Source organism: Mustela erminea, chromosome 10 (genome assembly GCF_009829155.1).
Source record: "Mustela erminea isolate mMusErm1 chromosome 10, mMusErm1.Pri, whole genome shotgun sequence".
Classification (NCBI taxonomy): Eukaryota; Metazoa; Chordata; class Mammalia; order Carnivora; family Mustelidae; genus Mustela; species Mustela erminea.
The window spans coordinates 88,740,299-88,884,477 of record NC_045623.1 but is presented as its reverse complement, the minus strand read 5'-3'; the positions used below and the strand labels follow the sequence as shown (position 1 = coordinate 88,884,477).

Sequence of the window (144,179 nt, the reverse complement as noted above, 5' to 3'; positions counted from 1 at the left end):
TTAAGTGTACAGTTCCGTAGTGTTAATTACATTCACATTGTTGTATAACTGATTTTTAGAACTTTTTCATCTTGCAGAACTGAAACTGTATACCCTTTGAACACTAATTGCTCCTTCTCCTCACCCCCCACCCAGCCCTTCAGCTCTTAGCAACCACCTTTCTATTTTGTTTCTGATTTTGACTACTTTATATATTTCATATGAGTGGACTCATGCAGTGTTTATCTTTTTATGACTGACTGGTTTTACTTAGCATAATGTCCTCAAGGTTCATCCCTACTGTAGCATGTGACTGGATCCCCCTTTTTAAAGCTGAATGACATTTCATTGTGTGGATATACTACGTTTTCTTTATTCATCTGTCATTTGGGTTGCTTTCACCTCTTGGTTATCATGAATATTGCTGCAGCAAACATGGGGGTGCAAATATCTCTTCAGGATTCTGCTTTGAGAGGTGCCTGGGTGGCTCGGTCCTTGAACATCTGCCTTCAGCTCAGGCTGTGATCTCAGGGTCCTGAAATCAAACCCCACATTGGGTTCCCTGCTCAGTTCTCTGCTTCTCTCTCTCCCTCTCCACCCCTCACTCATACTCTCTCTGTCTGTTTCTCAAGTAAAATCTTTAAAATAAAATTAAAAGAGTCTAAATTTAAAAAAAAAAAAAAAAAGGCAGGTAAAATAACTTGTCCAGATAGGAGAACTCAAGATCCAGAGAGAGTAGTGATTTTCAGGAGGTCAGATAATGTTTCGTGCAAGAGTTTAGACTTTCAGATCATCCATTTGGTAACTTAATATGAATAACATTAGGTTATTAATTTTCACTTCTTTTTTTTTTTTTTTTTTTTTTTAAAGATTTTATTTATTTATTTGACAGAGAGACATTACAAGTAGGCAGAGAGAGGGAGAGGAGGAAGCAGCCTCCCCGCTGAGCAGAGAGCCAGATGCGGGACTCGATCCCAGGACCCTGAGATCATGACCTGAGCCGAAGGCAGCAGCTTAACCCACTGAGCCACCCAGGTGCCCTATTAATTTTCACTTCTTAAGCTAACTCTTCAGTCTTTCCCAACCCAGTAAGTGCCACTGTCATTCACCAGTTGCATGAACCAAGCATTTAGGAGTCAATCTCTGCTTTTCACTTTATTCCCACATCTAGTCCATCTCTAAGTTGTCATATTCGTTTTACTTCCAACATACATATTTTTTTAAGATTTTATTTATTTATTTGACAGAGAGAGTGAGAAAGCACAGCAGGCAAAGCAGCAGAGGGAGAGAGAGGGGCAGACTCCCCACTGAGCAGGAAGCCTGATGCAGGGCTTGATCCCAGGACCCTGTGATCATGACCTGAGCCGAAGGCAGACGCTTAACTGACTGAGCACCCAGGTGCCCCTCAACATATATTTTAAATAAGTATTTTCTCCACCTGCAATGCCCTACACCTGTTTATCCTCCGGGACTTGAACTATTTTAGTAACCTTTTACTTATTACATTGTTTCTACTTCTATTTATCTCTGTCTCTTCCTACACCAACAGGTAGTCATCTTTTTATTTTTTATTTATTATTATTATTTTTTTAAAGTAAACTTTGTGCCCTCAACGTGGGGCTTGAACTCAAGATGCGCAGATCAAGAGTTGCATTCTAGGGGTGCCTCGGTGGTTCAGTTTGTTGAGTGTCTCACTGCTGATTTTGGCTCGGGTCCTGATCTCAGGGTCTTGGGATTGAGCCTCATGTCAGGCTCTGCGCTCAGTGGAGAGTCTGATTCTCTCCCTCTCCTTCTGCCCCTCTCCCATGTGTGCTCTCTCTCAAATAAATCTTTAAAAAAAAAAAAAATGTGGGGAGGAGTTACATGCTCCACCTACTGAGCCTGGTAACAATGTAACACTTCTCCAGGTGTTTCTTGTGCTTCACTTGACTGGAGACTCCTAAACCAGTTCTGTTGTCTTCAACTTAATCAGACAGCGTGGAGGCACCTCTGATCACCATGATGCCTGTCACTGGAGACATCATTAATATTTTGGAGTACCTGCTGTAGGGGACCTACCAGGCATCCCCGGTAGTCATCTTTTTAAATAATTGTTTTATTATTTAAAAATTCAAACTAATACAGTGAACAGTCCATTTCTATCCTCTAGGTTTCAGTTTGTATCATTTTGCCATATTTGCTTCATCTTTTTTCTTTCACTATTTTTTATGTTTTTTTTTTCTTTTAAGAGAGGGAGGGGCAGGAAGTTGGTGGAGGGAGAGGGAGAGAGAGAATCTTTTTTTTTTTTTTAAGATTTTATTTATTTATTTGACAGAGATCACATGTAGGCAGAGAGGCAGGCAGAGAGAGAGAGGAAGGGAAGCTGGCTCGCTGCTGAGCAGAGAGCCCGATGCGGGGCTCTATCCCAGAACCCTGGGATTATGACCTGAGCCTAAGGCAGAGGCTTAACCCAGAGCCACCCAGGTGTCCCGAGAGAGAGAATCTTAAGCAGGCTCCTCTCCCAGCACAGAGCCCGAAACAGGACTTGATCTCAGAACCCTGAGATCATAACTTGAGCCGAAATCAAGAATCAGACCCTTAACTGCCTGAGCCACTTAGGCACCCCTTAAGACTGTATGTTTTTTGTTTTTTGGGTTTTTTTTAAAGATTTTATTTATTCATTCATTTTTCAGTGAGAGAGTGAGTACACACAAACAGGCAGAGTGGCAGGCAGAGGCAACGAGAGAAGCAGGCTCCTGGCCAAGCAAGGAGCCTGATGCGGGACTCCATCCCAGGATCCTGGGATCATGACCTGGGCTGAAGGCAGTGGCTTAACCAATTGAGCCACCCAGGCGTCCCAAGACTGTATGTTTAAGTAATCTCTACATCCAGCCTTGGGCTCAGACTTACAAGTCTGATATCAAAGAGTCACATGCTCCACTGACTGAGCCAGCCATATTCCCCTCTTTTGCTGTTCTTAAAGAAAATTTCTGCGGGCACCTGGGTGGCTCAGTTGGTTGAGCGATTGCCTTCGGTTCGGGTCATGATTCTGGAGTTCCAGGATCAAACCCCACATTGGGCTCCCTGCTCAGTGGGGAGTCTTCTTCTCCCTCTGACCTCTCCCCTCTCATTCTCTCTCTCTCTCAAATAAATAAATAAAATCTTAAAAGAAAAGAAAATTTCTGACTTGTAACATTTTATTCCTAAACTCTTCAGTAAGCCAATCTAAAAAACAAGGATATTTTTCTTCATAACCTTAATACCATCATTATTATCTTAAGAAAATTAATAATATATTTTAATGTCACCTAACATCTAATCCATATTCAAAAGTTTGTCCCCAGCTGTGCCCAGAATGTATTTTTTAAACAGGATGCCATCAAGTACCATGCATTACATTTAATAATTGTGTCTCTTAAAGTCTCTCTTCATTTGGACCAGTCTCCCCTCAGCTACACTTTTTTGCCTCATGACTGTTTCTTGTTGAAGAGTCCATACCAGTGCTCCTGGAATGAGCCTCTGAAAATGTGAATGCAGTCATGTCTTTCCCTGTTTTGTTGACAATAAAGTGTGGAGCCCATAGTTGCCCAGTGACCTTTGGGTAGAGTACCACCTTCACCACGAACTGTATGTCAGGCCTGCACTGCTGTGGCCCAGGCAAATCCTCACTTGGTTCTACCTTCCTTCTCAGAGCACTTCAGGCACAAACACTGATACCTCTCCATTTTCTTTAATTGCCCAAGCCCTTTCCTGCCTCTGTGCCTTGGCCCTTGAAGATCCCCCTGGCCCAGTACTTTTCTCCAGCTCTTCACAGAACCATCTCATTTTCATTCTTCAGTTTTCAGCCCAGTTGCATCCCCTTAGGGAGACCTTCTTTGACTCCAGCCCCTCAGAAAGGTCTTCTCTTCTCCATCCCCACCAGTTGCTCTCTATCCCATCTTCCTTTTATTTCCTTGTATTACTGTTTGCTTACTTATTTATTTTTTATTTCCCCCACTAAATGGTAATCTCCCTTAGGGCATGGACCCCAGCTTCCTAGCATAGTGCCTAGAATAGCACTCAAAAAGTATAGGTTGAATGAACCAACACTGACAAATGTTTGAGGAATGGGGTCTTCTGGGTGGCTCAGTCCATTAAGCATCTGCCTTTGGCTCAGGTCATGATCCTGGGATCGCACTGAGTTTCCTGCTGACAAGGCAGCCTGCTTCTCCTCTCCCTCTGCCTGCCACTCCCTCTGGTTTTGCTCTCTCCCTCTCTCTGTCCAGTAAATAAATAAAATCTTTAAGAAAAGATGTTTGAGGAATGAACAAACACATCTCTGATACTGTCCTGAATGTAGGGTACAATGTATTGCATGTAGGACTTGTTCCCTGCTCCCATGATCTTCTGTCCTGTGATTACTGGGATCTGATCTGTTGCTTTTCCTACAACACTCCCCATTCTCAAAAATTCAGTCCTTTGAGTCTCACTATCAGTATTTACTTTAGTAACAATATATAGTCTTATTTACTTTAACAGATTTAGTCAATAAATATTTGAATATGTTCCTAGCATTGGTGTATCATCAGTGGAGGGAGAAAGATGAATAAAGTATCAGTATACAACTGATATACTGAAAGATGACTAAAGAATTGAGGTGATAATGCTAAAGAAAACTAAAGCAGGGAGGTAGAAAGAGATTGGAGAGACGTGTGTTATCTTGTTCAGGGTGATTTAAAAAGACCTCTCTGATAAAGTGACACTTGAGCAAAGACCTGAAGGAAGCCATGGGGCGAGGCATGCAGCTACTGGTGAGAAAAATTTTCTAAGTGTAGGGACTATGGGAAGAGACTCTGAAGAGAAATACTTTATGAAGTACTTGGCATTTTCAGGAAATAATAGGAAGATCACTGTAGCTAGAGAGAGTGATCTAGGGAAATAGTTGAAGGAAATGATGTTGGACTGGTAGCAAAGCAGAGTCCACAATGTATAGGACCTTGTAGATGATCGTAAAGACTTTAGGATTTATTCTGAATGACACGGGAAGCCATTGGAGGGTCCTAAGCAGAGGACTGTTCTTATCTGCCTTCTATTCAAAAAGACCTCTTGGCTGTTGTGTATAGAAGAGAAGAAGCAGGCGAGGGTAGAAGCGGGCTATTGCAAAAACCAGGTAAGAAATGAGGGAAACTTGGACTAGATGGAAATGAATGAGGAAGTGAAACATGGTTGTATTCTGCACATATTTTTTTAAAAATTACAGATAGGATGTGAGATGGGGGAAAGAAAGGAGTCAGGATGATTCTGTGGTTTGGAGCCTGGGCCACTGGAAGCACAGAGTTTGCATTTACCGTAATGGAGAAGACTGCAGGAGAAGTAATATTGTGGAGGAAAAGCCAGCAATTGGATATGAACACACGAAGATAAAGGAAACAGTTGGATATATGAGTCTATAGCTCATGAGATAAATACAGGTGTCCTCAGGGCATAAATGATATTTGAAGCCATAGCACCAAATTAGGTCACTTTGGAAGGAAGAGATTGTTGATAAAGAGGACCAGGATTGAGTCCTAGGATCCTCCAGTGTTTAGGGAAGATGAGAAAGACCCACCGAAGTAAACTTAAAAGGAATGGTCAATGAGTTAGGTGAAGAACTAAGGGAAGAGTTGTGTCCCAGAGGCCAAGGGAAGAGTAGATTTCAAGGTGGTATAATCTGACAACTATGTCAGATGCCGCTAGGAAGATGAACAAAATGAGAGCAAAGATCAGTGTATTTCTATGGAGCATTTCATTCCTTTGTATTTAAATATGTTACATAAAAAGGAAATGTTATAATATAGATAGAAAACTTGTGTTGCTAGAAATAGAAGATAACTTTTCAAGTAAATGACAGGAGTATTATTATTATTCTAGATAGATACTGTGGTTGTTCAGGCCTCTGAGCCCAAAGCCCACTGGCGATTAGTGTTTTAGGGAAGGCCTAAAGGCTTTCCTGTACCAACTAAGATAATGCAAAGAACTGAAAGAGGGTTAACTTTCTCATATGCTGCCATGACAGCATAACCTCTCTGAAATCTCATATATTGGACCTATGCTTTACAAACATTGCACTAAACCATTGAGGTTTTTCATTTAAGTTTTTTCAATCTTTTGCTAATCCTAGTACCCAAAATGAAAGATGGGACTCAACCATACTCTTTCCTTCTTCAGGAAGCGTTCTAGATCACAGTTTGGAAAGCCTTATCCACCGCCTTCGTGGTTTGTGTGATAACATGGAACCTGAGACTTTCCTTGACCATGAGATGGTATTCCTCCTTAAGGGCCAGCAGGCTAGTCCATTTGTTCTCAGGGCCCGGCGTTCTATGGACAGGGGAGGAGCACCCTGGCATCTGCGTTACCTGGGACAGCCAGAAATGGGAGACAAGAACCGCCATGCCCTGGTGCGCAATTGTGTAGACATTGCAACATCTGAGAACCTCACTGACTTCTTGATGGAAATGGGCTTCCGCATGGACCATGAGTTTGTCGCCAAGGGTCACTTGTTCCGTAAGGGTATCATGAAGATTATGGTGTACAAGATCTTCCGCATCCTGGTGCCAGGAAACACAGACAGCACCGAGGCCTTGTCACTTTCCTATCTTGTGGAACTAAGTGTTGTTGCCCCAGCTGGTCAGGACATGGTCTCTGATGACATGAGGAACTTTGCCGAGCAGCTGAAACCTCTGGTTCACCTAGAGAAAATAGACCCCAAGAGGCTCATGTGACTAAGACAGTCTCTCTGCCACCGGGGCCTGACCTCACCTCTTACAAAAAAGAAGATGTTATAAAGGCTCCATTTCACCACTACCAGCTGGGTGCCTCCCCCAGAAAAGAGAATGAGAACTTCGCTGGTTCTGTACAGTTTTCCTCATGTGGCAAGTTCACTTCTGTGACAGCCTTTCCAAATGAAAGACTTAGGATAACAAGACTCTATCCAGTCCTTCTGTATAAGGAAGGGAAACTGGAATAAATTAGCTTTTAGAAAGGAAAATCTTTTACTTGTTTTGCTATTTGTGTATAAGACTGCAAACTTGTACTGTGTGGTAATAAAAGCTATGAAGAGAAACATCTGTGATTCCAATTCTTTATCACCCTGCTAATTTGGGATGGATTCACTACCAGCTGGAACGAGCAAAAAAAAAAAGACAGTTTTTAGTTTTAATTCTGATAGAGGTGATAGTTTTTACCTTTAACCAAAGTATCACATTCATTGAAAAAAAAATTTTTTTTAAAGATTTTATTTATTTATTTGACAGAGACACAGCAAGAGAGGAAACACAGGCAGGGAGAGTGGGAGAGGGAGAAGCAGGCTCCCCGCCGAGCAAGGAGCCTGATATGGGATTCGATCCCAGGACGCTGAGATCATGACCTGAGCCAAAGGCAGACGCTTAATAGCTGAGCCACCCAGGTGCTCCAAAAAATTTTTAAATACAAAAATAAAACCTGTAATCCTATAATTCAAAAAGATATACTATCTTTATTCTGTTATATATACTTTTAATCTTTATTTTATAAATATATATGAGATTGATTGATTTTTTAAGATTTTATTTATTTGACAGAGACATATCGAGAGAGGGAACACAAGCAGGGGGAGTGGGAGAGGGAGAAAGCAGGCTTCCCGCCATGCAGGGAGCCTGATGCGGGGCTCAAACCCAGGACCCTGAGATCATGACCTGAGCTGAAAGCAGACACTTAACTACTGAGCCACCCAGGTGCCCAAGATATATTTTGTAAAATATTCTTTATATACTAGTTTATACCCTTCTTTTGTTATTGTTGTTGTTGTTTGTTTGTTTATATCACCTTTTCAGAACATTAGGCTATAGTGCTCTTCTGTAAAAACAAAAACCCCATTAAAATAGGGAATTGAGGGCTGCCTGGGTGGCTCAGTGGGTTAAGCCTCTGCCTTCAGCTCAAGTCATGATCTCAGGGTCCTGGGATCGAGTCCCGCATCGGGCTCTCTGCTAGGCAGGGAGCCTGCTCCTTCCTCTCTCTCTCTACTTGTGATCTCTCTCTGTCAAGTAAAATCTTTAAAAAAAAAAAAAAAAGAATTGAGGCAGAGATTAATTAGCTTTTTATGGGTGATACTAATTAGCAGAGATGGTATGTAAATATTGTATGTAAATATTGATAATTATAATTGCTATGTGTATCCTATCATGCGGATTTTTCATAACGTAATTGATTCCCCTACTTTGGAATTTTTAGTTTGTTCCTAATTTTTGGCTTTTTTTTTTTTTTTTAAGATTTTATTTATTTGACAGAGAGAGATCACAAGCAGGCAGAGAGACAGGTAGAGAGAGAGGAGGAAGCAGGCTCCCTGCTGAGCAGAGAGCCCGATGTGGGGCTCGATCCCAGGACCCTGGGATCATGACCTGAGCCGAAGGCAGAGGCTTTAACCCACTGAGCCACCCAGGCGCCCCTAGTTTTTGGCTTTTAAAAACATCCTCTAGGGGTGCCTGGGTGGCTCAGTGTATTGAGCATGTGACTCTCGGTTTCAGCTCAGGTGGTGATCTTGGGATTATGGGACTGAGCCCCGTTTGGCCTTCATGCTGGGGGCAGAATCTCTTTAAGAGTATCTCTCTCCCTCTGCCCCTCCCCCTGCCCCCACACTCACTCTCTTAAGATCAATGGATAAAAATCTTAAAAAAAAAAAAAGACGAAAATCGTGTAATGCTAGTGCTTTTAGTAAAATCATTGTTGCTATCTATGACTATTCTTTAGGATAAATTCTAGGGAACTGCTGAGTCAAACAGTAAGCGCTATTTTAAGACTTCTGCCATGCATTGCCAAATGCCTTCCAGAAATGTCCTAGTTTTCACTCCCACCAGCTGTAAATGAGGTTCCCAAAAATGTTGCCAAAACTGGGTATGACTATGAAAACTTGTTTTTCCCATTTGATGACAAATGGTAACTAGTTTGAATTTTCTTTTTGTTTCTTTTATTTTTTTATGTAAGCTCTATGCTTAATGTGGGGCTTGAACTCATGACCCCAAGAGCAAGAGCCGTACACTCTACCGACTGAGCCAGTTAGGTGCCCAAATTTTCTTTTTCTTTTTTTAAAGATTTTTTTTTTTTTTTTTTTTGAGAGAGTGCATGAGCTAGAGGGAGGGACAGAGGGAGAGGGAGAAGCAGACCCCCCACTGAGCAGGGAGCCTAATAAGGGGGCCTCAATCCCAGAGCCCCAAGATCAAGACCTGAACCAAAGTCAGAGACTTAACCAACAGAGCCACCCAGATGCCCCAATATTTTTTGTTTTTTTAAGTAACAGTTCTTCGTGGGATCGATTGTAGCTCATTTTAATACTTCTAGAGTTTTTAATACACTGGAGAGAGTTTGGTTTGCTAAAAAATTTTAGGTTATTCAGAATTTTCATTTTTTTCTGGGATATCCACTTACATCACACCCCTGTTGAGCTACATTGGACAAATCAGTTGTCTTTGGCATTACTTAAAAGATGATACAATATTCTGTTAGGATGCTTTGGGCTACAAGTAACAGAAAAGCCACCCCCCCCAAAAAATAAAGAAAAGCCATCCCAAGCTGCCTTAAACAGTAAGAATGGAATTATCTCACATGATGATAAATTCTAAGATGGGGTGGCTTCCAAGTTGGGGAGCTGGTTATTTCTCTGGCTCTGGGAACCTGTTCTTGGCTTTCCCCTGAATGTTTTCAAGATAGCTTCCCCCACCCCCTCAGTTGCGGATTGCATAAATGGGTAAATCCTGTTCCTTTCTTCACAGGCATATTAGCATAATGATTCAGGCAAGGCTCCTTCTTGTTTTGTACTCTTCCCCTTTATTCCTAAACTCTACTCTCACTCCCACTTTCCTCCCATTTTGATATGTTTAATGTATGTCTCTGTTGTCTGCCTGGTAATATGTGGAGTTATATGCACATATTTACTTCACACAAATGACACTGTGCTATACATGTTGCCTCTTTTTTTTTTTCACTTTTAAAAAATTAACATTGCTTTTGTGATATGCTCTTGTTGCCATATATAAACCTACCTCGGGGTGCCTGGGTGGCTCAGTCGTTAAGCGTGTGCCTTTGGCTCGGGTCAGGTCATGGTCTCAGGGTCCTGGGATCAAGCCCTGCATCAAGCCTTGCATGGAGCCCCGCATTGGGCTCCCTGCTTGGCAGGGAGCGTGTTTCTCCCTCTCCCACTCCCTCTTTTGTGTTCCCTCTCTCACTGTCTCTGTCAAGTTAATAAATAAAATCTTAAAAAAAAAAAAAACCCTACCTCATAACTTCTAACTTACATGTGCTTTCATACTAACAGGAATATTAATACTCGAGTAGTGCTTAACTCTGGCAGGTGCTTTAAATGTTTTAACTCACATACTTCTTCCAATAGCCCTGAGGTATTGGGCTCCCATTTTACTGATGAGAGGAAGACACAGAGAACTTGCTCGAATTTTCTATTTCTGTTGTTCAAAGTCAGAATTAGTAAATGGTGGAGCCTGAATTTCTTGCTCTGGAAGCCAGACACATCTCCACTTTGCCTCCATCCATGTTTTTTACCCATTCAGTCCCTTGAGGATGGAAACCTATATTGCCCTCAACTCTCTATTACCATAAAAAGTACTACAATAAGCGAATATACAGATTGAGGTGGAATATTCCTCTGAAACACCTACCTGTGGGCATGCTCGATCTGCCAAACATTGACAGGAATCTTTTCAGAAGGGCTGTGCTATTTCACATTCCTATTACCAGTGCATAAGAACTCATACCCACATCCTCCTTATAACCTGTACCAGTTTGGAGGATGTCAGGTGGCAGCTCTTGGCTGTTTTGATTTGCATTTCTCGGTTATTATCAAATTCGAGCCTTTTTAAATATGCCTTTTAGGCATGTGCACCTGAATGTTTATAGCAGCAATGTCCGCAATAGCCAAACTATGGAAAGAACCTACATGTCCATCAACAGATGAACGGATAAAGAAGATGTGGTACACACACACACAGTGGAATACTATGCAGCCATACAAAGAAATGAAATCTTACCATTTGCGGCAACATGGATGGAACTAGAGGGTATTATGCTGAGCGAAATAAGTCAGAGAAAGGCAATTATCATATGATCTCCCTGATATGAGGAAGTTAAGAGGCAACGTGGGGGATTTGGGGGTAGGAAAAGAATAAATGAAACAAGATGGGATCGAGAGGGAGACAAACCATAAGAAACTCTTAATCTCACAACAACAAACTGAAGGTTGCCGGAGGAGGGGGTTAAGGAGAGGGGGGTGGGGTTATGGACACTGGGGAAGGTGTGTGCTATGGTGAGTGCTGTGAAGTGTGTAAACCTGGCGATTCACAAATCTGTACCCCTGGGGCTAATAACACATTATATGTTAATAAAAAAATAAAAACTTTGGGGGCGCCTGGGTGGCTCAATGGGTTAAAGCCTCTGCCTTCGGCTCGGATCATGATCCCAGGGTCCTGCGATAGAGCCCTGTATCAGGCTCTCTGCTCCACAGAGAGCCTGCTTCCTCCTCTTTCTCTGCCTGCCTCTCTGCCTACTTGTGATCTCTAACTAAATAACTAAATAACTAAATAAACAAAATCTTTAAAATAATAAATAAATACTTTAAAAAAATTTTTTAAATAAATAAATATGCCTTTTATATATCACCTTGAATAGACTTCTTAGTCTATACAGTGTGAAACTTACTGTGAAACAAAGGTACCTATATCCTTTGCCTCTTTTTCTATTTGGTTTCCTCTCTTGTTGGTTGGTAGAAATTACATGTATATTCTAGACATTCCGTGTTTGTTTTAAACATCACAGTTCCTTCTCCCAGTCTGTCACCTTCCTGTTAACTTTGTCTGTGATGTGATATTGTTAGTTAAGCATATGCCCTAAATTTTGACCTTATGATTTGGAATCTCATTTAGGAAGTCTTTATCTACCCAGAGGTAACGGTTTTTCTTTGTTAGCTTTATAGTTTAAATTTCTGACACTCAAGTCTTTCATCGGAATCTACCTTTAACATAATTTCAAGTGAAAATCCAGATTTTTTTCCTTCATACAGTGAATTCGTTTTTCTATCACCATTGAAAAATAGAATCTACCTTTAACATAATTTCAAGTGAAAATCCAGATTTTTTTCCTCCATACAGTGAATTCGTTTTTCTATCACCATTGAAAAATAGTCTTTCTAATGTTTTGTGAGCCACCTTTTTCATATATTAAGTTCCCCTGTCTATACTTTCTTTCTAAACTCTCCATTCTATTCCATTGGTCTTTTTCTTCATTTCAGTGCCAGCAACACAATGTTTTTATTACTGAGGCTTTGTAGTAGGGCCAGTTCTACCAGTAGGACAGGTAGCCTGACTGTTATTTCCCTCTCAAAATAGACTTAGCTTTCGTAGACCTTTATTCTATCATATTCAGTTTATTTTTTTATTGTTATCATTTTTATTTTTATTTCTTCCATACTCATTTTAGAATAAGTTTCCGTTTCTCACCATTACTACTAGAATTTTTTATTGAAGTTTCATTGAATATATATAGATTAATTTAGGGGAGAACTGACATCTTTGCATGAAACCCTCCCCATAATTCACTGTGGCAGGTTTCCTTCACCTCTTTTAGGTCTCTGCTAAAATGTCAGAGAAGCCTGCCCTGACTATCCTAAGTAGCACAGTAGCTCACCCTCACTCTCTTATTTAATTTTTCCATAGCATTTATTACTATCCAACTTCAGATTATTTACTTACTGCTTCTCTTCTAGAATGTAAGATTCATGAGGAAAAGTGCTTTGTTTTGTTTTCTGCTGTGTCCCTAGCACTCAAAACAATGTCTGACCTTTGTTAGTCACTCTGAATATTTGTTAAACAAATGAATAAAATCTTTAGGCTGCTAAGGTTTTCCCAATTATGACATTTATTCAGGTTTTCATGTCTCTGAATAGAGTTGAAAAAAAAATTTTTTAAGATTTATTTCTTTGAGGGCGCCTGGGTGGCTCAGTGGGTTAAGCCGCTGCCTTCGGCTCAGGTCATGATCTCAGGGTCCTGGGATCGAGGCCCGCATCGGGCTCTCTGCTCAGCAGGGAGCCTGCTTCCCTCTCTCTCTCTCTGCCTGCCTCTCCATCTACTTGTGATTTCTCTCTGTCAAATAAATAAATAAAATCTTAAAAAAAAAAAAAGATTTATTTCTTTGAGAGAGAGAGAGCGGAGGGGAGAGGTGGGGGAGGGGAGGCAGAGGGAGCGAGAACCCCAGGCAGACTCCACACTGAACACAGAGCCCCACATGGGGCTCGATCCTATGCTCCCAAAACTCTGAGACCATAATCCAAGCCAAAACCAAAAGTCAGATGCCCAACCGACGGTGCCACCCAGGCACCCCTGAAGAAAATTTTTAGTAAACTTCTTGGGCATTGCTTTTAGGCCACTTTCTGTAGACCAGGAGTCAGCAAACTATACCTGTGCAGGTCAGCCTGCTGTCTGGTTTTGTAAATAAAGTTTTATTGGAATATCCACATTCATTTAAATGTTGTCTATGACTGCTTTTGTACTATATTGACAGAACTGAGTGGCCACCACAGAGATCACACGGCCCATAAAGCAGAAACTATTTGCTATCTGGCTCTTTACAAGAAAAAGTTTGCTGATCCTCTCCATAGACTAGCTTATTTGCTATTATAGATCATGTTATCTATTTATTACATTTTTAAGGCAAATACTCCTGGTATAAAAGATTTTTTAAAAATATCTTTCTTATTTATTTATTAGAGAGAGAGAGCATGAGAGGAGAGAGGTCAGCAAAAGAAGCAGACTCCATCCTGGGCAGGGAGCCTGATGTGGGATTTGATCCCAGGACTCCAGGATCATGACCCGAGCCGAAGGCAGTCGCCCAAGCAAGTGAGCCACCCAGGCACCCTGAGTTTTTTTAAGATAAGTCTTCTATAGTTTTGAGAGTTTGCTTGCTGATTATCTTGTGTTTTTCATACAGACTGTCGTATCATTGGCAAGAGTGGCAAGCAGAAAGAGTACATACCTCTTTCACTTTTTTCTTGTCTGAAAGAATTGGCCAGACTCTTCAGTACTCTAGCCAACACTCGTGGTCATAATGAGCAGCCACTACATCATCCTAATTTTATTATTTTTTTAAGATTTTATTTATTTATTTGAGAGAGAGACAGTGAGAAAGAGCATGAAAGGAGAGAAAGTCAGAGGGAGAAGCAGGCTCTCCGTGGAGCTGGGAGCCCCATGCACGACTCCATCCCGGGACTCCAGGATCATGACGTGAGCCAAAGGCAGTCACTCAACCAACTGAGCCACCCAGACGCCCCATTGTCCTGTTTTTAATGCTTTTGCACCAAATGTCTCTGTTAAGTATGATGAAAAATTACATGATTTTTACCCTTTGGTCTGTCCATGTGATGAATTATATTGACAGACTTTCTGCTATTGGGCCATCCTTGTATTCCTGGGATCACTCCAAAGCATCATGATATTATCTTTTAAATACCCTGTTGGATTTGAGTGCCTATTATTTTGTTTAGGATATTTGAATTGTGGACTACCTAATTGCCATGCAGAGATCTATGCAGTGACCACTCCCTGTTTTTCCAACCTCTCTGCTGGAACTACAAGCTAAGCGCTATGCTAGATGCTGCATTACAACAATGGCTATGATACAGTCCCTGTCTTTAATAGCTCCCATTTATAATGGCAGAAACAGACATTTATACAGTTTGTATAGTCATAAAAGTTAAATGAACAAAGATCTCCTTCCTCAGATGAATGACCAAGCAGGTCTGCTTCCTTTTCCTTGGATATACCTTAACACTCTTGCATATGTATTATCTTTCTTTCTTTCTTTTCCTTTTTTTAAATTTTATTCATTTATTAGACAGAGATCACAAGTAGGCAGAGAGGCAGGCAGGGGGGTGGGAAGCAGGCTCCCCACTGAGCAGAGAGCCCGATGCCGCTCTTGATCCCAGGACCCTGAGATCATGACCTGATCCAAAGGCAGAAGCTCAATCCACTGAGCCATCCAGGCACCCCTGTATTATCTTTCTTAATACCCTTTCCTCTTTGCCTTCCCCACTCTTCTCTGTCTATGTGCCTCCTGCACAATCAAGAAGCGGGATCAAAACAAACGAACAGGGGCACCTGGGTGGCTCAGTAGGTTAAAGCCTCTGCCTTTAGCTCAGGTCATGATCTCAGGGTCCTGGGATTGAGCCCCGCATCGGGCTCTCTGCTCCGCGGGGAGCCTGCTTCCTCTCTCTCTCTCTGCCTGCCTGTCTGCCTACTTGTGATCTCTGTCAAATAAATAAATAAAATCTTTAAACAAACAGGATCAAACAATGGAAAGCATGTAAAAGAGTGGTTAAGGGCTCAGGCTGGAGTGACAGCTAGTTTCCAGTTCTAGCCATGCCATACACTAGCTGTGTGACCTTGCACGTATTGCGCCACCCCGGAGATCTATTTCCTCATCTGTCAAACTGAGACTACCTTCATCACGTAGAAGATCCGGTGAACTAACCTGCGTAAAGGCTTTCGACACAGGGCCTGACGGCTGCCAGGATTTTCCCTTTCTGTCCTGGACCACAAGAAGGTCATAAAGTCTCTTTCCTCTGACTTCTGACGTTAGATGGCAAGTAAGTAGCATCATTTGTTTCACAATTCACGATGTTCTCCCTATAGTAATTCTTTTTTTCTTTTTTTTAAAGATTTTTATTTATTTATTTGACAGAGAGATCACAAATAGGCAGAGAGGTAGGCAGAGAGAGAGGAGGAATCAGGCTCCCTGCTGAGCAGAGAGCCTGATGTGGGGCTCGATCCCAGGACCCTGAGATCATGACCTGACCTGAAGGCAGAGGCTTAACCCACTGAGCCACCCAGGCACCCCTCCCTATAGTAATTCTTTATGTATCTTGGCTTCTGGCGCTACCATTTAGTAGTGTCTTGGCCAAGTTAGTTACACTCTCAGAATGTCTATTTTCTTATCTGTAAAACAGGATTCATAGACGGAAGGATTCCTCATAGAATTGTCATATGAATTACATGATCTTATGCATAAAGACGTAATGAAGGGCTTGGCACTTGAGTGCTTAATACTTGTTAACTGTTTTCTATTTCAGTATTATTAACACGACTGTATGCTTCTTACAGGGAAGAACTGGGTTTTATAGTTTAACATAACGGTTAAAACTCTAGAATCTTGAGTTCAAATGTGAATTTCCACATAAGTATGTTGCGCAAGCTGGGTAGACCTCTCTAGGCCTTAGTTTTCTTATCTGCAAAATGGGAATGATAAAAGAACCCAGTTCCTAGAGGTTGTTGTAGGGATTAAATGAAATAACCCACTCACTGAGAATTTAGCATGGTGCCTGGCATAAATACTGATTTCTTGATCATTTAACAAGTATCAAGTAATGTGCTAAGGATTCTATTTAGCAATGTTTTATTTTATTTCTGTGAACCCCATGACCCTTGCCTAGCTTAGTACTACTCATATAATGACCTTTCAAATATTTATTGAATAAATGAGTGAGTGAATTAGTGAATGCTGAGCTGTATGCCACAAGAATCTTGCCTCTGTAAGCTGGTTTGTCCCAGGTTAACACTCCTCATTCCTCTGAGATGACTTGGTGTGTAAGCCATAAGGTTTAACATCTGTAAAAAACAGGAGAAGATTATAGAAAGGGGGAGGTGTTAAACCCTGGCCTTTTTCACTCTAGAGAAATCACTCATATTTTAGTGCTTGAACTTATTTCTCAGAACTGGTAAAATGAATTTTAAAACCGCTACCACTTTTGAGGTAAAATTTACAACATTCAGTGTCACAGAGAACATCGAGAAAGGAGCACCTTTTGGGAGGAAATAAAAATTGATGCAACTGTTCCTGAGGGCATTTAGCCTAAGAAAATAACTAGGGATGTGCACAAAGATGTAGTTTAAAGCTGGTCATCTTAGGGGTACCTGGGTGGCTCAGTCATTAAGCATCTGCCTTCAGCTCAGGTCATGATCTCGGGGTCCTGGGATCAAGCCCCACATTAGGCCCCCCGCTCAGCAGGAGGACTTCTTCTCCCTCTCCCACTCCCTCTGCTTGTGTTCCCTATTTTTCTGTCTCTTGCTCTGTCAAATAAATAAATAATCTTTTTAAAAAATTATTAAATCTGGTCATCTTAGTGATGTGTATAGCCTAAAAAAAGGAAATACACTAGATGTCTCATAAAAGGAGGTGGGATAAATGATACTTTATTCACAAATGAGATATCTTGCAGTCATGCAAAAGAAATTGTAGTAATGAGTTTAATGACATGGGAAAATATTCCAGATACTTATTAACTTGTGACTTTAAGAAAATTACTTAATTTCTCTGCCTCAGTCTCCTTATCAGTAAATGGGAATATTAATATTGACTTCCTTATAGTTATCATGAGGATTAAATGAGTTATGCATAAGAATATTTGGAATATTTGGAATTGTACCTGTTCCATTTATAGATATAGATATATGTAATTATTATTATGTGAGAAAAAAGTTTAAAAACAATGTGTATGATATGCTATTACTTATAAAACATATATACATAGGGGAAAAGGTATGAAAGTACATACTTCAAAATGTTATGAGCTACTTCTTGGTGTTGGAAATAATGGTATATTTTATAGCTGGTTTTGCCTTTTTTTTTTTTTTACAATAAATATATATGGCTTGTGTAACTTAAAAACAATAATTAAAACCAAAACAAAACATAGGGTGCCTGGGTGGCTTAGTCGGTTGAGCCTCCGACTCTTGGTTTTAGTTCATGTCATGATCTCAGGGTTGTGAGATCAAGCCCCATAATAGGCTCTGAGCTCAGCAAGGAGTCTGCTTGTCCCTCTCTCTGTTCCTTCCCCTGCTCCCACTCTCTCTCTCTCTCAAATAAATAAATAAAATCTTAAAAAAAAAAAAGATCAATTTCTTCAGTAGGGGAGTCAGGGTGACGAGAATTTTCTACCCTGTCTGTGCCCTTCTTGTTAGCTGGTATGGCTGGTATAAAAGTATGAAAGGGGGTTAGTCTTCTTTCACTTTAAAAGATAATCTCCCCTTAGAGGAGAGATGGACCCAGCATCCAGAATGCCCTTAGGCAGTAGCAAGTCCTTAGCAAAGTGGGGCCTGGCAATATAGAACCAACACTGAACTCTAGAGGTGAACAGGATATGAGTCATCACACTGGCATTCTGTCAGGTTGACTAAAATCATGTCTATGTTTTCCTTGGAGGTGTGAATGTGAAGTGATGAGATTAATTTAAAAAAAACATACAAATATATCAAGATAAACATCTAAATAAATGGCTCCCTTCAAAGTACTTATTTTGAGAAATCACACACTAACAAATTTTTGCTATTCGTATAATTTTTTGGATTTTGGGGGGGGATGAGAGAAGTCAAACCAATTGACCTCAAAATTGTTTTGGATGGAATATTTTTCCTCCTCCTAATTTATTAAAATTGTGATACTAAGTGCTTTTCAGGTTTGTTTTTTTTTTTTAATTAAACTAAGTGCTTTTAAAGATGTAGTGAAACAGGTATTATTCAAGTGTTTCTAGTGGCATTATAAATTAGTAAAAACCTACTGGAAAGCAATTTGGAAGTAAATATTAAGAATCATCAAATCTTCTGGGGTACCTGGGTGGCTCAGTTGATTAAGCATCTGACTCTTGATTTCAGCTCAAGTTATGATCTCATGGGTGAGAGAAAATTAAGAAGGCTCCATGCTCAGCTTGGAGCCCCTTGCAGGGCTTGATCTCATGACTCTGAGATCATGAGTTGAGCTGAAATCAAGAGTTGGATACCTAACTGACTGAGGCACCCAGGCACCCCCTGCCTTTTTAAAAAAAATTTGTTTCAACAGTGCCACTTTTAAAAAACTTATTTATTTGACAGAAAGCAGGGGAAACAGCAGGTAGAGGGAGAAGCACAAGCTTCCCACTGAGCAAGGAGCCCAACTCGGGAGTCAGTCCCAGGACCCTGGGATCATGACTTGAGCTGACCGCAGATGCTTAACCAACTGAACCATCCAGGCACCCCACTTCTGATTACTTCAAAATTGGAATTTGTCTTTATGGAAGATGAAGATTTGCAGGGCACCTCGGTGGGGCAGTCAGTTAAGCTTCCAACTTTTGATTTCATCTCAGGTCATTATCATAGGATTGTGGGATCAAGCCCCACATTGGGCTCTGTGCTGGGCACTTGGGCACAGAGCCTGCTTAGGATTCTTTCTCTCCCTCTGTACGCACCCCCTCTCCCACCACTCACTCCCTCTCACTCAAAAAAAAAAAAAAAAAAAGATTTGCTGCCAGAGAGCCTGTGTCATAGGCCCTGAAGTTATTTCTGAATTGGGCGTCCCAGTAATGGTTTGGAGAGTGGAAACCTCCTGGGCATAAGCGTGCTGCCTCCAAGGTGATGACAACCTTGAAGTAAATAATATTCTTTTGTTGGTACCATGTGTGTCCTGTGTTTAAGGAATCACTCAAAATACTGTTGTGGGTCCCAGACCGACCAGAGATTGGGCCCACTTCTGAAAGTCAGTCTTTATTAGATGTACCTGAAAAGGTAGGTGGTCTAGAGGAAATAATCATCACTCCCATTTATGAAGCACTAACTATGTTGTAGGCACTGTGCTAAAAACAAAAACTATCATGTTTTAATCTCTAACAACAATATTTCAAGATAGATATTATTGTCTTCATTTTACTGGTGAGAAAAATGAGGCTCTCGGAGAAACATGGCCAAGGTCACAGCTGTGAGAGGTGGAACTGGATTTTAACCAAGCTTGCCTTCAAAAGTATCTTAAGACTCAACAGCTGCTCAGTAGAGCTCTGCCATTTGCGTGAGTTTATTTGGTGACCTAATACTTATGGGGAGGAACAGAAAAGCTTTCAGGGGGAAAACAGTCTAATGTCCCCCTACCTACCCTTGAGGACCTGCCTATGTCTGAGTCCTGTAGAATAAGGGACTGCAAATTAACTGTTTTCTGGGGCACCAGGGTGGCTCAGTAGGTTGAGCATCTGCCTTCGACTCAGGTCATGATCCCAGGGTCCTGAGATTGAGTCCTGGGACTGAGCCCCCGTGGGGCTCCCTGCTCAGCGGGGAGCCTGCTTCTCCCTCTGCCTACCCCTCCCCCTGCTTGTGCTCTCTCTCTCACTCTGTCAAATACATAAAATATTTTTAAAAAAATAAACCAAACTGTTTTCCTGTTTTATTCCAAGTCTCAAACAGAGCTGCTATGGGGCCCAGATGACAGAATGTGAAAAGGTGGAGGATTAGGGTCTCTAGCACCCTTTTTTGAAATATATTCCACTTTGTTACAGTGTGGATCTTGAAGAATTGCTCTGTTATTCTGAGGTGGACACAAACTGGCAAGGACATCAGAGTTGGTGAAATCCCAACCCAAGCCAAGAACCCAGAGAGCCTCCCTGGGCAGCGACATTGGTGGCCAAAGTAGGAACAGGTAAGTGTAATGGATACTCCTTGTCTGTGTCAAGATTCTTAGGAGATATCTACAAGGACAGGATCATTTAACCAGATAAGACCTGTCAGTTGGGAGCATGGGAGTGATTTATTCCTTGAGGCCCAAGGAGGCTCAGGTGATAAGAATTTAGAGCTCTACTCTGTACACAAAAAGAGTTCAGCGGCATTTGTAGACATCTTATGGACATGGTTCACCTGGGATGCAAATACTGAAGGAACTCAAATAAATGACACTTGAAGAAACAAGAAGATATAATGAATAATCCAATAAAGAGAATGTAGAAGCCATAGTAAGTAAATAAAGTGATTCAAAAATAGCATTGGCTACACCTGATGATCACCTGAATATCCCCCACCCACCCTATTAGAATCTTGGGGATGTGGACCCAGGAATCTCTATTTTTCCCTTATTAATCTCTCTAGGTGAATGTGAAGATCTGTGGTTTAGGAACCACTATTCCTGGCAACCCTATTCACTAAAACTGCAAATCATTTTCAGGCATTTGGAAATTAGCTCTTACAGATGGAAGCAAAATTGGACCCCTCTTTATTGCTTTCTAGGAACTGGCAATCTAATTAGAGAAGTGAGGACATATCTCATAAGATCTTCAGGGTTAGAAGTAGGTCTTGAAAGATGAGTACAATTTCAGGGGTGCCTGGGTGGCTCAGTGGGTTAACCTGCCTTCGGCTCAGGTCATGATCTCGGAGTCTGGGGATGGGGGCCTTGTCAGACTCAACACTCAACAGGGAGTCTGCTTCTCTCTTTGCCCCTCCCTTACCCCATCCCCCCATGCTCTCACTCTCTCTCCAATAAATAAATAAAATCTTAAAAAAATAAAGATGAGTACAATTTCAAAAATGAAGTAGTTGAAGAATAGGAATGAATGAAAGCAGGAGGTGGTTGAGAGGACAGTGAGTCCTCCACCTTTATTTTATTTTTTTTTAAAGATTTTATTTATTTGACAGAGAGAGATGACAAGCAGGCAGAGAGGCAGGCAGAGAGAGAGGAGGAAGCAGGCTCCCTGCTGAGCAGAGAGCCTGATGTGGGGCTCGATCCCAGGACCCTGGGATCATGACCTGAGCCGAAGACAGCAGCTTAACCCACTGAGCCACCCAGGCGTCCCAGTCCTCCATCTTTAATTTGTATAAGTAAACTAAGATCTGACCCAACCATTCCTCTTTTAGGATATTTTTCCAGGAAAACTATTAAGGCTGATACCCTTTGCTGTGTTATTCATAATTTCAAGGAACACCTCAAAAGAACTAATATATTGTACAGTAATAGTAGAAAACAATTACATCATAGAATACTATACAATTCTGTAGAATAAATCTGTGTACGTAGAATGCTGTTGTAGAAAATGTAATCCATGGGGAAACGCTCATGATACATAAAGTAGCAAACAAGAATATTAAATACATCAGGTATGATCCCAATTTTAAAATACATAGATATATGTGTGTGTATATACAGTGGAAAGAGCTACAAAATGTTATGGATTATGCATAATATTTTTTTCCGTTTTGCTTATCTGTATTCATGAATTTTCTGCACTGATTGTGTTCCCCTGTTTTTGAGCATTATATCATGGAAACTTACAAACATACCCCAAAAAAGAAAGAAGTGTATAGTAAACCCCCATTTACCAATCACCCAACTTCAGCAATTTTCAAAACTTCACCAATGTTATTTCATCTCTCTGTCCCCCCAACACTTTTTATTCTTGGGAGAGAGAGAGAGAGAGAGTGAGCACACGTGAGTGGCTGGGGAGGGGCAGAGGGAGAGGGAGACAGAGAATCTTAAGCAGGCTCCACGCCCAGTGCAGAACTAGATGCCAGGCTCCATCTCACCACCCTGAGATCATGATTTGAGCCCAATCCAAGATGCCGGTGCTTAACCAACTAAACCACCCAGGCACCCTCCTGGAGAATATTAAAACAAATCCCAAATAGCATGCCATTCTTTGCTTAAATATTTTTAGTATGTATCTCTAACTTAATATTTAAACAAGAGCATACCATTATTATATGTAACAAAATTAACACCAGTTAATATCACGTGATCCTCACTTATTATTCACATTTCCCTAATTGTCCTTTTATGATTGGTTCATTTGGGTCAAGATCCAAAAGAGGTCAACATGTTACATTCGGTTTTTATGTCTCTTAAGTTTCCTTTTCTTCTATAATGTTTCCTTCCTCCCCGCCTCCCTTTTCATGCCAGTGATATCAAGTAACAGAAGAAGCTAGATAATCTGGTTTACAATATACAGCTCAGTCATCTGCTGTTGGTGGTTCCTACAGGAAGGTCTCTTGCCCTCCTCTGATCATCCCTTCATGTGGCACAGGGGATATTTAATTCTATTTAATTGTTAATTCTTATTCCAGAGGACCTTTAAGGACCTTCAGATTCAACTGTGAAGAGTAACTCAAGAAAGGAAAGCCTAGAAAGGTGACTCCCTCCGTCTCTACAGTAACTTAAACCAGGCCCAGTTCCTTTGGACGCTGTTTCCTGTCTGGTACTCTGATAATCCATGTCAGGAAGCCCATCCCCTTTCAGAAACTGGCTCTTCAGGATGATTCTGGGGGCAGGAGGGCACTGGCGTGGCCAGAGGCTGGAAATAGCATCTTTAGCCCCAAAGCTATCCCTTTTTCACTTACATTATTACCCAGTTTGGGGAGCATTTGATCTTCATCACCAACTGCTCCAGACAAGCTGAATGAAGGTGAGAATCAGAGCCACGCTCACCTGGGCTCTACACTTTCAACTTTGAGAGTTCTTGAATGCAACTGTCTTCAGTATGTCTCTCTTGAGTTAGAGTGCTCCCATCTGGATAGGTAGCCCTCTACATCTGGAGCACAGTTGTCATCCTAGAATGTTCCTTCCTGCTTCTTGGAATTCCCTTTGCTTCTCCCCTGCATTGGCTCTCCTGTGTATTAAATCCCATAACTTTTATCTTTGTTGGACCTCTAGTTTTGGTGGACTGTATCTGCCAGTAGCTTCTCATGAAAGGATGCATTAGAGGTAAAAGTTTTAGGGATGCCTGGCTGACTATTGATGTTGGGGTTATGAGTTTGAGTCCATGTTGGGTGCAAAGATTACTAAAATAAATGAATACATTTTTAAAAAGAGGTAAAAACTTTAACCCCTCATGTATTTGATTATGTCTTTATCCACATGTCTTAATGATGGTGTCTATGGTTTAACCAGGCATAGTATCCTAGGATAAAAATCATCTTTCAGAATTTTGAAGACATTCCTCCCTTTGCTTCTACTTCCATGTTGCTGTCGAAAAGCCAGAGCCATTCTGATCCCTGATCTATATGGGGCCAGTTTTCTTTTTCTGTAGAAGCTTATAGAATCTTGTCTTTATTTACAGAGTTCTGATATTTCATAGTGGTGAGTCTTAATGTGGGTCTATTCTCATTCATCGCGCTGGGCATACAGTGGATAATCTGGAAACTTACAGGAAATGTTCTCAAATGATTTTATGATTTCCTCAACTCTTTTTAAAATAATCTTTCCTTATGGAACTTTTATTCAGCTATTGCACTTCTTTGGCTGGTGCTCAAATTTTCTTTTTTAAATTTTTATTATTTTATATTATTACTTATTTATCTTTTTAAAAAGATTTTAAATAATTTCTGCACCCAATGTGGGGCTCGAACTCACAGCCCCAAGATCAAGAGTCACATGGTCTTCCAACTGAGCCCACCTGGCCCAGGATTCAGCATTGTGGGGTCTTCCAGAACCCTCATTTATCTGCTTTTCCACATCCAAAATTCTTTTGTATTTATTGTCCCCTCTCCCATTTTTTATGCTTTAATGCAATCCTTTACTGAAGTTTTAGTGGGATTGGGAGGGGATGGGATAGATAGGAAAATCAGATCTATAAGAAGTTATAGCCATTGACTTTATCTTTGAAATCAGAATGTTTAGCACAGGTCCAAGTAATTATAAGCATTCGATAAACAATATCTTAGTTTCAGTGTAATATGGGAATCTGCACTTCGGAGAATGCCTAAAATAAGGCACATAACAAATATTGAAGCCAGTATTATTGTTATGCACACTAAGCTATACTTAACATTCTGAAACCTGTTTATTCTACTTAATACAATCTTATGTTCATTCTTCTCCATCAGAAGTCTACCTTACTCTATTTTATTTTTATTTTTTTATTTCCAGTTAACACACAGTGTTATATAAGTTTCAGGTGTGCAGATAGTGATTCAACACTTCCATATATCACCTGGTTCTCATCACGACAAGTGGACTCCTTAATCCCCGTCACTTATTTCACCCATTTCCCCTCCCCTCTGGTAACCATCAGTTTGTTCTCAATAGTTAAGAGTCTCGTTTTTTTGTTTTTTGGTTTTGGGGATTTTTTTTTTAGTAATCTCCACACCCAACGTGGGGCTCAGACTCACCACCCCAAGATCAAGAATCACACTCTGTTCTGACCGAGCAAGCCAGGTGCCCCAAGAGTCTGTATCTTGATTTATCTTTCTCTCTCTTTTTTTTCCCCTCCTTTGCTTGTTTCTTAAACTCCACATATGAGTGAAATCATATGGTTTTTGTCCTTCTCTGACTGCCTTTACTCTTTTTAAAGTTGCACACTATTCTATAGAATAGATAGGCCATTTAATCATACTTCCATTGACGGACATTTGTTTTTCAATTTTTTTTCTGAAATACCAGCAATTCATACCCTAGTAATACATCCTTAAACACATGTGCTCATATTTCTTTAAGATAAAGACTGAGAAGTGGAATTGCTCTATCATACTCACATGGAAAGTGTCTAATAGAAATTTCCAGAGTAAAAGAAGCATGTGAGTGATTAATCAGGATTTAATTATGGAAAGCACACTAGACTTGAAGCAGAAGGTGTAAATCCCAATGATGGCTCTACCACTTATCTTGGGAAACTGTTTCTTTTTCATTTGTTGACAAATGTTTACTGGATTCTGCCTACTCCATGCCAGGCAGTGTTAGAGACTAGAAATAAGAGATGGATAAGGCATAGTGCTTGCTCTCAAGAAATTTACAGGGATTGGTGGGGAGGCAGACACATGAATAGATGCTGCTGCTTGCTCACTGTGGGCTCACTGTGGCCTTGAGAAGTAGTTTAACCTCCTGAACATCTGTTTCTTTTTCTGTAAAATGGGTAATAGCCCCTAAACCATAGGGTCGTCATCAAGGTTATGAAGTAATGGATGAGAAGTGCAGAAGTGCCCTTCACAGTGCCTGGCACATCGCATGCACTCAATAAATGGAAGCTATAGTTATTATTTAGTAACAAGATAATTATAATAAGTAACTTTTTATAGTTGCTATAATAGAAGTTCTACCTCTCTGAACTCATTTCTACAGTACTAAATGAACTGTTGAGACAATAATATACAATATACAAAGTGGCACTTGATAAAGACTAGTTTCTTTTCTTGCATTTTTATGTTGAGACAGAGGGTAAACAAACAGAGGGAAAGAAAATATCCATATGTTTGAACACAGCAGTGATTTTCCCAGTCCATGTGTCACAGAGCCAATTCTGGACACTTCTTTAGCTACACAGATTTCTCCTGTGGCCATATCTGAACATCTGGAATAAGGCTACATACCTCCCTGACCACAGACAGAGTGCTAACATGGCTCAGGGCTGATGGCTGCCTCCTGCTGGGGACTTTTTTCTTCCAGTTTGCCAAGTGCAACTTCTATCCCAGACTTAATGGGGTCACTTATTTGCTTGACACTGGCTTCTTTGAAGTAGTTTTGTTTTGTTTTGTTTTCTTTTCTTTTTACATTGATATAAAGTAAGAATTAAAGGAAGTGTATCTTGATACCAAAAATTCTGAGATTTAGTTTCTAATTTAATTTAAAGGTAATTTACCGGCAAATTTAAGTAGAATTAAATGACAGAAAAAGAATAGTTTATGAAGGGGCACCTGGGTGGCTCAGTGGGTTAAGCCTCTGCCTTCAGCTCAGGTCATGGGATTGAGCCACACGGGATCGAGCCACACATCGGGCTCTCTACTCAGCAGGGAGCCTGCTTCTGCCTGCCTCGCTGCCTACTTGTGATCTCTGACTGTCAAATAAATAAATAAAATCTTTAAAAAAAAAAAGAATAGTTTATGAATATTTTGGGTAGATTCTCTGTTTTAGGAATTAACTAGTGTCTAACTAATTGATACTTTGCTATTATTTCTTGTTGTTTTTGCCTGTTTCTCTATTTCCCTGGAGGGTTTTTGGTTTTCTTTTCTTTCTTTTTTTTTTTTTTAATAATTATCTCTTCCTTTATTTTATTTATTTTTTTAAGATTTTATTTATTTATTTGACAGAAAGAGAAATCACAAATTGGCAGAGAGGCAGGCAGATGTTGGGGGGAACAGGCTCCCTGCTGAGCAGAGAGCCCAATGTGGGGCTCAATCCCAGGACCCTAAGATCATGACCTGAGCTGAAGGCAGAGGCTCAACCCACTGAGTCACCCAGGCGCCCCTCCCTGGAGGGTTTTAAAAGCACTGACATTTATTTCCTCTATGTGGATGTATGCTTGTCCATGCAGATCATACAAAATTCCTCTGAGTTTTTATAAGCTTTGCAGAGATAGTATGGTGCAATGGGCTAGAGTCCAAATTTTATTTTATTTATATCTATTTTATTTTGTTTTATTTATTTATTATTTTTTTTAAGGAGCGTGGCATGGGTGTTGAAATCATGACCCTGAGATCAAGATCCTGAGATCAAGACCTGAGCTGAGATCAAGAGTCAGACACTTAATCAACTGAGCCACCCAGGAACGACACACATTCCCCCCCCCCCGCCACCCCAATTTTAGAGTCAGGCAGACCTGGGTTTGAATTATAGCTCTTCTACGTCTTTGCTTCTCATCTCAGACAAAATCTCTGCATCCATTTCCTCATCTGTAAAATAGGCAATATTACCTATCATACTGATAATGACGGTCACTAAACCTATGATACTAACATTATAGAATAAACATGGGTTGAAAGAATCAGATAATACGTGTGAACTGCTCAACACAGTATGCACTTCCAGTTTTTAGTTATGATCATGATCATTTTTATTTTCATTTAGGTATCATGCAGTGCTTGGCACCTGGTTGATGCTCAGAATCTGGTAGCTATTTCAAGTTACCTACAGTTTCTAACTGCCAGGATTACAGCTTTGTTATTGTTTCATTTGTTAGCGATAAATACCATCTTTATCCTCATACTTAGGAACTTAGGAACTCATCATCTCTGTCATTCTGACAGTGCCTGGCCCCTTGCCGGGCACACAGTAGGCGCTCAGTACTAGCTGTTGAATCATGTCCAGTTGAGCTAAACATCCATTCAGGCATTAGTGCACAGCTGTGTCACTAAATAGATGCCATTCCAAAATTGACAGCCAACCCCTGACACAGACATGCTTGAATGGTTTGTAAGCCATGATTTCAACTTCCTGCATTGCAGACATCTCAGTTAACATGCCATTCCACTCATATGACCATTGGAAGGAAAGGACAAGCTAATAGAAATATGTAGCTTAACAGCCACGAAAATGAGCTTTGGTCTAGGTAAATCCAGACTTATGCCATCGCCCTAGCACTATCTAGTGGATCAGCGACTTAATCTCTAAGAACATCAGTTTTCTCATCTGTGAAAAGAGAATAACCATATCTTCTATCTCATCAGGTTATGGGGAGAACAGTATTTTCCAGGTAATGCCTTCTCTTTTTCTTTCCTTGTTTTACTTCTACTTTTTCAGCTTGGCTGTCCCTTCTTCCAAAAAGCTTTTCCTGCCACCCATGGTAGGTTGGGTTCACTATTATACTCTCCCTAAAGTACCTGCCAATTACCCTCTATAATTACTTCCTCAACTACTCATTTCCTTTCTGGATTGTGAACTCCCATAGGACAAGGATGGTATCTGTCTCATTTATTCTTGTGTGCCCAGTGCCTTGGTATATAATGTTTTGGGTGGACTGTATTTGTTAACTGAGCGAACTAACAAGCTAATAATGCACATATACATAGAGCCTAACATTTAACAAGCTCTCAATAAATAGGAGATATTATCATTAGCAACATAGTTTTGGTGCTGAGTTTATTCACCTTGAGAAAGCTAGTGTAGTAAGAAAAGCAACAAATTAGAGATAGGTATTGTGAATCTAGCTCTGTGTCTTGTTTTTAATATGTCCTTTTGCCAAATCTTTATTCTTCCCATTTTTCCACAATTGAAATGAACATAAGATATTCCCCCAGTATCCGCCTCAACTTGATTCTTATAAAGTCTGCCCTTTGTCAGACCACACCTGACAGGCTGTCCTGTGTATGCCCAGTCTTTCTAGATATAGATCGTATACTGCCCTAGTACTTTTCTGTTTTTTCAGCTGCTAACTGTTGACCCCTGACCTTCTCCATTCTGACCATCTAGCCTCCAACTGGCTACCTCCCAGCTTCCAGCTACATTGGTCCTCTCAATGAAGTCCAAAATCCTTAAGGTGCCTGCTAGAGCCTTACCGTCTTCCCACCTTCTCCTTGCTCACTGTTCTCCAGCCAGTGAGCTTTCCTGATGTTTCCTAGAGGCACTAATCTCCCCGATTCAACGCCTTTGGACAAGACAGTCCCTCCACTTGGAGCATTGTCCCCTCTCTCTTTATCTGGCTAGCCTCTATTTAATCTTAATGTCTCAGCTTTTAACACCACTTCTTCAGGGAGCATTATTTGGCTCCTTTGGAAGAAATTAGGTCTCCCTATTATATACCCTCTTCCTTGTAGATCTGGTATAATACATTGTCAAACCTTCTCATTTTAAAAGAAGTTAAGAATCTGGCCTTAAATGTGGAATTTCAGCTTTTAATACTAGAAACTAATTTAAAAATTATAAAACACTGAGGGCCAGACAATTATCTGTTGGTTAGTGACTGCCTGTGGCCTGCCTGTTTGTGGTCTGAGCTGTTCAACCTTGGCCTATACTTGGTAACTAATCCTGTGTTAATCATCACTCCATTGTCACTCCATTTAACTGTCCACTCTATGCCAAGTACTGTGATTGGTGCTTTATATAGATGATTTCATGTAATATCCAAAACCACCTGTGAGGTCAGGTAAGGTTCAGAGAGGTGAGAACACTTGCCCAAGGTCACAGGCCAGAAGCGGTAGAGCCAGGTGCCAAAGGTCTTCCCACTGCACTGTTTTGTGTCAAGGTACTATTCTATTTGTCAGTTTAGAATAGGAGAAACTTCTGAAGCTCTGCCTAGCAACTATTGATATTTTTTTCTGCTCACTCTGTGCCAGCCATTGTGCTAAGTGGTTTACATGATCTGATTCAGTCTTCACAACTATACAGAAGAGCTCTTATCATCACCATTTTATAGATGAGAGAACTGAGGTATAGAAGAGGTATTTGACTGACCCAGCATAAAGGCAGACAGTCTGATGCCACAGTCCCCATTCTTGGGAACTACTGTCACAAGTTTGGGTTTGTGGCAGAGTAGTGAGCTTCAAGGGAAAGGAGAAAGGGAGAAATTTTTATCACTCTTTCTCCAATCCAGAGCCCTACAGAGAAAACTCAACTGACAGAAGAATCCCCCTAGTTTATTTCCAGGGACAGGCTGTTGAGAAATGTGGCCTGCAGGTGGCAGCACTCTAAACTGCGAAGTTCAAAGCAACAGTGATCAAGCTCTGGACAGTCAGTCGCTTACTTGCATATTGTTCTCTGATTGGTCTGATTCATTTTTGCTAATGAATCAGACTTGGTTCTCAGCCCAGTCAAAATGGCCAGGTTTGTAGAGCCATTCCCATCTGTGAAAGAAGGGAGCGCTCTCAGAATTTGAAACTGTGGAATTTGAAACTGCGGTGATGTCATCCAGTCCAACCACCATCACCTGTGATTTTAAACTGCGTTAGGTAGAACCGGGTTTCAGTGATTCACCAAAACTTTTTGAGATCTTAGGGTTTTGGGGTTTTTAAAAATTTATTTATTTGAGAGAGAGAGAGAGGGAGAGAGCAGGAGTTGAGGGGCAGCGAGAGAGGGAGAAGCAGACTACCCCCTGAGCGAGGGAGCCAGACACAGGGCTCAATCTCAGGACACTAGGATCATGGTATCAGCCCAAGGGAGATGCTAACTGACTGAGCCACCCAGGTATCCCAATCTTAGGGTTTTTAAAAATATTGATTTATTTATTTGAGAGAGAGTGAGAATGGGGGAAGGGGCAGAGGAAGCGGGAAAGAGAATCTCAAGCCGACTCCACAGAATATGGAGCTCAGCACAGGACTAGATGCCACAACCCTGAGATCAGGACAAGAGCTGAAATCAAGAGCCAATGCTCAACCGACTGAGCCAGCCAGGTTCCCCAAGATGTTGGCTTTTTAAAAAATTCTCTTTTTTGATAGTGGTGTTTTTACAGTAGAGTCTGTATTGAAGGGAAAATCCAATAGCCTGAAAGAGTATACAGTGTGAAATCAGTTTCTCTAACACACACTATTCAACTGCACTATTTTCGCACCACAGAGGAAAGCTTACGTATTCTTCGAGGTATAGACTATGGATATAAAAGTATGTATTTACACAAATCCTTTAAATTAAATAACCTAAAACTATTAACTTTTCTTTTTAAGATTTATTTATTTATTTAACAGAGAGAGAGAGCACAAGCAGGGGGAGCAGCAGACAGAAAGGGAGAAGCAGTCTCCCTGCTGAGCAGAGAGCCCAATGTGAGGCTCAATGTGGGACTTGATCCCAAGACCCCAGGATCATGACCTGAGCCAAAAGCAGATGATTAACTAACTGAGCCATCCAGGTGCCCCTCTCAACACTTTCTCCACCCCCCCACTTTTTAAAAAGATTTTATTTATTTGAGAGAGAGAGAATGAGAGAGAGAGAGCATGAGAAGAGAGAGTTCAGTGGAGCCAGACTCCCTGCCGAGCAGGGAGCCCGATGTGGAACTCGATCCCAAGACTCCAGGATGACCTGAGCTGAAGGCGGTTGCTTAACCAAGTGAGCCACCCAGGCGCCTGCAACATTTTCTTTTATCCACATCTATCTCTGTAGCTTTAACTGATTCACTGTGACTGCTTTGTGCTATTCTGATCACAGTTGATTTGCCCATTGTCCAGTAGATGCATATTTAGCTTGTCTCCAGTTTTTTTCTTTGAGATTTCAAACAATACTACAAGGAACATCCTTGCACCTGCAGACCATGTCCATGTTCACTGCTGAAAACTTGAAGACTTAATAAAAATAGAAAGACAAAAACTAATATTACCTATAACAGTTATTGTTTACTGAGTAGTTAATGTATATCAGGTACAGTGCTGGCTACTTTATGTATGTTACTTTAATTATCACACCAACCTATATAATAGGTTCTATTGTGTTTTCCATTATACAATAGAACTGAATCTTAACCAGTTTAAATAACTTGGGCAATGGCACACAGAGAGTGGCAGAACAGTTTTTTTATTGCCAGAGCCCATGTTCTTAATGAGTGTGAGCTGCAAATCCAGAAATATTAATGGTTAGCAATAGTGTTTACTTTCCTTTTTTTTTTTTTTTTTAATAGGTTCTTTACCCAACATGGAACCCAACATAGGGCCAAAGTCACCACCCAGAGATCAAGACCCAGACACTTAAGTGACTGAACCATCCAGACACATCTAGTGTTTACTGTTAGTTGATTTCTCAGAAGAAAAAGAGATTTGGCTCAGGCTACTTCCCATTTAAAAAATTATGTTGGGGGGCACCTGGGTGGCTCAGTCTATTAAGCCTCTGCCTTGGGCTCAGGTCATGATCCAGGGTTCTGGGATCGAGCCCCACGTCGGGCTCCCTGTTCAGCAGGGAGCCTGCTTCTTCCTCTCTCTCTCTGCCTGCCATTCTGCCTACTTGTGCTCTCTATCTCTCTGTCAGGTGAATAAATAAAAATCTTAAAAAAAAAATTATGTTGGGGGGCGCCTGGGTGGCTCAGTGGGTTAAGCCGCTGCCTTCGGCTCGGGTCATGGTCTCAGGGTCCTGGGATCGAGTCCCGCGTCGGGCTCTCTGCTCGGCAGGGAGCCTGCTTCCCTCTCTCTCTCTCTCTGCCTGCCTCTCTATCTACTTGTGATTTCTCTCTGTCAAATAAATAAATAAAATCTTTAAAAAAAATTATGTTGGGAGTATAATACACATGCAGGAAAGTATAGGTATCCCAATTAATGAATTTTTACAAATTTAAGATACCTATGGACCAAGAACCCAGAGCCAGATCAAAAAACTATCTTACCAGGGGTGCCTGGGTGGCTCAGTGGGTTAAAGCCTCTGCCTTCGGCTCAGGTCATGATCCCAGGGATGGAGGCCCGCATTGGGCTGTCTGCTCAGTGGGGAGCTTTCCTCCCCCACCTCCTCTGTCTGCCTCTCTGCCTACTTGTGATCTTTGTCTGTCAAATAAATAAATAAATAAAATCTAAAAAAAAAATCTTACCAGCATCCAGAAACCTCCTCTTACCTTCCTCCAGACACTGCTCTTCCTCCATGAAGTGGAGCGCTATCCTGACTTTCAACAGAATTTTTTAAAAATTTTATTCATTCGTTTGACAGAGAGGGACACAGTGAGAGAGGGAAGGCAAGCAGGGGAAGTGGGAGAGGGAGAAGCAGACTTCCTGCTGAGCAGGGAGCTGGATGCAAGGCTTGATCCCAGGTCCCTGGGATAATGACCCAAGTCGAAGACAGCCGATTAACAACTGAGCCACCCAAGTGCCCCTCAGCAGAATATTTTGCCTGTGTTTTATTTTATATATGTTAAATCATACAGTATATGCTCCTTTGGTCTGGCTTCTTTCATTTAGTGTTAATGAAAATCATCCATATGGCTGAGTATAGCATATTATAGGACAGAAAAGACATATGAGCAACATAACATCCTGCAAAGAATTATGAGTGCCATTGAGTCTTTCATCAAGATTGTTGCCAGCCATCACCTTGAAGACAGCATGATAAATGGGATCTAATATAGAACATGGACAGATCTGAGCAATGCAAGGGATGATCTGGTATCACTATTGCCTTACCACATCCTCTCGGACTTCCCTTAGAGTCTAGCTGAAGCTGCAGAAAACAGCTTAGTGAGGGCTTCAGTTCTTCTCGCATTTTTTTCTGCATTCTGTCCTGGAGCTTTTCCAAAACCAGGTTACAGGACACTGGTGGAAACCTGTTCTGAACGCAAGAGGAGTGGATGCCCCTGGGCTAATCCTAATTAATGGGACATAGAAGCCAATGGATAAATCCTTCTCAGAGCAATCCTTGGGTGGACCATGTTGAGAGGCATTCTAGACAATCCTCGGATGGTTTTGGTAGGTTCTACCCCAAGGTGCTAATAGCAGTGCTCTTAGTTGGTAATGCATCCTTGGGATGGCTCCATCTTTTCTGTTTTACTCTAGGATCTTACATTAAATCCCTGGGACCACATTCCAAATAAATTACCTGCAACTAGTACTTGTCTCTAGTTCTGCTTTCTGGGCAGAATCCTAATTAAGGCATATGTAAAATTCCTAGATGCTCAAGAAAAAGGAGTTTTATTATTACTGCTATTACTACTACTGTTATCACCATCATTAGTTACCTGGCATTTCATAATTGCCGTCCGTATCCATCCCCTTCTCCATGGATGGTACTGAAATTCCACAATTAGAACTTCGATGGCAATAATTTTTGTTTTTTTTTTCCTAAGGGTACTGGGAAGCCACTGATTTTTTTTTAAAAGATTTTATTTATTTATTTGACATACAGAGATCACAAGTAGGCAGAGAAGCAGGCAGAGAGAGAGGGGGAAACAGGCAGAGAGCCCGATGTGGGGCTCGATCTCAGGACCCTGGGATCATGACCTGAGCTGAAGGCAGAGGCTTTAACCCACTGAGCCACCCAGGTGCCCCGATTTTCTTTCTTTAAAAGAGTTTTTTTGACTATACGATTTTTCAGGTTTTGTGAAGTATAATTGATGAGCAATGAATTTTATGTATTTAAAGTGTGCAGTTTGATGAGTTTTGGTATATTTAAAACTTATCAGTCTTGAAACTATAACCATGATCAAGATAATTAATATACCCATCACCCCCAAAAAGTTTCCTTATCCCCTTTATGATGTCTACCTGCCATACCTCTGCTTTCTTGGGTCCCCAGGCAACTGCAGATCTGCTTTCTGTCACTACTTTGCTTTTCCTAGGATGTTATACAAACGGAGTCATACAGAACATACTCCTTTATGTCTGGCTTCTTTCACTCAGCATAATTATTTTAAGATTCATCATGTTGTTGTGCATATCAATAGTCCATTCCTTTTAACAACTGAAGAATATTCCATTGTATATCCATTCACCTTTTGAAGGACATTTGAGTTGTTTCCAGTATTTAGCGATTACAAATAAAGTAGCTATGAACATTCATGTTCAAGTCTTTATGTAGATGTATGTTTTCCCTTTTTTTATTTTTTTTTTAGGTAAATACCTACAGCGTAATGGTTGGCCCATATGGTAGGTGTATATTTAATTTTTAAAGAAACTGCAATATGGTTTTCCAAAGTGGTTGTATCGTTTTACAATGCCACCAACAGTGAATAAGAATTCTTGTTCTACACCCTTGTTAACACTTGATGACTTGGTAGTACAAGTCATGGTGTGTAGATTATCTCATTGTGGTTTTAATTTGCATTTCCCTAACATCTTTCATGTGTTTGCTATAGGTTTATTTTCTTTGGTAAAGTGTCTGTTGAAATCATTTTTTAAACTGGGTTCTTTGGTGGGCGGGGGGGGGGGGGTGCCTGGATGGCTCAGTGGGTTAAGCCTCTGCCTTTAGCAAATGTCACATCTCAGGGTCCTGGCCCCTCATAGGGCTCTCTGCTCAGCAGGGAGCCTGCTTCCCTCTCTCTCTTTCTGCCTACTTGTGATCTCTGTCAAACAAATAAAATCTCTTTAAAAAAAAATAAAAGCGGGTTCTTTGTCTTAATGGACTGAAATAATTCTAGATATTAGTCCTTTGTTGCATGCAGGTTTTGTTGGGATTTCGTCCCAGTGTGTGACGTGCCTTTTCATCTTTTCTTTTCTTTTTTTTTTTTAAGATTTTATTTATTTGACAGAGAGAGATCACAAGTAGGCAGAGAGAGAGAGAGAGAGAGAGAGAGGAGGAAGCAGGCTCCCTGCTGAGCAGAGAGCCTGATGCGGGACTCGATCCCAGGACCTTGAGATCATGACCTCAGCCGAAGGCAGCGGCTTAACCCACTGAGCCACTTTTTTTTTTAAAGATTTTGTTAGCACAAGCAGGGGGAGCCTCTGGCAGGCAGAAGGAGAAGCAGTCTCCCCACTGAGCAAGGAGCCTGATAGGGAGCTTTTCATAAGGGTGTTTTAAGAGCAAAATTTTTAAATTTTCATGACTTACAATATATCTTTTTTTTTTTCTTTTATCGATTATGTGTTTGCAGATCACATAGATTTTTTTTTTCCTGTTTTTCTCCAGAAGTTTTGCAGCTTTAGGTTATACACTTAGGTCTAATTGGGGCTGTGACACAATGAGGTTGGCATTTAGCAAGATCTTCTGGCAGCAGCAAGGAAGGTGTTTGGAGGAAGATAGCCGGGAGGCCTGAAACTAGTGAGACTTGTAGAGACGACTGACTGACGGTGGCTTCCTCTAACGGTAGTGGAGAAAATGGAATGTAACCGAGATATATGGAATATAGAATGACTGAAGGAGGTGTCAAGAATGATTCCTGGGTTTCTTCCTTATGCACAAATTGAGAATAACTTACTTATAAGTTTTTGTACTTCAAACTGGCCCTCAATAGTTTTTTCCTTTTGCAGAAATTATAAATGACATTTGACCGGGCAGGGACTGAACAGTTAATCTAAAACAGCACACTTGCAGCATCAGCTCCTTCCCTAGGCACTGCCTGCAGCCGAGTACTCAGTTTTATCGTCCCAAGTCCAAAGACCCTTGCCCTCTCGGTATCAGGAAAGGTGCACAAGTTCTTCCACCCGCAGGGCGCAGGCAGCGGGTGGCGCATGCCCAAAGACGCAGTGGAGTACTGACGGGCCGGAGAGCGGAGGGCTAGAGGGTCCCGCCATCTTGTCCCGCCCGCGACCCAGCTGGCCCTTGCTGAAGACTACAAGTCCCGTGAGTCCCCGCGGAGGCACTTCCTACCCCCTCACTGTCCGGCCTGCTCCCGCTCCCCCTCCCGGGGCGGAGGCTCTGGCTGCGGCCAGGCGGTCGGCGGGCCAGGTAGGATTTCCGGGGGAAACTACTGTGGAGGCTGAGGAGGCGGCGGCGGCCACCCGGGTGAGTTCGAGGAACAAGGGAAAGTGAGCGAGAAGTACGCGGGGTCTGGCTGTGGGTGTCTCCTAGGCTCCAGCAGTGTTTTTGGCTCCGCGAGGAGGTGGTGGTCCGGGCGGGGGTAACGGCCGGAGCTGCGGTGGGGTCGGGCCGGGGCGGGGCGGGTTGGGCCGGGCCGGGGCCGCCGCCTCCTCCTCCGCCCTCCCACAACGGTCCCGCCGTGGTTTCTCCGCCTGTAGTGCGTCCTGCGCCGGCTGGCCCACTCCGCCCCCCGCGATTTTGCGGGGCTCTTTTGTCTGGGCAGCCCCTTTGTGCCCGTGCGTGGAGTCGCCTCCTCCGTGGAGCTCTTCGGGCCGCCCCTAATGGGGACCGGTCCCTGGGGATCCGGTTGCGGTAACCGGATCGGGTCAAAGTCCATTTTTCAAACCCGTCCTCGGTCGGACCTCTGCCTCTCGGCCGGGCAGAGCGGAGGCTCGGAGCCAGGCAGCGGCAGACGGAGTTTCTGTTGAAAACCCTCGAGGTTATTGTCTAACTCTGAAACGTCAGCCCCGCGCGGCTTCGGGGCACGAGTCTGCAGGCGTTTTTCTCGGTAGGGGGATGGGCCTGTGGAAAAGAAGTGAGCTCCCTCCCCGGGAAACTGGGAAGGGACCGAATTTGCTGCTCTGTCCGTGTAGATTGCGGCTGTGATCGGGGAACCAAAGAACCAGTGCGGTTCGCGGTTCGCATACTTCTTGAATCTCGGAGGAGAGAAAGTGATTTATAGGGCACGAAACAGTCTTTTCATTCATTGCATGCAGAAGGAAGTTGCAGGGCTTGGTCCAGCCACCCAGTTAGTTCCTCGCCCCTGGTACCCGCCAATCCTTTGATTTCTTCTGCTCAAAACAAAAAGTTGGAAGAAAACGTCCATTAATGGAAGGAGCCTCGTTATAGGGAAACCAGAAACCCAGTTGCTTCTCGAAAGCAACAAAGAGACTAGTTCACCAAGTAATAGGAATGAAGCCAGTTTGAGGGAGGAGAGGTAGTCCGTACTGAAACTGGCAAAGTATGTGGATTTAACCAAATTTTGTTAGATAGTGGTAATTTAATGTACGCTCCGTTGGAAGACTAGTTGTGCTAGATTCAGCACAAGCCAAAGCTTTCTTAAAGCCAGCGTGGACACGCCTTTTTGGAAAGTAATTAGTATTTCAGGTCTCTGAAATGAGGACAACCAGGACCCCTTTACATGAAGCAGGGAAGATTATCAAGGTTATTATATAGGTTAAATTCCCTCCTAGTCAAGTTGGCAGATAAAGCTATTGTACTTTATTATGTTGATATCTCATAATGGAAGTGATTTAATCTGGGAATCCCATATTGTGTTGGTAATATTGTACAGGGATGGAGGTCTTTAATGCAGTTGTTCTTCAGTTTTTAATCCAGCAATGACTAGGGATTGGTTGTCTTCCCACCTGTGTTTTGAAGAAGCATCCACAGAGAATTGCTCTAGAAGTTTTAAAAATAATCTAAGAATAGTAGTTGCTAATGACTGGTTCTTATTTGTTCAGACACCACATTGCTGGGACGCCTTGTTGGCTCAGGGGGTTAGGCTTCTGCCTTTGGCGCAAGTCATGATTCCAGGGTCATGAGTTCCAGCCCTGTAGTGGGCTCCCTGCTTAGCGGGAAGCCTGCTTCTCCCTCTGCCTGTCTCTCCCCCTGCTTGTGTTCACTTGCTCTTTCTCTCTCTGACAAATAAATAAAATCTTTTTTAAAAAATGATATTGCTATTAGTGTTATTTTTGAAAACAGCTCATCATATATATTATGTAATTTCTCACTACAGTTCTGTGAGGTGGTGTTTCTAATTTTACAGCTGATAAATGTTAAATTCACAGCCTCTAAAATGTTAAATGACTTGCCGAAGGTCACGCAATTAACCTAGATAGGAAATAGTAGCCTAAATTATACTCCAGTCCTGTGCTCTTTTCATTACATTACTTCATACCTGTTGAAGTTACTCATCACATCACCACACACAGCTTATGATTATTGAAATTTAAATATTGGAGAAAAATAATGGTAGTACTTTCTAATCAGAGCAAAATTATTTCTAAGGAACTGGAGTTTCTAGAACATAAAAATGTCATACTAGGGCGCCTGGGTGGCTCAGTGGGTTGGGCCGCTGCCTTCGGCTCAGGTCATGATCTCAGGGTCCTGGGATCGAGTCCCGCATCGGGCTCTCTGCTCAGCAGGGAGCCTGCTTCCCTCTCTCTCTCTCTGCCTGCTTCTCTATCTACTTGTGTTTCTCTCTGTCAAGTAAATAAATAAAATCTTTAAAAAAAAATGTCATACTAAACCATAAATCATATTTAATTTTGGTCCCATCACCTTGTTTGATGGTACATTTTGATTGCCTTGTGCTTCAGACCAAGGCAGTTTTATGGAGCCCTGGGAGTGAAATAGTGGTGAGGTACTGGACTGTGGTTTTGTCTAATCATTACTAAAAAGTTTTTGCTAATCTTTGCTTAAAAGTTTTTAAACAAATACGTTGGAGAACATCTATACAGCAGTTTTGGCTGCTGGAACTTACATCAAAGAAATAACTGAAATTGAGATACTTTTCTAGCCAGTGTCAAGACTCAAGAAAATGCTTTCTTTAGTGTTTGCTTTTTGTGAAAACTTTTAATCAGTTTGAAACCTGCAGTTAAATCTTGGCTTTATGTCAGTACATGCCAGGAATGTGACATCAGAAATAGAAACTTACTTCACCCCTTTACTTAAATTCTTCTTAGGTAAAATACATAACATGCCTATGGACTTGAGTCAATACAGTTGGTCTAGCCTTTCTAACTAGTAGAAGCCTGTTTTAAATCTCTTATTAAGCCATCATGATGGGAAGGAAATTTTTGCCCTTGTGTATTTTGCTCTTGGTCAACTTTATTTTGGAATCAATTCATCTATTCATTCAATCAACATATATTTATTGAAAGCCTGCTGTGTTCTAGACACTGGAATTAGATTCCCGGAAATGCAGGAATCAGACCCTGAGGACAGAGGAGTGAAAAAAAGGTCTTCCTTCTTGGGGCTTACAGACTGATTAGGGGTGATGGTGGTTGAGGGAGTCAGACAGTAAGTAAGTACTAAATAAAATCCTCTTTTATGTGCAACCTTGAGTAGTGACCTCTTTGAAGGTTAGTTTTCTCATCTTTAATACAGGGATAATCATTCCTGCTCTCTCTGTGAGAGCACTCATCAAATAAGCCCCTTAATATTTGTTCTGTATTGTCACAGTTAAAGGTCGTAATGGCAAGGACTGTGTCCTAGTCTGTATCCTTACTGCTTAGCACATAGGTCCAGGTGTTTTTTTTGGAATTTTATAAATGTATATTCAATGAGTGAATGAATAACAAAAGTGAGCAGGGGTAGTTGTGGAGAATACCAGAATACAAATGCAGCACCATAAACGGTTCTTTTATTTAGCAGATTTTTGTTTTGCCTGTTGGGTGCTGGGATCTGGATTACATTCTGTAGGTACAAAAAAGATGTTAAGGGGGGCATCTGGGTGGCTGTAGGTACAAAAAAGATGTTAAGGGGGGCATCTGGGTGGCTCAGTGGGTTAAAACCTCTGCCTTCAGCTCAAGTCATGATCCCAGGATCCTGGGATGGAGCCCTGCATCAGGCTCTCTGCTCAGCGGGGAGCCTGCTTCCTCCTCTCTCTGCCTGCCTCTCTGCCTACTTGTGATCTCTCTCTCTCTCTCTCTCTCTCTCTCTCTGTCAAATAAATAAATAAATAAATAATCTTAACAAAAAACAACTGTTAAAAAAAAAAAAGATGTTAAGGTATTGAGCCTCTGCCTTGAAGAGCTTACAACATTGCCACACCTGACCGTGGTAAGTGTTCAGTAGAGCTGTGTTACAATAAAGGAAAGGGACTGAAAAGTGATTTTGGCGCTTGTTCTTGAGGGATGAAAAAGAATTCGTCCAGTAGACCTGTTACTATTAAGGTAATTCCAGCCTGACTCCCTCAGGCACCACCACCTCCAACAGCCAGAGAAAGCAGTTTGGCACAGGAATGGATGTGCAAAAGTGTTAGGTGTGTGTCTGGGAAAGAGTGAGGAGTGTGGGAGCTGCTGGGTGGCTCAGTCCTTCGGCTCATGTCATGATCCAGGGTCCTGGGATCCAGCCTCTCACTGGGCTCCTTGCAGCAAGGAGTCTGCCTCTCCCACTCCCCCTGCTTGTATACCCTCTCTTGATGTATCTCTGTCAAATATATAAAATCTTTAAAAAAAGAAAAAAGTGAGGAGTGTGGTATAGCTTAAGAGGATTTTGCAGTTGGTTTTTAATATTTTCCAGTTCAGGTGCCCCCTCTCAGAAATTTGAAAAGAGGAATGGATTTTCACCCAGACAACTGCACATACGCAAACATGCATATAATTTTAGAAGGTTATAGAATGCATAGGGCGTCTCTGGACCCCTGGGGTTGAGTAGTTGAATGCAGTGGCTGCTGAGAGCAAAGGTTGTTGGCCAGGTGTTGAGAAGGATTCAAATGTTTTGCTAAGGAGCTCAGTCTTCATGATTAAGGAATTTTTAAACCATCAAAGGTTTTTAGAGCAGGTAATTGACATAATCTCATCTGTTTTGAAAGATAATTGCTTGCTGTCTTTCCGGTAGGTTAGAGCATTTAGGAGAGATACTTAGAGTAAGTGCTAGAAGAGTTGGATTTTGAGGACCTTTTTGTTTGATTTGATTTGATTTTTAAAAATTTTTTAAAAAGAGATTTTATTAATATATTTGACAGATCACAAGTAGGCAGAGAAGTAGGGGGAAGCAGGTACCCTGATGGGCAGAGAGCCCAGAAAGTGGGGCTCAATTCCAGGACTCTGAGATCATGACCTGAGCCGAAAGCAGAGACTTAACCCACTGAGTCTCCCAGGCGCCCTTGATTTGATTTTAAAAGATGGGAGAGATTTGACCTGTTGGAAGGTGAAGGTAAAGGAGCCAGCAGAGAGGCAGACACTGAAGATCGGCACAAGAGAAAAGGGAGATAAAGAAGCCCTGGAAGGAGATAAAATTGAAACCACATGGAGAGGTGAGCCTTGAAAGAAACATGAAGAAAGGATGGAGGAAGATATGTTTGAAAGTGATGGAAATGGGAACTGAAATTGGAGTAGTCCTCAGTTGTTTACTCTGTACACTGCTCTAGGTCCTTTTTTTTTTTTTTTTTTTTTAAGTAAGCTCTACACCCAATGTAAGGCTCAAACTCACAACCCCAAGATCAAGCAAGAATCACATTCTTCACAGACTGAGCCAGCCAGGCACCCTAGACACTCTTATATGTATTATTTAATTTTACAAAAATTCCGTAGAGTGGGTGGGCATTCCCGTTTGTCAGTTGAAGAAATTATGGCTTTGAGAGATTAACTTCATTTCCCAAAGGCACCATATAAGTAATGGAAGAGATCTGGAATCCAGATACATTTTGACTGCAAAGCTCAGGATCACAATTTCTGCCTTATAAGGTCTGTTAAGGTCAAGTGACCCCTTATTTATCTGCCTTTAAGAAGGAAGGGGTTAAGTTATCTGTGGAACGATAAAAGGTGAGAGTGGGCTAGCGGACTTTAGAAAGTATTAAAAGTTTTGGAACAGGGGCACCTGGGTGGCTCAGTGGGTTAAAGCCTCTGCCTTCGGCTCAGGTCATGATCCCAGTGTCCTGGGATCGAGCCCGGCATCAGGCTCTCTGCATAGCAGGGAGCCTGCTTCTGCCTGTCTCTCTGCCTCCTTGTGATCTCTGTCTGTCAAATAAATAAATAAAATCTTAAAAAAAAAAAAAAAAGTTTTGGAACAGCAGTGGTGGAAAAGGTAAGGGAGCCAAACAAAGATGAGGGAGAGGGCTACCCAGCAGCAGTTAGGGCTAGCTGAGGTCAGGCACGAATTTTCTGCTAGTCCATGCTTTCTGTCTCCTACATTCTCAGCAAAGCAGAATCTCTCGAATACTGTCATATGGGCCTTAGAAGAAAACACACTATGTTGTCATAAAAGGCTTTGGTGCCGCCATCTCTGAGCAGGTCACAAGCCTTGTGCTTCAATTTTCTCATTTCTGAATAGAGTGCCCTGGATTAGTTGGTCTCTCAAATTCTAAGATTTTATGATTTGCAACCAAAAACATTCCAGGGGATTTTAGGAGAGGAAGTGTGTTTAGTGCCTGTCTGATTTTTTTAGGGAAGAGGTGGTTGAAACTCTACAGCTTTCAGATTCAGCCTTGGTTTTCAGTTTAACTTCTCTATTATATTTAAAATACCAGGTGTTGATTTTGACCATCTGAAAGCTCTGACCTGTTTACTCAATAGAATGTATTTCCTGTCTTTGGAGTCTGAAGACCTGGGTTCTAGTTCCAGCTCCATATCACACTGTCACTGTGAATATCCAAGTCAGCTAACCTCCTTAAACTTTAGTTTCCTCATCTATAAAATAGGAATAATGACCATTTCTTTAGGGGCATGAGATGAGGTAAAGTATGTGAGAGGTCTTTGTAAACTGTAGAGTGTTTAATAAATATGAGCAAAACAACAAAATTTACAGTCATAGGAATATGTTTGACTTTCCTAACAATTAAAATGTTAAAATGGTTATGTGTCAACTGTACTCAAAAAAATTGAAGGTTGAAACAATAATTATGTAGCATTTAGAACTCTTAAGCTGGAAATACATTTATCTTAAAATAGTAAGATCCATTATTAAGAAGGTAGGTCGTGAATAAACAAGCACTGTAAGCTGTTAGTGGCACTGCAAATTAGGATACTGATGTTAGCCAACAGTTTGGTAATACCAGTCAAGAACTAAATGTTCATAATTTGCTGATCCAGTAATTTCTTTTTTTTTTTTAAGATGAAAAGTTTTGTTTTGTTTTTTTAAAGATTTTATTTATTTATTTGACACACAGAGAGAGATCAGGAGAGAGAACAAACACAAACAGGAGAGCTGCAGGCAGGCAGGGGAGAAGTAGGCTCCTCACTGAGCAAGGAGTCTGATGTGGGGCTCGATCCCAGAACCTGGGGACCATGTCCTGAACCGAGGGCAGCTCTTTAACCCTGAGCCACCCCAGTGTCCTGAAAAGTTGTTGTTTTTTTGTTTGTTTTTGTTTTTAAGATTCTAAAAGTGGGGCAGCCAATACACTTCTGAAGATAAGATGGGGAAACTTGCCCTACCTGATTACAGGACTTATTATAAACCTGGGGGCGCCTGGGTGGCTCAGTCGGTTAAGCATCTGCCTTCAGCTCACATCATGATCCCAGAGTCCTGGGATCAAGTCCTGCATCAGGGTCCCTCGTCAGCAGGGAGTCTGCTTCTCCCTCTCTCTCTCTCTGCCCCTCCCTCCTGCTTGTGTGCTTCTCACTCTGTCTCTCAAATAAATAAATAAAATCTTCAAAAAAATAAATAACTAAATAACACTTTCAGTAGATACTGAGAGTAACTGTATAGGACAGGTCACAGGGTGTGAAGAATTCTTTCCATTCTCTTTTACTTGCACACATGCAACTTTGCCTCCTGTTCCTTCCTCTGAGTTTAAATCTGAGGGAAAGCATTAGGATTCAGGATATGGGTGTGGTTTTGCTTTATGTATTAAGAGATGACACAGTATTTCTTATCTACTGGTGATACCAATAAGATTGGGAATTTTTCTAACCTTCTTGCATACCCTAATGCTTATATAAAATTAGGTAAGAGGTAAGTGGCTTCTGGAACACCAGCTCTTTGTAATTGGGAGAGGGCTTCGTCCTTTCACTGTAGCCACAGGCTAATCAGGACCATTCTGTTAAATATCTTTGCACTCTGTGGCATAAGATAAATAAGTCTGTTTGTTTGCAACCACGGTAATCATTGCACACTTTTTTAAATTGTGGTAAAATTCACCATGTTAACCTTTTTTAAGTGTACAGTTCAGTAACATTAGGAACATTCACAACATTGTGCAGCAATCACTACTATCCATTTCTAAAACTTTTCTGTCATCCCAAACTGAAACTCTACGCAGTAAATAATAACTCCCATTGCCTTCCCCTCTCAGCCCCTGCTAAACTTTATTCTACTTTGTGTCTGTAAATTTGCTTATTCTAGGTGTCTCATACAAGTGGAATCATAAAATATTTGTCTTTTTATGTCTGGCTTATTTCTTTGTAGGGTTTTTTGTTTTTGTTTTTGTTTTTTAAATTATCCCCTCTTTGTCCTTATAGAAAGATGAAAGTTTATTTTGTAGCAATCAGAAGCTTCCTTCTAGCCTCTTAACTCTCTGCAGGAAAGGCACCATTGGAATGAAGTTGAAAAGCGAGTATTTAACCATCTTTAGGGCATTGGTGTTAAGGAATGAATAATAAAAGTTTTAGGGGATTTGGTAAATGAAATATTTTGATATGTGCTAGTGCTTTTAGAGGGCAGAGTAGAAACAAAAATATCAAAGAGCAGTTGTTGAGCAACTTCTTCCTTTTAACTAGAAGAGATTAAAAGGGTTAACCTCCTAAACATCAATTATGCCACATTAAATTCTTGTAAATAATGACCTAAGTATTCTTTCATGAGATAGTTATACTTGATATCACTATGATCCAGACACACATGAAACTTTTTTTTTTTTAAGTCTATTTAAGTCCATCTTTTGACAGATCATTTTTGCTAGATTTCTAACACCATATAGATATATGTAACCAGACTTCACCTATTAAATAGAAACTTTAAGGGTGTCTGCGTGGCACGGTTGGTTAAGTGTCAGCTCGGGTCATGATCTCAGGGTCCTGAGATGAAGCCTTGTTAAGTGCAGAGCCCAACTCAGGGCTCAGTCCCACAACCTCAAGATCATGACCTGAGCCGGAACCAAGAGTCAGTCGCTCAACCGACTGCACCATCCAGATGCCTACAGTTTTTTTTGTTTTGTTTTGTTTTTTTTAGTGTAATCTCTACACCCAATGTGGGGCTCGAACTCACAACCCCGAGATGGAGAGTCGAACGCTCCACCAACTGAGCCAGCCAGGCACTCCATTACTCTCTTTATTTATTTATTTATTTATTTTAAAGATTTTATTTATTTATTTGTCATAGAGAGAGAAGCGAGAGCAAGCACAGGCAGACAGAGTGGCAGGCAGAGGGAGAAGGAGAAGCAGGCTCCCTGCCAAGCAAGGAGCCCGATGTGGGACTCGATCCCAGGACGCTGGGATCATGACCTGAGCCGAAGGCAGCCGCTTAACCAACTGAGCCACCCAGGCGTCCCTCCATTACTCTCTTTAAAGAGACTTTGCAGATCCCTATCCTGAGCCACTTTGTGGGGGTTGTAAAATTTAATTCCCAACGAATAATCTCAGTGTCACTTTCAAGTACTGACAACAGATATTATTAGCAGAAGGCTTCAGGATTTTTATTTTTAAGGAAATATTGGAAGAGGGGTGCCTGGGTGGCTCAGTTGGTTAAGCATCTGCCTTTGGCTTAGGTCATGATCCTGGTGTCCTGGGATCGAGTCCAGCATTGACTTCTTGCTCAGCGGGGAGCCTGCTTCTCCTTCTCCCTCTACCTGTCGCTCCCCCAGCTTGTGCTTGCTCTCTCTGTCAAATAAATAAAACCTTTAAAAAAAAAAAAAAGAAGAAGAAGAAACTTTAATTTCCTGAAGCCCAAATCTAGTCCCAATTATTTCAGGAGAAGAAATAATAGGATTAATTTTGATCTGAACATCTTAGTGAATTACAAAGGACATTATTTTCAGGAAAAATAAGATCTCAGGATGATCTGGAAAGTAAGATCATCCTGAGATCTTATTTTTCCTGAAAATAATGTCCTTTGTAATTCACTAAGATATTTCCTTGAGAGTGCTTTTGCTTATCAGTGAGCCACACCTCTATTTTAAAGAGCTGATTCATGCCTCTTGGTGGTAACAAAAAAAAGACCATGTTTAACTAGGAGGAGGTTTTTTTCTTGAAAGGGGATATTAAGCTCATTCTTTTTTTAAGTAGGTTCCACGCCTAACATGGCTTGGACTCACAACCCTGAGATTAAGACCCTAGCTGACGTCAAGAACTGGACATTTAACAAGAGTGTTAAGTGAGCCACCCCGGCACCCCTAGTCCCATTTTTAAGTCTTTACCCATAAGTAATATGTTAGATGTTGATTGTGCTTAAAAATAAGCATTTCCCAACTGTAACTTTTTTTGAACAGACTTCAAAAGACAAAAATTTTTTCCTGTCACATCATTAATAGCTTTCATTCTTTGTTTCATTTTAGTGTCCAGACTCTGGTTGTAAATACAGATATAAACAGATATACCAAGAATATATAATTTTTCCTAGCAGAATATGTACTTTTTGAGATATTGTTGGGTGTACCAGTTAAGCCAATACTAGAAATAAGAAGACAGTGGAACAATATTTTCAAAATGCTAAAAGCAAAAAAGAATCTGTCAACCAAGAGTTGTGTACTCAGTAAAAATGTATGTCAAAAATAATTTTAAAGAGAAAATTTCAAACAAAGGAACTGAGAGAACATATTCCCGTAGAACCTCACCAAAGGAACTTCTGAAGGATATACTTTAGGAGGAAGGAAAAATGCTTCTTGGAAACAAGAGTCTGAGACGCAAAGAGGAATGATGAGCAAAGAACATGTCTAGTAAAGCAAACCTTCTTAAGGACTGACTTGATAGAAGAGTAACATCTTATTTGTGGATATAAAAATGGAAAATACTCAAATAAATATAAATAGGGAAGGGGTTTGAAATGAAAGCATTCCAAGCGTTCTTATTTAGACTTAATGTAAAATATTCATTTCAGAGCTAATAATAAAAGAATAGTAATAGAATAAAAATAAGTAGAAATGAGGAAAAGGAATGAGAAAAAAACTGATACAGCAGAAGGCAAAAAAGGAGAAAAGATCAGCAAAGTGGGACAGATGAAAAATAGGAAATAAGGTGGTAAGAAGGAATACAAAGTATTTCTTAATCACAATAGAAATAAATTAGAATGTGTTCCCCCAGAACTCTGTTTAAAAGACAAAGACGGTCCAAATAGGACACTAAATAAATGGTAGAGAGAAAATACTCATGGATCGGAAAACTTAGTATTATAAAGTTCTCCCGAGTTTGATTTTTAGATTAAATGTAATTCTAATCAAAATTCCAATAAGTTGTTTTTGTTTTTGTTTTTGTTTTCATGGAATTTGACAAGTTGATCCTAAAATGTATGTGGAGAGGCGCCTGGGTGGCTCAGTCGGTTAAGCAGCTGCCTTTGGCTCGGGTGGTGATCCCAGTGTCCTGGGATCGAGTCCCACATAGGGCTCCTTGCTCCTCGGGAAGCCTGCTTCTCTCTCTGCCTCTGTTTGCTGTTCTGCCTGCCTGTGCGTACGCGCGCTCGCTCTCTCTCTGACAAATAAATAAAAATAAAATCTTTTTTTTTTTTTTTTTTTAATATTTTATTTATTTATCAGAGAGAGAGAGGGGGAGAGAGCGAGCACAGGCAGACAGAATGGCAGGCAGAGGCAGAGGGAGAAGCAGGCTCCCTGCTGAGCAAGGAGCCCGACGCGGGACTCGATCCCAGGACGCTGGGATCATGACCTGAGCCGAAGGCAGCTGCTTAACCAACTGAGCCACCCAGGCGTCCCAAAAATAAAATCTTAAATAAATAAAATAAAATGTATGTGGAGCAGCCAACACACTTTTGAAGATAAGATGGGGAAACTTGTCCTACCTGATTACAAGACTTATTATAAACCTGGGGGCACCTGGGTGGCTCAGTTGGTTAAGCATCTGTTTTCAGCTCAGGTCATGATTCCAGGGTCCTGGGATCAAACCCCATGTCAGGCTCTCTGCTCATTGGGGAGCCTGCATCTCCTTCTCTCTTTGCCTGCTGTTCCCCTGCTTGTACTTGCTCTAAGTCAAATGAACAAATAAAATCTTTAAAAAAAAAAAAAGAAGATGATGACTTACTGTAAGACTGATTATTAGAAGTTTGGTTTTGGACCTGGGATCAAAAAATAGACACATAGGATAGGATAGAGTGCTGGTAGAGGAACCTGTGAATAGGGAGAATGACATGAGACAAAGGTGGCATTACAGATCAGTGGAGAAAAGATAAATTATTCAGTAATAAACTGAGATCATTTGTTAGTCATAAAAAAATGGATCTCTATCTAATACCATACACAAAAATCAATTCTAGTTGCATTGATGGCCAAAATGTAAAGGGTAAAACTTTAAAAGGTTAAGAAGAAAATATAGGAAAATATCTTGTCTTGTCTCAGGTCTTGTATACATTAACTTAGCAATAAGTTAAAAATAGAAATAAGCCAGGGTGAAGGGATAGGACGTGATGGAAAGGGGTTTGCCATATTAGACAAGGTAGTCCGGGCAAGGCCCCTCTGAGCAAGTCATATTTAATTTGCCCCATGAAATAAAGGGGCAAATCATGCAGTTTCTGAGAGTGGAGCATTCCAGGCCGTCTGAACAGCACTTGCAAAGCCCTGGGGTAAGAATGTGCTTGTTGAATTACAGAAACAGCAAATAGGGTAGTGCGGCAGGAACTGAGTGAGCAGGACGATAGAAGTGAAGTCTCCGAGTGAGTAAGCAGGTTAGGTTATGTAGACTCTCAAGGGCCATGGTAAGAAATTTGGAGTTAATTTCAGATGCAATAGAGAGACCAGATCTGCTTTACTTCTTCAAAGGATTGCCCAGACCATTCTGAGGACAACACATTACAAGAGTCCGAGTGGGAAGAGGGTGGATTAGGGAGTTGACACACTAGTCAAGGCAAGATGTGGCCATAGCTTGGAGTTGGGTGGTGAGAAGTGTTTAGATTATGGATATATTACAGAGACAGAGGTGGTAAAATGTGGTGATGATTTAGATGTGGTTGTGAAAGAAAGAAAAGAGTCAATCATAACACCAAAGTTTTTGCCCTGAGCAACTGGAAAACTTAAGTTGCCTCTTTCCTGAAATAATGATCTGAATTAGCAGCTAACACACTGCCAGCATTTTTCTTTTTCTTCCTTCTTTCCTTCCCTCCTTCCTTCTTTTCTTTCTCCCTCTCTCCCTCGGTATCTTCCTGCCTTCCTGCCTTCCTTCCTTATCTATTGCCCTAACTATTGAATAGGAGACACTGGAAAAAGAACAAGTTGGGGGGGCACCTGTGTGGCAGTGTCCTGGGATCGAGCCCTGCATTGGGCTCCCTACCCGGCATGCTTGTGTTCTCTCTCCCTGTGTCTCTCTCTGTCAAATAATAAAATCTTAAAAAAAAAAAAAAAGGGAGTGAGGGAGTGAAGAATCAAGAGGTAGTTGTTTTTATATTTATACATATGCTGTTAATATATAAACATATTAATACATATTAATAACAGTATATGTTAAATATACTATGTCTGAGAAACTTAGTAGATTTCCAAGTAAAGATGTGTAGTCTGTGGATATACCAGTTTGAAGTTCAGAGGAGAGATTCAGTCTGGCAATATGAATTTGGAAGTCATCAGTGTATATATTGTATTTAAAGCTGTAGAACTGCGGCACAGTGCCACGTGGGCTGACCGGGGACCCATCATCATCACAGTGGACACAAAAGAGCATCACAGCAAGCATCACATCACATCTGGAGGCACAGTTGGGGAGGTTTCCTGCAGGGGTTGCCTCACTTGAGGAGGGAGAACAAAAACTGAGTTCGTAGGCCCCAGTTTAGGAACACTTCACAATTGCTGGGCTGTGAGAGGCAGTAAAATATTTTGGATTCTATCCTGTCTTCAGGCAATGAAGACAAAGAAAGGGTTGGCTGTGAGGTATGTTTTGGAAATGACTCATATGATGTGGAGGACGAGATTTTTGCTTTGAACAACTCAGTGGAGAGTGGCGAGCTAGAAAGCTGCCGGAAGAGTGGGGAATAAGGATGAGCGAGGCAGATGATGAATTGTTTTGTGTATGTTGAATGGAGGATTGTGGATATCTAGGTGGAGGTGTTTAGTGAATTGGACATGTGGATTTGGAGCTCATTCATTTAAAAAATAGTTGTTAATGTGGAATGCCTGGGAAGCTCAGTCACTTAAGCATCTGCCTTTAGCTCAGGTCATGATCCAGAGTCCTGGGATCAAGTTCCACATTGCGCTCCTTGCTCAGTGGGGAGCCTGCTTCTCCTTCTGCCTGCCACTTTCCCTGCTTTTGCACTCTGTGTGTCTAACAAATAAATAAATAAAATCTTTTTAAAAATAGTTAAATAAAAAATAGTTATTGTGTACTTACTATCTTCCAGGCACACTATTCTAAATAAATAAATATATATATATATATATATATATATATATATATATATATATAATTTTTTTTTAAGATACATTTATTTATTTTAGAGAAAGAGTGCATATGCCTGTGCGCAGGAAGGATGGGCAGGGGGAGAGGGAGAGAGAGAATCTCACTCAGACTCCATGCTGAGCACAGATCCCAACTCAGGGTTCAGTCTCAGGATCCTGAGATCACGACCTGAGCCAAAATCAAGAGTCTGATGATTAACTAACTGCACCACTCCAGAAACTATTCTAGATGTTAAAGATACAGCAGTGAAAAAAAAAAAAAAAAAGGCAACACATATGTCCTGAAAGAATTCATATTTTAGTGCGAGGAGATAATAAACAATAAATAAATTTATAACATAATGTAGAAGATAAGTGCTCTGAGAAATACAAAGCTGGAGGGGTGCCTGAGTGGCTCAGGTCGTGATCACAGGGTCCTGAGATTGAGCCCGACATCAGGCTCCCTGATCAGAGAGCCTGCTTCTGCCTTTCCCTCTGCTCCTCCCCTACTTGTACACACACACTCTCTCTCTTTCTGTCAAATAAATTAATTAAAATCTTTAAAAAAAAAAAAAAAGGAAATGCAAAGCTGGGTAAAGAGGTAAAGCAGGGGTGGGGTGTGGTGATGCTGATGATGTCAATGCTGATGATTTCAATTTAAACTTGGGTAAAGGAGGAAGGCTTCACTGAGAAGGCAGCATTTTAGCAAAGACCTAAAAGAATTGAGGAATGAAAATCTTGGGGAGGAGCATTCCAGGGAGAGCAAAAAGCAAGTGCAAAAGCCCCAAGCATGCCTGGCAGGTTCAAGAAGCTTAGCGAGGGAGAGTAGTTGAACATCATGGGGTCATTGAACATGATCACAGGGCCTTGTAACTGTTAAGTTTTTTTGCTTTTTACCCTGAGCTTTTTTTTTTTTTTAAAGATTTTATTTATTTATTTGATAGATAGAGTTCACAACTAGGCAGAGAGACAGGCAGAGAGAGAGAGAGGAGGAAGCAGACTCCCTGCGGAGCAGAGAACCCGATGCGGGCTCGATCCCAGAACCCTGGGATCATGACCTGAACCGAAGGCAGAGGCTTTAACCCACTGAGCCACCCAGGCGCCCCTACCCTGAGCTTTTGAGAGAGATCTGGACTGAACATACATATAGGTTTGGGCATCATCTGCACGTTGGTGGCTCTAGAAACCATGGGAATACTTCTAGCACAGGCGTTCATTTAGGTGGAGACACGAAGTAGCGTCCTCTTCTACAAAGACGACTCAGAATTCTTTCAGCAAGATACCCTCCTGTTTGTGATTCTCTAAGGACAGAGTGTGTTAATTGAAACTTTCTGTTAGCTAACCCTGGATCATCACCCTGATCATCTAGTGGATAATGTGGTTAACAGTTGAGATACTGTTAATTCCGTCTTCCGTATCTGCCAGCAAATCCTGTTATGTTTACTAACCATTTCCAGATGTTCTCACTTATGTATCAGACATTTATTCAGTGCCACATACATTGGAAACAAAATACTGACCTCAGATCTGTTAGCATGAGGGTTCAAATAGAGCTTTGTTTACACTAATGATTACACTATGTTCAGGCTTCTAATGACTGTACCCTGTGTTAATACCCCTATTCTCTCTAATTCCTTTTATACTTGTTGGAAGGTTAACACTCAACTGATTTGACTTCTCAGCTAGTCTTTTTTTTTAGTGGTTGCTCTGGGAATTACAATTCACATTTTACCTTAAAACAACCTAGTAATCTTGTTCAGGTATATATCAATTTGATTTCAGTATAGCTTGTTCCTTTTCCCGGTGGTGCTGTTATTCTCATACAAATTATGTATTTATATATCATAAGCCAATTGCTAAGCTTTTGTAATTATTGCTTTATACATTGTCTTTTTAATTAGATAGGAAAATAAAATTATATACTTTTATACTGTCTTTTATATTTACCTGTGTAGTTACTTTTCTTATCGCTCTTTATTTTTTCCTATGGATTCTGGTTACTGTCTAGTTTCTCTCACGTCAGCATGAAAGTCTGCACTGTTTCTCATAGAACAGGTCGGCTAGGGATGAATGCTCTCAGTTTTTGTATATCTGGGAATGTCTTTATCTCTCCTTTGTTTTAAAAGGATAGTTTTGCTGGATGTAGGATTTTGGTTTAAGTCTTTTTCCTTCATCATTTTGAATCCTAAGTGTGGATCATTTTGTGTTTATCTTACACTTTTTTTGAGTTTCTTGGATGTATTTTTCATCATTTGGGGGCAGTATTAATTTCCCATTATGTGTATGTCTGTATACTTGATGGTTTGTATGCTTGAAGGTTTGTTCTCTGAGGCTCTCTTCATTTTTCTTCATTCTTTTTTATTCTGTTCCTCAGACAGGGTAATCTCCGTGAACTTGTCTTTGTTTTTGCTGATTCTTCTGCCAGCTCAAATCTGCTGTTGCGCCTACCTAGTGAATTTTTCTTTTCAGTTATCATACTTTTCAACTCCAGAAAATCTTTCTTTTTCTTTTCTTAAGGACTTTATTTATTTGAGAGAGGGCATACAAGTCGGGTGAGGGCCAGAGAGAGAAGCAGAATCCCTGCTGAGCAAGGAGCCTGATGCCTGGCTTGATTCTGGCATGACCTGAGCCAAAGGCAGACACTTAACTGACTGAGCCACCCAGGTACCCTGTCTTTTTTTTTTTTTTCATACAATTTCTGTTGCTATTGCTATTGCTACTCTGTATTTGACGAGGCATTTTTCTTAATCTTAATGCTTTATCTTAATGCTTCAGACATGGTTTTCTTTAGTTCTTTGAAGTATTTAGAAGAGTTTATTTAAAGTCTTTGTCTAGGGGCACCTGGGTGGCTCAGTCGGATAAGCGGCTGCCTGTGGCTCAGGTCATCATACCAGTGTCCTGGGATGGAGCCCTACATCAGGCTCCCTGCTCAGCAGAGAGCCTGCTTCTCCTTCTCCCCCTACCTCTGCCTGCGTATGCTCTCTCTATCTCTCTGTCAAATAAATAAGTAAATAAAATCTTTAAAGTCTTTGTCCAGTAAGCCCAACATCTAGACCTCCTCAGGTATGGTTTTGTTGACTGCTTTTTTTCCCTGTATATAGACCATACTTTCCTCTTTATTTGTGTATCATAACTTTTTCTAAATACTGAGCATTTAAAATAATGTGGCAATCTGCAAATCAGATTCTCCCTTCCCTCCTGCACATTTCTTTTTTATTTAGTGACTTTCCTGGATGAAATATCTGTAGAGCCTGTATTCTTTGTTGTATGACCAATGAAGTCTCTGCTTGGTTGGTTTAGTGGTTAGCTAATGGTTAGACAGAGATTTTCTTAAATGTCTTGGACCAGTAAATTATCCAGCCTTTGCCAAGGGGGTTCTGTCTGTACATTGGCGTATACTTTCAATGTTCCCAGCAGGCAGTATACAACTTTGCCTTAGCCATTACTTCCTGCTTGCACAGAACTTCAAGGTCAGCCAGAGGGTAAGAGATCAGGGCCCTCTCAGGCCTTTCCTGGGTATGTCCAGAGCCTGCAAATGCATGTGCCCTTCTAGATGCCTAAGAATATGTCAGAGCTGGGCACCTGGGTGGCTCAGTGGGTTAAAGCCTCTGCCTTCAGTCATGATCCCAGGGTCCTGGGATCGAGCCCCACATCGGGCTCTCTTAACAGGGAGCCTGCTTCCTCCATTCTCTCTCTGCCTGCCTCTCTGCCTACTTGTGATCTCTGTCTGTCAAATAAATAAATAATATCTTAAAAAAAAAAAAAAGAATATGTCAGAGCTTTCCTGAAGCCCATATAGACCTCTCAATCCTGGACATTTATGGTTTTTTGTTCAGTGTCCTGTTAGCCTCCAGCTGGTATCACTGCCTTAGGCTGTGGGGATGTTAAACACTACAACTGACTGTTTTTTGAAAAATCTCCAAAGGATAGGGCTCTTCACATGGAACAAGCTCTGAATCAGGTCCAATAAAGATAAGGAGAATGGAGTTTCTTGGTGCTATCAGTCAGATCACATACTAACAGCTCTCTGGGGATGGATGGGGCTTTTAGAGATCTCCACATTTGTTCTCTCCTTTCCAGTAGCTGCTAGGCTGCTGGTTTTTATAACTACTGTGGTTGTGAGGGTCTTGGTTTTCAAGGCTAACCGAAGGCCGGGGAGAGGGAAGTGGGAGTCAAGGTAGTTAAAAGGCCATAATACTCTCTGGTCTTACCAAGATTGAGCTGGTTTTCTTTCTTTCTTTTTTTTTAGTTGCAATAAAATATGCACAATACCAAGTTTACAATTTTTTAAAAAGATTATTCATTTATGTGACAGAGAGCATATAAGCAGGGGGAGGGGCAGAGGGAAAGGAAGAAGCAGGCTTCTCACTGAGCAGGGAACCCCATGCAGGGCTCGATCCCAGGACCCTGAGATCCCGACCTGGGCCAAAGGCAGACACAACCAACTGAGCCACCAGGTGCCCCTGAAGTTTACCATTTTAACATTTCTAAAGGATATAGTTGGTGACATTAAGTATATTCACATTGTTCTACAACCATCACCACTATCTATCTTTAGACTTTTTCATTTTCCTAAACTGAAACTCTGTACCCGTTAGTGATGATAATTCTTCATTCTCCCCTCCCTCGGCTCCTGGAAACACCATCTGACTTTCTTTTTTTTTTTTAAAGATTCCACTTTTTAATTTATTTGATAGAGAGATCACAAGTAGGCAGAGAGGCAGGCAGAGAGAGAGGGGGAAGCAGGCTCCCCGCCGAGCAGAGAGCCCAGTGCAGGGCTCGATCCCAGGACTGTGAGACCACAACCTGAGCCAAAGGCAGAGGCCTAACCCACTGAGCCACCCAGGTGCCCCACCATCTGACTTTCTGTCTCTGAATTAGACTCTTCTAGGTGAAGTAGAATCCCATAATGTTTTCCTTTTGTGTTTAGCTTATTTCATTTAGCAGAATGTCTCAGAATTCATCTGTATTATAACATATGTCAGAATTTCATTCCTTAATAAGGCTGAATAATATATTCCACATTTTATCTATCCATTCACCTGTTGATGGATATTTGGGTTGTTTTTTATTGTCAGTAATGCTACTATGAACATGACTGTACAAATATGTATTTGAGTTCCTACTTTCAGTTCTTTGGGGTATATATCCAGAAGTGGAATTGCTGGGTCCTGTAATAATTCTGTTTTTAATTTCATTTTTTTTTAAAGTATGGGACCCAGCATGGAGCCCCGTGTGGGGCTTGAACCCACAACCCTGAGATCAAGATGTGAGCTGAGATCAAGAGTCAGATGCTTGCAGTGCCTGGATGGCTCAGTGAGTTGGATGGCCAACTCTTGATTTTGGCTCCGGTCATGATCTCAGGGTCCTGGGATCGAGCCCCGTGTTGTGCTTTGCACTCTTTGGGGAGTGTGTTTAAGAATTCTCTCTCCCCCTCCCTGTACACCTCCCCTGTGCATGCTTGCACTCACTCTCTCTCTCTCCCTCTCTCAAATAAATAAATAAATATTTTAAATAATTACCTTTTAAAACAAAAATCAGCCACTTAACCAAGTGACCCAACCAGGCACTCCCCCAATCTCTGCCAGTCTTGACGGCTTACTTAGTGGTATGACCCAAACCCTCATTCCTGAGGGATCTGAACCACTAGTTACCATGCTTTTCTCAGGCCAGAGTATCCAATTTGTCTGCTTACTGTACTCTGAGAGGTGGGAAAGGGAATACTAATGGGCACCCAAGTGGATCATCTGAGTTCCAGATATATTGTCACTGTCCCATTGTGGAACAGCAGCCCTACTTCTTTCTGATAATAAGGATCAGTTACCCCTGCCAAGATGGTAATTCCTCCTTTGCCTTTTGATCCCTAGATACAAGAACTCGAAAATGCCCAGGTGACAGTCATAGCTTATAGACTCTAGGGATTCTTTCCCCACCCCCTCGGGATTCTTTTGTCTCTTATGGAAGTGTTCTCTTTTGGTGACATAAATCTTTGCAGAACCCAGAATTGCAGGGATAATACACACAAATTTCCCAGGTGGGTCTTTGGGATTTGATGATAAACAGGGTATATTGTGTTTGTACCCCCCCCCCATTTTCCTATATTCTTGTAATTTTCCTATATTCTTGTAATTTTCTTAGCATATGAAGGTCTTTGATTTGGGGTATGTATTGCATCCAGGAGGTTGGCATTCTGTCCAGTTGTGCCTTCATCAGGCCATTTCAATGCTCCTTTAGGTTAGGAGCTCCTAGATGATGCTATATATGATACCACCAGTAGATCCCGTGCTCCTGGAACCTATCTTGCACTTACTGTGAGGAAGTGATATTGTGTGGGATGATGCTTACTGGTAGATTAAACCTTTCGTGAACTCTCGTGTGGTGATGTTCCAGAGGGCAGGAAGGACAAACCTACCCCCAGACTATGTCCTTATTCCTTTCAGAATAAATTGTTTGCCTTTTCAAGGTGGGAGGGGCCAGTATAGTCAAGTCAGCTTGCCATCAAGTGGTTTCCTTAAAGATGGTGCCATATTGGAGCTTAGTGTTTGCCTCTGTTGCTGGCCATTTGGACTTTTGGCTGCATCAGTAACTGGAGCATCCCTGTAAGTGGGAATTCATGCATTTGTCCATGTATGGTATATATCTCTGCTATCATGACCACCTTTTTTCATGTGCCCATTTAATCAGCACTGGGGAGGCCATGAAAAAAGATGGCTGACAGAAACTGGTTGAATCATTGTCTACTTGGTTGTTTAGTGCCTCTTTCGTGGTAGGTGTTCTCTGATGAATGTCAGGACTAGACCTTAACTTGGTTGTATCCACTCCATAGCCCTCCTGCATGCCTCTACCCTAAGACTTCCTTGTCGCACTATTCCAGTCTTTCTACTTTTAAGCCCCCTGACCAGCATGTTGCAACATTTGCCTACCATGTCTTTGTCTGTACATAGTAGACAGTCAAGTGTACTGCCTAAAGCTCTGCCCATTGGGAAGGTTTCCTTTACCACTGTTTTCGGAGCCACCCCGAGGGAAGCTTTATGTAGCACCTGTCCGGTTTTCGCTTGTACCACATACAGCTGTCTGTGAGAACTATAAGGGTTTTGTCTCTGTCAGCTGATGATAGAGCCCCCCATATGGCCAAAAAGGTATATGCTGAGGGAGGGGCGCTTCTATGACAGTGGTGGGTGATATGATGGTGTAGGCTCTCTGCTCAAGCTTGTGACTTCTGGTCCTATTTGTGCTTGATCTTGGTTGTATCGCTTTGATCTTACGTTGGATTGTTACTGGGTCCACCCAACATTATAACGTGGTGTGTTTCACAGAACTTAGGTCAAAATGGGTGATTCTAGATAAATGGGCACTTGGTGTCTTGGTGGTCACATGCTCCATATCTCTTAGGATGCAGTATCATGCCAGGAGTCATTGTGCAGAAGACATTTGATTTTCCACTACAAAAGGCATGGCCTTGCTCCAGAACCCCAGGGGGTCATATAGTGATTCTCCCACTGGGGCTTGCCACAGTACCATAGGATCTGCCAGGTTGTTTCTCACCATCCAGGCCTGCAGATTCCTTTCCTGTTTTGAGCTACTCTTGAAATGCACCTTTTTATGTCTCCTGGTTTAGAAGCCATAGCAGTATTCTCAGATTCTCAGGTGGAATGACTCCCTCTTAATTGTGGGAGATGCAAGGTGCAGGTATTTACTTGGTTGCCTTTACTTCAATGGCATGTCTTATCAAGCCCTCACTACTGGGACCATAAAAATTTTACTGATGTAATGGGTTCCTGAATCTTTGAGACATTTGTCTCTCACTCTGTGGAATAAATGTCTTCTGACAAGGCCTTCAGTGTGCTTTCCACCCCTTGGTCCTCTGGCCCAATTAGCAAGATGTTACTAATATAGTAGGTCACTGAGTGGCTCAGTTGGTTAAGTTTCTGACACTTGGTTTTGGCTCAGGTCATGATCTCAGGGTGGTGGGACTGAGCCCTGTGTCAGGCTCCACACTCAGGAGGGAGTCTCTCGGTCTCCCTTTGTCCCTCCCCCCTCACAAATAAATAATGAATCTTTAAATATATATATATATATATCTATATGTATACATATAGATATATATATATATATATATCTTGAGTCACTGTGATGTCCTGCAGAAACTCCAAATGACCCATGCCTCTTTGGACTATATTATGTAAGAAGGTTGCAGAATTAACATAATCCTGTATATAAGTGTGTGCTGTAATCTATGTGAATGTGAATTGTTTCTGATCCTGTTTACTTAAAGAAATTAAAAAAAAAAAAAAAAAACAAGTTGGTTCCTGCAGTCGTTGACTGCAAATGGTGCTCCTGGGCCTATTAACCTGCTCTAGCGAACATACCTCTGGCATGGCAGCTCTAGTTGAAGCTAATACTAGATTCAGTTTGTGGCCATCTGCTGCCTGCCTCCAGGATTTGCTTGATTTCTTCAGGGACCACACTGTGAATTCTGCACCCACCAGGGTATTGCACTAATTTCTGCCGCCCCCCCCCTTGACTGTGGGTTACAACATTGTCTTGTTTTGTTATTTATTATCTTGGCAGGTGGGCTAGGGCAGGCTTAGTTTCTTCTACCTAGCCTTTCCCAGGGGGGTAATAACTCTTACCCCACAGCCCAACAACTCAAAATAGGGATTGCCCTAATTCCAAGTATGTCTGTTTCAGTGATACATTCAGGAACTGAAGAAACGACCAGCAGGAAGGCTCACATGCACAGTACTCTTCAAGTGCCTGATACAGCTAGAGCGTTCCGTCCACACGTAGATCACCACTGTTCACCACTGGTGAAAGTTTAAGAGTTGGGCGGGCACCTTCTACCAGGGTTATCTGTGTTACGGCTCTCATCAGTGATGAGGGATCCTCATTGTCATCTAGTCTGTGAACAATTCAACTCCAAAACCCCTTTATACTCCCGATTGTTTTCGGATCACTCCTGGCACCAACTATTGGTAGGTTTTGTTCTCTGAAAAGGGACTCTGAATTAGAGTTTAGCGATTCAGACTGTTTATTAGGGAATGCCCTTGGGATCCAAACTGAAGAGAATTATGAAGCAAGATTGGGCAGACTGATCCTGTCTAATTTAAGAGCCCGGAAACATTTTTTTGTTTTATTTTCCTACTTGCATTCTAAACTGACAACTTACTATATATAAGATAACTTCTACATTCTTAGGCAAAGCCAGTTCCTTCTAAGGTATCACTGATATCCTTTCTCAGGTGTTTATGTGAGTTTTGTTGGGGGGCATGTTGTTTGTTTTTACATAAAAATTTTGTTTCGGGCGCCTGGGTGGCTCAGTGGGTTAAGCCACTCGGGTCGTGATCTCAGGGTCCTGGGATCAAGTCCAGCGTCGGGCTCTCTGCTCAGCGGGGACCCTGCTTCCTCCTCTCTCTCTCTCTGCCTGCCTCTCTGCCTACTTGTGATCTCTGTCAAATAAATAAATAAAATCTTTGAAAAAAAATTTTCTTGTTTCTTTGCACTCTGGCAAATTCAAGATGGGGATTGGAAAAGAAACTTATTTGAGTAAACCAAGAATAATATATTTTTAAATGAAAATTAGCCTTAAATGTTTTATGATATATTTGTACTATACATCTGTATCCCAGTTGGTAGTGTTCTCACTTAATAAGTTATACATTTCTGTAATGTTCAGTTTTAAATTATAATCAGTGTTACTGATTTAAAAAAAAAAAGGTGATGGATTTTGTGTTTTAAGTATATAATTTACCTTTTTCTCTTTTTAGAAACTATACCCCACCTCCCAAAACTAGTTAATAGTGGCATGGAAGATCCATTTGGTGAGTATTACCTGCATTTTTCTTACTAGATGATATTTGTGGGGTGTTTTCCAAAAAAATCATATTGCAGATTAGAAAGACTAGTTAGGAAGTACTTAAAATTTAAAATAGGCATTTAAAATATGCATCAGCCATGAAAGGAACTCAGCATGCTGGAGTAAGATTTTGATTCAAGCATTTTGTGATTCTTTGCCAAATGTAAAGAAGTCTGGATCTCGTTTTATGGTAGTAAACTTGAAGTACAGTAAAAATGTTACCAATGTTACATTCTGCTCATGCCCAGTTACCCTAGAGGACTGAAGTTCGACACACTGGCTACTGGTACAAGTAATTAGATACTCAGGTTAATATCTGTTATCTCGCTTTGGGAACATGGCTGAAAACTTGGCAAGGTCCAAATTTATCTTCTGCTTTTAATGACCCTAAATTGCCGTGGTGGGTTTCTGCCACGCCCCCCAACCCTGTCAGCTTACAAATTCATCAGCATAATCCTCAGTGTGAACACTAGAGGGCAGTCACTACTTTTGTCATAAGTTCTGTTACCACGTTAATTCTGGAGGGGATTACTTACGAAGTTTAGTAAACCGTGTTGATTTTGGTTGCCTGGTGACAAATCCTAAAGAACATGTACATATGACAACTCCAAAGGTGTTTACTGGAAACTTGTTTTTTCTCTCTGACCTCCTTACCTCACCTTAGGCATAACCTAAATTTAATTGAATCTAATTAATTAAATTTATCATTAAATTAATTAAATTTACTAGAGAATACCAAAGGGAGAGTTGCTATAGAAGTTATGGTTTGTCAGTAGTCAATTGAAACATAAATGGAGGGGCACTTGGGTGGCTCAGTGGGTTAAAGCCTCTGCCTTCAGCTCAGGTCATGATCCCAGAGTCCTGGGATCCAGCCCTGCATGGCTCTCTGCTCAGCGGGGAGCCTGCTTCCTTCACCTCCTCTCTCTCTCTCTCTGCCTGCCTCTCTGCCTACTTGTGATCTCTGTCAAATAAATAAATAAAATATTAAAAAAAAAAGAAACATAAATGGAAATGTGCTTTTGATCACCAGTATGAGGAAAAGGTTGTGTTCTGTGCTAGTGAGACTTTTCCTCTTACACTTTAAATCTTGGAATCTGTAACTTGATTAACATTTATACTCATAATGTGGATTCTAGAGAAAAATGGAATTTTCTAAGCTGCTTATAAAACATAATAATATTTGCGGAGTACCTGGGTGGCTCAGTCGGTTAAGTGGCTGCCTTCCGCTGAGGTCATGATCCCAGGGTCCTGCAATTGAGCCCCATATCAGGCTCCAGGCTAGTCCAAGAGCCTGCTTCTCCCTCTCCCTCTGCCTGCTGTTCTGCCTACTTGTGCTCTCTATCTCTCTGTCAAACAAATAAATAAAAAATCTTAAAAAAAATAATATTTGCTAGTTTATGGTCCATTTGATACCATTTGACAAAGAGTAGAATTCTGAATGTAAAATAAGTTTGTTTCTAAGAAGATGGAGTCCCTTTAAGATAGGGTAAGAATTTTGTTATAATTAGATTAGCTGACAGTTATGTGGATGGTTTGAAAAAGGATTATTTGTTGTATTCTGAAAATAAAAGTGGGAGATTTTGACCCATCAACTTCCAGAGGGACAGACCAAAGGCCTCTGGGACCTTTCCTATATGGACAGATACTTACACATTTCATTATATAATATTTTAATATCACCTTTGTTAATACTGCCACTGGTCCCCATTGGAAGTCTTAAATATTGAGAAGCTGTCAGATTCACTCTGGTGAATATGTCTTCCAAAATTACAGTTTTCTTTTGGAAGCCTGACTTATGTCACTGGCAGCAAGTACTGTCCATTTTCTTCATATTGATAGATTCACTTTTGTTCAGTTTTGAGAAAATATCTGTCAAATATCTAAGCTGGAATAACATAGTTTGTTATTCAAGTAAAAATGGTATTTCATGAAAAAAGCTGGCTAGTTGAGCTTGCAACTCAACCACCCAAGTACTTTTATTGAAGGTAACTGTTAGACTTCAGTATAAGTTATGTGCATACTTAGCACTTCCTTACACAGAAAAATAAAAGGACATGTACTGAAGCATAGAGATTTATTAAAACTGGTAATTTTTACAGCTTTTTCCAGGACATTCTTAAATCAAAACTGGCATTGTCTTTAACTGCAGTAATGTCATGGTGAGGACCGTGAGTCCTGTTACAGTTTGTGCTGCTGCCTTGACTTGCATTAAGGTACCAGCAGTTTTGCTCACTATTGCTTTTGCACCGTTGGTACAGTGTCAACACTGAAAAGGCTAATAGTCGTTTAGTTTTATTAAGTAAGTATATAGCTGTACCTCTTAGACTCCTGGAATGATCTCAGGGATCCCCAGGCATCAGGTGACCATCCTTGCTACAGTTTCCTGAAGTTTAAGGAGTCTGTTCCATGGAAGAAAAGCAACTCTGGGCAGAGTCAGGACTTGTCCTGGAAATTGTACTGGGCAGGGCTCCAGTGTGCACCCAGTCTTGGACAGGTAGCAGAAGTATGGTCAGAGGAAGTGAGCAGTTCTGAGTTCTGTGATTTCTCCCAGATTGACCATGATCCACCTATAGCTTTCAGGAGCTCGTTAAACTGCTGAGTGTTTTGAGAAGAAATTTATCAACACTTCAGTCAAGAAAAGCCGAGGACCGTGCTTACCTGGGCACTACACTCTTATATTCAAAAAGAGGATAAATGGCAGCAAAGATCGTAGTGATGGCAGCCTTCAGTGTGTCTCTTGGGTCACTGTTCCAATCTGGACAGATGTCTCTCTGGGTGTGGTGCACAGATGTCATCCTGGATAGCACTACTAATCTGGGGACATGGTTCAGTCCTGTGTCATCTTATTGATGGCCAGGTGCTTCTCAGTGCTGGGCCTCCAAGAAATTTCCTGTTTCTCACCTCTTTCTCCTTTAGCTCTGCCTCCTGGAGGAATTCTTCGCCTTTATCCTCACTTGAAATTTTCTTTTCTACTCTTAAATTCTGAATTTCTGGGAGGTTTTATTCGGGGAATGTTTCTTTCATAGTATCCTTTTATTGTTTCAGCAACCTGTCTTTGCCTTGCACAGTCCCTTTTCCCCTAAAGTTGCTTTTCTATGTTTGTTTTGATCTGTTTTATGTTAGGTTAGGGTTTTCCTCTGATGTCTCATAATAATTAGCTGTCTGCTCATGATTAAGAGTGGGAAGCTTTAAATTAGAAGCTTTGAACGCATAGACTGATTACCTCTGGGCCTTTCTGTAGGGTGAGCTTCTTGTCCATCTTGTTGAAGAAAAAGCCCCAAGTCAGTAGGAGCAGATTTTCTCATCACTGACTAGATGTCTAGATGGTAAGGAGAGAAGAGGACTTGGCGGGGGGAGCGGGGAGATGCTCCATTCAACTCCATTGTGTACGTGGTTGCCTAATTCCCCTCAGTTTTCAGTGCTGTATTCCCACCCTCGACTGTCTTCTGTGTCACCAGTCCAGAAACCAATTGTTTTATTCCTTCCAAGAAACAGACCTCTTGAATTCTGCCACTGTTAGTGTGGGACAGACATTCTAAGTCATGGAGTGGAGAAGGTTGATGAAGGAATGAAACGGTTTTTACCCTGATTCTCTTTATTTTATTTCCCTCCCTTTCATCCAGTTCCATAGGTACCTGGCAGAATTCAATGAAAGTATTATTAATCTGTATTAATAATTTATAGCGGGGGGAGTGGGGGGAGTAATGACTGCACTGTATGTTAAGTGCTAGAAGGAAGCAAGAGAAGATGGAAGATGTGTGTTTAGTTCATGCTACTGTGATGTGTCATACCTCTCGGCTTTTAAAAATGGCTCGTTACTGCTTCTGCCTGCTTTCTTCCTCCCTTATCATCTGTTCATGGGTGAACAGCCACTTTCCCCAAAGCATGCCAGAAGAAAAGGGCCTGGAACCCTGTCATATGAAGCTCCAAAAGGTTTATTTGGAGTAGGAGAGAATCTATATACTAAATTGCCTTCCCAAAATCTTCTGACAACTTTATTAATTTTCTATACACCCTCCCTTCCATAAAAGTGAACACAATTTGTTGGAAAATATTTTTTTAATGTGCTTGATGAAATAATTATTATAATCATATATATATTTACTTACTTACTTACTTGCTTACTTGTCAGAGAGAATGCACAAGCAGGGGGAGTGGCAGCCGGAGGGAAAAGCAGGCTTTCCGCTGAGCAAGGAGCCCAGTGTGGGACTTGATCCCAGGACACTGGGATCGTGACTTGAGCCAAAGGCTGATGCTTAACCTGCTGAGCCACCCAGGTGTCCCTTAATGAAATAAGTATTTAATGAGATAGATTATTAATATGAAGTCTGAATTTGAAGCTAGTTGCAAAGGCTTTTATTCATATGCATGGTATTTTAGGAGCAGATTTATAAGGTAATATCTCTTTCGGATTAAAATTCGTATCACGTAGGAATATGAGAAGAGTTGTGTTGAAGTGGTAAACAGAAGCTATATCTAAACAAATAAAAATTATTTTCTTCCTGTTCTGTGTCTGAATTCATAAATCATTATTGTGTTATAATGGGGTTTTTCCTAGCTTTTCAAGGACAGTTGTTCAGGAGCCATGCTCAAAGCTAATACACTTAACTTCAAAGTTCGTGGGAAAACAGGATGCCTGGCTGGCTGGGTCAGTAGAGCATGTGACTCTTGGTTTTGGGCTTGTGAGTTTGAGCCCCACATTGGGTGTAGAGATTTCTTTAAAAAAAAAAAATCTTAAAAAAAAAAAGTTCATGGGAAAACATTGTGTGATGCTAATCATCACAAAATGTTGTTACCACTTGAAGTTCTAAATGTTTTAATAACACAGTCCTTCACTCCCTCTGCTTTAAGAATGAAGACCAAAATATGAACTTAATTAGTTTTGAGATCCTTAGGGAGTAAGAGATAAATTCCTCTGGAATTAAACTGTGCCAAAAATTATAGTAGTTCTATTTTTTTCCTGTGGTTTTAAATAGAAATTTTTTAAACAAGCATTATTATAAACTTATATTATCTTCCTTTCCTGTTAGGACTATAAACTTATGGAGGGCAAGATCTTCCTACTGTTATATCCCACTGCCCAAGAATAAGCACACAATACATATTTGTGTGTATTTCTTACCATGGTTTTAAATATTCTTCATAAAGTAGAATTACCAAGGGTATGGGGGTGGCTCAGTTGGTCAAACAACTGTCTCTTGGTTTTAGCTAGGGTCATGATCTCATGGTTTTGAGATCAAGACCCAAGTCAGGCTCTGTGCTCAGTGTGAAGTCTGCCTCTCTACTTCTCTACTTCCTCTCCCTCTCAAATAGACAAATAAAATTTTTATTAAAAAAAAAAAAAGCAGAGGGGTTCCTGCGTGGCTCAGGTTAAGCATCTACCTTCAGCTCAGGTCGTGATTCCAGGGTCCTGGGATCGAGTCCTGCATCAGGTTCCGTGCTCAGCGGGGAGCCTACTTCTCTCCCTTTGCCTGCTGCTCCCCCTGCTTGTGCTCATGCTCTGTCTCAGTCAAATAAATAAATAAAATCTTTTTTAAAAAATTAAATTTAAAAAAAGTAGAATCACCAGTCTTAAGGGAAATAGAATGTGCAGAACCCCAGCTTCTATCAACTTTAATAGCACAAGATACCATGTAATTTTTTTTTCTGTCAGTAGAAAAAGATGAACCGTAGTGGTAATACAAGCCTGAAAAGTAATAATACTGACATCCTGGACCATCTCCATATCCTCTTACTACTTTTCATCATTTCTGACTGCTTCTTTGCACCTAGAACATCATAGCAAATATAATAAGTTGGCTAAATGTGTAGACTGGTTTCCGTCTGCATTTACTTTTGCATACTGAGCTTTTATCAATGTGTCATGGACACTGCATAGGCAGTGATTATTAAAATAAAATTAAAAGGAAGTAATAGGAGAGATGGATGGCTTCACTTAGCATTTTGTATCTGCCTGTATGGTTTGCATCCTCTAACTATATATGTGTGTTACCTTTATTTTTCAAAACATAAGCAGGGATTTTATCTGGGTTGTAGTATTAAGGAAATTATTGTTTCTTTTTTATATTTCTCAGTGTTAAAAATAAAATGTATAGGGGCACTTGGGTGGCTCAGTCATTAAGCAGCTGCCTTCAGCTTGGGTCATGATCCTGGGGTGCTGGGATTGAGCCCCGCATGGGGCTCCCTGCTCAGGGGAAAACCTGCTTCTCCCTCTCCCCTTCCCTGTGCTTGTGTTCCCTCTCTCGCTGTGTCTCCCTCTGTCAAATAAATAAAATCTTTTAAAAAATTAAAATTAAATGTGTAGGGGCGCCTGGGTGGCTCAGTGGGTTAAGCCTTAGGTCATGATCTCAGGGTCCTGGGATCAAGCCCCACGTCGGGCTCTCTGCTCGGCGGGGAGCCTGCTTCCTCCTCTCTCTCTGCCTGCCTCTCTGCCTACTTGTGATCTGTCAAATGAATAAATAAAATCTTTAAAAAAAAAATTAAATGTGTAAAACTAATTTTTTAAAGGAGGTAAAAGACAATAAAAGGTTTTGTTAAAGGGAATTAAATACTGGTCATTTTATATGCACAGCTTAATGGCTGTACCTCAAATAACCATGTTACCGTGTTACCTCTCTGGTTAATAAATGTGGCCATTTAAAATATAAGACATTTTGGGGCACCTGGGTGGCTCAGTGGGTTAAGCCTCTGCCTTCGGCTCGGGTCATGATCCCAGGGTCCTGGGATCGAGCCCCACGTTGGGCTCTCTGCTCTGCAGGGAGCCTGCTTCCTCCTCTCCCTCTGCTTGCCTCTCTGCCTACTTGTGATCTCTGTCAGATAAATAAAAAAAAAAAAAATCTTTAAAAAAAAATAAAATAAAATATAAGACACTTTATTCCTTTTTTTTTTTTTAAGATTTTATTTATTTATTTATTTGTCAGAGAGAGAGAGAGAGAGAGCACGCACAAGCAGAGTAGCAGGCAGAGGCAGAGAGAGAAGCAGGCTCCCTGCCGAGGAAGGAGCCCCAGGCAGTACTCCGTCCCAGGAACCTGGGATCATGACCCGAACCAAAGGCAGCGGCTTGGCTGACTGAGCCACCAAAGTGTCCCCATTTTATTCTTCTTAGGAACTAGATTCAACCTACTCTATCAAACTCGGACACAATTGACTTGTTCCTCATCCACTCACTGAACACTCATCCGGTGTTCAGTAAACAGTACAGGTCAGTAAACACCCAGCAAAAGCAAGGCAGCATGTCCTAACAGTTAAGCCCTCAGGCTCCAGAGTCAGACATACCTGATTTCAGATCCCAGTTCTGCCATTTCTTGGCTATGTCCTTTTAGGCAATACAGTTAGTTGTCAAGCTTCAGTTTATCTGAAAAGTAAGGATATGGATTTTGCCTTTTCCACAAGGTTGCTGTAAGAATTAAATGAATGAATGTGGTGTGCCTGGGCGGCTCAGTGGGTTAAGCCTCTGCCTTTGGTTCAGGTCATCATCTCAGGGCCTGGGATCAAGCCCCACACCAGTCTCCCTGCTCAGCGGGGACACTGCTTCCCCTCACCCCCACCTGCCTCTCTGCCTCCTTGTGATCTCTGTCTGTCAAATAAATAAATAAATAAATAAATAAATAAATAAATAAATCTTTAAATGAACTAATGCTTGTAATATTTGTAACATGGTGCCAAATACATAGTAAATATGTAATAGCTATAATGTCTTTAGTGCTAATGTCTTTTTTTTTTTTTTTAATGATTTTACTTATTTATTTGGGGGGGAGTGCAGAGCAGGAGAGCACTGAGCAGGGGCAGTAGCAGAGGGACAAGCAGATACCTTGCTGAGTGTGGAACCTGACTCTGAGATCATGACCTGAGCCACAGTCCGATGCTTAATCAACTGAGCCACCCAGGTGACCCCCCTCCTTTTAAGTAATCTCTAATCTCCCCACTCAGTTGGGGGCTCAAACTCAAGACCTTGAGATCCAGAGTCACATGTTCTACTGACTGAGCCAGTCAGATACCCCTGATCCCGGTTCCTAGGGAGCTTTCAATCTGGGTTAACCAGTTACAAGATACTCCATAGGATTTTTTTTTAAACCTATTTGTTGTTCATTGAGATAATTTATATACAATAATAATTTATATACAAAAATTTATATACAATTTATATATACCCTTTATAGGTATATATTCCTGTTTTTTTTACAAACATGTAAGATTGTGTAACCCATACCACAATCAGGATAATAGGGTATTTCCTTCACCCAATAACTACCCTCCTTACTTTTTAAATAATCTCACTCTCTTCCCTCCACCCCCAGCCCCTGGCAACAACTTGAACCTGAATTCTGCCCTTTTTCTATTATGTTATATAGACAAAATTGTACAACACATAGGCTTTTCAGGTTTTTTCCACTTAGCATGATGCTGTTGAGATTCATACATGCAGCTGCATGTATTAGTAATTCATTCCTTTCATACTTTTTCCAAAATGTCATATAGTTGGAATCCTACATAGCCTTTGAAAATGACTTCTTTCACTTAGTGATAGGTACTTAAGGTTCCTCCATGTCTTTTCAGAGCCTGATGCGACCTTCCTTTTTGTCGCTGAATACTATTCCATTGTTTGGATGTACCACAGTTCGTTCATTCACCTACTGAAGGGCATCTTGGTTGCTTCCAAGTTATGGCAGTTATGAATAAAGCCGCTGTAAATGTGTATGCAGGTTTCTGTGAGCACATAATTTTCAATTTATCTTTTTATTTGAGAAAGAGCGAGCAGAGCAAGTGAGAGAGAACACAAGTAGGGGACGGGACAGTGGGACAGGGAGAAACAGGCTCCCCACACAACAGGGAGCTCAACATGTGGCTCAATCCCAAGACTGGGATCATGACCTGAACCAAAGGTAGAGAGTTAACTGAGCCACCCAGGCACCCTTAAAAGTTTCCAGTTATTTGGGTGAATACCAAGGAGTACAGTTGTTGGAACATATTGGTATGAGTATATTTAGTTTTGTAAGAAACTTCCAGATTGTATTCCAAAGAGACTTTCCCATTTTGCATTCCCACTAGCAGTGAATGAGCCTTCCTATTGCTCCACATCCTCACCATCATTTGATATTATCAATGTTTTAGATTTTGGTCATTCTAATTGGTGTGTAGTTGTATCTAACTGTGACTTTAATATGCAGTTCCCCCATGACTAATGATCCAGGTTTGTTTTGTTTTGTTTTTAAGATTTCATTTATTTATTTGACAGAGATCACAAGTAGGCAGAGAGACAGGCAGAGAGGAGGACGCAGGCTCACTGCTGAGCAGAGAGTCCGATGCAGGGCTCGATCCCAGGACCCTGGGATCACGACCCAAGCTGAAGGCAAAGGCTTAACCCACTGAGCCACCCAGGCACCCCATCCAGTTTCTTATTTTATGGTTTGTGGTCTTTGTCTTTTTTTTTTTTTTTTAAGATTTTATTTATTTATCAGAGAGAGAGAGAGAGCAGCAGACAGAGGGAGAAGCACGCTCCCTGCTTGAGCAAGGAGCCTGATGCAGGACTCGATTCCAGGACCTTAGGATCATGATCTGAGCCAAAAGCAGATGCATAGCGGATTGAGCCACCCAGGTGGCCCAGGGCTCTTTGTCTTCTAAGAAGTCTTTGCTTAACCCAGTATCACAGAGATATTTCTCTATTTTTTCTTTAAAATGTCTTATAAGGGGACGCCTGGGTGGCTCAGTTGGTTAAGCAGCTGCCTTCAGCTCAGGTCATGATCCCAGCGTCCTGGGATCGAGTCCCTCATCGGGCTCCTTGCTCGGCAGGGATCCTGCTTCTCCCTCTGCCTCTGCCTGCCATTCTGTCTGCCTGTGCTCGCTCTCTCTCTCTCTCTCTGACAAATAAATAAAATCTTTTAAAAAAATAAAAATTTTAAAAAATAAATAAAAAATAAAATGTCGTATAGGTTTTTCATTTAGGTCAATGATACTCTTTGAGTTAATTCTTGGATATGGTGCAGTGTTAAAAATACTCTCTGTCCTCTGCTAAGTTACTTTGGCACTTCTGTTGAATTCCGGATGAAATGGGCAGTCTTCAGGATGCCTGGGTGGCTCAGCCAATTAAACGTCTGCCTTTGGCTCAGGTCATGATCATTGATACCATTCTCATATATCTGCTTCCATGATTTTTTCCAGAACAATTACCTGTATAATCATACATTTTTTAAAGATTTATTTATTTATTTGAGAGAGAGAGAGAAAGCACAAGCGGGAGGGACAGAGGAAGGGAGAATATTAAACAGACTCAGCACTGAGTGTGGAGTCCAATGCAGGGCTTGGCACCAGGCTTGATCTCACGACCCTGAGATCACCACCTGAGCCAAAATCAAAAGTTGGATGCATAACAGTTGACTGTGCCACCCAACTGCCACACGTGTATAGTTATACATTTCTAACATACCTATTCAGAACTTTTTTTCCCCATTTGATATGTCAAATATCTCAGTATATTAAAGGAATATGACCAAATTTAGGGCCCAAAGATATTAAAGAATCTATAAATCTATAATATATAGATATATAATATATCTATATATATCTAGAATATATAGCTATATAGATCTATAAATAATAACACATTAATATATCAGTAAATCAAATAACAGGAAGAAAATTATATGCTCATTTCTGGAGGTGACAAGAATTTTTGATAAAATTCAACTGTTCCAGCAAAAAACTTTTTTATACTAAGAACGGAATGCTTTTTTTAAAAAACAAAAAGCACCTACCTGCATTGCTACTAAATTGATTTAAAAGTTGGTAGCATTAAGAAACATTTAGTAGAAATTAGATATAATTTCTTTTGACCACCACTGCCCAATGATAACACATAGCATAACTGTTGTATATATCCTTTTCGTTCCTTTTTTTCCTTTTACGATATGTTTACATACTCCTTAAACATGATAAAGAATGACTGTCTGAAATACTGAAGAAATGACCACTAGAGTAAGAAGAGGACAGTCCGCTCAACAAGCCTACTGTTCCCTTATTTAACATGATTTGGGGAGTTCTTAGTATAGTAAGACAAACACTAATCTACAGAGGTATAGTTCCAATAATGAATGAGTTAATTATATATTTGTTGGCCAATATTACTCTATCTTCAGAAGAATGCTCCTAAGAGAATCAGCTGAAAAAGAGTTCAATAAAATAGCTGACTAAGGGGCGCCTGGGTGGCTCAATTGGTTAGGCCCAGGCCACCGATCGAGAGTCCTAGGATGGAGTCCTGCATCAGGCTCCCTGCTCAGTGGGGAGCCTGCTTCTCCCTCTGACCCACACCCATCTCATGCTTTCTCACTCTCTTTCTCAAATAAATAAATAAAATCTTAAAAAAAAATAATTGACTAAATGCAAAATAATTGTTCAAAAGTGAATCATTTAAGTGTATGTATAATAAATTATATCAAAAAACCACAGGAATTAAAAGTCATTTACAAAAAGAAAAAAAAAGTTGTTTACAGTAACAACCCAAATTATGAGATACCTAAGAATGATTTGTTGTAGAGGAGTGAACAGATGCATTGTGTCAAAAAATGGGAAAAATTGGGGTGCCTAGGTGGCTCAGTTGGTTAAGCCTCCGCCTCTTGATTTTGCCTCAGGTCATGATCTCAGGGCGGTAAGATTGGCATCTGGCTCTGCCCTTAAAGGGTGTCTGCTAGAGATTCTCTCCCTGTTCCACCCCCCGCCCATATACTCTCTTTCTCTCTCTCAAATAAATAAATAAATCTTAAAAAAAAGAAAAAGAAATGGAAAGAATTATTGGTGCCATGTATTAGTAAATTTACTGTATGGATCTAATGCAGTTCTAATAATTAAAGTGAATTTATATTGGCTTGTGATATTTGGCACAGTGTACAAAATAGAACTTAGAAAAAAATAAAGTAGTTAACAAACTGTCCTTCTTTGCTGATTTACGATGCCGTATCAGTCAAGCTAGAGTCTGTAAGATCTCAAGTGTATTTTTGGACTGTCTGTTCTGTTCTATTGAACCACCTGTCAGTTTTTACACCAGTTCTACTTTATTATTATTATTATTATTTTAAGATTGATTTTTTTCAGAGAGAGTGCATGAGTAGGGCAATGAGCAGAGGGAGAGGACAAGCAGACTCCTGGCTGAGCAGGCATCCTGAAGCAGGGCTCCCTCCCACAACCTTGAGATCCTGACCTGAGCCAAAACCAAGAGCTGGACATTCAACCGGCTGAGCCAACCAGACGCCCTTGTTTATTATTGTAATAGTCATATTTTAAGATCTAAAATAATAGCCCTTTATTATTCTACTTTTTTAAGCTTTTCTTTGCTGTTTATTTAAAGAAATAACTTTGATAAAGAGCAGTGTGCACAGCACAGTGATTATGGCATATTCCCATTTAAAAGTGTATTATCATTATTTTTTATTAACATATAATGTATTATTAGTCCCAGGGGTACAGGTCTGTGAATCGCCATAAAAGTGTATTATTTTTATTAAATGGAAAAAAGCCTTTAAGTTTTTTGAAACTTTTATGTATTAATATTACGTGATAAATATCCTTAATTTTAAAAAATGTATTTCCTCAGCTTTCTTTCAATTTCAGATTAAAGTATGATTTAATTTATTTAAAATTAAATTCAAAAGTTTTAAAGTTTTAAATTTAAAAATCCTTAAGTTTAAGGATTTAAAAGTTGATAATAAGACTAGTATAAACATTTCCCATTTCAAAACAGCTTCAGTGGTTGTCATCGTGGGCTTGATCAGAGTTCTGTCATATTAAAAATGACCTCTCTTGGGGGACCTGGGTGGTTCAGTCAGTCAAGCGTCTGCCTTTGGTTCAGGTCAAGATCCCAGTATTCTGGGATTGAGTCCCGCATCGGGCTTCCCTGCTCAGCAGCAAATCTGCTTCTCCTTCTCCCACTCCGCCTGCTTGTGTTCTTTCTCTGGTTTCTCTCTCTAATAAGTAAATAAGGTTTAAAATTTTTTTTAAAAAATAGGGGCGCCTGGGTGGCTCAGTGGGTTAAGCCGCTGCCTTCGGCTCAGGTCATGATCTCAGGGTCCTGGGATTGAGTCCCGCATCGGGCTCTCTGCTCAGCAGGGAGCCTGCTTCCTTTTCTCTCTCTCTCTGCCTGCCTCTCCATCTACTTGTGATTTCTCTCTGTCAAATAAATAAATAAATAATCTTAAAAACATAAAAATAAAAATAAAATAAAATAAATGACCTTTCATGGTAGGCCTTTGACTTGACTGAAGAACAGTATAGTATGTACAAGACTGCTGTTTGAACATCAGAGGAGTCCAGAACACATGCATGTGCGCATGCGTGTGCACACGCACACACACCACGTACCCCCCGCCACGCGCACACACACACACACACACCCCACAGCCCCGTAATGGAGGCTTCCATTACAAGAAGGTGATAGCAGTATAATGGATTGTTTGTGGAACGGTGCCAGTGGCTTTCAGTTCCTTACTGAAGATTTGGTTTTTTTCCTTATCAAACCAGTGTTTTTCTGTTAGTAGCCAGAACAACATCAGATCAGATTGTAGTCTGTAGCTACTGCTTTCCATTTTTTCCACTTTGTAAGATTAAATACTACATTTGACTTGACTATTTAAATATTTTTAAATTTCATATTTAAATTCCCTTTGATGATTCTATATCTTGTTTTTCCTCATTAATCTACCCAAATAATTTAAATGCTATAAAACAGGTGGGTTTGGCTGCTTTCTTTTGTCCACTTCCCACCTCCAGGCCCCAGAGGTCAGTCGCTTCCTTTTTCAGTTTAGAGCTCAATAATCAAAAGGTTTGAATAGCAAGAGCCCTTGTTATGTCTGAAATAATAAAAGAAAGAAGTGGCACCCAAGAAAAGACATTCTTGCTAGGTGGAGCTTGGCCAGTACTAAAGGGATGTGCTTGTTTAGTTCTAGTTTTAATCTTATAATGTATCCAAGGCCGGTGGCTTAACATCAGTTACAGTGAAGTTCAGTTAGATTTGCTTGATCATTTATTTTCATACTCACTGTATACCCTCACTTCACCAAAAGATGAAAAGGTTGGATGGTTGGATGACTGGCTGGCAGACCAATTCATTAATTCATTCAATAAATTTTTGTTGGCACACTGCCCTAGCTCCCATGGAGGAGAAAAAAAATGAGTAAGATACTGTTTGAACTCTCAAAGAGGAGGTTAAGAACTGTCAATGTGAGGCAGAATGAAGAAATGTTTTTATACACACAGAGTTGTGTTACTGGAATTTTATGTCATCTTATTCAGCATGACTTGTATAAGGAAGTTATTAAAACAAAACTTGCTTGTATAGCTATATATTTCCTTTTCTATATATGTGTTCTTTGAATAGTTTGGTGGTGATTCCTCTTTTTTTCTTGCCCCTCCCCACCATGGTGATTTCCTTAAGGAGAATTTTTGTTGTATTTGTCTTGTACCAAGAGAATTTGGAGAACATGGGGAAATAGGAAAAACTAGGGACTTCCTAATTACCTTAAAGATACAAATAGAGCCTTCCGTGTAGTATAGTCAGTTAAGCGTCTGACTCTTGATTTCAGCTCAGGGGATGATCTCGGGGTCCTGAGGTCCAGCCCCACGTCGGTTTCCATGCTAAGCAGGGAGTCGGTTTGAGGTCCTCTCTCCCCCTTCCCCTCCACCCACATTCTCTCTTCTCTCTCTCTCTCTCTCTCTCTCAAATAAGGCTTTAAAAAAAGATATAGAGAGACAGTACCTGGTGATGAAACATAGTTTTATAATTGCTAATAATGCCCCCAGAGTGGGTTAAAGGTGCATCAGTAATTTGTGTCTCTCATGAAACACTGGAGCTTGAGTATTTTTGTTGTAGGTTTAATTTGAGGAGTGGTAGAAATGTCTTTGTCCCAAATAGCCAACTTTTCTTGATTTTAGACCTTTCATTTATTTTTTTTTTTTAAGATTTTTTTATTTATTTATTTGTCAGAGAGAGAGCGAGCGAGAGCGAGCACAGGCAGACAGAGTGGAAGGCAGAGTCAGAGGGAGAAGCAGGCTCCCTGCGGAGCAAGGAGCCCGATGCGGGACTCGATCCCAGGACGCTAGGATCATGACCTGAGCCGAAGGCAGCTGCTTAACCAACTGAGCCACCCAGGCGTCCCAAGACCTTTCATTTATTTTCTAAGAAATTCCTCTAAAAATTGGTTTTATGATAAGAAGCATTATTCTTATTGGTGGCCATACTGGAAATGTCAGGGATGAGCCAAGAGAACAAGTATTTGTTTAACAGTGCCATTTTGGACAGTTTAAATAACTGCTCTGTTCCCGAATTATACTTTTGTTAAAGTAATGACTCCTAGGATTTTTCTCTAAGGTTAAAAATAAATTGTGTAAGGGCGCCTGGATGGCTCAGTCGTTAAGCATCTGCCTTCAGCTCAGGTCATGATCCCGGGGTCCCTCATCTGTTAAGTGGAATAATAAATGGAATCCTTTTTATGTGCTTGTTGTGAGAATTAGATTAATTAATACATGTAAAACACTTAGAACAGGAGCGCCTGTGTGGCTTAAGTTAGTTAAGCGTCAGCCTCTTGATTTCGGCTCAGGTCATGATCTCAGGGTCATGGGATAGAGCCCTGGTCTGGGTCCATGCTGAGCGTGGAGTCAGCTTGAGATTCTCTCTCTCCTTGTGCCCCTCTCTCTGCTCTTGCTGGTGCGTGCTCTCTCTCTCTCCCCCCTCTCTGAAATAAATAAATCTTAAAAAAAAAAAAAATACAGTCCCTGGCATTATAATACATGCTCAGTTAATGTTAGCTATTACTATTCATAGACAATGAGAGGAAAGAATGTATGGGAAATTGAACTTACTCTTTCTAAGGTTTAGCTTTCTTCTTCATCAGATCTTTTGTTAGAGATGTTCATATGTAACAAAATAGATAATTTAGTATTATTTTATTTCTTCATGTTCTGATTTTTCTGATGGAAACTTTTACCATGTAATGAAATGATTAGGAAACACTGATGAAGGGGAGAAAAAGCAGAGATAAGAAATCAGCTTTGAGTGATTAAAAACTCCTAGTGCTGTTTTAGTCCTTGTAACTTAACTGTTTCTCTTAGAAACTAGAAGAGCAGAGGGGGGCAGGGGGAAGGGTGTTAATCAGTTTTTTATAAATCTTAAAACAACTATAATCAAAAGATTGTGTTGCTGTAAGCATATGGCAGTGAATTTGTGCTAACATTTAACCCAGATCTTGCAAGATAATTTCAATTATGCCTGTCTTTTTCTTTTTTGTCATGAAAATTGTAAAGCAATTTATTGTAGTAAGTTCATTACCTACAAACCTGGCACTTTCCCCAACTTAAATGCTCCATAACCTGAAAGGGTACCTATAGGCTGAAATAGTGAAAGATTCAATTTTCTCTTTGCCTTTCTCCATTGTTTTCAGATATTTATTGAATGCCTACTATATGCTGAGCAGTATGTTACTTTTTGAGACTATAAAGATAGTTTCTGCTTTCAAAGACTGTAGGAAAGACAGGTAAATGAATAGGTAATTAAAGCAAAAGTAATGTGTACCCCAAATGTAGAGGTATATTCAAGGTGACTTTGGAGCACAGAAGAGAGATACCTAACTCAGTCTTAAGTACCAAAAAGTAGATGTCCAAAGAAGGCTTCAAAGAGGAAATGATACATAAACTGGAATTTGAAGGAAGAGGAGTTAGCCAGATGAGGGATTGTGGGGAGAGAGAGGACTTTCCGGGCAGCTGGAACAGCAGATGCATAGGTAGGTAGGCCCTGGAGAACATGTCACAGCTTATGAATTCCAAGTGGTGCAGTGGGGCTGAAGACTCCTCCTAGGACTGAAGATGAGCAGGTCTGGGAGAGGAATGAGAGAGAGAAGAGGCTTGCTAGGAGACTGGGGTCAGGGTTTGAAGGATTTTTTGGTGAGCTGTAAAGAACATGGTTAAATTTGTGCTGTTAGAAACAGCACTTCTGAGGACAGATAAGAGAGGAGTAAAGCTGGAGGCAGCGAGAAGTAAGCTGTCACTGCCCAAGCGCGCAGAGGACAGTGTTCGGACTGAAAGCTGTGCTTCACCAACAGATTCTGTCAGACTGGGAAGATTTATAAAATCGTGTAAAGATACAGAAGACTTTTTGCCCCAAGTGAATGAATGAATACCAGAAGAATTATTTCAGCCCTGTATCTTTTTTCTTACCCTTCACTACAAATCCATACGACAGACTGGTTATAAGCTTTTCCTTGGATTTTAGGACAGAGGGTATTCTGAAGGCCCTTGGTGCGTAGGCCTGGTAACCAGGGGAGTGTTCAGTAGCTAATTGGATCCTGTTACATTAGGGCTTTTTCAAGAAAATAAAATTTTTTTTTTTTAAGATTTTTTTTTTTTTTTTAATTTGATCCAGAGAAAGAGATCACAGGTAGGCAGAGAGGTGGGGGCGGGGGGGGGGGCAGGGCGGAAGCAGGCTCCCTGCCAAGCAGAGAGCCCGACACAGGGCTCAATCCCAGAACCGTGAGACCACAACCTGAGCCAAAGGCTGAGGCCTAACCCACTGAGCCACCCAGGCGCCCCAAGAAAATAAATTATTTTTAAGCTGAAAAACAATAATCACATTTGCATCTTGAAAGACTTCATTTGGTGACTACATTTTGATGGCATCAGTAGTGCTGATAAAGATTATTAGCTTTTCCAAAAGATTAGAGTAGGATGAGGCTAATTGCTTTAGCATAGACAGGTGAGCAAAAGTGCATGTTGACCATATTTTCTCTGACCTCACTGGATCGTTTTCCTAAAGTGTTGTTGGGTTTCCCTGTTACTTTTGTTCTTTAAGATTTTTACTGTACTTTAATTTAAAACGAGATTTTCTAAATCGTTTTGGTATAATCTAAAACATTCTCCCCTGTGCTTCCTCTCCCAGAATCTGTGGTTGTGAAAGATTGAGGGTTTTGAGGGAAGAGAGTGGTACAAAAGAGGTGGATACCTCATACATGGAAATCAAAGAATAAAGTGGGTTTGAATTACTGGCTGGCGCGAGTTTGATAGAAACCCCACTGACACGGTCACCCTTGGTTCCTGTTGCAGGAATTGCTGTTGACTCATAGTGTAGCCAGGTGCTGATTACTCAGAATTTTTATTTAGTAGATGATGAAGGCTTTATTCTCCTGCTTTATTCTTCTTTTTTAAAAAAGAATGTTTAAGGGGATTCCTTGTTAGACATTCCTGAATAACTTTTACAAATATGATAGCTTTATCCGACATTTTTGGTCTTCTTACTGAGTATGTGGCTCAGAATATTCCTTGGTCATGTTTAGATTTCTTTCTCTCTTGAAGTGAGATTGAGGGCGAGATGAGTTAGAAAGAGTTATGAAACAGAGACGGAAGGAGAGAAGCGGCGGTGGCTAAGAGTCATCTCTCTGAGTCACCAGCACTGAATGCCAGTTCACTGGGGAACACTGGGTTTGTTTCCAAACCCGGGGATGGGCAGCTCTTTGACTTCTGACTCTTCAGTTTCACACATCACTGATAACTTCTGGTTCCTTAATAGAGGCTGCTGGGACTTCGTTTTTATGAATATCATATTTTATAAAGTACCTTTTTCTTTCAAACTCATCATCACTTTCACTGTAACTCCTAAAATCTACTTTCAGCCCATGAAAAAGTTCTATTTGGAGTAGAAAGAATAGTAAATGGAAGCCAGTAAGATGGAGGTGTATTAACTTCCAATCGATAACAAACACATGTAATTCTCAGTAAATCTTTAAAAAAACAAACAAACCATTTTTCCTTAGGCTTTGAACTTTTGTTAATACTCAAAGACTAACTGAGTTATTACTACAAAAAGTAGTAATTCAGTTGCTAAAGAAAGAGTATTCATAGCTCACTAGTTAGTGCTGTATAAAAAGAAACATTTTTTATTAACTGTTGGGTTTCCTCCACACATAGTACGTTTAGTAGGTGGTGCTTAGTGGTTGGTGCTGTGGAAGACAGACACCATACTGACAGATTCTGTCAGACCGAGATTTATAAAATCATGTAAAGATACAGAAGACTTTTTGAGATAACTAGGCTTCCTAGTGGGCTTTAAAAACCCTTTAGGTTCAGCATGTCCAAGAGAATGTTCTGCGGTGAGGGAAGTGTTCTGAATCTGCGCTATCCAGTGTAATGGCCATCTGTGGTTATTGGGCATCTGAAATTTGGCTAGTATAACTGAGGAACTGAATTGTGTCTAATATAAGTACATTAAATATTAATAAATTTAAATTATCATGTGGAGCTAGTGACCATAGTATGAGGCAGTGCCTCTTTAGGTATTTGAGAACTGAACAGCACCTTTGACAACCATTACTTCAGTGACCAGTCATTAAAATATACCCTATTGTAATATACTCTATTGTAATTATAAAATATTCTGTAGTGTAATCAATATTTATTTGTAGTACCTTTGGAAGTGTCATCTTTTATTTTGCTTCTGTTAGAACTGAAGGAACTATAGTATAGGTATACCTCAGAGATAATGTGGGTTGAGTTCCACACCACTGCAGTAAAGCAGCTATCACAATAAAGTGAGCCAAATGAATATTTTTGCTTCCTAGTGCACGTAAAAGGTACGTTCACACTATACTGCAGTCTGTTATTAAGTGCACAGTAGCATTATGTCTAAAAAACCAATGTATACATTTTATTTTATTTTTTTAAAAAGATTTTATTTATTTATTTGACAGACAGATCACAAGTAGGCAGAGAAGCAGGCAGAGAGAGAGGGAGAAGCAGGCTCCCCACCGAGCAGAGAACCCGATGCAGGGCTCGATCCCAGGACCCTGAGATCATCACCTGAGCCAAAGGCAGAGGCTCAACCCACTGAGCCACCCAGGTGCCCCTAAAAAACTAATGTATACACTTAAAAAATTTTTTTTCTTTAAAGGTTTTTTTGACAGAAAAGAGAGAAAGAGAACAAAAGCAGGGACAGCTGCAGGCAGAGGGAGAAGCAGGCTCCCTGCCAGCAGATAGCCTGATGTGGGACTTGATCCCAGGATGCTGGGATCATGACCTGAGCCCAAGGCAGAGGCCTCACTAACTCATCCACCCAGGCATACCACATCTTATCTTAAAAACACTTTGTTGCTAGGGCAACAGGGCGGTTTAGTAAGCATCTGATTCTTGGTTTCTGCTCAGGTCATGATCTCCTGGGTCATGAGATTGAGCCCTCTGTGGGGCTCTGCAATCTGCGGGGAGTCTGCTTAAAGATTCTCTCCCTCTCCCCCCACTCTCTCGCATGCTCTCGCTCTCTCTCTCTCTCTTTCTCAGATAAATATTTAAAAAAATATTTTGTTACTGGAAAAAAAATAAAAAGACTTTAGGGGCACCTGGTGGCTTAGTTGGTTAAGCAGTCTTCACCAGGAACAGATTCCATCTCAAGAAACCACATTCTTGGAGCGCCTTGGTGGCTCAGTAGGTTGAGCCTCTGCCTTCGGCTCAGGTCATGATCTCAGAGTCCTGGGATCAAGCCCCATGACAGGCTTCCTGCTTGGCAGGGAGCCTGCTTCCCTCTCTCTCTCTGCCTACTTGTAATCTCTGTCTGTGAAATAAATAAATAAAATCTTTAGGAAAAAAAAAAACCAAAACACCACATTCTTTGCTCATCACTAAGAAGCACCTCCTCATCTGTTCAAGTTTGATCATTAGATGGCAGCAATTTAGTCCCATCTTCAGGCTCCATTACTGACTCTAGTTCTCCTTCTTTTAACACCACATCTGCAGTTACTTCCTCCACTGGAGTCTTAAACCTTTCAAAATTATCCAGGAGGGTAGGAATCAACTTCTTCCAGAGTCCCATTAGTGTTGTTACTTGAACAAACCCTTCCCATGAATCACGAGTGGGGTTGGTTTTTTTTTTTTTTAAGTAAGCGTTCTTAATGGCATGTAGATTGGTGAATCCTTTCCTGTAGACTTTCATTTTACTTTGCCCAGATCCATCAGAGGAATCACTGTCTATCACAGCTACAGCTATACAAAATACATTTCTTAAATAATAAGGCTTGAAGGTTAAAATTACTCCTTGATCCACGGGCTTCACAATGGATGCCGTGTAGGAAACAAAGTTAATCTCACTGTACATCTACATCTGAGCCCTTGGGTGACCACGTACATTGTCAATGAGCAGTAATATTTTCAAAGGAATTTTCTTTCCAGGTAGCAGTTCTCAAGGTTAGGCTTAAGATAATTTGTAAACCATGTGGTAAACAGATGTAATGTCATCCAAGCTCTGTTGTTCCCTTTGTAGAGGACAGGCAGAGTAGAGTTAGCATAGTTCTTAAAGGCCCTAGGATTCTTAGACTGGTCATTGAGAACTGGCTTCTACTTAAAGTCACCAGCTCCATTAGCCCTTGACAAGAGTCAGCCTATCCTTTAAAGCTTTGAAGCCAGGCATTGATTTTTCCTCTCCAACTGTGAAAGTCCTAGATGGCATCATCTTCCAATTTAAGGCTGTTTTCATTGACATTGAAAATCTGTTTAGTGTAGTCACCTTCGTTAGCTGTCCTAGCAAGATCTTCTGGAGAACTTGCAGCTTCCACAACACCATTTGCTGCTTCTCCTTGCATTTTTATGTCATGGAGATGGCTTCTTTCCTTAAACCTCATGAACCAACCTTTTCTAGCTTCAGACTTTTCTTCTGCAGCTTTCCTCACCTTTCTCAGCCCTCACAGAATTGAAGAGAGCTAGAGACTTTCTCTGGATTAGGCTTTGGCTTAAGTGAATTTGTGGCTGGTTTGATCTTCTATCTAAACCACTTGGACTTTCTCCTTATCAGCAATAAGGCTATCTTGCTTTCTAATCACTCATGTGTTCACTGGAGTAGCACTTTTAATTTCCTCCAAGAACTTCCCTTTGGATTTACAACTTGGCTAACTCTGGTACAAGAGGTGTAGCTTCTGGCCATCTTGGTCTTCCACACGCCTCCTTCACTAAGCTTAATCATTTCTAGCTTTTGATTTAAAGTGTGAGACCTGTGACTCTTCCTTTCCCTTGAACACTTGAAGGCCATTGTAGGGTTATTGATGGGCCTAATTTCAATAATGTTCTGTCTCAGGGGCTAGGGAGTCCTGAGGAGAGGGAGAGAGATGGGGGAATAGCCAACTGGTGGGTGGAGAGGTCAGAATCCACACAACATGTATGATTAAGTTCACAGTCTCATGGGGGCCTCGTGGTGCCCCAAAACAGTCACAATATTAACGTCAAAGATCACTGATGACAGATCACTATAACATATTACAATAATGTAAAGTTTGAAATATTGCAAGAATTACCAAATGTGACACAGAGACCCAAAGTGACCAAATTCTGTTGGAAAAATAGTGCCAATAGACTGGCTTGACACAGGGTTGTCACACACCGTCAGTTTGTAAAAAATGCAGGATCTGCGAAGCACAATAAAATGAGGTCTGCCTAAGCAAGGAAGATGACAGAGGAAGTTAATTGGGGAATTTATTTACTTCAGGTCTTTATTTTCATGTCATCTGCCCAGTGAGGCCCTTCTCACACAGTTTGTCGTGCAGCACAACAGTTAGCCCACTTGTTGCCCTTTCCTGAGTAGTTTTTCTCTATCATTTTTATTACCATCTGACATCTTAGAAAGAAGGCATGGGTTTTGTTTTTTTGCCACTGTATTCACTACGGTGTCCCCAACACCTGGAATAATATCCTGATACTTCAGAGGTGCTCTGGAAATATTTGTGGAATGAATAAATAAGACTTCTGGTGGGACGCCTGGGTGGCTCAGTTGGTTAAGCAGCTGCCTTCGGCTCAGGTCATGATCCCGGCGTCCTGGGATCGAGTCCCGCATCGGGCTCCTTGCTCCTCATGGAGCCTGCTTCTCCCTCTGCCTCTGCCTTCCACTCTGTCTGCCTGTGCTCGCTCTCACTCTCTCTCTCTCTGACAAATAAATAAATAAATAAAATCTTAAAAAAAAAAAAAAAAAGACTTCTGGTTTCCCAATAATAATCCAATTCATTAAATAGCTATTTTGCATTGTATGGCAAACACTGAGCTAGATTCGTTATAATAAAGTGCACCATGGCCACTGCTCTCTTCCATATTAAACCACATCTTCGAGGCATTACTTGAAACATAACATTGAATTGGTTAAGTCAATGGTTTGACTCTGCTGTCGAATTTCAGAAGCACAGGGGAGCTTGGCAATAATTTGATGTCATATGACGGGTTGAAAGTTCCATCGGTGTCACTTATAGCCTCTTCCCACCTCCCTCAGCCTCACAGCCTGTGAATCTTTTGGTCTGTTTCTTTTCCCCGACATCTTCTCATCTCCATTCAGCTAATTCTCACTTCTGTCCGGGCCTATCTTTCCCACTGCCTCTACTGCATTCTGACTCTGCAAATCCTTAACCCAACTGTGAAAAAAACCTTTTATCTTTATTAACTGAAACTTTCCTGTTTAATACATTTCTTACCACTCTTTCCCCAGTTCTAGAAGCATCTCCTGACCCCTAGGGCATCCTTAAGAACTTACCATCTTGGGATGCCTGGGTGGCTCAGTTGAGTGGCTGCCTTTGGCTCAAGTCATGATCCCAGGGTCCTGGGATTGATTCTGGTATCGGTCTTCATGCTCAGCAGGGAACCTGCTTCTCCCTCTGCCTGCTGCTCCCCCTACTTGTACTCTCGAGTACTCTCTCTCTAGCTAATAAATAAATAAAATCCTAAAAAAAAAAAAAAAAAAGAAGAAGAACTTACTGTCTTCAAAACAAAAACTTGAAGAGAAAGCGAAAAGGCAGAATCTGTGTAGCACCAGGGTTCTAGCCTGAGGTCTCCCATTCTTTCTCCCATAAACACAGGCCAGCGCATTGTAGGCTCTCAGACATGCGCGTTACTGGAGGCCTGTGACAGAAAAGCCTATCAGAACCTCCTGAGTTTTTCCTGAAGAACTATGGTGTTTGTATTTAAGCACTGGGTGGGGGGAATCATTTCATAAAGAATCTAAGTGGGGTGAGAGGGGGCCAAATATTTTAGGCAGCTTCACTCATCCGACTCTTTTTAGAAATTCTCTTTTTTAATCCTCACAACGTCTTTGAAATTCTGTCCATCTTGCAGATGTGGAAACTGAGGCTCATGTAAGTTAAGTAACTTGTTCAGAGTTGCCTAATCAGTAAATGGGAAAGCTGAAATTTTACAGTTACTTGTGACTCCAGAGCCTCTGCTCTCTTTCTATAGAATTTTTTTTTTAAGATTTTATTTATTTGAAAGACAGAGATCACAAGTAGGCAGAAAGGCAGGCAGAGAGAGAGGAAGGGAAGTAGGTTCCCGGCTGAGTAGAGAGCCTGATGAGGGGGCTTGATTCCAGAACCCTGGGATCATGACCTGAGCTGAGGGCAGAGGCTCTAACCCACTGAGCCACCCACGCGCCCCTCTGCTCTCTTTCATTGGTAAGCCACCTTGCCTTCTGGAAGTCAGGGTAGTCAGGCAGCAAGAATTACCCTATTGGATGCAGAATAGGAAGGAGGTGTGTTTACTTTTGCATCCAGTGAAGCAGCTACAGAAAGAAACTGGTGTCATCTGGGGGTAAATAAGATGAGTATCCAGTGATACCAGGGGCTCTGTCTTGACTTAACAGTTTCTGTCGCTTTCAGCCTGTTGCTTTCTGCTGAGGAACTTGAGCCTAATAGTAGTGATTATGTGGGGTTTTATATAAACATTTACCTGACAGATTTGTCTCCTTTGAAAAAAGTTACTACTTGCAAAGCCTACGTTCTCAAAAACCATCATACATTCTCAAAACCCAACATGCCATTCCCCTCCCGCCCCCGCAAAAGCAAGAATTTCACAGCAGTTCTCTGAGTTGTTTGGAACGATTTCTTCCAGCCTCCATCTATAGCACTTTCCCCCTTAATTGCCTTTTCTCACTAGATATTTTGAGCAAAGCTTAGAATTGAAGAATGTTGTTTCTTCCCTTTGTCCAAGGTTACTAAATATTGGTTGCATGTCCACTATGCCCTGGGTTGTGTGAAGCATTGAGGGTTTAAAGATAAATACGTCACTGTCCCTGCCCAAGAGAAGTTTCTAGCCTGTAAGAGAGGTCAGAAGATCATTGCAATTTAAGGTGATATGTCCGTCACAATCAGTCATAATCAGCTCTTTACCTCTCCAATCTTATGTCTTAATGCTTGTATCTTTTTCTCACCTCTGTCATCTCTTCTGTGACTGACTCTCTTTGATCTTAGCTCTAACTTCTTTTGAGATATTTTCTTTGATCTCTCAGGGCAAAGCTGGACACTCCCACCCCTACCAGTCTGTTTGCATAGTTCCTAAGTACTGATTATTATAGATCCTATTTACTTGAGCTGTCAACACCTTAAGGGCTAAAACTTGTTTTTAGCACCAACCCATTGCTGGGGACATAATCAATGATCAGCAAACCTTTATTGGAATTCTGCTTGAATGACGAGAGACTCATTAGAGTGGAAGCAACGTTTGAGCCAGTTTTTAAAGGATAAGTAGAAGCTCCATAGAATCCAGGCCAAGTGAAGGATTTGTGCAAATAGATGAGGCCTTGAAAAGTTTTTACAACTGCCTGACATGGCTTTCTAATTTCCACATGGAGTTTGAGAAACAGGTTATTGTCGGATGTTATCTCCTGTAACTATCCAGAGCCAGCCAGACTAGGTTAGAGTTACATCATGGGGTAAAGAATAAGAAGCTGCACCCTCCCCCAGTTATAGATCCAGAAGTTGAAAATCAGACCTTTTCTTCAGTATGTATCTGTGTGACCTATCAGTACTTTCTGTTGGTCATCTTTCCTAAAGGGAAGTGACTTTCTTCCCAGCCTTTCATAAGAGCTCAACTCCTTGAGACATCTCAGGCTGGGAGAAAGTAGTACACCAAGATAAACTGAGGGAGATGTGATTAAAATCACTAAGAGTTTATTCTACTAAGTAATCCAACTTATACTGGTACTTCAACATAGAAGTATATTTAAATGAAAGCATTATGCCCCTGGGGTTGATCTTATAAACTGCTTATTGAAATATAAGTCATAGTGGCATGTTAGTGTGTGATATGACCTGCTTGCCAACAAAGGCTTTGGAGTTATAAATGTCTCTAAGAGTTCTGTGTTTTAGTTTGTTTTTTTTAGGTTCTGTTTATTTATTTGACAGAGAGATCACAAGTGGACAGAGAGGTAGGCAGAGAGAGAGGGGAAAGCAGGCTCCCCGCTGAGCAGAGAGCTGGATGCAGGGCTCGATCCCAGGACCCTGAGATCATGACCTGAGCTGAAGGCAGAGGCTTAACCCACTGAGATACCCAGGAACCCCTAAACGTCTCTAAGAGTTTTGAATGCCTTGCTCTTTATAGGTTACTTGCAGTGTTTAGAAGCATTCCTTATTTTTTTTTAAGATTTTATTTATTTATTTGACAGAGAGAGATTACAAGTAGGCAGAGAGAGAGAGAGAGGAGGAAGCAGGCTCCCCTCCAAGCAGAGAGCCCGATGCAGGACTCGATCCCAGGACCCTGGGATCACGACCACAGCCGAAGGCAAAGGCTTAACCCACTGAACCACCCAGGCGCCCTAGAAGCAATTCTTTTAAAAAAAAAAAAAAAATGAAGCTCTGGTTAGAGGGCTTCAAGTGCTGTCTTTGCCTATTAAACTTTATTTTTATAAGGCCTTTTGCTCTTTCCATAAATATAATAGGAAGAGATTCACAAATTTTAATATCACTTTCCCCTCCTTGAGGCAGTAAGCTGTGGAGGAAATGTACTCTAAAAAGAAAGTATTTTTTATAGGTGACAATTAAGAAATAGTTGTCTACTTCCTATAAAGTTAAAATGAGATTGCCCTTTGCATTTTTTTAAAAAGATTTTATTTATTTACTTGACAGAGATCACCAGTAGGCAGAGAGGCGGACAGAGAGAGAGAGAGAGGGAAGCAGGCTCCCTGCCAAGCAGAGAGCCCGATGCGGGGCTCGGTCCCCAGACTCTGGGATCATGACCTGAGCTGAAGGCAGAGGCTTTAACCCACTGAGCCACTCAGGCACCCCTGCATTTTTTTTTTTTTTTTTTTTTTTTTTAAAGTAGGCTCCAAACTCACAGCCCGGAGATTGAGACCTGAGCTGAGATCAAGAACCAGCCGCTGAACCAAGTGCCCCGTCCTTTGCGTTTCTAACATATATTACATGGAAAACTAGAATGAACTCAAGGCTTTGATTTTTAAATTTTATGGGGTTTTTTTCAAGATTTTATTTATTTGAGAGAGAGAGAGCACAAGCAGGCAGAGCAGCAGAGGAAGAGGGAGAAACAGGGAGCCCGATGTGGAGCTTGATCCCACAGCCCTGGAATCATGACCCAAGCCAACAGCAGACGCTTAACTGCTTCACCCCCCGAGCCACCCAAGCACCCCAATTGTTAAATTTTAAAGTCATCAGTGGACCAGTCAGTATCTTCCTTTCTCTCTCTCTCTCTTTTAGCTTGCCTGCTTACCAGTTAGCACCAAGTAAATATTGATTGTTGGAATGAAACTGAAACAGGCAGAGTAGGGATTGTGTATCAGCTTGGTGCATAGGCAGCAGAAGGATCAGAGAAATTTGTGTTGTAGAGAATGGGCTTCCTTGGAAAATGAATATATCTTTAGGAAATAGGTATTTCCTTGACCATTTACACAAGCGCCAAAGTGAGTCCTGGGGTTAGCATTGGGAGACTTGGGTTTCAGTCCTGGCTCTGAGCAAGGCAGTTAATGCAGTAAAAGCTCAGAATGCTTTCATTCTTTTAAGTTTTATTGCCACCTTCACAGTGCTCTAGAGTAAATAATGAGCCAAGCCGAGCTAGGCATTAAATTTAGCAGGTGGTAACTGGAGCTATACCAGGATCCATAAATCTATTGTTGTAGTCTTGTATGGTGCTGCCAGCATAAACTGAATGCTGCCGTTTCCGGTTTGTGCGTGTGTGTGAGTACGCGCTGTTCCATCTGCTTAATGTTTTGTACAACAGCCCTGATTATGTTCGGACTTCCTCCTTAATCTGCTTCTTCCAGTTTGCTCTCTGGATGCATGATACAAAAATGTCATCCTCTTCCGTTTCTGACTAACCTCTTTGTAATGGCTGAGTTTTTGCCATCTACCATTGTTCGCTGCTCCTGGCCTTTCCTTTCTTGACTTGTTTTTTTTTTTTTTACAACTGTGATCCTTGGTGCTTGCATTAATTGCGAGTGTTCCATGTGCCAGGCACATTGCAGAGGGCTTTATTTATGTTCATGTCATTTAGTCCTTACACCTGCCTTGTGCTGCTAAGCATGGTTATGCCCCACTTTACAAATCAGAAAACTGAGACGCAGAGGTAAAGGTACTTGCCTAGTGTTAACACCTAGTGATAGATCTGGAATTAAATTTTCAGTTGCCTTCAGAGCTCTCCTCCCCTTTTTTTTTTAATTTTGTCATTTATTTTTTAAGATTTTTATTTATTATTTGACAGAGCACAAGCAGGGGGAGCAGCAGGCAGAAGGAGGGGAAGAAGCAGGCCCCCAAGATCATGACCCAAGCCGAAGGCAGGCATTTAACCAGCCGAGTCCCCTTGGCACCCCCAAAGCTCACCCTCTTAAGCATATGCTGTGTCATGGCCACGATGATGCAGACAGTGGTGGTGACGACGATTACAATACTTTGTTGAGCACCTACTGGGTTCTGGGCAGTGCATTTGACACACTTTGCCTCCCCATTTTATAGTGTAGAAGCTGCAGTTACACAGGCTCTGCTGATAGGTAAGTGCCAGAGTTTAAAGGCTTTGGGCATTCGTACATTAAAGCATTCTTTCAATATGTTTTTACTTTTTAATGGTCTATATGTTTTTCTGACTACTACCAGTATGAGCAATTAAATATTGCCCAAGTTTCTCTGCAATTTTTTTCTTAACCACTGTCTTGGCATTATCAGTTTCTTATTTGTTACCTTTGGGTTTTTTAATTTTTTTGTTTTTTGGGGTTCTTTTTTATCTACATCAAAAGCAGATAATCAGGATAAGATAATGGGAGGCAAAGGAGAAGGTGTTAAGAAAAGGCAAAAGGAGGGACGCCTGGGTGGCTCAGTTGGTTAAGCAGCTGCCTTCGGCTCAGGTCATGATCCCAGTGTCCTGGGATCGAGTCCCACATCGGGCTCCTTGCTCGGCGGGGAGCCTGCTTCTCCCTCTGCCTCCGCCTGCCATTCTGTCTGCCTGTGCTCGCTCTCTCCCCTCTCTCTCTCTGATAAATAAATAAAATCTTTAAAAAAAAAAAAAAGAAAGAAAAGGCAAAAGGGAAGTCCAAATGCTAGAAATTATTCTGTGATCTCAGTTTGGAAAATGAATATTTAAACTAAAACCTCTTGTTTTTTAGCAGCTGTCATTTGTTGAAGGACTTTGGCACTTAAAAATAAAAATTCATCAAGCTGTGTCCTTAATATTTATGTGTTTGGGCTACATGTAAATTAGTTATGTTATAAAAAAAGAAAAATCAGTATGCAAGCTGGACCTTCAGTTGCTGCATGGGGTTAGCTGATATTTCCTTGCATTATAAGAACATGTAGGGTTACTCCCAGTAGTTTTATAATCCCCAAGATCACATGGTGGTTACTGAGCTTTAGCAGAAACAGAAATGTTGTATAATATCTTCCAAACGTTTATTTCAAGTTTACTATTTTAGTAAGGAAAATGTTCAGAACTGTTTCTTTTTATTTTTAGAAAAGGTATGTTCAGTCCTAAAATATCCTTCCTGATGTTATTAATTCCCCAAGTATAGATCAAATCCTGCCTTCGGTATGCCACTTAGAGCGAGGAAATACTACGATTTTAGAGCAAGCCGTGAAATGTGAGAACAGTCGATACTTCTGAGGCAAGCCTGTATTGTACACATACCTTCGAGTTGAATTCTACGCCCATCAGCCTGCTGTGCATAACCCTGATGTTTTCTGTATGATCACGTTTGCAAGTTCTTCGGTAGGCTCCCGAGCAGGCTCCCATTCTTCTGTGGCGGGGAGCAGGCTCCCATTCTTCTGTGGCGGGGAGTCTGGAGAGCTGCCGCCAAGCTCCGGGTCAGGAAAAGTAGGTGTGGCTGTTTAGGGCTGTGCCGCTCCTGTAGTTGGCAGGTCCCCTCCCCTTCCTGCACTTGAGCTCTTCACAGTGTGCGCTCTGGAATGACAGGCATTCCTGTGTGCGGAGAGCCCGAGTGAAGACATATTTGTACGAACCCCAAGTGTCCAGGCCGGGATACGGGGAGCAGAAACTCCAGCAGATTAACTGACCTCATGCCGTTTCCTGATGTCTGGCAGTGACACTGAGAGAGGAGTGCCTGTCCCCTCTCGATGTGGATTTATCTTTTGAGAAAAGTTTTCTTTGCTCCGGGACAGTTTGTTGTCGTGAAACACATCAGACAATTTAATCATGGGGCAAGCTGACGTCTCCAGACCGGTAAATCCAGATGCAGTTGGTGAGTAATAGAAGGCAAGGAAACAAAATCTTGACAGAGGCAAGGCAGATGAATAGGTGAAATTGAATACTTTATAGGAAGTTGAATGTTGTGAGGATTTTGTTGTTTATAACTTTAGGACGTTTACAACTTCGTAAAGAATGAATGAAATTTTGTAAGTTGTTTTTCACTCAGTTATATTAATTTACCGCTCATAGTTTTGTCTTACTTGATCCCTTTGGAGTTTTTTGTGTTTTGTTTTTTAACAATACTGCTAGGAAACCATCTATTAAATTCTTGTTCTTGGAGAAGATAAGTACTGCAAGAAGTCATATTTAGAATTCAGTATTGTTTTACTAGCTTGTTGCAGGACTTGAAATATGTATGGCCTAGAACTAGAACTGTTGACTTCTATAAATGGGACCATTTTCAAGAATTGTCATAATTTCTTAGACTCAGCTATACATTCTCCAAGTAAGTCTCCAGCTCTTCCCATTGTGCTGGTATTTCCATTTTTCAGAAGGCAGTTCTTTGGTATAAACATTTCTGAAGTCAGTGCTTTACTTTGAAGTGTTATTGTCTCAGAGATAGTTAGAGACCAAGCTGGTTAATTCCAAGTGTAGCTTAAGAGTTTCAATGCTTGTGAGTGAAGTCAAAGTCCATGGTCGCTGTAGACTCGTTTTCCCAGCTGTGGGGTTTTGTGAAAGACGAAGATACAAAGGTGGGAAAAATGCTCTAAGTAGAATCGTTAAAGGGTTGAACATATAAACAAAGTGAGGGAAAGCCTGGGAATCCTTTCTTGACATTACACTTAAAAAAAAAAAAAAAAGATTTACACCTTCTCTTTGATTTAGGAAGCAGCAGAAAACATGTTCAGTCCTAGGCTGCTCTTTTTTTTCAGAAATGAAAAATGTTGATGACTTTAAAGAAAAGTTTAAAAGTGTGAGAACACAGGTAACATTCCCAAATGTCTTGTGATTTAATATTATTTAGTTTCTAAAAGGGTGTTTTCCTGGTGAGAACTTGCCAGATGAAATTCCTACAAAGTATTTTTCATGTTTTACAGAAACTAACTAAAGCACGTGGATCACAGAGTGAATCATTAAGCGACAGATTTTTAGAACCAAAGTCAGGACTTGATTCACTTTACCTTGATCACCAGCAATTTTTAATTTTTTTTTTAAAGATTTTATTTATTTACTTGACAGAGATCACAGCAGAGAGGCAGGCAGGAAGGGTGGGGGGGAGCCAGGCTCCCCAGGATCCTGGGATCATGACCTGAGCCAAAAGCAGAGGCTTTAACCCACTGAGCCACCCAGGTACCCCAATTTTTAATTTTTTTTAAAAATTGTTAATGAAATGTTTTATAAATAGAAAAAGAAAAAGGCATAGGGAAAAATATAAAGGAACCTCTGCAGCCCCTCCCCAGCTTAAGAAATGGAATTAAAAAGAGAGAGATCCCACCTCATCCCTATCTCTATGCCTGCATTCCCTTGTGATGACACTTTGTTTCTGTGCTCTCAGAGGTAACCACTCCTGAATTTGGTAAATTTACTTTTGGGCTAGTAAATTCTCCAGTCGTTCTTGATTAATAAGGATAAATAAGGATCTAGACATTTCTATGAGATGGAAATGAATGGGTCTTTGAAAAGCAAGAAATGGGTAAGGAGGTTTAACTTACTAGTAGGTTATAACTAACTTAGGAAAAATGCCCATCTAATATCGATATATAAAATAACTCGTCTGAGTAGGTAAAGTTTGATATATTTATTTGTTAAAAAGTGAGCATCAAATTTATCAGTTTTTCTACCAGTAGTCCTTAGAAGAGACCCATGAAGGAAAAATAGAAATCACTCAGGTACTTAAGATTTTTATGTTCTCTCTAGATTTAACTTTTGAGTTTTATTTCCTATTTTCTCGATGATTCATAGGTGGCTGTAAGCTATTTTAGTGGACAGACTGCATTCTATTATATTTCTTTTCTTTCTTTTTCTTTTTTTTTTTAAGATTTTATTTATTTATTTGATAGAGAGATCACAAGTAGGCAGAGAGGCAGGCATAGAGAGAGGAGGAAGCAGGCTCCCTGCTGAGCAGAGAGCGCAATGCAGGGCTCGATCCCAGGACCCTGGGATCACGACCCGAGCCGAAGGCAGAGGCTTAACTCACTGAGCCACCCAGGCACCCCTTCTTTCTTTTCTTTTCTTTTCTTTTCTTTTTTTTTTTTTTAAGATTTTCTTTTTGAATAATCTCTCCACCCAGTTTGAGGCTTGAACACACAACCCCAAGATCAAGAGTCTCACACTCCACTGGCTGGGCCAGACAGATGTCCCAATTATAGTTCTTATAATTCAGGATTTATTCTATTTGAGCAAACCAGAGCCAGGTCATGAAGGGTCAACACTGACAACTTTGAGGACTACATCACTGCTTTAAAGGCTTTACCAGGGGCGCCTGGGGGCCTCAGTGTTAAGCGTCTGCCTTCGACTCAGGCAGGCTCCCTACTCCATAGGAAGCCTACTTCTTCCTCTCCCACTCCCCCTGCTTCTGTTCCCTCTCTCACTGTCTCTTTCTCTGTTGAGTAAATTTTAAAAAATCTTAATAAAAGGCTTTTACCAAACTTAACTGTTTCTTTATGAAATTTAAAAAGCATTTCAGGGAATGGGCATGTGAAAAGTCTTACCAGATTCTTTGGAAGGATAAATGTACAAAGTAAATGATTTAAATCATTTTTTACAGTTCTAGGCCTATAATATAGTAGTTAGTTTTGAGCTTTGAGACTGATGGTACTGGGGCACCTGGCTGGCTCAGTTGGTAGAGCATGAGACTCTTGGTCTTGAGGTTGTGAGTTCAAGTCCCATTCTGGGGGTAGAATTTACTTTAAAAAAGTAATAAATCGGGCACCTGGGTGGCTCAGTCGTTAAGCATGCCTTCAGCTCAGGTCGTGATCCCAGAGTCTTGGAATCAAGCCCTGAATCAGGCTCCCTGCTCAGCAGGAAGCCTGCTTCTCCCTCTCCCACTCCCCCTGCTTGTGTTCCCTCTCTCACTATGTCTCTCTCTGTCAAATAAATAAAATCTTTAAAAAAAAAAAACTAATTAATAATAAAATTCATGGTACTAGGTTGGGCACCCAGGTGTCCCCTAATTGATTATTTAAATACAGAGAAGGAATTTATGCTGTAATGTCATTCAAAGAAATTAAGTTATCCTCAGTGGTTTGTATAAAAATAATCATCCTCAAGTGAAATATGTCCATAGGAGAAGCCTTTATATTTTCTCAAATAAAACTTTCAAGTAGAGGCACCTGAGTGGCTCAGTCAGTTAAGCATCTGCATTCGGCTCAGGTCATGATCCCAGTGTCCTGCCTGCTTCTCTCTTTCTCTTTCTCTCTCTGTGTCAAATAAATAAGGTCCTTTGGGAGAAAAAAAAAAAAAACCTTCAAGTAATAATACTTTGTATTTCTTGATCAACATGAAATCTGTTTCTGTCTTCATTAATATCCTTTACCATGTATCACATTAAAACATCCAGCTAATTGTAATTAGCACACATCCTTAAATTGAGCACAAGACCAAAGAATTTTATTTTATTTTATTGTTATTTATTTTTTAGAGAGGGAAGGGGCAGAGGAAAGGAGAAGGAGAATCCCAAGCAGGCTCCGTGCCCAGCATAGATCCCCGAACGGGCCTCAATCTCACGACTCTGAGGTCATGACCTGAGCTAAAATCAAGAGTCAGTCACTTAACGGACTGAGCCACCCAGATCCCCAAGACCAAAGAATTTTAATAAATTCTAGTCTGAAATTTTCTTTCTCTCTGCCTTTCTATTTTACATCTCTGTGTTTGTGGGGGTTTTTTTCCATTTGACCTTTTGTTTGCCTCTCATTCACTAATTATACATTTTTTTTTAAAATATTTAGATAAGAATGTATTGCTTTAAAAAATACAGTATTATAGGGGCACCTGGGTGGCTCAGTGATTTAAAGCCTCTGCCTTTGGCTCAGGTCATGATCTCAGGGTCCTGGGATCGAGCCCCACATTGGGCTCTCTGCTCAGCAGGGAGCCTACTTCCTCCTCTCTCTCTCTGCCTGCCTCTCTTCCTGCTTGTGATCTCTGTCGAATAAATAAATAAATAAATAAAGCTTTTTTTAAAAATAGATGCAGTATTATAATATTTCCTCTTTTCTACATCATTTTCCATCACCATTTGATTCATTTTGCTCTAAAATTTGTAGTTATGGGTGATGATGGAGTCATTTGAGGCAAGGTGATTTAGAAACATATGGTCATTTGGAGGCAAAAATCAGTAAGGAGATTGTTGGATGAATAAAATCTAGGGTAGCTATGTAACAATATTAACAGAGGAATAAATAATAGGTGGGTTAATTAAAAATAAACTACTTTGGGGTGCCTGGATGGCTCACTCATTGGGCATCTGCCTTTGGTTCAGATCATGGTTCCAGGGTCCTGGGAACAGGCCTCGTGTCAGGCTCCCTTCTTGGTAGGGAGCCTGCCTCTTCCTCTCCCACTCCCCATGCTTGTGTTCCCTCTCGTGTCTGTCTCTGTCAAATAGATAAATGAATAATCTTTTTAAAAAAATAACACTTTGAAGAAAAACACTTGGCATCATTTGGTCATGATAATTAACAAAAACATTTTTCATACTCATCTAGGTGTAACAATAAATGCTTTCTTCTGAGAAAGAAGGAATAGTCACACTTTCCACATGTAATCAGGAATGAGGAGGAAGCAATTAGTATAGGGGTCTGTCATGGACTCCTTATAGGATTTTTGGTATCAAGTGTAGACTACCAACCAAAAATTATTGTCCCTTCTCTGTTCCGGTGGATTTTCTCAGTAGCTCCTTTTTTACTTGCAGGGAAACTTTGGAAAGTTTAAGCCTTTTTTCCATGAGGGAATATATTATTTTCTGACACCTCATTATAAAACCTTACTCTCAATTTGGAATTTTTATCAAAAAAGCATACACATCAGGTTGCCAAGGGCATCCCGTCTTGTTGCAATCATGATCGGATCATGATACTTTACTGGAGCTGGAATCCCAGACCTATCTGTCCCTGTAGATACAGAGCAAGACCTTCTCCCTGACTATCTTCTGCAGCTCTTTGCCCATATTTCTTTCCCGAAGGTCAGAACTTTGCAGCATTTCCAAGGGAAGTTGTGGGCGTGCTCTAGACAAAGCCTGCTTTGTTCATTAGCAGCAGCTTTTGCTTTCTGTACTTTTGTTATAGTTTTCTAAAACAGTTCTTTAAATCCAACAATAATCCTCTTTTAGAAGGCAAAAAATGAATAAATGCAATAGTGTAAGTACCACAAATTACTGTTCTCCATTTACAAAGTTTTGATATTGTTAAAATGCTTGTATAAACACAAGATCTGTTTCGAACTCCGTGGGTGTAAAAAAAAAACACAGATCTATTAGATTATAAAAATAATTGATCACAGTGTATATAAGTCAAGTCATGCTGTATACTTTAAACTTAAGAAAGATAATTGTGGGGCACCTGGGTGGCTCATTCAGTTAAGCGTCTAACCTTTGATCTCACCTCAGGACTTGATCTCAGGGTTGTGAGCTCAAGCCCAGTGCAAATTTTTTAAAAATTCTTTTAAAAATAATTGACGACTTCTTGATAAGGAAGTATGTATCTTGTTGCACAAAACTATAGATTTTTAAATTTTGGACAAAAAATCTGGTTATTGGGGCGCCCCGGTGGCTCAGTGTGTTAAGCCTCTGCCTTCGGCTCAGGTCATGATCTCAGGGTCCTGGGATAGAGCCCTGCATTGGGCTCTTTTCTTGTCAGGAAGCCTGTTTCTCTCTCTCTGTCTACCTGCCTCTGTGCCTACTTGTGATCTCTCTTTCTCTGTCAAATAAATAAATAAAATCTTTAAAAAAAAAAAAAAAAACTGGTGGGGCGCCTGGGTGGCTCAGTGGGTTAAGCCTCTGCCTTCGGCTCAGATCATGATCCCAGGGTACTGGGATTGAGCCCGCATCGGGCTCTCTGCTCAGCCGGGAGCCTGCTTACCCCCTCTATCTGCCTGCCTCTCTGCCAACGTGTGATCTCTGTCTGTCAAATAAATAAATAAATAAATATTTTTAAAACCTGGTTATTATTAAAAGCTCTGTGGGCAAAAGGGGAGAGCTTCATGTACTTTAAACATTTTAAAACTTAATAAGGTACAAGAAATAGAGGTGGAACTGAGACATGATCATTTTGTTGCTTATTGCCAAGCCTAATGAAGGGAGGAGGGTATAGTGAAGGCTGTTCTAAAAACTAAGTCTTCTGTTGACTCCAGTTGCCTGTGCCTTACCTTACCATCCAACACGGATGATTAAGAATTGGTTATAGAGGGACGCCTGGGTGGCTCAGTTGGTTAAGCGGCTGCCTTCGGCTCAGGTCGTGATCCCAGCGTCCTGGGATCGAGTCCCACATCAGGCTCCTTGCTCGGCAGGGAGCCTGCTTCTCCCTCTGCCTCTAGCCTGCCACTCTGTCTGCCTGTGCTTGCGCTCTGTATCTCTCTCTCTCTCTATAACAAATAAATAAAAATCTTAAAAAAAAAAAAAAAAGAATTGGTTATAGAGGGGGCGCCTGGGTGGCTCAGTAGATTAAAGCTTCTGCCTTTGGCTCAGATCATGATCCCAGGGTCCTGGGACCGAACCCCACATCGGGCTCTCTGCTCAGCAGGGAGCCTGCTTCCCTTCCTGTCTCTCTGCCTGCCTCTCTGCCTACTTGTGATCTTTGTCAAATAAATAAATAAAATTAAAAAAAAATAAAAAGAATTGGTTATAGAGGCTCCTGGGTGGCTCAGTCGGTTGGACGTCTGACTCTTGATTTCGGCTCAGGCCACGATCTCAGGGTCGTGAGGTTGAGCTCCCCGTTAGGCTTACAATCAGCCTGAGTCTGCTTGCCCCTCTCCCTCTGCTCTTCCCCCAGCTCATGTTGTCTCTCTCTCTGTTTCTCTCAAATAAATAAATAATTAATTAATTTCATTTTGGAAAATCCTGAAGACTTGATTCTAAATCAGATTCTAAAACCTCCTAGGGCTTTTTGTTTAACCCTGTTTTATCCTTATCGCTAGCAAGTAATGTAGATACACGTAACTACAGCTAATAGTTACTTCATCTGAAGAAGACGGTGTTACATAATTTTTAATAATATTATACATTTATTTAAAAGTCACCCCAGAAATTCATCTGAAACAACTAAACTGAAACTAAAAAGCCTGAATTAAATGTTGATGAGGAGGGCGCCTGGGTGGCTCAGTGGGTTAAAGCCTCTGCCTTCAGCTCAGGTCATGATTCCAGGGTTCTGGGATAGAGTCCCACTTCGGGCTCTCTGCTCAGCGGGGAGCCTACTTCCTCCTCTCTCTCTCTCTCTCTACCTGCCTCTCTGCCTACTTGTGAACTCTGTCAAATAAATAAATAATATCTTTTTAAAAAAATAAAAATAGGGGCGCCTGGGTGGCTCAGTGGGTTAAGCTGCTGCCTTCGGCTCAGGTCATGATCTCAGGGTCCTGGGATCGAGTCCCACATCGGGTTCTCTGCTCAGCGGGGAGCCTGCTTCTCTCTCGCTCTCTGCCTGCCTCTCTGTCTACTTGTGATCTCTCTCTGTCAAATAAATAAATAAAATCTTTTAAAAAAAAAAAAAAGTAAAAAAATAAAAATAAATTTTGACGAGGAAAAACCCGAGGGCTGAAAAAGAAAGTACTAGAACTCTGTATAATACATGGTGTAAGAAACAAGCCTATGAAATTTGAGGCGCTACAACTTGAGTGAGGGAGTAGGTAGTTTAAATACGAGGGCATTGTGTCCGGGTACTACTCAAATCAGAAACTCCAAAGTGTAATGTGGCTAGTTATCTTCCTCTCCTAACATCCACTACCTCCAAGAAACACCAAGACCTCCAATTCTAATGTGCTTTCCTTGTGGGCTGCAGCTGCATGATTCAAAGAAAAAGGTGTTTTCTTTAAAACACAAAATCATAAAACTATAGCCAGTATGATAGACCCAGTGTTCTGACAAACAAAGGGAAGCAAGGAGAAAAACTACCTTGTTTTGGCTCTCATGGAAAACAGAAGGGAGCCGTAGGGCCATTTTATTTATTTTTTTAAAAGATTTTATTAATTTTATTTAGGGGCGCCTGGGTGGCTCAATGGGTTAAAGCCTCTGCCTTCGGCTCAGATCATGATCCCAGGGTCCTGGGATCGAGCCCCGCATCGGGCTCTCTGCTCGGCGGGGAGCCTGCTTCCCCTCCTTCTCTCTCTGCCTGCCTCTCTGCCTGCTTGTGATCTCTGTCTGTCAAATAAATAAAAATCTTTAAAATAAAAATTTTTTTTAAAGATTTTATTTATCTACTTGACAGAGAGCACAAGCCAGGGGTAGCAGCAGTTTACCGACTGAGCCACCCAGGCACCCTTCCATAGGGCAATTAGTTTAAGCAGAAACAAGAGCATATCCAAATGTGACTCCAGGCCTGTATTTTTTGTGTTTTAAATTGGAAAGGAGAGAGATGTTCATAAAATCAAAGTGGTTGAGAAGTGGTTGATGTGCAAATTAGCTTAGGAACAATTTCAAATTCACTTCTCTCAGTCCTTTATTTGTGAGTACAGAATAAATTTGAGGTGTAATTATCCCAGTGGGTTAAGCCGCTGCCTTCGGCTCAAGTCGTGATCTCAGGGTCCTGGGATCAAGTCCCACATTGGGCTCTCTGCTCAGCGGGGAGCCTGCTTCCTCCTCTCTCTCTGCCGGCCTCTGCCTACTTGTGATCTCTGTCAAATAAATAAATAAAATCTTAAAAAAAAAAAAATTTTTAAATGGGGGCACTTGGGTGGCTCAGTCAGTTGAGCATCTGACTCTTGATTTTGGCTCAGGTCATGATATCTATCTGTATATATAAGCTAGAAAGAAGAAACACTAATTTCCATAATTATACCAGCAAAATATTTACTTTTTGGTTTAGTTCCTTCCATTCTTCTTTTTAACATATTTTAGCATAGTTTAGATAATATGATGTTAAAAAAGATTTTATTTATTTATTTATTTATTTATTTATTTGAGAAGGAGAGTGCATGAGCCAGGGTAGGGGGTGGCAACAGAGCAGAGGGAGAGGGAGAAGCTGAAGCAGACTCCCCACCGCAGGGAGCCAGACATGGGTCTTGATCCTAGGACCTGGAGATCATGACCTGAGCTGAAGGCCGACGGCCAACCAACTGAGCCACCCAGGCACCCCATCTTCTACTTTTAACCTAGGGTTATTAATTATTCTGGAAACTTAGTTTTAGCGATTATATATTGTTTTATGTAAGTTTTTCAGTTTATTTGTCCATATATGAATTGTGTATTTAAGACTTCGCAAGTTATGTACCACCTTAAATAACACTATCAGAAATAACATCTCCAGGCAGTTTCTATCTTCTAAAGCTGAGTTTTCTAGACTTTTGTGTAAATATGTTATGATATTTAGGCTTTTTTTTATATTTAGGGTGGGTTTTTTTAGAGTTTTTGTTTTGTTTTGTTTTGTTTTGACAGACAGAGATCACAAGTAGGCAGAGAGGCAGGCAGAGAGAGAGAGGAAGGGAAGCAGGCTTCCTGCTAAGCAGAGAGCCCAATGCAGGGCTCGATCCCAGAACCCTGGGATCATGATCTGAGCTGAAGGCAGAGGCTTTAACCCACTGAGCCACCCACGTACCCCTGTATTTAGGCTTTTAATGGACAAAATGGTCTTACATATTTTAGACAAAGTTGAAGTTAAAATTTAAAAAATATGTGCATAACCCTGGCCATTAGTCTAGTTACAAATAATACCTATTCAGATAACAAAAGAATATATGCCCAGATGTAATTTGGCAATGGGGGACCAATACCTGTTTCCTAGGCTCTTCAAATATGGATTTAAGCAGACTGCGGAATAGATCTTGCCCGTGAATTTTACCTTAGTCTATTTTCAGTCTGCTGCCTTCCCTTTTTAAAAATACTCTAGGACTTGAGCTGAGAAGGCTTGACTGGCTGCCTCACCAGTATCATTTAATTACTTGAATATCCCACCCTTCATATGTAGGACATTTGATGGAATCAAGTTTTTGTGGTTTTCCTCTGATGTCAAAATAATGTCTGTGGGGGGAAAAGACAAGATGATTTGATTCTTTCCTTTTTCATTAGGAATGATTAATGGGATTCCCTTTCTCCTTTTTCTGCTATCTTTCATCTATGAGAACACTCCCTTGATTGATTCAGCATTTATTTCTTTCAGCAGGCAGTTAAGCAATGAGTGTGTGTGAAGAACTTTATCAACACTATTTTAATCAGTTATAGGTGTTGCTCTTGAATAATGCCTGAAAGTTGAGTTTCCAGAGCACTGCCAGACTAGTCCCATACTTGAGAGTATCACTTCAAGTCCTATCTCACTCTCCCACATACCCTATCAAAGCGTGAAGAATTTATCTGTCTCAACTTAAAGTGAGATCTAAAGAATTATGGTACAGAGTAGTCAGTGAAGAAAGACTCATTTATAAATTTAAAAAAAAATCAGTAGTCTGATGTAAAAATAATGTGCAATGCTGATCCAAATCATACAAGTTGATTGCTACATCCAATTTAAGTACAAAGTAGTGATTTCTAAGAGAAGTAAACAAAGAATTGATAAAGTACCTATTGAAATTTGAAGTAATTATAATGGAGTGGCAAATTTGTTTATAAGGAGGCTTCAGTAAGAAACTAAATTTTAGACTCTACCCTTCATAAATTTTGGTAGTGAGCAATATCTGAGATGAATACCAAACTTATTAAATTATATAAAATGTGAGATAGGGGTGCCTGGGTGGCCTGATCGGTTGAGCATCAGACTCTTGGTTTCAGGTTGGGTCATGATTGGATTGTGGGATTGAACCCTGCTTTGGGCTCTGTGTTCAGTATGGAATCTGCTCTGGGTTCTCTCTCTCTCTCCCCTCTGCCTGCTCCCCTGCTCATGTTCTCTCTCTCTCTCTCTCAAATAAATAAAATCTTTAAAATAGAAATTAATACCTATCATCAGGTTATGTAAGAATTAAGTCATATAATGTGCCAGCTTAGTAAATTACATTCTAAAAACTTTTGTTAACAAACGAAGCCAAATATTGGAAAGACTTGTAAGATTTCAGCTTAATCTTTATTCTGATGGCAACATGATTGAAAGGATCATATACTTTTTTTTTTTAAGATTTTATTTATTTATTTGACAGAGAACACAAGTAGGCAGAGAGGCAGGCAGAGAGAGAGGAGGAAGCAGGCTCCCTGCTGAGCAGAGAGCCCGATGCGGGACTTGATCCCAGGACCCTGAGATCATGACCTGAGCCGAAGGCAGCGGCTCAACCCACCGAGCCACCCAGGCGCCCAGGATCATATACTTTTAAAGTCAGAGATTTGGGGTGCCTGGGTAGCTCAGTTGGTTGGGCATCTGTCTTCAGCTCCAATCATGATCCCGAAGTCCCAGGATCAAGTCCCACACTGGGCTCCCTTCTCGGCAGGGAGCCTGCTTCTCCCTCTGTCCTTCACCATGCCTCGTGCTCTTTCTCTCTCTCAAATAAATAAAATATTTAAAAAATAATAATAAAGTCAGAGGCTTGGATTTGAATCTCACTTATAGGGGCATCTGGGTGGCTCAATGGGTTAAAGCCTCTGCCTTTGGCTCAGGTCATGATCCTGGGGTCCTGGGATCGAGCCCCACCTCAGGCTCTCTGCTCGGCAGGGAGCCTGCTTCTTCCCCTCTCTCTGCCTGCCTCTCTTGCCTACTTGTGATCTCTGTCTGTGAAATAAATAAATAAAATCTTAAAAAAAAAAAAAAGAACCCCACTTATATCAACTATAGGCAAAGAGAAGGCATTAAAAGAATGAAATATGCAAAGAAAAGCAGTCTAGCAGGAGAAAAAAAGCCAATTAAATGACATTTATAAAATATTGCAATTTAATAAACAACAAAAAAAACACTAAACTTGGAACTGAAAATACTATACCCAGTGAAAATATCCTTCAAAAATGATGATAGGGCGCCTGGGTGGCTCAGTGGGTTAAGCCGCTGCCTTCGGCTCGGGTCATGATCTCAGGGTCCTGGGATCGAGTCCCGCATCGGGCTCTCTGCTCAGCGGAGAGCCTGCTTCCTCCTCTCTCTCTCTCTCTGCCTGCCTCTCTGCCTACTTGTGATCTCTCTCTGTCAAATAAATAAATAAAATCTTTAAAAAAAAAATGATGATATAAATTATCCTAATTGTAGGAGAACCTGGGTGGCTCAGTTAGTTAAGCATCTGATTCTTGATTTCATCTCAGGTCATGATCTCATGGTTGTGAGATAGAGCCCCGCTTTGCACTCTGCACTCAGTCACAGAATCTGCTTGAGATTCTCTCTTTCTCTCCTCCTCCACCCCCATGGAAGCACATGTGTGCACATTCTCTCTCTCTCTCTCTCAAATAAATAAATAAATATCTTTTTAAAAAATTATCCTAATTATAAGCATAGGATTACAGAAGGAAATAAAGATTACCTGGGAAAGCAAATGTGTAGGAAATATAAAAGAATATTGTTTATTAAAACAACAATAATAATAATGTTTGCTGTGAATTATTGTTGTTTATGTAGAAATAAATATAACAACACAGTAAATAGAGTTGAAATGTTGTAAAATTCTTCCATTGTTTATTAAGTAAGTAAAGTACTAACAGTGTAGATTGTAATAAGTCAAGGATTCATAGAACAAATCAGACCAATAGAAAATAAATAGCAGGGGCACCTGGGTGGCTCAGTCGATTTAAGCCTCTGCCTTCAGCTTGGGTCATGATCTCAGGGTCCTGGGATCGAGCCCCACATTGGGCTCTCTGCTCAGCGGGGAGCCTGCTTCCTGCCCCCCCCACTCTGCCTGCACTGCCTCTCTGCCTACTTGTGATCTCTCTCTATGTGAAATGAATAAATAAAGTCTTAAAAAAAAAAAGAAGAAAGAAATAGAAAACAGTAGACTTAAACCCCACTGTGCCAGAAAAAACATTAAATATAAATGGACTAAACACTCTAAAGGACAGTTGTCAAACTAGATAGAAAAACAAAATGAAGGCAAAAGTGTTACTAGATTGACATAGGGACTTTCATAATGATGAAAGGGTAATTTAACAGAAAGATATAACTCTAAATTTGTATATATCTAATAATGTAGATTTTAAGTTATATAAAGCAAAAAAGTAGCAGAACTGAAAAGAAACAAAAGAGACAAACCCATTTTTATAGGTAGAGCTGTTAACATACCTCTCTCAGTAACTGATAGAACAAGCTAACAGCAAATGAGAAAAGATATTAATGATTTGTACAGTGTGATTAAAGGACATGACTTCGCTGGCAGACATGAAACACTCCCCTCAACTGCACAATGTACCATGTTTCCTAGTGGACATTAACCTAATAGAAATCTGGAAGAAGAATAACTGTGAACATTTTTTTCTTTCTTTTTTTTTTTTTTTAAATTTAAACTATATCTGAGACTAAAAGGCACAGGAAAGACACTTATAGTTCTTCTTTAGGAATACTTATACATAAGTGGGAAACACTGGAATGATGCCATGATTTTCTAGTTTATTTTTTTCAACAAAGAATTATGTTACAGACAGAGAAGATCTGCCTCTGTCTCTTTGAACTTGCATAAGGTTTGCAGATAATAATCTGGGATTGTCTTTAACAAACCTGACTGATCATAAGAGTCACCTGGGAATATTTTTAAAAACAGATTCTTGGATCCCACTACCTGAGGATTTTGTGTTTTGAAAAGGTAACTGAGCTAATACCAAGTAATTGAACAGATTTAGGAGTTACCGTACTAACGTTCTGTCATACGGAGGGGAGGAGTGGGGAGAGTATGAGAATACAAGAATATATGAGAATATGTAAGAATGAATGAATTTGAGATAATAACCAGGTCAGGGTTGGGTGTGGCTGAATCCCTCCCACTGCATGAGTCAAGAGGCATGTCCTCTTCTAAAAGTTTTATAAACATGGGGGCTCCTGGGTGGCTCAGTCAGTTAAGCATCTGACTCTTGATCTCAGCTCAGGTCATGATTTCAGGGTCATGAGATCAAGCTGCATGCCAGGCTCTGTGCTGATTGTGCAGCCTACCCAAGATTCTCTCCCTCCCTCTCCTTCTGACCCTCCCCCTACCCCCAACTCTCAGTCCCATGCATGCTCTCTCAAAAATTTAAAAAAAAAAAAAAAAGTTTTATAAACATGAAAATTAACATTTGCATAAAACATAAAAGGAAAAAAAAAGCTGTTCTCTCTGCTTTTTGTATTCAGTAACTATAATCTTTACACAAAGGAAGAGAAGGGCTATTTCATCAGTAGATGTGATGGCAGACACAGTCCTTTGTATCATAGCTGTTGGTATTTTCCATACATGTTGTACTTTTGAATATAAATTGAACATGTCTTAAGTTCATATGCCAATAGGCATGAATATGTTTGAAAGGATATCATAATATTATTGTCTTGAATGTATAAGAGAAAGGGAACACATAAATAATATTGTTCAATATAATGAAGGATTCCAAGGGATGAACTAAGTTCTGCTTTAGGAAGTGGTTAGGTTAGATACCCAGCAAGATAGTGGCAGCTAAGTGAGATGGCCGTATCTCATTGAGGGACTTGACAGGAACTTGTCTGTGATCCATTCTTACCTCAAGCCTTCTGGCTGTCTTTCTTTGTAAAAGTATCACATAGCACTCACCTTCTTTTTCATATTGTTAGTTTGTTGTTTTGGTTTTTTTGAGTTTTTATATTATCTTCCCTATTACTTTTAATCGAACAGGCATTTTCTTATGTATCATTTGAAACTGAGTGAAGTCCATTCAGTGGGTGGGTGGCAGGATATTTCAAATCTCAGTTCCTCGGGGCGCCTGGGTGGCTCAGTGGGTTAAAGCCTCTGCCTTCGGCTCAGGTCATGATCCCAGGGTCCTGGGATCGAGCCCCACGTCGGGCTCTCTGCTCAGTGGGGAGTCTGCTTCCTCCTTTCTCTCTCTGCCTGCCTCTCTGCCTACTTGTAATCTCTGTCTGTCAAATAAATAAATAAAATCTTTAAAAACAAAAAACAAAAAAACAAATCTCAGTTCCTCCTTGACTCTAGCAAGTAAGGTGACTATGAACACCTAGTGGTGGCTTAGCTCCACTTCTGAAAGTGTCATCATTAACATATGCTAAATATTATATTACAGGACATATTTAAAATGCCTTGAGGGCTCATTGACATTTCATAATTGGGAGTTTACTATCTTAAAGCACTGACTCTTAAAAGCAATACCTGTATTCACCCAGGTCCCACTCCTGGGGGTACGTCCCGGGTACCACAGAGGGGAAGTTGTTGGGACAGGAGCTGTTCTGATGTCTCTGCAAGTAAACTTAGGGATATATGATCCGGCATTATAGTAACTAGATTCTCTTGCATTTTATGGAAGGAATTAAAGTAGTTGAGACTCAGGATGTGTTCAAGTAAATCATGTAACTAGGAAGAAAAGAGTCATTGTCCTCTCATCTCCTTCAGTAGCCAGAACCCTGTTTTGCCTAAGTCACCAACGTACAGAAAAATAATGCACCCGGCAGTCACTGCTGTAGTCACTGTGATCGTGACAATTCTGTAAATCTGACTTGCATCAACAGGTTTCCCTAGACTCACATCTATCAACCGAAGAAGATAGAATTTGGTAACTGTTTCTTAAAAAAAAATAATAAATGCAGGGCGCCTGGGTGGCTCAGTCGTTAAGTGTCTTCCTTTGGCTCAGGGCATGATCCCAGTATCCTGGGATCGACCCCCATGTCAGGCTCCCTGCTCCATGGGAAGTCTGCTTCTCCCTCTCCCACTCCCCCATCTTGTGTTTTCTCTCTCTCTGTCTCTCTATAAAATCTTTAATAATAGTAATAAATGCTTGTTGATTATGTATTTTCTTTTATGAAAAACTATACACAGTATTAAAAGAAACATTTTTAGTGCATATATTATGCCCATTTATCCCCCCAAAAAAGAGCGTTATTTGCTTCAGATCTGAAATTGTGTACAATAAGCATGTGAACTTATTACATGGGATAATATAATGTGTGATCCTTGATGTATTTCTATAAAGTAAAGGTTCCACTTTGATTCCAGGATGGTTATTCCTCATGACTCTTTTTTTCTTCTCCTCTAGACTTCTCCAGAGAACCCTGGGACAGTAGGTGGAGTGCAAAGCTGTATTGTGTTGCCTTCCTGCTTTTTTTTTGTTGCTTTCCTGCTTTTATTTTTATTATTATTATTATTATTATTCTTGGCCCAGTCTTGGCTGCTCCTTTCTCTGCCACTAGAGCTAACTAACTGAACCCTGCATGTGTGGTCATTGTGAGGGATTCATGGCCTTTCATTTCAGTCCCGCACATAATACCGTGTCAGTGACAGTTTTTGTCATATCTTTAAGATCATGACTGACCCTAAAGTACTGTTGTGATAGGCAAACTGGAACCCCACCTCTGCTTTCCAAAAAGATTTCATTTTAAAGCACTGTCTGTAATGCCCCAGCCCCAGGCTCCTTCCAGTGCTCCAAACTTAGGGTCTTGTGAAAGGAAAAAAATAATCTGGTAAAAAAAAAAACAAGTACAAGGAAGGTGTTAACACTTGATGTGCCCTGAACTATTAATGTCCTGAAAGAGGAGGGCAGAGGGAGGGCAGTGTTCAGTAGAGAATGATGATGACTCACTCACTCAAGACGGAACTCCCCATTTCAGTGACACCGGAGGCAGTAATGTTAGCCGGGGAAGGCCTCCCCCCCCCCCCCCACCCTGTGCCAAAAGGATGAGAATGGGAACAGCGATAGGCTGCAGGGGGGCAAGATCTCATGCATATTGAAAGGACATTCACATTTGTGTGTGTGTGTGTTCGCGCCTTTTAAGAGATTTTGAGCTGGTTATGATCATCTCATTGAATTTGTGTCCTAAAATGATGTCAGCTTGGTTTGGTTCCTTTTCCCTCTTAGTAATCTATCTGTTACGGATTTTGATGTTTGGTGTCCATGTGATGTCAAGGAATCTGTCTGCATGATTGTTTATCATTGCTCTGATCCTTTCCAACCACCACAGGAAGAGAGGGGAAGGGACCTTTTAGAAGTTATGCTGACGTAATAAATTGGCTGTTCTTTTCCCTGTGTGCCTTTCACCATACTACAGAGGAAGCAAGCCAGCCCACCGCAGACCCAGGCATGGTCATGGACAGTGTGGAAGCGGGAGACACGACGCCTCCCACCAAAAGGAAGAGCAAGTTCTCAGGCTTTGGCAAGATCTTCAAGCCCTGGAAATGGCGGAAAAAAAAAAGTAGTGATAAATTCAAAGAGACATCAGAAGGTGAGACATTAAGATTTAAATATATGTTCTGAGTTACAGAGTTTCTTACTTTAGAAGTATCCAACTTTCTCATTCTCTTCCCAAACTTCTATAACCCTCTTTGAAGAGGGAATTCAGTCGTTCAGGAATAAAACCACTTATGTACTGTAGTCTCATCCCCAGACTGCCATTTTGATGGAAGTAAAGTTTATTAATGGAATTAAAGTTTATCAAATGGTGAATGGAGTTCCTGAATGGTAGCAAATCTATGATGCTTCTTTTTCTACTCTGACCACTTTCAGAGAAAGTTCATCCATAAGTATATAAATACTATATTGTTGAAATGCCAATTAAAAAAGAAAGAGCTAAAATTTTATCAGTATAGTTTCTTTTGAAAATGCTGCTTTCCCCATAACATAGAATATGGAAGAAATCATGCTTTTAAATTTGAATTTAGTTTTCCTGTTCTTTCCAGAGAATGGAAAATTGAACCACTTTGTTCTTTTACCTGTTGAGTTAGAATGCTTAAAATGGATGTTTAACTGCCACATTTCTGAATGCTGTTTTCCAATTTAATATCAGTTTTAGAGCGAAAAATATCTATGCGAAAACCGAGAGAAGAGCTGGTTAAAAGAGGGGTTCTCTTGGAAGACTCTGAGCAGGGTGAGTTTATAAATAAAATAGCGTATGTCTGTCTCTGTACACTTGGGTGTTTGATTCTGACTAGGCATTTGAATTTTCTTTTTATTGCTTTTGGGAGGGAGGGGAGATTTTTTAAAGCTTTTCATGCATCCAGAATGTTTTTTTTCAAACTTTTACAAAAGAAAAAAGACAACTCAGTAAAAGAGTCTGCAGAAGCACTGGATAGTTCACTAAAGAATATATACATAAATACATAAATTTTTTTTAAAAAGAATATATACAAATGGGGCCCTGGCTGACTCAGTCAGTGGAGCATGTGACAGCCGAATTCCAGAGTCATGAATTGGAGCCCCAGGTTGGGTGTAGAGATTACTTAAAAAAAATTTTTTTTTTTAATTTAGCATAATCTGGGGCACCTGGGTGGCTCACTCATCAAGCCTCTGCCTTCAACTCAGGTCATGATCCCAGGGTCCTGGGATTGAGCCCTGCATTAGGCTCCCTGCTAGGCAGGAAGCCTGCTTCTCCCTCACCCACTCCCCTGCTTAAGTTCCTGCTCTTGCTATCTCTCTGTGTCAAATAAATAAATAAAATCTTTTTTGTTAAGATTTTATTTATTTATTTGATAGACAGAGATCACAAGTAGGCAGAGAGGCAGGCAAGAGAGAAAGAGAGAGAGAGAGTGGAGGAAGCAGGCTCCCCACGGAGCAGAGAGGCCAGTGCAGGGCTTGATCCCAGGACCCTGGGATCATGACCCGAGCTGAAGCAGAGGCTTAACGCACTGAGCCACCCAGGTGCCCCAAATAAATAAATAAAATCTTTAAGGAAAAAAAAGTTTAGCATAATTGTGAAAGCTGGAGAGAGATGCAAATCTATGTACAGGCATGTCCAGAATTTGGTATATAAACAAAAATATGAATGCATGTATATCAGGAGATATGTACAAACATGCTTGTAGCAGCAATATTTATTAACAATAGAGCAAAATTGGAAACAACCCAAATACGCACTGATAATAAAATATATAGGGTTCCCTAGGTGACTTAGTTAAGTGTCCGACTCTTGATTTCAGCTCAGGTCGTGATCTCAGGGTCATGAGATTGAGCCCTACATCAGACTCTGTTCTGAGCGTGGAGTCGGCTTTCCTCTCTCCCCCTCCTTCTCCATCTGCCCGTCCTTCCTATTAATCTGTGCCCGTGCACTTGCTCTCTCTCACTCTCTCTCAAATGAATAAATAAATAAATAGTCTTTTTTAAAAAATGTTTCTAGATCCCTGTAGCCTCCCTTGCCTCCTCCTAACACACCTCTCCTTCCCCCACAGAGCAGTTACTCTTCTCTTGTGATAATCCTGTTTGTTCTATAGTTTAACCACTTAAGTGTGCACTTCTAAACACTCTAAGATTGCCTGTTTTTTCTTTATATTTATAGAAATGATATATGTATTCTTTCACGAATGACTGCAATTGCTCAGTATTACTTACAAGAATCATATTTTAGGGGTGCCTGGGTGGCTTAGTGGGTTAAAGCCTCTGCCTTCGGCTCGGGTCATGGTCCCAGCATCCTGGGATCGAGCCCCGCATCTGGCTCTCTGCTCAGCAGGGAGCCTGCTTCCTCCCCTCTCTCTGCTTGCCTCTCTGCCTTCTTGTGATCTCTATCTGTCAAATAAATAAGTAACATCTTTTAAAAAAAGAAGAAGAATCATATTTTAGCATGCCGGTGTAGTTTGTTTTCACCACTGTATAATATTTCATTTTATAAATGTAACACAAGTTATATACACGCACACACACACACACACATATTTTTTAAGGTTTATTCATTTTTCGAGAGAGAGAGCATATGAGTGGCAGGGCATGGGGAGGGGTGCAGCAGATGAAAAGGGAGAGAAACAGACTCCTCTCTGAGCGCAGAGCCAACACAGGGCTTGGTCTCACAGCCTTGAGATCATGACCTAAACCAAAGTCAGACACTTAACCAACAGAGCCACCCAGGCACACCCTCTGGAAACATTTTCTTTCTCCCTTCCTTCCTTCCTTCCGTCCTTCCTTCCTTCCCTTATATTTAAATTCAATGAATTAACATACAGTGTATTATCAGTTTCAGAGATAGAGGTCAGTGATTCATCAGTTGCATATAACACCCAGCGCTCATTACATCACCCAGTTACCCCATCCCCCCACCCACCGCCCTTCTAGAAACCCTCAGTTTGTTTCCTATAGTTAAGAGTCTCTTATGGTTTGCCTCCCTCTACTTCCATTGTTTTATTTTCCCTCCCTTCCCCTATGATCCTCTGTTTTGTTTCTTAAATTCCATATATGAGGGACGCCTGGGTGGCTCAGTTGGTTGGACGACTGCCTTCGGCTCAGGTCATGATCCCGGAGTCCCGGGATCGAGTCCCGCATCGGGCTCCCAGCTCCATGGGGAGTCTGCTTCTCCCTCCGACCTTCTCCTTGCTCATGCTCTCTCTCACTGTCTCTCTCTCAAATAAATAAATAAATAAAATCTTTAAAAAAAAAAAAAAAATTCCATATATGAGTGAGATCATATGATAATTGTTTCTCTGACTGATTTGTTTTGCATAGCATAATACCCTCTAGTTCCATCCATGTCATTGCAAATAGGAAGATTTCAATTTTTTGTTGGCTGAGTAATATTTATGTGTGTATATATACAACACATCTTTATCCATTCATCTGTCAATAGACATCTGGGCTCCTTCTACAGTTTGGCTATTTGGAAACATTTCTTAATGTCCATGATGATCACACAAGTGTCCTTGAAATATCTCATTGAAATTTACATTTATGGTTTTTTTTTTAAGATTTTATTTATTTATTTGACAGACAGAGATCACAAGTAGGCAGAGAGGCAGGCAGAGAGAGAGGAGGAAGCAGGCTCCCTGCTGAGCAGAGAGCCCGATGCGGGGCTCGATCCCAGGACCCTGGGATCATGACCTGAGCCGAAGGCAGAGGCTTTAACCCACTGAGCCACCCAGACGCCCCTACATTTATGTTTTGTATATTTTTCTCTACTAGTATTATACTTGACAATAAAAAACTAAATACAAGATATTTTGAGAGACATCAGTGCTGTGCTATCTATATTTGATTTATTTAAGGAAGGCAAATATTTTTTGTGGGAATGAAAATATCTACTGAAGGGAAAATATTAAAACGTAAGAAAAACTTTTTTTTTTTAAAGGAATCTCAACTTAAGGGTATAAATATGAAATGATTTTATTCTAATAATTACCTCTTAATTTTCTATATTAAAAATGGCCATTTTCTTAGTGAGGGGTAAAAAAAAAACAAAACAACCAACAACAAAAAACTGTTCACTCTTCTTCCAAATGTCTACCCTAACAGGCTGTGACCTTTAACTCTGAAATTGAATGACTTGTGAAGGATCCTTGGAGCTAATCTTCTCTGTGGCTCTTCATGATCTCAGCTTTGTGCTGGCTGCAGTACTGTCTCACGTTCCTTTGTTTTTTGTTTTAATATATATATATTTTAAATATTTTATTTGTTTTAGAGAGAGAGAGAAACTGGGGAGGGACAGAACCTCAAGCAGGCTCCCTGCTGAGTGCAGGGAGCCAGATGCAGGGCTCAGTCCCATGACCCCGAAGTCCTGACTTGAGCCAAAATCAAGAATCAGATGCTTAACTGACTGAGCCACCCAGGTGTCCCTGTTTGTTTGAGCTTTTTTGACCAAATTTGTCTGCATGCCCAGATTGCTTCCCTAATCTTCTGTTTGTCATAAAGATCATGTTTTGGTATTTCAACACTCATTTCTTGTTTAATAATGTCAGGACTTTTCTCCAATGTGTGACTTTTATGAAGCAGCTTATCAGAAGAATTAAGAATACAGTACGTTGGTTGTATTTCATTTCTCTTCATTAGAGTTCCTTTGCATGAGACAGATCTGAAACTCAAGTTTTAAAACTGTATCCTGTCCTTTGGACAATGGGAGAAAGGAACCAAACCAGTGGAATATTATAGTTTTTAGGTTTTGAACCATGTTGTTATATTGCTTATTCACAAAATATAATTAAATTATGTAGATTAAGGGTTTTTTAAAGACTTACTTATTTGGGGGGCACCAGGGTAGCTCAGTCAGTTAACTGGCTGTCTTTGGCTCAGGTCATGATCCCAGAGTCCTGGGATTGAGCCCCACATTGGACCCTCTGCTCAGTGGAGAGCCTGCTTCTCCCTCCACCACTCCCCCTGCTTGTGCTTGCTTCCTCGCTCACTCTTTGTCAAATAAATAAATCTTAAAAAAAAAAAAAAAAAGATTTATTTATTTTAGAGAGCAAGCACAGTGTGGAGAGGAACAGAGGGAGAAGAAGAGAGAGAATGCCAAGCAGACCCCTTGCTGAGTGCAGAGCCCAACGTGGGGTTCGATCTCACAACCCCAAGATCATGACCTGAGCTGAAATCAGGAGTTGGACACCGAACTGACTGAGCCACCCAGGTGCCCCTGAATTGAAGATTTTTAAATTTCAACTACCTAAAAATTTTAAGGGGCTGGAGGACAGAGGAAGAGGGAGAGAATCTTAAGCAGAGAGAATCTTAGCCCACTATGTAGCCTATCAGGGGCTCGATCTCACAGCCCTGAGATCATGACCTGCCCTGAAATCAAGAGTCAGATGCTGAACCGGCTGAGCCACCCAGGCACCCCTCAGCTATATAAAAATTAAACAAAGGAAACAAACATGAAGGAAAATTACTAAAATACTAATTAGAATTTGTTGTCAGGATCAGAATACAGGAGGCTTTTTTTTTTTTTTCCATTTTTCTGAATTTTCTGCATGCTTAGCTATGAGCATGGATAACCAGGGGTTTTTTTGGTTTTTGGTGTTTTTTTGGGGGGTTTTTTTTTTTTTTTTTTATTTGAGAGGCAGAGATTACAAGTAGGCGGAGAGGCAGACAGAGAGAGAGGTGGAAGCAGGCTCCCCGACAAGCAGAGAGCCAGATGCGGGGCTTGATCCCAGGGCCCTGGGATCATGACCTGAGCTAAAGGCAGAGGCTTTAACCCACTGAGCCACCCAGGCGCCCCGATAACCAGTTTTTTAATGAGACCTTCAATTTTATATTTGGACACAAAATCTTCTAGGTATTTTAGGTGGTTAACTATAATTGTAACACCTGTGTCGCAGCACATTTGACCCTTGCTTTTTTTCTTTCCTTTTTTTTTTTTTTTTTTTGGATAATGACCATTTCTTACCCCTTGCCCTCTCCTGCCTCTTACTTTCTTTGCTCACCCACAAACCCCATACATTACTTACTTGTTGTTTTTCACCTTCATTCAGTTTCTTTTGCCTTATGCTTCCTATTGGCTCTTTTTTTTTTTCTTTTCTTTTTTTTCCCCTGTTGGCTTTTGATCCAAGTTGTTTTTAGCCTATAAGCTCAAAGCCCCATTTGATAAATGAGTTGTAGCCATTGGGCAAGATACTACTCTACCAACCAGGTCTTTCGCCTTTTACTAACTTGACTTTATTATAAAATACTTAATATGTTTTCTGAGATAGAACAATGACATTCATAGATATTAAACCCGGGTACTGCTTATACTCCACTCTGTTAGCATTGTAGAAAACCTTTGCATTAAATATAAGAAATTTTAGTAGACATATATAGATCAGGGCAACTGGGTGGCTCAGTGGGTTAAAGCCTCTGCCTTCTGCTCAGGTCATGATCTCAGGGTCCTAGAATCCAGCCCCCGCATTGAGCTTTCTGCACAACAGGGGGCCTACTTCCTCCTCTCTCTCTGCCAGCCTCTCTAACTACTTGTGATCTCCGTCAAATAAATAAATAAATAAATAAAATAGACATATAGATCAATGGAACAGAACAGAGAGCCCAGAAGTAAACCAACGATGATATAGTCAATTAATCTATGTCAAAGGAGGGAAGGATATACAATGGGGGGAAAATGGTTTCTTCAACAAATGGTGCTAGGAAAACTGGACAGCTCCATTCACAATAATGAAACTGGGACACTTCCTTATGGCAGACACAGAAATAAACTCAAAATAGATTAAAGACCTAAATGTGAGATCTGTAACCATAAAATTCCTAGAAGGAACATAGGCAGTAAGTTCTTTGGCATCAGCCATAGCAGAATTTTCCTAAGTATTTGTCCTTTGGCAAGGGAAACAAAGGTTAAACCAAACCACTGGGACTACATCAAAATAAAGAACTTTTGCACAGCAAAGGACACCAATAAAACAGATAACTTACCAAGTGAGAAAAGATATCTGCAAGTGATATACTTGATAAGGAGTTGGTATCCAAAATATATAAAGAACTTATACAACTCAACACCAAAAAAACAAATAACCTATTTAAAGAAATGGGCAGAAGGGGGCACCTGGGTGGCTTAGTCATTTAAGCATCTGATTTCAACTCAGGTCATGATCTCAGGGTCCTGGGATTGCTGTGAGTTTGCTCATCTCTCCCCCCTACCCTCCTCATTCTCCCTCTCTCCTCTTTCTCTCTTTCTCTCAAATAAATAAATAAAATCTCTTAAGGGGGGGCTGGGGGCAGGAGACATGAATAGACATTTTTCCAAAGAAGACATACAGAAGACCCAGTTTAGCTACCAATCTTTGTGAAGCTTTCCCAACCTCATTTTCCGCTCAAGAGAATTGTTTCTTCTTCATACCTACCCCAACACTCCATTTGTTACAGCTCTAAATAGTTAGTGTTCGTTACTTAGGGTATTAAGTCCGTCTTATTCATGTAGCAAGACAGCTGGCACATAATAGACAATCCATTGTTTATTGTTGAAAGGAATTACTTATTTCTATTACTACTGTAAGATCTGAATAATCTAGATCTGAATCCGCAGCTCAAACAGGAGGAGGGAGAAAGGGGTAAGAAAGTTAGAAATCTCCAGCTCTCCTCCCTGTCTGACCACACCATTTGCTCTCTCCATTTGACCTTATAGGTGGTGAGGATCCGGGGAAATTGAGCCATGCCATGTTAAAAAATGGCCATACCACTCCCATAGGAAGTACCAGATCTTCTAGTCCAGACCAAGAAGACGAGTCTGGAAGAATAGCGAGTCTTAGGAAGCCTGTTCCAGAAGAGGACCGAAAGAAGCGACTAGGTGAGAAACCCTGGGTTTGTGAGTGTAAGAGCCACGGATCAGCCATTCTCATTTAACTCACAGTTTTGCTAGAGCCAGGCGAGAAATAAAATCCAGATGGGAATTCTGTTCTTCTCTAGCAATTCCTCAACTAGTTGAAGCTTGAAGTGGAATTTTCCCCCTGCTCATTCTTATATTCGCAAAAGACGTAAGTTGTGATTCTCAAGGACAGAAGAGGACGTTAAGCATCAGACACCTGTAGGACTTTTTCAAGCTGCACACTCGTCCACCTGGGGGATTCCGTGCCTCCTCCAGTTGCCTGGCTCTGGTGTGCAAAATCACCACCACACAGGCCTCTCTTACTCTGGGATTGGGCTTAAGAAAGTATTGTTTACCTTAAGTATGTTGAGGTTGGGAAACTTGGCCTGTAAACTTATCTGCAAGTTAAATAATGGATAATGTCCACCATGAGCCCGTAGATGTGTTCGCTTTTTCAGTCTGTCTTGTGACTCTTTCCTCACTTTTATATCACATCTGTCATTACGCAGGCTCAACGGGAAGCCAGCCTAATTCCGAAGCAGAATCCGTTCCTGAGAACACACACAGACAGCCTTTACTTCCCCCGAAAAGACCCCTGTCCTCTTCTCATGAAGCAAATGAAGGGCAAGCAAAGGATGCCACTTCCTCTGGCAGCGGGGCCAGGCCTGTCACCTCCACTCCCGCCGCAGCCCCCACCACAGCGCCCGCTGCCTCAAACCCAGCAAAAACTGCTAGTTCCTCCGTCACCCCAGCCCCAGCACCCAGGACTCTGCCTGCTGCTCCCACAGGCACTAATGCCACCACTGCCCCAAGCCTCACGCACACGGTCCCTGCCAAGCAGCCCCCTCTCCCGCCCCCTAAACCAGCTCACAGAAATAGCAACCCTGTCATCGGTAAGTAAGTCTTTAGGTTTCCCTTGCTTTGGGTTTGGTTTGGTTTGGTTTGATTTGGGCTGCTGGTTTTATTGGATAATTACTACAGTATTGATTTGGCCTGTGACAGTTCTCCACGTCTTGTCCCTTTGAATGCACTCAGTAAAGAGAAAAGTCTTAAAAATGACGCACATAGCTTTGAATGAAAATGGATCAGGAGGGGCTCCTGGGTGGCTCAGTGGGTTAAAGCCTCTGCCTTCATCTCAGGTCATGATCCCAGGGTTCTGGGATTGAGCCCCGCATTGGGCTCTCTGCTCAGCAGGGAGCCAGCTTCCTCCTCTCTCTCTGCCTGCTTCTCTGCCTACTTGTGAACTCTGTCTGTCAAATAAATAAAATCTTAAAAAAAAAAAAAAAAGAAAGAAAGAAAGAAAATGGATGAGGACCAGGTACCAATAAATTTAAGTTCTAGTTTGCTGGAAGGGAGGGATTAATACCTATTTTTCTAAAACAGTGTTTCTGAAATACTGCGTCTAGTTGAGGGACTGGACATGTAAAGACCACAGGAGGTCTGACCTGCGTGGAGAAAAGGGGTTATTTAAACCACCAATGCCTGCCTTCAGCATGAGCCCAACAGATAAAAAGGTGATGGGGTAGATGCCAGTGTAACTTTTGATTCAGCGTCTGGCACAGTACCTTCATGTGAACTGTGAAATACATTATTCAGAGTGTCCTGATACAGTCGTGTTTTATCTTGAGAGAGTTAAGAATGCTACTCTTAATAAGTGGTAGAAGAAAGAAAACTAGGATGATAAACAGTACATTTTTATCATTTTAGTAAATTTTTTTATATTTACCTGAAGTCCTGTTTAGGTTAGCTTTTCTTTACATACATGTATACCTTCTTAGAGGAATTTTCAAGAAAGGAAGGAGAGGAAAGAAGGTAGTTTTTCAGGAAAAATGGTACTAGGCTTAGTATGGCTTGAAGTTCTTGTTCATGATTAAAGGGAGGAATTAAGTACGCTCATTAAACAGCTAATACCCCCACCTTGTGTAGCGTGACGAGAACCCTGAAAAACAGGCTTAGGATATATGTGAGTATGACAGATTGGAGTAGTTTTGTTTGTTTGTTTTTAAGACTTTATTTATTTATTTGACAGAGAGAGAGATCACAAGTAGAGAGGCAGGCAGAAGAGAGAGGGTGAAGCAGGCTCTCTGCCAAGCACAGAGCCCAATATGGGGCTCTATCCCAGGACCCTGAGATCATGACCTGAGCCAAAGGCAGAGGCTTAACCCACTGAGCAATCCAGGTGCCCCTGCAGTAGTTTGATTTAAAAAAGGATGGAGGTTATTACTATTACCACCATCCCGGATGGACAGTGCTGTGTTGACTTATCTCTGAGGAACTCAAGCAGCTTTCATATACTTGATTTCAGAACCTTCCTTGTGAAGTAGGAAAGCAATTTTATCTATTATATAGTTAGGGCAATTATAACACGAAGAAGTTGTGACTCACTCAAGGTTGCAGTTAATGAGAGAGAGAAACCAAACCTAGGCTTTTCAGCTCTTGAGCCCAGACCTCTGTCCTGTACCCCTGTATTCTCAAACTGATGTCTAGACAGGTTCTCATCACGATCACCTGGAGGGCTTGTTGAAACACAGATTGCTGGGCCCTGCCCTGACAGTTTCTGAATCAGTTAAGTCTGGGGGGCCAGGGGGCCTGAGAATTTGCATTTCTAAAAATTTCCCAGATGATACTGATGCTGCATACGTGGGGACCACACATTGAGAACCATTGTTCTAAGCCAGTAACAGTCTACCCTTTTCAGGACAAGGCAATATAAAAAATATTAATATGTGTACTGTGTTCTCTGGGCTGAACCACAGAGGCCACTCTTGGCCTAAGGTGAATAGCCCAGAGCAATAGGCCTTGTGACTAAGGGATCAACATCAGTCTTTTTTTTTTTATTATTAGCATATAATGCATTATTTGGGGTACAGGTCTGTGAATTGTCAGTGTTACACAGTTCACAGCCCTCACCATAGCACATACCCTCCCCAATGTCCATCACCCAACAACATCAGTCTTGAGTGGTCCTCAGCAGAAGGAGAAAAATAGGACCATTCACAGAGTTTTTATTAAGGTTAACTAGATTTGATTTGAAGGACTATTCTTTATTCTGAAATTATGACTTTGCTAATTCTTTGTTGATAAAAATCCATTTATTTCATGAAAGGATTATCTTCACAAATGGTTTACTTGATGTCAAGACTTGCTTGGAAATACTAAAAATTGACAGCCTGAGGTTGGTTGAGAATTTCATTTTAATTGTACTTGTCCATGAGACCCGAACATTTAGAAACCACTGCTGTAGATATTGCAGTGTCTGATAATGGGCATAACAGTGTTAGGACTAAGGACTGATTCGGAGTATTAGGACAAAGGAAGGACCACCATAAATGGCTGAACAAGTGACGGGAATTTGTAACCCTTCCAATGAACATTCCAGCGTCTTGCCCACAGAACTCAGCCAAGTGCCATTGTGAGGGAGGATGGTAACAGAGTTCATTTCTTTAATATCTTGAAGTATATGTTTTCCTTAAATTATCAAAGATAATATAACTTATCAATTCAAACAATATAATACTCAAATTTGGTCTTGTCAGGTATAGGATTTGTTGTAAATGGAGTATCTAATGGCTAGAGAAGCAGCAAAAGTCCATTCTACCCAAAAAATCTCATTGAGGCTAAAATTAATATTTTTTAAATCTTTTTTTATATGTGTATGCAGTGTTTTTCTAGAAAGTCTTTTTTAAAAATTTACCTAAGATATATAATACTTTGTGTTAATTATACTGGAATTATATTTTTTAAGTGAATTTGGGCATTTATAATATATAAAAAACTAAATGATTAAAGTAATATAAAGTTAATTTATTCACAGTTAATAAATAAATTATTATTATCTTACATATTTAAATTATTTTCATAATTTGGCCTATGAATAAGTAACTATACCTAATAAAATGTAGATGTAGGTAAAACTGAAAAAAAATTTACTTATGAAGGATGAATACCCAACTTTTATAGCAACATGGACGGAACTGGAAGAGATTATGCTGAGTGAAATAAGTCAGAGAGCTAGTCAATTATTATATGGTTTCACTTACTTGTGGAGCATAACAAATAACATGGAGGACATGGGAGTTAGAGAGGAGAAGGGAGTTGGGGGAAATTGGAAGGGGAGGTGAACCATGAGAGACTATGGACTCTGAAAAACAATCTGAGGGTTTTGAAGGGGCGGGGGGGGGGTGCGGTGGGAGGTTGGGGGAACCAGGTAGTGGGTATTAGAGAGGGCACGGATTGCATGGAGCACTGGGTGTGGTGCAAAAATAATGAATATTGTTATGCTGAGAATAAAAATAAATTTTAAAAATTTACTTCTGATTAGTGACATTAGAACATCATCACATTAGCTAGTTTTTTACTTTGAATGCTACCAGTGGAATGGGACTTAGGGCAAGTAAATTTTTATTTCAGGGGACCTTGAGGTGTTGCTCTCTAGGTAAGACAGTGGGAGCCATTTGAAAACAAGTGGTGTGACCAAAATTTGGGATTTGAGTAGAGGGTTAGAGGTTGGTGATCAAGAGACTTACTATTTAATTATTTTGCAAGATTAGCCCACGGGTGATGTGATGATCTACTTCTTAAAGTCCATTTGGAGCCCTCCAAAGGGACTTTGCTGAATCAAAACCTGAGTCATCTTGGGGTTGGGAGGATCACATAGAGATACATATTGTCGTGAAACAGAATGGGGGCCTCTCGTAAGCATGTGTTGGGGATCCGCCATGTGCCCAGCACTGTGCCCACTTCTCTGGATATGCTGATAGGTTGCTCTGTCATCAAGGAGCCCATAGAGTAGTGGGAAGTGGTCCTGAGGGCTTAGGTATATAGGATAAGAAGTATGGACACTCATAAAAATCACAAAGACAGTGCGATCTAGTGGATGGAGTCTAATAATGAGACCTGGACTAGCCCAGCCCCTGTATGTAATATGATCTTGGGCAGGTCATCTGACTTCTGTGGTCTCAGTTTTGCCTTCTGTAAATTGGTAAAGATAACCTCCTCTAAAAGATAATTATCATATGATCTCTCGGATATGAGGAATTTGAGAGGAAGGTCAGGGGGTCGTGGGGGGAAGGGAGGGAAAAAATGAAACAATATGGGACCGGGGAGGGAGACAAACCTTAAGAGACTCTTAATCTCAGGAAACAAACTGAGGGTCACTGGGGGGAGAGGGAAGGAGAGGGTGATTGGTTGTGGACATTGGAGAGGGTATGTGCTATGGTGAGTGCTGTGAAATGTGTAAGCCTAATGATTCACAGACCTGTACCCCTGTACACAGCAAATAATACATTATATATTAATTTAAAAATAATAACAATCAAAAACTAATGATGTATGATGACTAACGTAACACAATAAAAATGTAAAAAAAAAAAAAGAAAAGATAACCTCCTTTACAAGGAGAATCCAAAGTCAAGAATAGCAAAGCACTTTGATTTCCTCCAAGTCCTTTGCATTTGCTGTAAAAATTTAGGACGTCGTTATTGATAATTTTATAATGCAGAACTGGGATATCTAGATGTCATTATTTATCAAGTTATGGTAACGATGCCTGGTAGTATTTAGGGTTTTTTTACTGCTACCTGTGTGGTCAAAATTTTTTTTTTTTTTTTTAAGATTTTATTTGACACACAGAGATCACAAGTAGGCAGAGAGGCAGGCAGAGAGAAAGAGGAGGAAGCAGGCTCCCTGCTGAGCAGAGAGCCCGATGTGGGGCTGGATCCCAGGACCCTGGGATCATGACCTGAGCCGAAGGCAGAGGCTTTAAGCCACTGAGACTGCCAGGCGAGTGTGGTCAAATTTTTTAATGGAATTCTGTTAGACAAAAGAACTTACATTTTTAATCTCACCAAGTCATAAAAAGTCATATATATTAGAGTAAAGAAGTATTAAGGTAGTCTGTATGTCTGTATGTATATTAGGCCTTCTAGATATTTAAATATAAATTTTGTTTTACTTAGTGGGAGATACCTAGGTTGTGACAAAGCCACGAAGTGGTATAATTCACCTGAAAGCTGAGAGTAAGCTCAGTTCTAATCTAGGCTCTGGGCTGGCCCTTCAAAGCACTGTGAAGCCATCTGAAACTAAGGTGTTGTTCTCTCTTTTCCAGCTGAACTGTCCCAAGCAATAAACAGCGGTACACTGTTATCAAAACCATCCCCACCATTACCACCTAAGAGAGGCATTCCATCAGCCTTGGTACCCGCCTCGGAGTCTGCCACCACAAGAGCACTGAGTGATCAGAGAGAAAGGAACACATGCTCTGTGGGCTCTGAACCACTGTTGATGATCCCACCTCCCTCTCCATCGCCCCCACTGCCAACTCATATACCTCCCGAACCCCCACGATCCCCTCCATTCCTTGCTAAGACTTTCCAAGTTGTGCCAGAAAATGAGTTTCCATCTTCCTTAAACCTGCCTCAGGAGGTATCCCAGCAGGAAGATCAGAAAAAGGAGGCACCCAAGAGGATGTTGGACCACAGCTTTGGGGAGCCCCATGTACCCTACAGGCTGCCTCCACTCCCACTGCATATCCGAATCCAGCAGGCCCTGACCAGCCCGCTTCCCATGACTCCTCCCTTGGAGGGCTCTCATAGAGCTCACTCCTTGCTCTTTGAGTACGGTGACAACTTTTCTGAGGACAGCAGTACCCTGGGTCGGACCAGGTCACTTCCCATCACTATTGAGATGCTGAAAGTGTGAGTGCCTCTAAAGTTTGTCTTTTGTTTCCTCTTTTTTATTCTAGGTAGCCTTTCTTGGAAAAATTTTTTATAAAAAGAAATTGTGATTAAAGTTAGAATGCTTAGCAAATAAAGACATGTTCTAGAATTTGGACTTTATTTGCCCTGCTGATTTCTGTAACACTGTTTCCATAGCGGCCATAAACTACTGTACTTGAAAATTAAACCACTCTACTTTTTGTATATGATACAAGGGAGGCCATGTAACATGGTGCTTAACAGCATTAACCTTGGGGAAAGCTCTGGGTTTAAATCCCAGCTCTTCCTCTTCCTTCCTAGCTTGCAGTAGTGTTTGTTACTTAACCTTTCTGCACTTGAGTTGTCAGATCCATAAACAAGGAATAATAACCTATCTCATAGGCTTGTGAAGAGGAAATCAGACAAATCTGAAGGCTTGGTGCCCAGTGCCTAAATGCAGTAGAGAGGAACAGAGAACAGTCTGGAGGAAGAGAAGGGAGCCCTGAAAGATAGTTCAATGTCCAGCCTCACAAAGTAGAACTGACCAGCTTGTTCTCTCCCTCATCTGTCCCAAATACCTTGTCTTTTCAAAATTCTAACAAATTAGACTGAAGGTTAACACTTTCTGGCGAGTTGGAGATTTGCCAGGGATTTGCAAATTGGAGAACTGTCATAGACTTGTTGCCACATACTGCTTAGTTCCTTTGCCATAATCTTTGTACTTGCCAGCATGATTTTTTTACATCCTGGAAGGAGACAGTTTAGGAGCGCACATGGACTAAGTCACAGCTTTATGCCTCCAGAGTAGAAAGGGGGCAAAGTTAGTTTTCATCTTTATATCTCTTTGCTTCCTTGGATTCAGTTATCATTTTGTCCTACTCCATTGTTAAACTAAGGGAAATAAGTGGGTTAAATATCTTTATTACGTATCCTCCATGAGCCAAGCACAGTGTTAGATGCTGTGTGGTCTTTTCATTTAATCAGCCCAAAACAGACTTGCTTCTCACATGTAGATCATTAGGGGCCTGTGTGCCAAACGCTAGTATGTTCTAGAATTTATCTGTTTTATTCTCACAACAAGCCTAGCAGGTAGGTATCGTTCACATTTACAGAAAAGTTAATTAACTTATAAGCTAGTAAGCTAGTGAGTAAGTCATAGAGCTAGGATTTGAGCCTAGAGCCTTTTAGATTAATAACTGCTAAAAAAAAGTTTCTTAGCAAGATTCTTGGGACGCCTGGGTGGCTCAGTTGGTTAAGCGGCTGCCTTCGGCTCAGGTCATGATCCCAGCATCCTGGGATCGAGTCCCATATCGGGCTCCTTGCTTGGCAGGGAGCCTGCTTCTCCCTCTGCCTCTGCCTTCCACTCTGTCTGCCTGTGCTTGCTCTCGCTTCTCTCTCTATGACAAATAAATAAATAAAATCTTTAAAATTAAAAAAAAAAAAAGTTTCTTAGCAAGATTCTTGAAGTTAAGGGAAGGAATAAATTATTTCCCTCGTGGAATTTTCCATAGTTATTCAGTACCATGCCTTGCAAATCAGTTACCCGTTCTATTTCTTTTTTTTTTTTTAACCTGTTATGTTTCTGAAAGGAAAATATAATTATGTTAATTTGTTAGTCCAGACGATGAAGAAGAAGAGGAACAAAACCACCCATCTGTGTGCGTTGAAGATGTGGCATCTACCTCACTTGTTCCTAAACTACCGCGGTGTCTGCAGGAGGAGGAGGAAGCGAAGGAGAGTGACTCGGATTCAGAAGGTCCCATTCAGTACAGAGACGAAGAGGATGAAGATGAGAGCCATCATAGTAAGAAAGGGAAAAGCAAGGGAGAAAATTACTTTATCGGTAGAGCTACTTGCCGGTGTCAGATGACTGGGAATAATCACCCTCTCCTACCGAGTCACCGGGCTAAGTGATACCGGAAGCCATGGTGATAGAGCCTTGTCCCTGTTTTTCCCACTGTCCGAGAGAGCTATGTAGGCGGAGTCATGCAGGCTTTGGTTTGTTTTGAAGATTGATTTATTTTAGAGGATGCAGGGAAAGGGAGAGAGAGTGCAGAGCCTGATGCAGGGCTCAGTCCTGCAACCCTGAGATCATGACCTGAGCTGAAATCAAGAGTTAGAAGCTCAACCAGCTGAGCCACCCAGGCACCCAGAGTCATGCAGGTTTTTATCTGTTTGTGATCGAAGAATTATTTACCTTGATGGTATTAAAGAATTCGGAGTAGAAGGAAGTTGGTATTTGGGCTGTGTTAAAAAGGCATAATGATGTTGTCCTTTACTCTTGTGAACTTACTGTGTCTGTGGGGAAAAGAAGAAAAACCATACACAGATCTGCACATAATGGAATCCTGATTCCTACAAGCAGGAAGGCAGCTTTAAGAAGAGGAATCTTGGGGCACCTGGGTGGCTCAGTGGGTGAAGCCTCTGCTTTCAGCTCAGGTCATGACCTCAGGGTCCTGGGAAGGCCTGGGATGGAGCCTCGCACTGGGCTCTCTGCTCAGCCGGGAGCCTGCTTTCCCCCCACTCTCTGCCTGCCTCTCTTTGCCTACTTGTGATCTCTGTCAAATAAATAAACAAAATCTTTAAAAAAAAAAGGGGGGGGGTGAATCTTGGGGCTCCTGGCTGGTTCAGTCGATAAAGCATGTGACTCTTGATCTCAGGGTCATGAGTTCAAGCCCCACATTGGGCATAAAGCCTATTCAAAAAAAAAAAAAAAGGAATCTTCCGAAATGTGTTAGTGTGTATACCTTTATATTGTCATTCAGAGGGCTCTCCCATGTTTAGATTCTCTCTCCTCTAGGAACTCTTACTTAGAAGAAATGTAGAGGAGTTAGAAAGGAGAAAGTATCTTTGGCCCAGCTGAGTCCATCTAACTAATCAGATTTTCAGACGTCTTCAGCTTTCCCCCCACCTCTGTGTTAGCTGGGAGACACCATACTCTTTGTTCAGACTCTTGCCTAGTTCTGGGTGACTTTGAGCCTTAGCGTGCACTTTTTCTTCTTTCCCTTACACAAAGGTGCTCTGGCCAACAAAGTGAAAAGGAAGGACACACTGGCAATGAAGTTGAACCACAGACCCAGTGAACCAGAGTTGAACGTGAATTCCTGGCCTCGGAAAAGCAAAGAGGAGTGGAATGAAATAAGGCACCAGATTGGGAACACGCTGATCCGGTAAGCCTTGGCTTCGAGGAGACTGATTTGATGTGATTTTTGCCAGAAGGTGTGTCAGAGACTTACTTTGTGGTAGAACATTCACTTTTATCTTTCTCCTTTCCTAATTTTAGAAACCACATAATTTTTAAAAATACACATTGTACACAGTTGGGTATCCAATTTGGAATTTGGAAATTAAGGAACCAAATGGCTCTTGGAGCTTTAAACCATGAGAAAGACATATTTCACAGCTTTACACACAAGTTAGACACAAATACAGCTTTATTTTATTTTATTTTTTAAAGATTTTACTCATTTTTTTATTTGAGAGAGAGCATGAGTGGGAAGGAGGGGCAGAGGGAGAGGGATAACTGGACTCCTCACTGAGCACGGAACCTGACTGAGGGCTCGATCCCAGGACCCCAAGATCATGACCTGAGCTGAAGGCAGATGCTTAACTGACTGAGTCACCCAGGGGCCCATAAATATGGCTTTTAAAAAGTTTCTAAAGAGGCTAGCTTGGTCAGTGGAGCATGTGACTCTTGATCTGGGATTCATGAGTTCAGGCCCCATATTAGGCATAGCGTCTACTTTTCAAAAAAAAAAATTTTTTTTTAAGTTTCTAGAGAATTCAGGTGCTTCCCAGGACAGCAAGACTCCTCTGTCATTTATCCAGTTGCTCAATTGCGAGCTGCCAACCCAATTAAAGATCACACCCATATTTTCGTTGTATCCATTTCACAAGTTCTCTGTAACTGCCTGCTTTCAAAGTGATAGTATAGTGTATTTTTCAAGTCAGCTGGAACCAAAATCATAAAGAAGCTGAATGCCGGCCAGCTTCCTACACATGTCATATACATAGAGTCCGTGTGTATAACAGGTGTTTGAACAACTCACATGTTTCTTTTGGTAGAGTGAGGAAAAGGAAACGGAACTCTTGGCATATTCTTGACAAAATAAATAACTTAGGGTGTGCATTAATTGAGATATTTTCTCCTTTTGTGCCTTAGACACCTGGCTTTACTGTTGGCCAGGATAGCAGTCTTAATGAAGAACTGTAGCCCTCTGAGTATCAGCCAGAGAACATCAAGAATAGGAATTAGTTAAGAATCTGGGGGTGCCTGGGTGACTCAGTCAGTTAAGCCTCTGCCTTCAGCTCAGGTCATGATCCCAGGGTCCTGGGCTCGAGCCCTGTGTCAGACTTCCTGCTCCGTGAAGAGCCTGCTTCTCCCTCTCCCTGCCACTCTGCCTGCTTGTGCACTCTTTCTCTCTCTCTGTCTCTCTCTGTGTCAAATAAATAAATAAAATCTTTAAAAAAAAAAAAAAAAGAATGGGAATCTTTGATAATAGATTTTTCTTTCACTACAGAGCTGTTTACTCATCTTTGAGTGTTGTTTCATGAGTCCTAGTCTTAGAAGGGTTTGTTAGACAGTAGCAATGAACAACCTGAAACTGGAACCTAAAAATACAACAGATTAACATTTATAATAGCCGTTAACAGCAGCATTAAAAATCTTTAAAGATTTACAGATAAATCTGACAAAAGATTATGTAAGACCTGTACACTGCGAAGTATAAAATACTGCTGAAGAAAGTAAAGAAGAGCTAAATAAAGGAAGAGAATTACCATACTCATGGGTCAGAAGTCTCAAGTGTTATTAAGATACCAATTAATACATGTGGGGCACCTGGGTGGCTCAGTGGGTTAAAGCCTCTGCCTTCGGCTCAGGTCGTGATCCCAGGATCCTGGGATCGAGTCCCGAGTCAGGCTCTCTGCTCAGCAAGGAGCCTGCTTCCTCCTCTCTCTCTCTGCCTGCCTCTCTGCCTACTTGGGATCTCTGTGTGTCAAATTAATAAGTTTTTAAAAAATAAATTTTAAAAAATATACATACCAATGCATGCGATTCCAAACTACTCCCCCAGAAGGCTTTCTTTAAAAGTTATTTTTATTAACATATAATGTATTATTTGCCCCAGGGGTACAGGTCTGTGAATCATCAGGCTTACACAATTCACAGCACTCACCATAGACCATACCCTCCCCAATGTCCATAACCCAACCACCCTATCCCTACCCACATACCCCCCAGCAACCCTCAGTTTGTTTTGTGAGATTAAGAGTCTCTTACGGTTTGTCTCCCTCAATCCCATCTTGTTTCATTTTTTTCTTCTATAACCCCCAAAACCCCCTACCCTACCTCTCAAATTCCTCATATCAGAGAGATCATAGGATAATTGTCTTTCTCTGATTGACTTATTTTGCTCAGTGTAATACCCTCTAGTTCTATCCACATCTTTGCAAATGGCAAGATTTCATTTCTTTTTGATGGCTGCATAGTATTCCATTGTATATATACACCACATCTTCTTTATCCATACATCTTTTGATGGACATCTAGGTTCTTTCCATAGTTTGGCTACTGTGGACATTGCTGCTGTAAACATTTGGGTGCACGTGCCCCTCCAGAAAGCTTTTTTTAAATTGGCAAACTGATTTTAAAATTCTTACAGAATTACAAAGTACACTATAATAACCAAAGCAGCTAAGGAAAAGAACAGGGTTTGGAGGACTAACACAGTCTGATTGAAGACATATTAGAAAGCTAAAGTAACCTAATCGGTATGGTGTTGACATAAAGATAAACGAACAGAAAAGAGAGTCCAGAAATATACTCACCCATATATGTACAGCTCATTTTTGATAAAGGTACAAAGATAATTTCATGGTCCTTTTAACAACTGGCGCTGGCACAAAAATTACTTCAGTTCATGCCTCGCATCACATGCAAAAAATTAACTCAGAATAAATAAAGATGAGAGTTAGGGGCACCTGGGTGGCTCAGTGGGTTAAGGCCTCTGCCTTCAGCTCAGGTCATGATCTCAGGGTCCTGGGATCGAGCCCCACATCGGGCTCTCTGCTCGCTGGGGAGCCTGTTTCCTCCTCCTCTCTCTCTCTCTGCCTATTTGTGATCTCTGACTGTCAAATAAGTAAATAAAATCTTTTTAAAATAAATAAATATGAGAGTTTAAACTACAAACCTTCTAGAAGAATATGAGTTGGACAAGATTTCTCAGATACAATTGCAAAAGCATGATTCTTAAGAGGAAAACATTGGGCACCTGGGTAGCTCGGTGGGTTAAGCCTCTGCCATCAGCTCAGGTCATGATCCCAGGGTCCTGGGTTCGAGCCCCGCCTCAGGCTCCTGGCTCAGCAGGGAGTCAGCTTCTCCCTCTCCCTCTGTCTCTTCCCTTGCTCATGCTCTCTCTCTCTCTATCTCTCTCTGTCTCAGATAAATGAATAAAATCCTTAAAAAATTATTTTAAAAAAAATCAACCATAGGATCCAGCAAACACAAATATCCATCAAAGGGCAAATGGAGGGGCGCCTGGGTGGCTCAGTGGGTTAAAAGCCTCTGCCTTCGGCTCAGGTCATGATCTCAGGGTCCAGGATCGAACCCCACACGGGACTCTCTGCTCGGCGGGGAGCCTGCTTCCCCTTCTCTCTCTCTACCTGCCTCTCTGCCTTCTTGTGATCTCTGTCAAATAAATAAATAAAATCTTTATAAAGAAAAAAAAGAGGGGGGAGCAAATGGACAGGGGGCACCTGGGTGACTCAGTTGGTGGAGAATTCGACTCTTGATCTCAGGGTCATGAGTTCAAGCCCATGTTGGGCATAGAGGCTATTTTAAATATAAAAGGAAGATGGAAATTTGGACACAGATTCAAACACACATGCAAGGACAGTGCTAGGTGACTATAGAAGCAGAGATTGGAGTGATGGGTCTGTGCACCAGAGAATGCCAAAGACTGCTGGCAGCCCCACCAGAAGCTAGTGGAGGGGCATAGTACAGATCCCCTTCAGAGGTTCAGGAGGAACCAACCTTGCCCACACCTTGATTTTGGACTTCTGGCCTCCAGAACTGTGAGAGAATAAATTTTTGTGGTTTTAAGCCACCTAATTTGTTGTAATTTGTTACAGCAGCACTAGGACACCAGTACAAGGTTGGTGGGTATGTTCATTGTAATTTTGGTGATGGTTTCACAAGTATATACACATATAAAAACAGCAAATCATGCGGTTTATTTTATGTCACTTAGACATTACTGGAGTGTGGGGGTTTTTTTTGTTGTTGTTTCTGGGTTTGTTTGTTGGGGTTTTTTTGTTTTTGTTTTTGTTTTTTTTTTTTTGGATGAACATTTAAAAAGCAAGGTCTTACTCAGAGTGACCAAGAAAAACTTTGAAATACATAAAGAAAAGGGGTGTCTGGGTGGCTCAGTCAGTCAAGCCACTGCCTTCGGCTCAGGTCATGATCCCAAAGTCCTGGGATCAAGTCCTGAATCAGGCTCCTTGCTCTGCTGGGAGCCTGCTTTTCTCTCTGCCTCTGCTGCCTCTCTGCCTGCTTGTGTGCGCTCTCTCTCTTTCTCTCTCTCTCTCCCACAAATAAATAAATAAATAAAATCTTTTTAAAAAAAATACATAAAGAATGTTGTAAATTATATAGAAATTGGGGCTGGGAGTACTCTAGGCAGCCAGCTAAAGGGTTGCTAGCATGCAGTTCAAACACTGAGAAGCAAAAATCAAACGTAACAAGTGAATAACTGATCCCAGAGACGACGTTATTGTTGGTGATTAGCCTCTCAAAACTGTGGATGAGAAGAGAAACTTCATCAGTATTTTACAGAGAGAACCAGAATTAAAATCATAGAATCATAGAATATCATTTGTATGATTAAATTCCAGTGGTTGCTAACTCACTGGTTTAAAAATCAAAAGGAAGACACGAGAGTCGGATGGGAAGGACTGAAAAAATACATACATGAAAATCTCAGTCCTTGTGCCTGGTTTTCTGAATCAGAATTTCTATAGTATGCCTTGAAACTCTGTGCTCTTTAGCAAATCTATTTGGGAGGCAGCCGTCCAGTCCAAACCTTCATTTTACAGATGACTACACTGGGGATCTAACTGAGACTTTTTGTGGTGACAGGGCTCATTAATATCAGAACTAGAACTGGAATTTTGGCCTCATGTTTGCATGCACAATTCTCTTTTATGTTGTGGTTTTTGTACTAACACTTCCAACATGAGAATTGTTTCATAAACAATCAGAGAAACTAATGAAATACCAGCACAGTTTAAAAACCTCTTGCTTTCGGGCGCCTGGGTGGCTCAGTGGGTTAAGCCGCTGCCTTCGGCTCAGGTCATGATCTCAGGGTCCTGGGATCGAGTCCCGCATCGGGCTCTCTGCTCGGCAGGGAGCCTGCTTCCTCCTCTCTCTCTCTCTGCCTGCCTCTCTGCCTACTTGTGATCTCTCTCTGTCAAATAAATAAATAAAATCTTTAAAAAAAACCTCTTGCTTTCTTGCTAATGTAGAGGCTAATATAAACTGAGACCAAACAAATCTTCATAAGCAGGCTTGGGACGTTTAATGGACAGTATCCTTATTTATCTCCTTTTTAGACGGCTGAGTCAAAGACCGACACCGGAAGAACTGGAACAGCGAAACATACTACAACGTGAGTCTAGCTCTGGGAAGAAAATTGGGTAGAATTTCTCAGACTTTATATTTCTGACTTTAATATACATGCTAGAGAAGAGAAGCATTTTCTACAAGGGTCAAGGAGAAGGTGTTCCAGCCCCGCAAGGACCACTCATATCTTTTCCCCTGAAGGAACAGAGTTCCCCCAAGCTTCTTTTATAAGATACCGTGTTATTGCTTAGTGTACTGGGAAGTGCCAGAAAATTCTGTTCTGATGTATCCTGAGACTGCCTTGGCCATATAGGAGGATTTCACAGCACATGGTATATGCTGCCCAACTTTTCTCTGCCTTCGGGGAAGGTAGTGGCTTTGCATTTGGAGGGGACCTTCCTTTTCCTCGTGCACTTTGAGGCCTGGGGCCCAAAGCAAGGCCCAGTTGCTTTTTCATCTCTGAAGATTTCATACATCTGAAGTCACAAAACAAGACCCTGTATTTCATTTTCTTTCTGTGTTCATAACTAACTTCCTAAAATAGCATTCTGATCTAATACACATTTGATTCCGTTTTCCAGACTCTCAGGTGAAATTTGCCCTTAAAGCCTCCACGCTGAGAGGATTAGGCTTCATAGCATCACTTGGGGGCATGCTCGGTCTGACCAGCACATCCCCTGTTCTCTCATCACTGTGTGGATACATACAGTTTAGGCACTAAGTGAATTTTAAACTTGGGGACCTTTATAGACCTATCACACGAAATCTAGGCCCATACCAAGCCATTCCCTGTATGATCATTGAAGAACGTAAAGACCATTCTTAGCTCACAGGTGCTAAAAACACAGGCAACTGGCTGGCTTTGGTACCATAGTGCTGCTAACATTTGCTTTTAAGTATTCGACTCTACAGTTGAGAAAATTGTCTTGATTAGCCATCCCCAAAGTTAGTATTTTATTCTGACTTGGAGTCTATAAGAAATAACTGCCCTGTAATTACTGAAAACTTTGATAGGCAAATTGCTGTTTTGAAGTAATATTCTTTGTTTTGGGCTGTTGACTGTAGCTAAAAATGAAGCTGATCGGCAGGCCGAAAAACGAGAAATTAAACGTCGGCTCACTAGAAAGGTATGTAACCCAAGTGTTCGGTTTCAGGCTGTCTACTGATCACATACCTTGTATTTGGATGACCTGCTTGGTTAGAAAGAAATGAATTGGGAGCGCCTGGGTGGTTCAGTCAGTTAAGCGTCTGCCTTTGGCTCAGATCGTGATCCCAGGGTTCTGGGATCAAGCCCCACGTCAGGCTCCCTGCTCAGTGGGGAGTCTGCTTCTCCTTCTCCCACTTCCCCTCCCCTTCATTGGTTCCCCCTCTCTCTCAAATGAATAAGTAAAACCTAAAAAAATAAAAATAAAAATAAATGAATTTGACTTGAATTGCCATAGATTGCTGTGAAAATAGAATCCATGATGCAGATACCGAAAATAACACTGCATTCTTAAGAGCTTGTTTTTTTGGTTTTTTGGTTTTGTTTTGTTTTGTTTTGTTTCATTTTTACTATTTAAAGAACACCTAGCACAAGAAGGGGCCCCATTAATGTTTGCAAAAATTTGGTAAACCTGGGGTTTTATGTGGACTCTAAAACCTGTTGAAGTTTAGAGACGGTACCAGGGGGAGTGTGTAGCATTCAGTTTTGCCTGGAAAACTGGTGGTTTTCTACTCAGAAGGAATTGAACTGACCCTTAGTGATACCTGAAAAGTATGAAAACACCAACTGGGATTTTGTTGTTGGTCCCAGATCAAACAGGGTAGAAACTTTCCTGTACCAGACCTATGTTAGCTTTTAAACTTAGGGATTAATCCCTTTTTCCTTTCCTTCCCACCATCCTAGTTTATAATTGCCTCTGATCGATTCCAGTTTGGCCTGAATTCTCTAGATATTTCTTAAAACTTACAAGAATGCCCAGGAAAGGGGCACCTGGGCAGCTCAGTTGGTTAAGCGGCCGCCTTCGGCTCAGGTCCTGATTCCAGGATCCTGGGATCAAGCCCGCATCAGGTTTCCTGCTCAGCAGGGAGTCGTCTTCTCCCTCTGCCCTTTACCCTGCTTGTGCTCTCTCTTGCTCACTCTCTCCTCAAATAAATAAAATCTTTTTAAAAAGTAAATAAACAAAATTTTTTTTAAATGCCCAGAAAAACAAAGGATCTAGACATTTTCTTCCTTTTTTTCTCCCACTTTTTCCCTTCCCCAGGAACAGAAGCATCGTTGTTCTGAGGCTAGCTAAATGGCACAGCTGGACTTGATGCCTTCAGGTGACCTGATTGTACAACCTTAAATCATAATTCATTACTGAATCTGGGCATTATTCATATTAAAAGGAAATTTACCCTTTATGTTACCCACTAGATATTGCTTTCTCTCTTTTTTTAAGATTTTATTTATTTATTTGACAGACAGAGATCACAAGTAGGCAGAGAGGCAGGCAGTGAGAGAGAGAGGAGGAAGCAGGCTCCCCCCTGAGCAGAGAGCCCGATGTAGGGCTTGATCCCAGGACCCTGGGATCATGACCTGAGCCGAAGGCAGAGGCTTTAACCCACTGAGCCACCCAGGCACCCCTACTGCTTTCATCTTAAATGTACTTACTTTCAGGGCACCTGGGTGGCTCAGTCAGTTAAGCATCTGCCTTCACCTTGGGACATGATCTCAGGGTCCTAAGGTTGAGCCCTAGGTCGGACTCCCTGCTCAGTGGGGAGGCAGCTTCCCCCACTCCCCCTTGTTTGTGCTCTCTTGCTCACTCTCTCTCTCCAATAAAATCTTTAAAAAAATAAAAATAAAAAATAAATGTCCTCACTTTCAAATGTATTATATATGAATTTATAGCCCTAATCCTTTCACTACCCAATACGTGGTCCACGGACCAGCAGCGTTGGCATCATCTGGCAGCTTGCAAGAGATGCAGAATCTCAGGTCCCACCTCAGCCCTGCCAAATCAGAATCTGCATTTTAACCAGGTCCCCAAACAATCTGTATGCATATTAAAGTTTGAGAGGCACCGGTTATACTGGTTATACTGGTTTATAGCTGTGGTTCTCAGTTTAGCTGGGCATTCAGGAACTTTAAAAACAAAACAAAATCTCCCAATACCCAGAATCTCTGGGAGTGGACCTAGGAATCTGGTGTCTAAAGGCCCCCAGGTAATTCTTTGTGCCACCAAGGCTGGAGCTCTGGATCAGAGGCGGTTGGAATGCCTGTTTGACGCCCAATTCCTGGCATAGTGAATTAAGAGGCTCCATTTCTTTCAGCTCAGTCAAAGGCCGACTGTGGCTGAACTACTTGCCAGGAAGATCCTGAGGTTTAATGAATACGTGGAGGTGACAGATGCTCAGGATTATGACCGGCGAGCCGACAAACCCTGGACCAAACTGACCCCTGCTGACAAGGTAGGTGGCTGTTCGTTTGTCTTTCTCACTCTCTGAAGAATGTAAGACACTAACTAGAAGGGAAAAACCCTTTACTTCTGCTATAATGTTAAATTTCTAATCAAGGTACAGACGTAGGAACCAAAACTTTATACTAATGACTCTACTGCCGCCACATCCGAAAGAAAAGAAAGTCTTTGCTCTGTCACAGAATCCAGAGATCTGGAAGGAAATTAAGACACATTTTAACGTGATTGGGTTTGGTTGGAGGGAGTTTGTGTGGTTTATTTTAGTAATTATGGATTTCACTTTTATCACAGGAAAGACATTTTTATGTGCTGTGGAAACTATAAAAGCTACAATATCTCTTTTAAGCTCTGTGAGTGTTTTGATCTGAGTGAAGATACTCAGTTTATTGCGAGCTGAATGGTGTCAGGGAGGGCGATGTGTATCAGGCTCGGCGTGCGGACCTGGCTTCTCTCCTCGCTCTGGCTTGCCCACTGCGGGCTGCCGTGGCTCACGAAGTTAAGCACGATAGAGAATAGATGGCAGATGACACGGCTGTACTGGGGCAGACGAAAGATGCTGAAACATCTTTGTTTCTACTCCGCAGGCTGCCATACGAAAAGAATTAAATGAATTTAAAAGCTCAGAAATGGAGGTTCATGAAGAGAGCAAACATTTTACACGGTAAGACCCAGAAGATGCAAATACTGTGAGCTAAGTAGAGCTCCCCCACAACACCAACATAAGGGGGTTTCCAATGGGAAGGACTCTAAGGACATCATTAAAAGAAGGACACAGCATGCTGACTGCAAGACTGCATAAGGGAAAGGGACAAGGACCAAACTAAGAGGCTGTAGGAAATGCCTGACTGAGTGTAGTATTTTATGTGTATCATTTCATCCTTGCAATAGACCTGGAGGTTTTGTTAATATCCCCATTTTGTTGATGAAGAAACGGGTCAGGGCACCTCGCTGGCTCAGTTGGTGGAGCATGAGACTCTTGATGTGGGGGTTTGTGAGTTCAAGCCCCACACTGGGTATAGAGCTTACCTAAAAAAAAAAAAAAGAAAGAAAGATATGAAACAGGCCCAGAAGGGTTCATTAAGTTCCAGAACCAGGACTGGAGAAAAGAATGACTGACTGGAAGCCCCTGGATGCTCTCCTCCTACACCTCACTGTCCCAGGGTATGTGTGAGGAAATTGTTGTTGGGTTAGACGAGACCTCAGTCTCTGTCACTGCTGATCTTACCAAGTCAGTGTATAAATTTCATTTTAGTTAGCTGTCTTCATGAAACAAACCAAGAAGTATTTTGATGCAGAACTATGGTTATAATTAAGGACCCACCCAAAACCTAAAGCATTAGCTGGCTACAAACAGAATCTGTGAAAGTATGTAGGTGACTCTCAGAACATTTATAAAAAGCCAGAGGCACCTGGCTGGCTCAGTTGGAAGAACATGCACCTCTTGATCTTGGGGTCGTGAGTTCAAGCCCCACATTGGGTGTAGAAATTACTAAAAATAAACATTAAAAAAAAAGGCTAAATGAGGGAAGATAGAATGATACAGTGATGATTACAGTTTGCTATAAAAAGCAAATAAGCTAAGTTAGAAGATAAAATGTTGTTAAACATTTTTCCATCACAATACAGGCAAATGTTGCTTTTTTTTATTTATTTATTTATTAAGATTTATTTATTCATTTTGGAGAACATGCATGAGCAGGGGAAGGGGCAGAGGGGGGAGAGATAGAATCTCAAGCAGACTCTACACCAAGCACAGAACCGGATACGGGCCTCAATCCCATGACCCTCAGACCATGACCTGAGCTGAAACCAAGAGGTGGACGCTCAACTGACTGAGCCACTCAGGTGACCTGGTTTTTTTTAACTACAGAATTTTTTTTTTTTAAGATTTTATTCATTTAGGGACGCCTGGGTGGCTCAGTTGGTTGAGCAGCTGCCTTCGGCTCAGGTCATGATCCCAGCGTCCTGGGATCGAGTCCCACGTCGGGCTCCTTGCTCAGCAGGGAGCCTGCTTCTCCCTCTGCCTCTGCCTGCCATTCTGTCTGCCTGTGCTCGCTCTCTCCCCCTCTCTCTCTCTCTCTGATAAATAAATAAAATCTTAAAAAAAAAATATTTTATTCATTTATTTGACAGAGAGAGATCACCAGCAGGCAGAGAGGCAGGCAGAGAGAGAGGAGGAAGCAGGCTCCCCGCTGAGCAGAGAGCCCAATGCGGGGCTCGATCCCAGGACCCTGGGATCATGACCCAAGCTGAAGGCAGAGGCTTAACCCACTGAGCCACCTGGGTGCCCCATAACTACAGAATTTTTTTGTACTGAACTTTGATAGGAGTATAGAAGGAAGATTTTTTGAACAGCAATAACACTACTCAGGGCATTGTAACATGAACTCAAATATCAAGCCATACTTGTCAGCAAGGAGACTGTACTCTAATCTGGAAGCTACTCAGTATAGTGCAATCAGTATGATAAATGCCTCAGTTGTTCCGAATCTTGAATCTGCCAGGTTTCGTGACCATTTCCTAGCTGTGTCAGTGTTAGCCGTTCTCATTGTTATTCTAATAGTAATAAAGTACTATAGTGAGCAGCATTCAAGGAAAAGGGTCATAGAGAAGGTATACTTAGACTGAGTCTTAAAGCATGTGAAGGAATTTATTTGGACAAGAAGGAAGGAAGGAGGGGCGCCTGGGTGGCTCAGTGGGTTGGGCCACTGCCTTCGGCTCAGGTCATGATCTCAGGGTCCTGGGATCGAGTCCCGCATCGGGCTCTCTGCTCGGCGGGGAGCCTGCTTCCCTATCTCTCTCTCTCTCTCTGGCTGCCTCTCCGTCTACTTGTGATTTCTCTCTGTCAAATTAATAAATTAAAAAAAGCTTAAAAAAAAAAGGAAGGAAGGAAGGAAAGAACCAGCATTACCAAACAGCACTGTAAGCAGAAGGACCAGCATCAACAAGGCTGGAGGAGATGAGGAAGTGTGCCTTGTCTCCGGGTGACAACGTGTAGCTGGAGCAGGGACCTGTGGGAGCAGCGTGGGGAGGAGAAGATCCGAGCGATGGGTTATGGTCAGACGCTGAAGAGCTTTGCCTGTCAGGCTAGGATGCAGGTGGAGCTAGGATTAGGCTAGGATTCTGCTGGAGCTCTGGCAGGTGCCGTGGAAGGCTGGAGAAGCTAGCCGCAAGGAAACCAGTTAGGAAGTCACTAAAATAGTCACAGTGAGCACACTGGTAGCTCAAACCAGGGACGTGATCGTGACAAAGCGCGAGAGAGGTTTGAACAACAGGCTCCACGCTCAGCAGGCAGTCTGCTTCTCCCTCTTCCTCTGCATCTCCCCCTGCTGGTACGTGCTCTCTCTCAGGTAAATACATAAAATCTTTTAAAGAAACGTCTTTTGGGGGTGCCTGGGTGGCTCAGTGGGTTAAGTCTCTGCCTTCGGCTCAGGTCATGATCTCAGGGTCCTGGGATGGAGCCCCACATCAGGCTCTCTGCTCAACAGGGAGTCTGCTTCCCCCTCCCCCTCTGCCTGCCTCTCTGACTTCTTGTGATCTCTCTCTCTCTCTGTCAAATAAATGAATAAAATCTTTAAAAAAAGAAAAAAAGAAACATATTTTGGGGCACCTAGGTGGCTCAGTAGGTTAAAGCCTCTGCCTTCGGCTCAGGTCATGATCTCAGAGTCCTGGGATTGAGCCCTGCATCGGGCTCTCTGCTCAGAGGGGAGCCTGCTTCCCCTTCTCTCTTTCTTTCTTCCTACTTGTGATCTCTGTCTGTCAATTAAATAAATAAAATCTTTAAAAATAAAATAAAACAAAACGTATTTTAAGCATAGACTCAAGATCGGGCTATCTCTTGATTCCAAGGATGAATTAAAGGAAGTAGTCAAGTGACAAGATTTCGAACTTGTGATTTTTGAGGTTTATGAAGTCGATGAGTTGAGGTGAACACTTTGGGACATTTATTTAGCAAATACTTATTGAGTACTTACTGCCTGGTAGATAGCAGTTCTGGGTGCTTGGAAGATAGCCTGGAACAGGATAAAGTTCCCATCCTCGATAAGCTTTTTTTAAAATTTATTTATTTTATTTCTTTATTTAACAGACAGAGATCACAAGTAGGCAGAGAGGCGGGTAGAGGGGTAGGGGGGAAGCAGGCTCCCTGCCGAGCTGAGAGCCTGGTGCGGGGCTCAATCCCAGGACCCTGAGATCATGACCTGAGTCAAAGGCAGAGGCTTTAACCCACTGAGCCACAGCTTTTATTTTATTTTATTTTATTTTAAAATTTTATTTATTTATTTATTTGACAGACAGAGATCGCAAGTAGGCAGAGAGGCAGGCAGAGAGAGAGGGCGAAGCAGGCTCCCTGCTAAGTAGGGAGCCCGATATGGGGCTCGATCCCAGGACCCTGGGATCATGACCTGAGCCGAAGGCAGAGGCTTAACCCCCTGAGCCACCCAGGTGCCCCATAGCTTTTATTTTAAAAGGGGAAGATGCACAGTAAGCAAATTGGAAAACACTGTATGCTGAGCCCCATGACCCTGTGACACATTGAGGCGGAGATTCATAGAGGAAGTTTGGGTGTTCAGGCTGCAAGTCCAGGGAGAAAGCAAAGCCTCAAGATATAAAATTATGAGAAAAGATAGTGTTTGTTTGTTTTTTTAAAGAATTTATTTATTTCACAGAGAGAGATCACAAGTAAGGAGAGAGGCAGGCAGGGAGAGAGAGAGAGGGGAGGAAGCAGGCTCCCTGCGGAGCAGAGAGCCCGATGCAGGACTCGATCCAAGGACCCTGAGATCATGACCTGAGCTGAAGGCAGAGGCTTAACCCACTGAGCCACCCAGGCGCCCAAGATAGTGGTTGTTTTTTGTTTGTTTGTTTGTTTGTTTAAGATTTTATTTATTCATTTGAAAGGCAGAGATTACAAGTAGGCAGAGAGGCAGGCAGAGAGAGAGAGAGAGGGAAGCAGGCTCCCCGCTGAGCAGAGTGCCCGATGCAGGGCTCGATCCCAGGACTCTGAGACCATGACCTGAGCCGAAGGCAGAGGCTTTAACCCACTGAGCCACCCAGGCGCCCCCCAAGATAGTGGTTTTTAAAGGGGAAAATTATTTGTATGTAACGGATGGACAGGAAAATGAACTAGGAAAGCATTCTGAGGAAAAGCAATTAAAGAAGAAGGAAAACAGGGCGCCTGGCTGGGCTCAGTCAGTAGAGCATCTGATCTCAAGGTCATGAGTTCAAGCCCCACACTGGCCGTGGAGATGACTTAAGAAAAAGAAGAAGAAAAGTCAGGTAGAATTAGAGTAGCAAAGAGGCAATTTTGATAAACGAGAGTGTAATTGCAGCAAAGGAGTCTACAGTATCTGGTAACTCGGCTCTTTCTGCTCGTCTTGTTTTAGCTACCATCGTCCGTGACACTGAAGTCTGAGAGAACAACTAAACCTCCCAACACAGGGCTGCTTGGCTGCTTCAGTCTTCAGAGTCATGTGGAAGGAATTTCTGCACTTCCCCGCACAGCCAGGGTTGAGTCCTCTGGGATGTGGCTCCGGGCGAACAGCACTTCTGTGAACGTAGCATTTCACTGGAATGGGTGGTCGTGTGCTGCTCTGGGCAAAACTGAGCATCTTTCCAGTGCCGTTGAACCCTAGGATACTGCAGCATACTTGTGGGGTCCTCCTCACCAGCCACCCACGCTCCGGGCCACCCGCACCCTCACCCCAAGATGACTGCCTATGCGGGGGCACAGTTTGCACCGTTCGCCTTACCTGCTCCGTCCTGGTTGGGAGTGCACCTTGTGCAGGCACCAAATTCCAGCTGTCAGATCCAGCTGGTGGTGGGAAGAACCTTCTGGAGGCCGCCAGCCTTCCGGCAAAAGGGCCCCCACCTCCAGGGCATGCCTCCACACCACACTGGCACGTCCGTTGAAAACACCGTACTATACCTCTCGTAACACAGCAATACAGGCCTCTTCCAGCGATCAGGCCTCAGAGAAGCTCAGGATCTGACATGTTCTTCCTTTTCAGCACAAGTCATCCTGATTTTTATTTTTAAAGTTTAAGAGAAAAAAAAAAATCTTGAAGACGTGCTAGAAACTTGTGTTTTTCCTATCTATGAAGCAATCTGAGCTGCAACTAGATTCCAAGTTAGGAAAATGAGAAAGCATATATGTTTTCTACAGACAAAACCAACACCAAAAAAGGCCTTTATTGTTCATGCGAACTTGGCAGAAAACAAACTCATGGCTTAAATGTTATAAGCTGTTGTACTTTTGTCATACCAAATGAGATTCTAAATCATTCTGAACAATAGGTGTATTCTCCTCTGTAAAACAGAATTGTGGCAACTCCGTGGGAGCAGCTGTCCTCCTTGGACCTCCCCTCCCGCCCCCTAAGGTCACTGTAAGATCTAGGGACATGGGTGCTGGACCAGAAGGTGTCTCTGGAGGAGGAAGTAGAGGGGCGCCATCATGACCCACTCCTCCCTTCTCCTCAGTGCTGCTGGCCCTCCTGCTGCGCGCTCCCCTTCCCTCCTGCTGACTGTACCCGCTCTGGCAGCCTCCCCCTCATGTACCCGTCCTCTGCCAAGCAGTCGCCAGTATCCTCAGTGCCCCGGCCTGGACTCAGTCCCCACCCCTTGTATTTGTAATACGTACTAATATGATTTTCTAAAACAAAATTCATTTGCTTTCTTTGAGTTTTTATTTTGAAAACCATACAGCCTCATCCTTTCCTTCTAATACCTGTCTAATACCTGTCCATACTAAGTGGGGGAAAAAAAATAGTTCCTTTTTTAACTGATGAATGTGGCTTTTTTCCCCTTATTTTAATGTTCATAAAACAGTGGCTGTTTCATAGATTTCTTCTGCGGTCCCTGTTCTTTCGCAACTGTTAAGTAGACATTCCTTGTTTTCTGCTTTTATGTCCCTGTGATATTTGCTGAAAAAATCAGAATATCAGGTCAAAACGAAGGAGGTGAGGTGACCATGAAAGGGAGTGTTTTCTCTCTGTATGGGGAATAGAGAAGTCTTCGGATTTCTCAGTTACTGTCACATGCTTTGCAGCTATGAAACTGGTGGGGCCACAGCTCCTTGAAGCTCATTACATTCGGTGTGACTACAGGAAAAGTGACAGTTCTACACAGTTGTCAGAGGTCTGTATGTAAGGTGGCCACACATATGACTTGTTCTTTTGGGTCGGTTTGGAGACTGTTTGGCTGATGCCAGCATTCTCTGTGACTTGAAGTGACATTTTCAAACCCTTCTTCCGCTGCCTGGCTTTGCCTTCATGTGCCAAGTTTGAAACAGGATTTGATTACCTGAGCTACTTATCTGCTCTCTGTGCCGCCAAGCACTCTAGTTCGTCTTTCATCTCATCATGTCCTTTTGAAACTATACGCTTTGGGGATCAAGTCTTTTCAGGTGTTTTTATATATATACGTATACATATATATATATAATGGATTTTGTGTTCCCTTTTTGTGTAAGTAACAATTCACAATCATAATGTAAAGAAGAAATAAATGATGTATTGTACTTCAAGATGTTTCCCTGATGTACAGAATCTCCTTGTAAAGTAAATAATTGCGTTGTATATCAGTCTTCTTATCAATATTAATTATAAAGTATTTTAGAATTAAAAAAAAGCCAAACTATTACTCTGGTATGAGGTGCTTATTTTTTTGATTTACCTTATTCCAAAAGATTTAAGCTAACTTAAAATGCTGCTAGTCACCCTAAATGAGAAGTAAATGAGGGGGGAAAATAATACTAAGAATATTAAGTGTAGGGACACCTGGGTGGCTCAGTTGTTAAGCGGCTGCCTTTGGCTCAGGTCATGATTCCAGGGTCCTGGGAATTGAGCCCCACATCGGGCTCCCTGCTCAGCGAGAAGCCTGCTTCTCCCTCTCCCACTCCCCCCCTGCTTGTGTTCACTCTCTTGCTGTCTCTGTCAAATAAATAAATAAAATCCTAAAAAAAAAAAAAAGAAGAAGAATATTAAGTTTCGCGAGAGGTGAGATCAGTGAAGTTTCTGTCTGTGCACACAAGTAGAAAAAGAATGGGCTGCGGAGAGAGGAAAGCCAACTGTGACCACCCGCCACTCCTGTAGTATATACCAGCTATGGCACCAGGTCCATTATCCTGCCGATCCCACCCCTAATCCGGGAGGTAAGGGGAAATACACTCCTGTTACCAGGGAAGAACCTGGGAGGTAAAGTCCCCTCCTGAAGGTCAAGGCCTGTAATCACTCTTTGTGTATAGTCAGTTGTCCTACAAGGATTTACCCTGTGTGGACCACACAGAAGTAGACTTTAGGCTGATGGCGCAGTAGGACAGACAGTTCCTTCCTCATGTAGCCCTCGGGCAAGCAGCCCAGTGTCAGTCGAGGTGGCCCCACCGAATGACTCACTTTCCTCTTGTCACTTCAGAGAATGGCTTTGATGAGTACACCACCCTTTACCAAGAGAGGAGAAACCATGAGTCAGAACTACTCATGTCACTGAGTTCTGTCTGCTCCCAGATTTTCCTTCTCCTAGCCCTCCAAAGACCCCACAGGGGCCGAAGCTCCAAAGAGATCTCACATTGCCACTGCTCTTTTGAGGTTAAGCATTGTCCACAGAAGTTGCACCTTGCTCGGAGTTTGCTGAAACGATGAATGAATTTAGGGTCCGTAGGGATTTAGATTAGTGTGCCCAGGCCAGGGAGGACTATAGTTGGCGACCAAGAAGAGTAAGTACAGCAGATACTGAATGGGAGGGCATGGGATAGGAAGTATACCTATGAAAGGTAAGAATGCACAACAAAGAGAAGCCAAGCCCTGAAACCAAAACAGCCCAAACCACTGCTTCAAGGCTCTATTCAGTTCCAGCTCTAGGAGACATAAAGCATAAAGCAGGAACCACCAGCAACCTGGGCCACTTGGTCAGTCTGTCTCGTGTGAGTAGCATCAATTTCTTGCCCCAAAAAAGCCTAGAGGTCATCTGACAGAGACAAACATCATTAATTTTCCTCTATC

The 144,179-nt window shown here is 41.3% G+C and overlaps 3 protein-coding genes and 1 long non-coding RNA gene across 16 annotated transcripts in view; 3 read left to right on the top strand and 1 right to left on the bottom strand.

The window, feature by feature from the left end:
- Nucleotides 1-7,039, top strand: part of MED18 (mediator complex subunit 18) — an 8,080-nt gene extending 1,041 nt beyond the window's left edge. For all 7 annotated transcript variants that reach the window (XM_032302762.1, XM_032302757.1, XM_032302760.1 and 4 more), the window contains exon 3: nt 6,145-7,039. In XM_032302762.1, the coding sequence (XP_032158653.1) occupies nt 6,145-6,698 (554 nt within the window). In that variant the 3' untranslated portion in view covers nt 6,699-7,039. The remainder of the gene's footprint in view (nt 1-6,144) is intronic.
- An 8,232-nt stretch (nt 7,040-15,271) lies between these two features.
- On the top strand, nt 15,272-27,189 carry LOC116567608. The gene is made up of 3 exons (XR_004276275.1): nt 15,272-15,592; nt 20,297-20,436; nt 27,151-27,189. It is a non-coding gene; the product is annotated as an uncharacterized LOC116567608 (long non-coding RNA).
- Nucleotides 27,190-36,661: 9,472 nt separating this feature from the next.
- On the top strand, nt 36,662-142,818 carry PHACTR4 (phosphatase and actin regulator 4). Of its 7 annotated transcripts, none has more exons than XM_032360672.1 (15): nt 36,662-36,702; nt 60,790-60,843; nt 107,500-107,523; nt 108,509-108,682; nt 109,244-109,324; nt 116,249-116,410; nt 116,938-117,321; nt 122,535-123,123; nt 124,740-124,927; nt 126,140-126,293; nt 131,734-131,789; nt 132,809-132,870; nt 135,041-135,178; nt 135,771-135,847; nt 140,568-142,818. In XM_032360672.1, exons 2-15 carry the CDS (start codon nt 60,828-60,830, stop codon nt 140,581-140,583), a joined length of 2,121 nt encoding a protein of 706 aa, XP_032216563.1. In that variant the 5' UTR covers nt 36,662-36,702; nt 60,790-60,827; the 3' UTR covers nt 140,584-142,818. The 7 variants fall into 7 exon arrangements, with proteins under 7 accessions (XP_032216563.1, XP_032216566.1, XP_032216562.1 ...); XM_032360671.1 differs by having other exon boundaries at nt 36,680-36,759; XM_032360676.1 differs by lacking the exon at nt 36,662-36,702 and adding an exon at nt 36,731-36,759 and having other exon boundaries at nt 107,500-107,527.
- Nucleotides 36,705-90,868, bottom strand: LOC116600591 (proline-rich receptor-like protein kinase PERK10). Its single transcript, XM_032360677.1, has 2 exons — nt 90,753-90,868; nt 36,705-37,625 (listed from the first exon to the last, which is right to left on the bottom strand). Exon 2 carries the CDS (start codon nt 37,169-37,171, stop codon nt 36,722-36,724), a length of 450 nt encoding a protein of 149 aa, XP_032216568.1. The 5' UTR covers nt 37,172-37,625; nt 90,753-90,868; the 3' UTR covers nt 36,705-36,721.
- Nucleotides 142,819-144,179: the final 1,361 nt, after the last annotated feature.

Bases quoted from the DNA above. Each gene is read 5' to 3' on its own strand.
- PHACTR4 (XM_032360670.1), top strand. From the start codon at position 91,278: ATGGGGCAAGCTGACGTCTCCAGACCGGTAAATCCAGATGCAGTTG. The intron at 109,325-116,248 runs GTGAGTTTATAA...TTGACCTTATAG, and splicing joins CTTGGAAGACTCTGAGCAGG to GTGGTGAGGATCCGGGGAAA. The intron at 124,928-126,139 runs GTAAGAAAGGGA...CCTTACACAAAG, and splicing joins TGAAGATGAGAGCCATCATA to GTGCTCTGGCCAACAAAGTG.
- LOC116600591 (XM_032360677.1), bottom strand. From the start codon at position 37,171: ATGGACTTTGACCCGATCCGGTTACCGCAACCGGATCCCCAGGGACCG.